The 103,758-nt window shown below is 39.5% G+C and overlaps 3 protein-coding genes and 1 long non-coding RNA gene across 5 annotated transcripts; 3 read left to right on the forward strand and 1 right to left on the reverse strand.

The window, feature by feature from the left end:
- Positions 1-6,272: 6,272 nt before the first annotated feature.
- Positions 6,273-30,613, forward strand: akap1b (A kinase (PRKA) anchor protein 1b). Of its 2 annotated transcripts, none has more exons than XM_042414084.1 (11): positions 6,273-6,429; positions 12,486-14,143; positions 19,270-19,394; positions 21,053-21,179; positions 21,913-22,040; positions 22,581-22,758; positions 24,173-24,323; positions 25,886-25,953; positions 26,147-26,220; positions 26,306-26,371; positions 27,106-30,613. In XM_042414084.1, exons 2-11 carry the CDS (start codon positions 12,511-12,513, stop codon positions 27,166-27,168), a joined length of 2,613 nt encoding a protein of 870 aa, XP_042270018.1. In that variant the 5' UTR covers positions 6,273-6,429; positions 12,486-12,510; the 3' UTR covers positions 27,169-30,613. The 2 variants fall into 2 exon arrangements, with proteins under 2 accessions (XP_042270018.1, XP_042270020.1); XM_042414086.1 differs by lacking the exon at positions 6,273-6,429 and adding an exon at positions 7,707-7,806.
- A 3,626-nt stretch (positions 30,614-34,239) lies between these two features.
- Positions 34,240-65,641, forward strand: cuedc1b (CUE domain containing 1b). Its single transcript, XM_042414259.1, has 11 exons — positions 34,240-34,431; positions 50,497-51,174; positions 52,291-52,418; positions 53,066-53,192; positions 56,513-56,774; positions 58,265-58,330; positions 58,578-58,658; positions 58,765-58,858; positions 59,394-59,452; positions 61,799-61,868; positions 63,111-65,641. Coding segments are annotated over exons 2-11 (1,200 nt in total). The 5' UTR covers positions 34,240-34,431; positions 50,497-50,862; the 3' UTR covers positions 63,112-65,641.
- On the reverse strand, positions 41,302-43,861 carry LOC121898814. The gene is made up of 3 exons (XR_006096553.1): positions 43,417-43,861; positions 43,030-43,199; positions 41,302-42,285 (listed from the first exon to the last, which is right to left on the reverse strand). It is a non-coding gene; the product is annotated as an uncharacterized LOC121898814 (long non-coding RNA).
- A 10,806-nt stretch (positions 65,642-76,447) lies between the features above and the next one.
- wsb1 (WD repeat and SOCS box containing 1) lies at positions 76,448-92,527 on the forward strand. The gene is made up of 9 exons (XM_042413726.1): positions 76,448-76,882; positions 79,068-79,236; positions 81,939-82,222; positions 83,052-83,183; positions 84,328-84,428; positions 87,561-87,733; positions 88,215-88,328; positions 90,332-90,439; positions 90,679-92,527. Exons 1-9 carry the CDS (start codon positions 76,843-76,845, stop codon positions 90,839-90,841), a joined length of 1,284 nt encoding a protein of 427 aa, XP_042269660.1. The 5' UTR covers positions 76,448-76,842; the 3' UTR covers positions 90,842-92,527.
- Positions 92,528-103,758: the final 11,231 nt, after the last annotated feature.

Consider the following 103,758-nt stretch of genomic DNA (forward strand, 5'->3'; position numbering starts at 1 on the left):
CACCTTGGCGGATTGCTATTATGATGACACATTTTCCAAGTAGTAAGAAGGAGGCTTCTCTGCAGAGGAAACGGATCTGCTCGTGCGCAAAGTGAAAGCGCACGATCCATAACGAGCACACTTGCCTCTGCTGCTCCTGGACCCTCCCGTGGTCAGCCACAGACCACCAGTTTAAGATCCTGTTCATTAATTTGTTGCAAATTTATCTTTGTTTGGTTTTTGAAAAGGTTTATTTTTTTAATTACAGCCCTGGTTTCTTTAAAATCTTTTTGTTCAGTCATAGACTAACAGGTCTAATCAGCAGGGTTTTAATTGCTGAAAGTATGGAAACCTGATCACTGTACTCTCAAAAATGTTAAATATTTGTTAAATATTGTTCAAAGAATTAAATCATTAATTTTAATCATGTAAAGAATCATTCACAGTTATCAGGACTTGATCAGCTCTCCAAGGTGCTGATCCTGCTGCTGGCAGCAGCTAGAAGCTGTGCAGATTTATTTCCTTCATTTCGTTTCCACCCCATTTATTTCCTCATGTGTTCCTCATGTCATCATGTATTGATGCAGCAAGAAAGTCGATCTGTGTCTGATCCGTTGTTTAAATACCAACGTGTATTGCCACGATTTGGTCAAATAATTAAACTATTTAATCCATCATTACTGCGATTAGTTAATTCTGATAAATATTATGACCAAGCATTATGACATGTGTTTTTTTAAAATATGTTAATATACACAATAATAATCTTTCACATTGTAATCCTTTTATTTGTTACCTTTTGCATGTTTGTGCACTGCTGCACGTCCTGTGTGTGTAACAAGCAGGGTGTATGTTGTGCACCCGCCTGTGTAGGTGCATATTACTGTCTTGATAACGCGCTCTTAAAATAACAGTGAAACACTGCGCCATTGACTTTAGACCAGGTTTTTGTTGGTCAATAGCACAATCGCTCTCTGCTGCCTCAAGACAGCAATGCGCCGACAATGTGCCGGACCACACCTTACTTATAGACTAACACACCCATGGGCGCATTGATGGGCGCAAGTGCCTTCGCTATTTTAACAACGTGGGCGCTGGACGGGAAAATGTCAACTGTGTCGGTCTTAAAATAACAAAGACACTTGTACTGCGCTTGGCGCCACTCTGCGCCAGCCGTAAGATAGGGCCCAAGATAATTTTCCTCAATAAATAAATGAAAAAGTTTTTTTTGTCTCATTTGTTTAATTGGGTTCAATTTATCTACTTTTAGGACTTGTGTGAATATCTGATTACATTTTAGGTCATATTTGTGCAGAAATAGAGAGAATTCTCAAGGGTTCACAAACTTTCAATCAGCATGAATATTTTCTACTGACATCAGAAGCGGCATCAAGCAACTTTTGGTGAATGTCTTGTGTTCTTCATCTTGATGTCTCTCATAAACTTGCATATTCAAAATATTACTCAAAAAATAGAATGTATAGAATCTGCTACTTACCAGTCTATGATTAAAGCTGTTAAAAAGGAAAAATCAATGTAGCATAATTGGATACTTCATGTAATTCAAAATTTATTTTAATCATAGGGATATAACTATATGAATGATATCAGCTCTAATGAAACTTATCTGAACTTAAATTCTTAGGATAGTGTTACATGTTGTACAAAAATGTTCACTTTTTAATATTTCATATTCTAATCAAAGTTCAATATTAAATGGAAGCCTATTTAAAATTTATTTATAACAACTTGATTGACTTTATCTGCAAAAATGGCCAAATGAGTATTGTGCCTTTTTTTTCAAAATTTGTCAGTATAAATTAAGTGCTGTACTGACATTGGATAATTTATATGCTGATAGTTTATGATAGTCCAGGAAAAAATGTGCAGCCTGCCAAACAAGAAAGCAATTCCAGCCTGCCAGACCAGGGAACAACCCCCAGGTTGTCAGACCAGGAAACAACGCACAGGCTGTCAGACCTGGAAACAAGCAGCAGCCCTCCAACTCAGGAAACAACCAGCAGTCCAGCAACCCAGGAAACAATCAGCAGCCCTCCAACCCAGGAAACAACCAGAAGCCTGGCAAACCAGGGAACAGCCAGCAGCCCGGCAACCCAGGGAACAACCAGCAGCCCGGAAACCCAGGGAACAGCCAGTAGCCTGGCAACCCAGAAAACAATGCACAGACCAAGATGAAATCAGCACCCTGACATGGATCCCACTCATAAGCAGCTCTGGAAGTCCCACAGGATCTTGGCTTCGTCATTCTCAACCACCTTACGAGGTGTCTTCCATTGTGACCTTGGGACCTCCAACCCATACTCAGTGCAGATGTTCCTGTACACTATGGAAGCCACTTGGTTATGGCGTTCCATGTATGCTGTTCCTGCCTGCATCTTACACCCTGCTATTATGTGCTGAACTGTCTCAGGAGCATCTTTGCACAGCCTGCACCTGGGGTCCTGTCTGATGTGGTAGATCCCCGCCTCTATTGATCTTGTACTGAGTGCCTGTTCTTGTGCTGCCATGATTAGTGCTTCTGTGCTGTCCTTCAGTCCAGCCTTTTGCAGCCACTGGTAGGATTTCTTGATATCAGCCACTTCTTCTATCTGTCGGTGGTACATGCCGTGTAGGGGCTTGTCCCTCCATGATGGTTCCTCCTCCTCTGCATTATCGGGTTTCTGCTGCCTGAGATATTCACTTGGCAGTTCATCTTTGGGGGCCATCTTCCTGATGTATTCCTGGATGTTTGTTTTTTCGTCCTGGACAGTGGCTCTGACACTCACCAGTCCTCGGCCTCCCTTGTTCCGCTTAGTGTACAGTCTCAGGGTGCTGGACTTGGGATGAAACCCTCCATGCATTGTGAGGAGCTTTCTTGTCTTGATATCAGTGGCCTCTATCTCCTCAATTGGCCAGCTTACCAACCAGCGGGGTATCTGATGACTGGCAGGGCATACGTGTTGATGGCCTGTATCTTGTTCTTCCCACTCAGCCAACTTTTCAGGACCTGCCTTACTCTGTGTAGGTATTTGGCTGTGGCTGACTTCCTTGCGACCTCCTCAAGGTTCCCATTTGCCTGCAGGATCCCAAGGTATTTGTAGCTGTCCTGAACATCTGCAATGCTGCCTTCTGGTAGCTCAACCCCCTCGGTCCTGATCACCTTCCCTCTCTTCGATACCATCCGACCACACTTATCTAGTCCGAATGACATTCCGATATCATTGCTGTAGATCCTGGTGAGGTGGATCAGTGAGTCGATGTCTCGCTCATTCCTGGCATACAGCTTGATGTCATCCATGTAGAGGAGGTTACTGATGGTTGTTCCACTTCGGAACCGGTACCCGTAGCCACTCTTTGAGATGATCTGGCTGAGGGGGTTCAGGCCTATGCAGAACAGCAGAAGGGATAGTGCATCACCTTGGTATATGCCGCGCTTGATGGTAACTTGTGAAATTGGCTTTGAGTTGGCCTCCAGAGTCGTTTTCCACAGCCCCATTGACTTCTTGATGAAGGCTCTTAGTATCCTGTTGATGTTGTACATTTCCAAGCATTCCAGTATCCATGTGTGTGACCTTGAGTCATAGGCTTTCTTGTAGTCAATCCAGGCGGTGCACAGGTTGGTCTGCCTGGTCTTGCAGTCTTGGGTGACTGCTCTATCGACCAGTAGCTGGTGCTTAGCACCCCTGGTATTACTACCAATTCCTTTCTGGACCCTGTAATGTATTGGGCCATGTGCCTATTCATGTTAGCCGCTATGATGCCTGACAGGAGCTTCTATGTTGTACAGAGGCAGGTTATTGGCCGGTAGTTGGATGGGATTGTGCCCTTCTGGGGGTCCTTCATGATCAGGACTGTCCGCCCTTGGGTTAACCACTCTGGGTGTGTCCCATCCATCAGCAGCTGTTTCATTTGTGCTGCCAGGCGTTCATGGAGTGCAATCAGTTTCTTTAGCCAGTAGGTGTGGATCATGTCCGGGCCCGGTGCTGTCCAGCTCTTCATACCTGACACTCGTTCTTGGATGTCTGCCATTGTAATGGTTACTGGATCTTGTTCTGGGAGATTGTGTGAGTATATACATATATATATATATATCCCAAAGGTGCTCTATTGCATTCAGCTCTGGTGACTGGGGAGGCCATTGAAGTACACTCAACTCATTGTCATGTTCAGGAAACCACTTTGAGACGACTTTTGTATTGTGACGTGGTGTATTATCATGTATGCCATTAGAAGATGGAAAACTGTGGCCATAAAGGGATGCTCATGGTCACCAACCATACTCAGATAGACTGTGGCATTCAAACCATGATTGATTGGTGTAAGGGGCCCAAAGTGTGCCAAGAAAACATTCCCCACACCATTACACCACCACCCTCAGCCTGGACTGTTGACACAAGGCAAGTTGGGTCCATGGATTCATGCTGTCAGTGCCACCTGACCCCACCATCTGTGTGCCTCAGCAGAAATTGAGATTCATCAGACCAGGCTACGTTTTTCCAGTCTTCAACTGTCCAATTTTGGTGACCCTGTGCCCACTGCAGCCTCAGATTCCGATTCAGCTTTCTCCCCTCCCTTATGATCACTTTCAATTTCTGCTTTGCCGTATCCATGTAAGCCCAAATAAGGCTATTGACTCTTGCAGCTCTGGGTGTTTTGAATTTTGGTTCGAGTGAAGTGCTGAACTTTTTGAAGGCAATCAACTCACACAGTCATGTAGACATCTCAGTCTTGACAAAGATATGCACCAATGCTTCCTCCCGCTTGTGGTGTTCCTGTATATTTACTAACCAGCAGTTATCGGGTCGTTGGTAGAAGCACTGCATTAGTGTTTTTTGGTCTCCTGGGGATACGGTTGTCTTGTGCTCCATCATGCGGCCTGGCCTGGGGATAGCTTCTGTTTTGGGGGAGGGAGGCTGGGCGTTCTCCCTTACCTTGTCAAGGTCAGCTAGGTAAGCCTTCTTGTTCAAACTTTTCAAATGGACTTTTAGTTTTGTAGGATTTTTCCCCTTGAAAAATATGCAAAGTAATCCCAAATGGGATTCTGGTGCTTTCTCCCAACTTTCGTCGCCATGATTAGCAACACGTGTGAGGTGCTTGCTTACGCGACTTCGCCAGCAGAAGGATATTAGCCATCTGCTGGCATAAAACTGGCATGGCTAAAAACTTGGATGATAGATTTCATATCCACCCAAAATACTAGGCTTAAATATGAAATAAATGGACAAAGATGAAAACTAAAGACATTTTCTCCATAATTTTAATTTATTTTTTTTGTTTTGTTTTTTTGTAAAGACACAAAACAGTTTCAGTTAGTTAGCGTTTTTTTGTAAAACCTCGTATTTATTTTTATGTCAGTGAAAGAAAATGTTTTTTCACATTTAGTTTTCGTTATTTCATTAGTTTTCGTTAACAATAATAACCTTGGTATTTGCATGATTTTATACATTGCACTGCTGCCACATGATTGGCTGATTGGATAACTGCATGAATAAGCAGGTATGCAGGCGTTCCTGATGTTGCACCCACCAGCCACAGACAGCAGGTTAAAACGCCATTAAGGTATTTACAAATAGGAAGCAACATATACCAGTCTTTATTATATAAATATATATATTATTATATGTATACTTTATTATGTATAAATATAGTTTTGTTTGATAAAACCACTTTAGGCCAAAAACAAGAAGTTAGTTGGCAGCAATAGTCTACATAAAGAGTCACACACACCCCATATAAAAACATCCAGATTAACAGGGCAAAACAACACATAACCTAATGCAGGAGAAGCTCACACTTTATACACTGGTCAGTGTGCTGGATGTGTGTGTGTGTGTGTGTGTGTGTGTGTGTGTGTGTGTGTGTGTGTGTGTGTGTGTGTGTGTGTGTGTGTGTCTATGCGTATTAGCTTATGCCTTGTGATCCAAAAAATAATTTCGAGCCTCTTTCAACATTGCTTACAAAAATAATTCTAAGTAATGTATTTTTAATTTCTTTTTCCAATGTTCCCATGTCCGAGTAGTGATTTGTGTTTGCTTTAGTTATCGATGAATCGATTAATTCATGAGTAATCTTAGCTATTTAATAAATATTGGTTTTGTTGCCCTCAATTGTACAGTCTGGGTCAATATGCACTGTGCAGTTAATCGGAGGCTATGTTACAGTTTCATAACATTATGAATCTAACCTACTGTAGGTGAGATAGAAGCTATGGTGCCTTTGCTGCATCCTCAGTTGACGCGAGGCTACAACCGGCTTGAATGAGTTTAACGTCTGAATATCGCGAGATTTGACCAGCTGTTTAGTATGTGTTTTTTTTTTAGACTGGTGCTAGTCGGTCAACACGTGGAGAGGAGAGACTGACTTTCCACAGGGACACGTTTAAAAAACCAACACTCTGACATTATACTAGTGTTGCTCTCATCGTGGCGGTGCCAAGGACCCTAAAATACTGTAAGTAAATTAAAAAACTCTGGAGAGGACAAGGCGCATTTAGCAGTCAGGGGTAGAAACCAGGTTAGCCTGTAGCTATCTGCATGTTCACACAGCGTGACTTGGTCCAAATCCTCTCACAAGGCTGCAACACACGCACAGTGTTTAAAGACACATTCATTTACATTTTCATGCATCTCTGCAAGATGCCTACAGTTTACTGTGTCACCGGCTGAGTGTAGTAATCACATGTCATTGAACATCTAGCCTTCACATCTTTCTCTAACTTAACAGTCGGCACACTCCAGCTAGCTGCTGTCCCTGTTGTGTAACTTAAATTAGACTCATTCCTTTCCTCCTGCGGTCTATATCCACATACTAACAACCGGGTCATGTGTCATGAATAGTAGTAAATGTCCACAGGCTGTCGGCAGCAAGAATGCATTCTGCGATAATTTTCGCCAGGCCGGCCGGCTAGCAAGCTAACGTGAAGGTCTGAGGCCCATGCAGGACAGAAGCACTCTTTGGCTTAAATGTCCTTTAACCCTGCGTCAGTGGTGGCTTACAACCCCTGTCTGGTGCCTTTGGTTGCGTTTCAAGCTGTCTGATACACTGCCTTCATGTTGTGGCGGATACATGAAACTGTGCCTAAGACACGAGGCTTTAATGCTTTCAGCTACCCACGGTCATAGTCTTGGGGCCAGAAATAATGCAGTGGTGGGAATGTGCGATTAGCTGCCATGACATTTAATTCGTGCCTATGTCCATAGACGTTTTAGCATTAAAACCAAGGTGCTGGGCTAGTCTGCTAACTTCGTACTTTGTATCAAGCACCGCGGCCTCCTCAGCAGCCATGCTTTATTCCCAGCAGTGTAACGTTAGTTAGGTTACGACCACCTCTGGGAACGGATTTCATTCCAGACAACGTTACACCAGACTCCCCTTATATATTTGTCATTGAACTTTTCCCATTCTCCTGGCAACGACGCGTGCGTTTTAGTACCTGGCATAGGTTCTTCTATGGATGTTGAGGGTTTAACGATCAAATCGGCATTCAAATGAGGCACCAAGCGGCACACATGAAGTTTGTTCTAATTGCCTGCTGCCGCCCACCAGTTTTGTTTTTTCTTTCAAAGGTTGGTTGTACTGTGATCACTAAGAAGTAACTTAGTGTTGTAGTTGAGACATGCAAAGTTAAAGAGCGCCATGTGAGTCAGGAGGGGGAAGTATCGAGTCTTATTTTATAAAATGCATACCCCCCATTCATCACTGCAAGGAAACATTAAACTGCCAGAATTACAAGTGTAGTTTCACGTTGTGGTCTTTGCTGCTGACTAATTTCATTAGCTGGTCTATGATGTGATGGATCTATCATACACGGCTGGCTTTTACTTGCTGGTGAGCTACACACAGTACCAACAACGGGATTATTTAATGTGAGCCACGCACAGCCCCATTGTAGGTATTATTATTATTATTAGCACGTAGCTAGCTAAAAAGCTCTAGCATTAGCTAACGTTAAGTCGTCACTGAAAGTTGAAATTATGACCCTCTTGTGTACTAGAGAGCTCGGTAAGTCAAGGTGCAACTTCTCATCGTGTCGTGACATTTTAAACGACAATAAGATTTTCGTTGGGTTTTGGTTCTCTGTTGGCTAAATCGAAGGATTACCCTGTTTTAGCTATCGGTAGTTAACGTTAAGTCTAAACTTGACTGTAGTCTCAGTATCCGTCACGTCTTCTGACCAGACTGCAAGCAAAAGTCGATAGCATAATCGGCAGACACAAGGCCATAAGGTTTCTAATAAAAAATCACTAGTAGGTACACATAATTTCCACATTGGTGTTAATAGTTGTGAAATGTCACCCTTTTAGAAGCAGTTTCCGGTTATCCCCACACGCCTTTAATGTTACTAGTGGACAGGGTCAACGGTTTATAGAATAGTACTCTCTTATAGGTATACAGTACAGCCTGCTGAATTGCATATGTCGCTTTTAGCGGACAAGTGACTGGTGATAAATCATAAGTCCTGCTGTGCGATCAGGCACGTGCGTCTGCCGATAAACACGGCAAGATTAAATTGCGAGATTTATAGAATAGCGTTTAGATCGTAGGAGTAGAAATAGAGTAAGTGAAAGTATGTCAGGTTAGTAGAGACTGATAATGTGTTGTTAACATGAAAGGTGTGTAAGCTGCTTAGGTTGCCTGTACACAGCACGTTGTATGGTTTGTCACATGTAAATACAGCATTACCACTCCCCTATCTGAACCGCCAAGGTCACAGTCTGAATATTGACTTTAAGGTCAAGAAAATCTCCGTGAACACCAGTCTGACCTGCAAGGAAGGCTCTAGATTTCTTTGACTGCTTGTAAAGCAGCCAGTCAACTTCTGTTGTAACCTTGTCCAAGGTGAATGTAGTGTGGGCCACCATTTCATAAGCACATGTATAGTCTCATCACTAAAATTCTTTTTCTGATTTAGTTTCCGGTGCCCATACTGAAATATTCCAGTTGTTGATTTGATACTGAATTGTATAGCAGACTACATTGAACATAGTAGGTGAATTATAGTAGTCATTTTTAACATTCTCAAACATCGTGGGTTTGAGAACCCCTGCACCCCAGGTTGAGACCCCACTGGTTTGTGTTGTTGATTCGCAGATAGCCTCTGTGTGTACTCCACATCCAGGCTGCCTTTCAGAATTTCATAAAGCTTTATTTTTGGTTGCACATGTTCATGTCACAGTTCATTTCATGCAAGTATATAGCTGTACAGGAACCATAAACCCGTCTAAATGAAATTGACAGTGTGTGAGGTTGGCATATTATTGTCTGTGCAGATGTTTTCAGCTGCTCGATATTATGCTGAATTTCTGCTCAGTTTGAATAACTGCCATGCACGCACTGTAATCAACAGTGGTCAGAGGCTGTGGTGCAAATGGTTTTTCATACGACAGGAAAGGCATGATTAAAGGTGTTGCTTACTCTGTTATGTTGGAGGTTTGGAATTCAACCAGTTTTAAGAACCCATTGCTTGCATCTCTTCAACTCACCAGTTCAGTTTGATTCCAATCTACTTAACTAAAGCTTTCTCAGAGAAAAAATATGTACTTTAAGTTTATATTGATTAAGCAAGTCTAATATGCATCTCAATATGTATCTGTTAAACCGCTGATATACTATTAAACTGCACATCATATGTCATTTTAGTTAATGATATTTGAACAATATAAGTAATTGTTGCCCATCATATCTACATTGCTAATGCTTTTCCCTCGGAATCAACATGTGGCCATGCCATAACAGGTGATGAGTTTTCAAAACTCCCTGATGCTATGTTCAGGGATGCTCTGACATTTGACGTTTGAGCCTCAGCCACAAAAGGGCAACCTCTGTAATATAACAAATTACCAAATCCAGATTATTCATGTCACTGCATCCATGCTTGTTTTATATTTTACAAACAGAGCTCATTGGCACAATGCTTTTTGATATACTTGGATGTCTGGGGAGCCTTGAATGTATCACCAAGCAGAACTTTAATCAGAAAATAACAGTGACTTGATGTTAACTATGATGGATTACACATCTCAATCTGGGATACACAACATAATATTGAAGTTTTTATTAATATCCAATACTTGATACCTTTGGTTGATATGTTTCATGCCACTGCAATGCTCCTGCTGTGTCTAGTTTACACCAGTTGATTTGACTTTTGTGAGTGTGACTGTTGGTGTGGATGGCTACAAAATCCTGTTTTCTTAATACTTGTCTTGATGCATTACTAAACACAGCTTCAAAGTGCGAACAATCCCTGAAGGAGATTATCAGAAATGACTGCACCTTCAGTATAGAAAATATGTTACATACATTTTTACCATTGATAGTGATTTTTTTCTTTACGTCATGGAAGCTTGAAAACTTCTCTATAAGGTGCAGGCTGAGACACTGTCACTTTGTGTAAAAACATGCTTTTTATAAATGTCAAAAGGGAGAAATATACAAAGCCTTACATGTTTTGGGTATCAGTTTGTTTTTGATGAACAACTTGACTAATTCCCTCACATTGATACATAAGTTTAGGAAACAAAGGAAAAAGGAACAATTTAAGGGGCATCAGATAATATGTAAGGGATAATGTACAGCGAGTGGGTCATTATTGTGAAAATAACCCCGACAGGGTGATACAGGACCCAGATGTGAAGCGGTACATTATCCCTTACATGTTAAACAGCCACAACCCAGTATGTATCAAATGTCAAAATCTGTATTAAACCCATGAAGCTAATCTGTTCTTTCAGTCTTATTTTCACTTTGCACAACAAGGAGCACTGTAACAATGTCCAGTATAGCATAAAAGCTGTCTGAGAGTGTCAATTGAGTGGATTAATTCAGTAGATTGAGAACATCTTGTTAATAAAATAAAAGTGCTATCCAGTTGCTAGCACTCTGTACTGTGACCAGATTTGCTGCAACCACCTGTAACATATTGTTGCAGTAACTCAATGCCATAAGTATTTTGAGAGAACTGAAATGAGTAATGTGCACAAATGATTCATTCAAATTTACCAATGCCAAATTTTTGACATTTTTACAGGGTTACATGTGAAGCAGCTGTTAAATATATGTGCTTCTAAATAACAATTGAATCATTCAAGTATCATCCTGATGTGAGGATGGTATAGTCTTTCCCACCTCTTTGGAAATGAGTCATCATGGCTATGCATTATTGAAGACAAGGGCCACAGCCTCGGTACATTCATGTGTCTGCACCATCTAGCCTAAGTGTTGAAATTCTTAGAGAGGACTACTTATTGGTCGTTGAATACCTCCAGTACCTCAGAAATGTATTTCAGATACCTAAAATCACTAAAGTAATAGAATACCAGGGAGTTTTCCAAACAGTGTCATGTTACATGAACATAGCACAGCATAAATTCCATCTTAATAACTTTCATGAACTGTTACTTTTTGATCTAGCAGGGCAAATTCCCATGAAGCAGCTTAATGTAGTTAAACAATGTTAAAACAGTCTATCCCAGAACTCTGCTGCTAGCCTGCAGATGGGCTGGACTTGATTACGTAGAGCAGGTGGGAGTAGCAGAAGCTGTAGAAGTCAAAAGTCCAGGTTCACCGGTATTTCCTCTCTGACACACGCATATATATGTGAATCTAAGAGCAGCTGCCAATTAGAGCCGTGACTGGAAGCATGGCAGCATATGATTGAGTCACATTCATCCCATGTGATGCATTCCTCCTGGTGGAGGCGGGCCTGGCCAGGTCTGTTAAGGAAAGGCATGTGCACACGGCCTTTTTTTAACATGGACAGGGAGTCACCTCCTGTTAGTTGGCACACTAGATATTGGGTGTGCATAAAGTTCAGAGGGCTGTTACACTGCCTGATATCCTATATACAAGCAAATCATTCTGTCACTGTAAGACCTTCAACCCAGTCTGTGTTCTGTGTGTTCTTGCTGTGTTTTACCTTTTTTATGTGTATATTTGAGTCTGAGATGAGCATTTTTCAAAGGATATTTAGTAGCCAAAAGTAATATAAAAGCTTTAAATAAAAAGAACCACTCAACAAGAATTGCCATGACATTCTGAAGCAGCAGTGTTTTAGACTGATCTGTAGAAATGCACTGGTGGCAACAATGGATTGATATCTCCTTGATTTCTCTTACTACTTTTGTTGCAACCTTTAGGGAGAGATGGCTTGCATCCTCATATTAGGGATGTCCCAAGCAATTGCAGGATCAGGATTGTTGCCCTGTCCCATAACCCCATTTTGAGGTTGGCAAACTGTCATGTGAATGTCCATGTGGATTTTAAAAGATATAGATCTAGAAAGGATTTTATACCAGTTTAGTCTTTTGGGGGTCTCATGTAATCTGTCGTATGTCGCAGTGTATGTTGGTTGAAAGGCTAAATTAATCAGTACAATTAATCTTAATCCTTGAATCAACTTGAATTCAGTGACAGATCCAAACCAGTTTTTCCTAATTTGCTATAAATTTTATTCAATGTGAAACATCATTAAACTCAATGTACTTGTGTATCTTTGTGATTTCTAGGTGTAGCTGCTAGTGTCCTGAGGAAATGCCGCTGAGGTTTCGCTCTGTTGTGCCGTACACACTGCCCGGAGTCCTTGCACTGATCGGCTGGTGGTGGTACATCTCGCGGAAGAAAGAGCGGTTCATCAGCCATGACAGCCCAGAGGGGGGTCCAACCAATGTGGCCCTTAGAACCTCTCCATCAGAGGGTAGCAATGGTTTGGTTGAGAAAGGCACTGTATCTCCTACAAATGACACTGACACCCACAGACCTCCAAAGGTCAATAACCAGAGAACAGAGCAGGAAAATAGCTCTCAGATCCTTGTCCAGGACATCGAAGGACCAACTTCACTGGAACAAAGTTATGGAGAAGCTGCCCATCACCTTGGCAGAATAAGACGAGAGGAAGTTGATAAACCCACAGTCTCAAGTATAACACCACCTGGTGAGGAAGAGAGCCTTCAGGTGTCCCTGAAAGACCATGAAGAGCTGCAAAAAAGTCCAGCATCTACCTTGCCAACAGAGCCAGACAACCATCTAATGACAGATCCAAACTCTACTTCAGAAGCCACAGTGGAAGAGGTCATCTTGCCCTGCCAGTCTACCAAAGTCACCAGCTCCTCACCCACAAATGCACACCTTTCTGATGCAGAGAGGCCTGAGCCAGAGGGGGAAGTTGCAAAGCACCTCAACACTATTAGTACACAGGATGAGATGGTTGTTTGTGCAGTCACCCCAGCCAAAGTGCAGAGAGTGATCTCATCAGAGGCTGATTCTCTAGAGACACCCACTTCAGTGCAAGATTTACACCAACACATTCTGACCAGCACACCTACCTCCCCGGTTACAGCCCCTGCCCCAGCCCTGACCTCCACAGCCCTGACCACAATCCAAGACTGCACCACCAAAGCAGTGACTCCAGAAGACGTCCAGGTACGCAGCAGTGGAGAGGAGCAGGATCTGGAGCTTCTGGCAGCTGGGCTCATAACTGAGGTCATCTCGGCAGCCACCCAGGAGGTCCTTGGTGTCACCAGCTGCCAGGTCACAGACAAAAGCCACCCTGCCTGCGGTAGCAGCACACCACTGGCTAGCGGCAGGCTCTGCTCCCAACAGGAGCTAATTACAGCAACACAGCAGCAGCACCACCTTTTGACAAGTCTCTCTCAGATTGGCTGTGAGTCTGCAGAAGTAGAGGCAACACAGAAGGAAGAGCAAGGGATGCCTAATGGATGCACCTCTGCCTCAGTATGGGAGCCTGTTGAGGTCAGTCACAGGGTTCATCAGACAAACAATGCACAGAGAGGCCATTGGCCAGCACCATCACACCAAGCAGCACAAAGTGCCCCTCTGCTAAACACGAAACTGAAAGGCGATGAAGCAGCCACGTTAGCCGAGGACTCAGCCTGCAGCACATGCCACTCTGAGGATGGCATCAGCAGCGAGGACCTCCAGAACAGCGGATTTGACAACCAAATGGATGTGATCCAGGTTACAGACTTGTCAGCAAGAGAAGCAACACAGCCTCAGTCACTAGTTGAGTCAGCCACAGAGGCAACGGTTTTGGCCTTAACTGAAGAAAACTCAGTGGATGCTGTATGTGATGTAAAGAGGCTTGATGGGATAGGCCTGAGGAATGGAGCTCATGGGACATGTGAGGTGGAGACGGACCAGTCTGGAGGTGAGTCATGAAATCTCTGTTTAAAATGGGTATTGGTATAAGTATTGTTGACCATAATTCTGTGGAGGACATACTTTAATTCCTATGTAGCTATTATTTCCTAATCCTGGTATACCATAGGGCTGGGCGATTAATTGAATTTTATTTTCAATTGCGATTTTTGGCTTCCAACGATCATGAAAACAAGATAATCGAGATAAACCCAGGTCTGGAATTAAGTCATTTTTAGGGCAAGGCCAGTTTGGCCTTTTGATAAATAAAAACGTATTGGGGCATTGAGGCCGAAATGTAGGGCATCAAGGCCAAAACCAGTGGTGCAATAACAATAAGTGATAATTACATTGTGTGAAGACAAAACGGTATACAATCAACAATTAGGAGTCGGTGTATTGAAGAACAGCACTGAGTTTATTAATACCATACGCTGAATGTTTGACTTTTCCACAAAATGCTGTCTGATTGTTTTTTTTTTTAAAAATGTGAACAATTCATTATATTAATTGTTATTGTTATATTTTAATGATAAAATAAAGTCTATAAATGGGCTAAGGGTGATCAAAATTAATCTGAACAAGTTTCAACAGCCGTGCAACTATTAGCATTTCAGTCTGAGATCATAGGAGCAATCACAAAAATGACATAAAACACTTTTTTACATGTTAAACATTAAACACACTCCTTTTCAAGGTGAGACTAGGATGCTAGCTGTAAGTCATTTAACAGCCGACAGACTCTCCTGATCTGTCTTAACTGAGAATTGGCTGTCTGCTTACAGAGAAATGGATGTGGGTGTGTGTGTGTGTGTGTTAACGTCGCATCATGCTGAAAGAGTAGCAACCCATCAGATCTCACAACAAGTTATAAACTTTATATACATTTGTAGTTAGCTAACACTATGCCGCAGTATCCTGGTTAGGGATGTCAACAGTTAATATTTTTGACCGGTTATGCATGTTGGTCTATAGGTTCATTTGCATACATGCTCCGCTAATGGCTAGACAATTACATGTTCACAATGTCAGATGTGTAAAACCGACTTCTACATGGAGTGTTGCATTACAGGGTGTTAAAGTGTTAGCCTTAAGGCCCAAACGCATTAAAATTGACGCACGTCAATTGATGCTCCTATGGCGCACTGCAAGCATCAGATTTGAAATGCCAATACCACAGAACCAACACAGGTTTGTCATTTTGTTCTTTGTATTAACCGCTGCATTTTTTGGATGTAATGAATGAAAATGAGAAATGCAGAGGAGGAAAACTAAACTGAAACTAAGAGCGTCTGTCTCCACAGTAAATCATCTGTTGACTGTTTGATGATTATTTGTTTGTGCTTTAAAATGTGACTGCTATGAAATAATCGGAATATAACGTTTTATTTCTCTCATTCAGAGGTTTGGTTCTCACTACTGCTCGCTCCTCTTGCATGACCACCACTGCTGTCTCTCTCTCTCTCCCTTTCTCTCTTTCTCGCTCTCTCTCTCGCTCACTTGCTCACCGATGCTCAGCTGGTTTGCGCTATCTCTCTCTTTTTCGGCTGCAGAGAATACAGCTTTGGTCACTGGATCCGCATTTGACGCTCCAAAATTGAAACAAGATCAGAGTTGGGGCATCAAGACAGTTTGACGCGCCTCGTAACGCTTTAGTGCGTGTTCGGCCATTAAAATAAAAGGTGTACTTCAAAACGTGTGCGTTAGACGCTTCCAGTGCCTTTAAGCCTTTAATGTTACTAGGCTAGCGCATGTCCTAAAGGCTGTTTATAGTGATTGTGTTAGTCAGTCAGCACCATAGACTGTATATAAATATGGACGACGCCTCGCCACTTCATACCGCTATGCAAAAGTGAAGCCAAAATATCTCCTTTCTGGGAGCTGCCATCTTGCTTGTGTGATGTCATTTGGAGCCAGAGTCTGCGCAACTTTATATCAACTTTCTTTTAAGGGCACAATGGCCAGTTCAAAACAGGGCATGCCAAACTGGCCATGTGGGCATCCATGGCACTGACTGTTTGGCCATGGTATAATTCCTGCCCTGTAAACCATTATTGTGCTGCATTCCATTTGGCAATGATGCTCTCGTTTTGTCTTGTTATAAATCCAGTGTCCTTTCCTTTACCGTGGTGCACTTTTACCCCTCCATAAATGTCCAAACTCACTCTCACTGGGAATCCACATAGTAAACAGGACGTGATCGGCACGTTCAGTCCGTTCAATCCATTCAATCCACACCAACTCCAACCTGTGTTCAGCGTCTCCTTCAGCTGCAGCTCCTGGGGAGCTGAGAGGACAGCGGGCGAACAAACTGCCTTCACCAGGCTGACTGACAGCAGAAATTTACTGAACCAAAATAGTTTTCATGTCAGCTCCATAGGAGGAAATCAACAGTGTTTGTATTTATTGATTCATTGGTTTTATTTCCCTGCCTACTGTAGCGAGTGAGGGGTATCTGCCTGTAGTGAAACAGGCAGCTCACAGGCAGACTGGGAGCATTGATCAATCAATGTAGATACTGTTAATAAGTTCACACACACATATACAGTGGAATATTTGTGTGATTTTAAACAGCTGTCTGTGCAGAATGCGCTTCACTAAATGCAACAGAAATGGACTGGGGGCTTAAAAAACATTGGGGGTCACTTGCGCATCTCTGAGCCTGTGTGGTTTGACACATTTAATAAAATGGAAGCATTTCTATTCCGTGAGTCAATGAATAATCGTGTTAAATAATCGTGATCTCAGTATTGACCAAAATAATCGTGATTATGATTTTTGCCATAATCGAGCAGCCCTAGTATATCAGTAACTTTACAACCACCATGAACTCTCAAATCAAATTCATTTATTAAATTGTCATGGGCCTCAAATAATAGTCAGCTGGCGGGGGGGTGGGGGGGGTGTACTTCTATTTCCACAGTAGAAATTTCATCAGTACAAGAAATGTCATGTCATACTCACCACACTGCTCCTGATTGTGTATTTTTAACAGAATTAGTTTCTCCCTTATTAATTCCATCCACTGTTTTTTTTTTTTTTTTTTTTTTTGGCTGGACCGCAGGGACCAGCCAAACACGAATGTCTGTCCCTGAGTCACTGACTGAGTGATAAAGTTACACCACTTCATCCCTTGCCTCGGCCGGGTGCTACGTGTCACCACTTCCTGTATCTGTCATTTCAAATTAAAAGCCCTCTAGCATTTCATACAAGGTCCGGCCATATACTAGGTTTTAAACCTAGTCTTGTTAATGTTGAGCTGCTGTTCAACATATGTGACACATATGCAGATTTTTCACAATAAAAGCCTACAATTTTGTCAGATGGCGTTACAATCATAAAGTAATATTTGCTGTACCTCCGTAACATTTAACATGAAACAACTGTTTCATAATGGTTTTGCTGTATGACAACAGCAGTGTTTCCCCTATAATTGTACAGGCTTGGCAAGCCGCCAGGCCAACGTGAACCCACGCCAGGCCAACAAATATATTTTAAATACCAAAAATAACGTCAAATACCCATTCATTCGGAAATCAATAACGTTTGGGAGACGCTGAGCAGCGCTGTTTCGAAACATGAGTCAACTGCTGTGTTGTTGCCTGAGAAACTCCCGGTAGCTTATCTCCTTTTTAGGGAATAGGGCTGTGCGTAAGCGAGTGAGTGGTTAAGTGAGAGAGCGAGCGGCGGAGGCATGTTTTCACATGTAAACTGGACTATGGTGTTTAATTAGTTTCAATACTCGCACACATAAAAGCCAGGCACGTGCACGTGATACGAGCACACAGGACAGCATCCGCGAGCGGAAAAGCATCCTTGCTAGGGAACATTTCTGCTCCGCGAGCACGGGGCTGTGACGTGCGTGAGCTCGACCCTCCCTATGCGCTCACAACTGCTCAGCACCAGCTCAGCGCTCGCTTGCTTGTCAAGTTGACTTTTGAGACTTTGGTGGGGTGGATGGAAAAAACAGTCGGCTCCTTAGAATGCTGAATGTAATTCAGAATCACTGCTCTCACAATTGATCTCCATATGTGCAGCTGTGGCTCAGAAGGTAGAGCGAGTCGTCCACTAATCGGAAGACTGGTTCCCGGCTCCTCTAGTCCACATGTTGAAGTGTCCTTGAGCAAGATACTTAAACCCAAATTGCGCCTGTTTGCTGTGCCATCAGTGTATGAATGTGTGTGAATGGTTAGTTCCCTCTGATGGGTAGGTTGGGACCTTGCATGGTAGCCCCTGTACCCATTCAGCATATGAATGTGTGTGAATGGGTGAATGTGATTCGAAGTGTAAAAGTGATTTGAGTGGTCAGAAGACTTGAAAGGCGCTATACAAGTACAGTCCATTTACCATTTAGTTTATTATGAGACAACTAAACGCAGTTTCTTAAATCATCACTGACCCTAATTAACTTTGGTGTTTTTATATTTGTACTTAACCGTATCCAACCGTGAGCAACTCCAATCTGAGTGCAAATACTTTTTGGTAGAAGGGAGACAGCAAGGTAAAAGGTGTCTACTAGCTGGTGATGTCTTGGGCTAATAAATTCAGGTCGCATGCAAATCTTCATCCAGTCAGCTCACTATGCCTTCAATATTCAAAACTTACGCTCAGCCATAAAACTCAGAAAATGTTGTTTTGTTTATGTTGACCTATTTTTATGCACCAAACAATTGAGTTGATAATGTAGACTCAGGACACATGAAGCTGTAGTTTCTTCATGATGCTGAGCTAATGGAATGCTTAAATTGTGAAGCAGCAGCTGGAATTGTTTTTATCTGAAACTGATCCGGAGCAGATAGGAAAATTAAGTTTAAATAAATGATGAATATTTTTTAAGGGATATGAATGGGAGCTTAAAATACAGATTTAAAAAAAAAAAAGGAGAGACTTCCTACAAAACAGGTTTCCTACCAAACATGACCTAATGACATATACTGTAATGTAAAATGCACCATAAAAGCTTTTCATTCCAGTAATCATTCTAATATCTCATAAAAAGTGACAATCAATCTGTGTTAAAATGATGCAGTAGGCACTCTCTTAACAGTATTTGCATGTGCAGTATGTGTAGTAACAACATCTTCTGTGAATATTGCTGGTAAAGGTGGTGATGATTGTGTGTGTGTCCATGTCCAGGTTCTGATGTGAACAGTATGGACTCAGTGGACAGTGGCTGCACTATGGGTGCTGGGGAAAGCCAGAGCAACCACACTGCCTCCTCGAGCTCTGAGCTCATCGTCTGGGAGATTGAGGTGCCAAAGGTGAGTCACGGCAACTGACAGAGGAAGAATATCAGCCCCCTTTACACTATAGACTACCTTACCAGATAAGTAACTTCAGGGCTGAATGGATCTAACCAGCTTTTCTTTAGCAACTTTGGTGGACTGTTTAAATGTCCCATGTTCAAGATGCAACTTGAAAAAAATTTGAAAAACTAAATACAGTGTTTAAACTTTCTTTGGTAAAACATAGTCCTTTTTAATGCTAGAGTACTGATTATATTAAATTATGTATTAGCATAGTGCAAAGTGCCAAATGAAGTTACAGTCCAAAAACCACAATTGCCCTCAATTCCAGATTTGCATTGTAGGATTTAAAAATTTCTCACTTTGCCAACTGCAAGGAGTAATATCAGAAAAGACACTGGCAGCTTAGTGCTTAGGTCACCCAGTTAATAATTCACTAAGTACAGAGTGGCCAGCAGGAACAAGTGCAAGGGCTGAGGGCAAAGGTTGCCACCTTGACTGAGTTAAGACTCCATTCTCTGAGCCTATCCAAGTTCAAAGGACTGATGCAGCAGTAGCAAGTTCTTATTACAGTATATAATCATATTTATTTTTTAAAATGACCCCATATGTTTTTCAGAAGGAAAGACTGGAGAGGTAGTCAAATCCGAACATGGGTACTGTTAAAGATCACCTGCAATCTAAATGATGATTTCCACAAATTAGTTTCCATTTCTGCAACAACTTGAGTCAAACTGTTTTCAACATGCAAGTGCCAAGACTGAGTAGATGTGCAACATTCAAAACTGCACTGCACTCAACATTAGTACATTGGCATATTTTTACAAATGAGTCATATTTATTCAACCAGTGTGCTAAAAATCTGTTTGTGAAAATATTTGAAATGAAAAGTTATCCAGGCTTTTTCTGATTATTTTTTTTAAAATTGAACTTACAATTTTTATTACACATATTTGTCGGAACTAAAATTGTGAAAACGCCAGAGACAATGATGGAAAAAGTCTAGGACTTAACATTCCTTCCCTGACAACGTCTGATATGTCGTTTTAAAATATATTTAAGTGTTGTCAATAAACCTATACTTAGTTTTCCGAGTTTGTAGTCGACATTGATTGTGAGTGTCAGCAGGTGTCGTAGACTGATATGTTGTTTTTTTGTTTTAATTCCTATGTCTCTCAAACTAATATTTAAACTAGCAACAGTGACAAATGAAAATAGTGAGATGGCATCTGTTTAGGCTGGCATTTTTGTCTAGGTAAAACAGGGACAGGCTCCGTTCTGCTCTTATTGGTTTTCATTGTTGGCCGTCTTTCAAAATGCAGAGAGTTGTTCAACATTCATGGGATCAGTCAGCCTACAGATTTCAGTCATAATATTAACGCAGCGTAGTAACGTATGAAGTATCGTTTCACCTACATACACAATGATAGACTGAGCATTCATTAAAAATATACTTAAAATGAAATATATTCTAAAATACTATAGTCTAAAAGTAATCACTTTCTGATGAGAACTTTTCCTGACCCCAGTATTGTATCTGGAATGACTTTGTCCATGTAAAGAAGTTGAATTTATTACTAGGTACATTCTTATAAAATGTTCAGCATTGTTTTGTGTAAATAAACTGTCCCTTTGACATGAACTCATCTCTTCTGGCGATCTTCATCTCCCAGCATCTTGTAGGGCGGTTAATCGGGAAGCAGGGGAGATATGTGAGTTTCCTGAAGCAGAACTCTGGTGCAAAGATCTACATCTCCACCCTGCCTTACACACAGGAGTTCCAGATCTGTCACATAGAGGGTGAGTCAGGAGGACCCATAATGTCTATTGTTTTGGGTGTAGTCACACCCAGCCATGGCTCAAGTCGAACTGGCAGGCTGAGTGTGTTTTTCCATTACACAGCAGGGCAAAGTAAAATAAGTAGTTTACCTGTTGGAGGTGTGCTGGTCTTTTGCAGCTCTTCATCAAACATCATCATCACTGTGGCTGTTTCTGCTTGTAAAATTCCTCCCTGCATTATTTCTAACTGATCCACTGAACAGAGAGCTCCAAATATATCCAGATGTTGTTGTTCGACTGGTTTTTGGCATTGCTTACGAAGCTCTGCTAATTCTGTGAGGAACACGTTTCATCTCCTGTAAATTCTTCACAATAAAATTCCCCCGTTATTTAGTCATTTTAAAGCTTTAAATTTGAAGCAGTAAAGCAGGAAATGTTGGGTTTGTATCGGCAGCAATTTAACACAACTCTTATACAGCTGCCCTTCAGCAGGCTTCCAGAAAACTTGCCCATCAGAACAGAGTTGGCTCGTCGGGAGGGGGGCCTTAAAGAGACAGGAGCTAAAACTGCCTGTTAAGAGACAGAGGCTGAACTGAGGGGCTGCATAAAGGGCCAGTAGAAGATAAATAAGGAGTTTTTTGAATGATGAATCATACAAAGTTACTCTAGTGGAGCCCAAAAATAGAAATATAGAGTTGGTATTAGTATAATAGGTCCCCGTTAATTTCGCTTTGGGATTTTGATCTCTCTCCAGGTACGCAGCAGCAGGTTGACAAAGCCCTGTCACTGATTGGGAAGAAGTTTAAAGATCTGGACTTGACCAACCTTTATGCACCTCCACCACCCCCTCTCACATTGCCATCACTTCCCATGACGTCCTGGGTAAGGGTTGGCTATCTGATTGCTCCATTCATCTTGAGAATGGATTTCTAGCTGTTGTAATGTTTTGTCAGACTAACAAGGCCAACAGTACCTTGAAAATACCTTTTTTTATTTTCATGCTTTTCACCATGTCAACCCAAAGGCAAGACACAGGCTTCATGACTTTAAAAGATTATAGCTGCATTTTTGCATCATGGTTGCTTTTTCCACTTTGTGGCCAGTTTGACTTTATTTATCACACACTTCTGTAGTGTCTGAAGGTTCAGGATTCTTGGTCATCAGGTGAATTTCAGGACTTTGTTTTTTTTTTGTTTTTTTCCCCCAACTCTTGATTTGTTTTAACCTTCTGTAGGGAAACCAATTATAACCAGTGTGAAGTGTTTGTCCTGCTTGTGAGGTAGCAACGTAACATTTTTGGTGATTTAGGAGTTGGAAGGCCTTAAGTGTGTTCAGTCACAGTAGTTTTAGCCATAGTGAAAGCAGACTGGAAGCCACTTACCGGAGGAATAACTGTTCCTATAATGTCATTTTTCTTCTCAGCTCCTTCTGCCCAGTGGTGTGACTGTTGAAGTGATTGTGGTGAACATCGTGTCAGCCGGTCACGTCTTCGTCCAGCAGCACACCCATCCCACCTATCACGCCCTACGAAGCCTAGACCAGCAGATGTTCCTCTGCTACTCTCAGCCGGGCACCCCCGCCCTGCCTTCACCTGCTGAAGGTAACCTTTCTCACACTGTGTGGTCGAAGTCTATGGATGGAGATCATCTTTTAAACCTTTGACTCTACAGGCAGCTAGTAAAATCACACAAATATTTTCTACTAACTGTGAATTACATCTTCAACAGTCTGAAAAAATCCCTAGTTGCATATGAAGCTTTGGTTGGGGAGAGGACTTTAAAATGCATGAATGGGTTCACATTTTGTTAAAGAATTGTGAAAATTAGCAAAAAGTAAGGTTGCACCATTGTCATATTTAAAGATCCCCTTCAGATTTGTTTCAAATTGTATAAAATACTTTGCTTTGAATAATGTGTCTGACATGGTTTTTCCACAGAAAGTCCAATTACCTTGTTATAAATTCTTCAAATCACATTTACTCATTCTTCTGCTTTGAAAAATCCAGAATTTGAACATGCAAATGTTTTTCATTTCAATAGTTGAACTACTTCACTGTAAAGTCCAAGTCTATGTGCACTGGAGGCTTCAAGTTTCCACATTGAGTTGAACAAACTAGTTCTGATGTCACAAATTCTGCTTGTAGGTACACGTCTTAAACTGAGAAACTGATGTAAACAAACTCTGCACATATATCATTCTGCAAAGAGAAGAGAGCAACATCCAAGAGAAGTGATAGGAGGCAAAACACATTTTTGAGTGGAGGGGGACTTAAAGGAACTGATGGTCTAAATGTTGTTTTAGAGGCTATTTCACAGTGAGGAAAAAAACCCCCAGCCCCTTTTTGTTTCCTTCGCAAACGAAAGCTCACTATAATTTACAAAAATGTAAAGTTCTATCCATTTAATGCACACTATAGTAAGAGGCAGTGTTGTTAGTGGAAGAAACATTAGGAAGGATCAGAATAAAGGGAACACTCTTCCAGGCCTGATAGCTTGCATAGATTCCAGGGGAGATGTAGTTTTCAGTTTGGCCAAGACATTCAGTCGGTGGTAGCACCTGCACAATCCTCAGCAGTACTCCCAACTTCTTTTGTTTAGGAACGCTGGAGAGAGCCAAGTACACACACACACACACACACACACACAGCTCACAATACAGTACTGGCTCACCAGGGCTTTTAGTATCAGTGCTGTCTGTCTTTAGATGATGTTTCAGTCATCTCTTTTCTCCCACACTAACTCAAAGTACAAATGACTGGAGGGTGTGTGGAGTATTTTTGTGTTTTCTTGCCCTACACCCTCAAGGCATTTTGGTGTTATTAGCCAAAGGAGATAATGCTTTGTTGAGACACATTAATTGCTTTTAAGTTATCTCATTCTAATTTTGAAATGTTATATTCATATTTGAAGTGAGTATCATTTATTTCCTTGCCATGATTAAAGGGTAAGACTGAGCTTGATGTTTGTACTGTTGCATGGGGTCTTAATGTGTCTCTCTGTGTCTCTGTCATCCAGTTGGTGTAATCTGTGCGGCTCCAGCGGTGGAAGGAGCCTGGTGGAGAGCTCAGGTCATCACCTTCTATAAAGAAACAAATGAAGCGGAGATTAGATATGTCGACTATGGCGGCTATGACAGAGTCAAGATCGACTCACTACGGCAAATAAGGTGAGTGTGGAATGTTTGATTTATACAAACTGTTCGTCCTAAACAACAATACTGTCTACGCGCTTCTTTAAATATAGTTGAATGCTTCTTTCCAAACACATCTGCTTTGTAGCTGTCGCCATGTAAAGAAGGCAAACACTGCCATCTAGTGGTGGTTTCTTGGAACAGGAGTTCAGACTCCGACATATAGACAAGTAGGTGTCACATGCAGGCTATGGGATGTGTCTCAGCCATATTGGGTGGGTGTTCTAGCCGCTCTCCACTGTAGAGAATGCCAGACTTTTGTGATGAATTAGAATGTTCAGAAGAACTAAATGCCAAAACCAAGGCACAAGGATTTTAATTTCATGGGTGAGTAGTTATTACACAACATGTTGAATTTAATACCATTCACTATTCTCATTGTAAAGTGGCTGTTAATCTTTGTAGTAGGACTTTGTCCATTGCAAATTTATGAGTGAAGTGATTTTTGTAGCTTCCATTTATTATTATTTATTTATTGAATTTGTTGACAGCAAACCTGGATGCAGCCATATGTACATATAGGAGCCAACCAGTGTCCAAGCACCTACCCAATGATCTTCCTCAAAGAATAAACTCTTTTAATGTTGACTCAAGTCATTTAGGCTAAATCAATATTTCTCTCAAACACAGACATGAAGCCCACAACAAGACCTCTTCCCACAATATACTTGTATCTGTTCAGAGAGGCAACTACTGCAGACCAATATAGCAGCTGATATCTACGTGTATATACCTAAGAGTAGGACTAATCCTAGAATGGGTGTTTTAAAATACATGTATTTAGTTTCAAGCAGGAGCAGGCATTATCCCAGGCCAGCTAGCTAACTGCATGGATCAAAGTACCGTATTTATGCCTTATACATTTTTAAAGTTGTAAATAAAATCATTTGATTCCAAATCTTATCATTTGATTCATCATACACATTCAGGATTTAAGATGCATTTCTTTGCAGATTCACAGACTAGGTTGCAAACATTGCAAATAAATTAGAATTTTGTATCTGACCTGTGATCGCCTTTCTGCTGGCAGTCTCCAGAAACTGAGAGCTAGACGCATTAAAAAGTGAGAATTTCTTTTACTCTTTGCCGCTCTCTGACCTTCATTCTCTGAAAATATAGCTGTAGTGTGTCAGTGTGACTGTCAGAGGACTGATGACTGTATCATCTGTCCTAAAAGGCAATAAAAGAGTTGAACACACTCCTTTGTCAAATTCGTATTTTAAGTATATTTAAGTATCTTTTTCTACACAAAGTTCATAAACTGTCATACTTTGATACTTAAATATATCATTTATGAACTGAAATGTATCAACTACTTCACGGGACAATGCAATAAATGCTCACTATTTTTTAAGATGAACAAATATACCATTATAATACCCAATACTTACATGAAAGTCATATGTGATGGTCACAACATTTAACACCTACTATGGTTTGTAAGTTGCTGTGAGATAAACCCTTTGATTTTTAGGTTGTTTGTAACACTTTCTGTGTATTTTTATTCTTTAACAGATCATTTCTTTTTTCTTTTCCAGGTCTGATTTTGTAACATTACCGTTTCAAGGGGCTGAAGTATTGCTTGATAACATCGCCCCTCTTCCAGGTACATCATTGTCTGTATTGACTCATAATTTTAAAACTTAAAGCTGACCACCCAACACTAATTTAGTGTCAATACTTTGATTAGAATCTTAATTTGAAATGGTTTAGTTTGTTTCTTAAAGCTGCAGATATTCTAGGCTTAGAGCTGTTGGTCATTGTTTGTCCTGACCTTTTGTATAAATGTCCTTCATTAGGAGAGGATCGTTTTTCACCGGAGGCCACATCAGCGTTGGAGGAGATGACCAGGGGGGTGGCGTTGCTTGCACAGGTAAGCCCACCTTCGTCACTAAACTCCCCCAGGCTGTCAAAGTTGCTTGTAACTAACTGGCCGTTTGTTTTTTCTGTCTTCAAAGGTCTCAAATTATGATAACAACACAGGCCTGCCACTGGTCCACCTGTGGAACATGGTAGGAGATGAGGTAAGGAAGGAAAAAAAACTGGTTTGCAAATTAGTTTGATAATCCAATGCTTCATACTGAATGTTGCACCTACCAGTAGGTATAAGGTTAGACCAGTATTGAATGATGTATACCTGTACTGGTAGTTTTTGGATTGAAAATATCAGTAGCCATGTTGAAATTTGAAATGGTTACACTAACACATTTATTGGACTCTACAGATTTGCCAAAAAGCTGAAATCAATGCATACATAAAATACACAAAAATGTAAATGAATGGGCTCTTGTTACACTCTATGTGTATCTGTAGGGAGAACTGACTATTAAACCTGGTCAGGTAAACAGAAAATCCATTCTATGAAAGTTACAAACTTATTTCCTACTGTTTTCACTTTGAATTAATTTTACTTGCCTTTCTTCTCATTTGGTGTTAAGGTACTGTCAGAAACTCAACACAGCCTTCTAGTGGCTGAAAGGAAATAATCCCTCCTGTCCTGACAGGCCTTTAATGTCAAACATGTGCAGGAAGTTTTGAGATCCATTGGCAGTAACTTAAAAGCGATCAAAAGTGCAGCAATTTAGAAACAAGTGGGATAAATTAGTAGAGGAAGTGAGAGCAGCAGAGTGGTGAATTAGAGCAGCATATATTATACTGAATATTATGAATCTATATAGCACAGATATTAGATCTCCATGTTTTTTTTTGTCTGACCTTGTAGCATTCATTGAATGAAGTGAATGTTTCTCTTCTTCAGGTGGTTTCAGTGAACCGCACGCTGGCTGAGAGGGGCCTGGCTGTTTGGGTGGATGGATTTTGAACTCCTAACATGCTCTGACCTCCACACCCCCACCCCCACCCCTATATTCTCTTGTGATCAGCAGTCTGGGACCCAGGTTACTGTGGGTTCCCAGCCCCACCAGACGCACCACTGAATCTAAGAAGATTGTTTTTTCTTTCATTTCTTTTTTTTTTTTCTTTGCCCCGTCCCCCCCCCCTCCTTTCAAAAGAAATTAAAAAGTGTTTGCAGGCTTAATTTACAAGAACACAGCATTGCTTCAAAATAAGACAACCTTCCCTCTTGTTCTTGTAAACAAAAACAACTTAAAGAAGGAAAGGAAGAGGTACTTGTAAATTTTTAAAAAAAAAAATCTATATTGTAACTAAATAAAGGTTTGACAGATATTTTTTTCCTCCCCCATCCTACCTTACCTTTTGCTCTGGGCCTTTTCACACTGACTGGATCATCATGCTGTGTGGAAGGACAAACATCAGACTATGTAGACACTTGTAAACAGTTTCATTGACATCTCGGCTATACTCTGCTATGCTCTCGTCTGTAGGTCAGTACATTTCAAAGTTGATTTAGCAGATTTTTTTCGGCTTCTTGTCTGGATAGAATGTGGGAGGCAGAAAGGCTGTAGAGACTGGCAGGTGATAGTGCTGCAAAATCCCCTGGTGGAGCACCGAGCAGCCAAAAGGGCAGGAAAACCCCCTCTGAGATATGGACTTCTCTGGGGTCTCCATCCAGAGCTGCTGATGCTGCACCTCCAACTAGGACAGAGGATGGAGCAGCTCGCCATTCCTGACTTTCCTCCACCAACTTGTACTGCATTAGAGAGGAGCCAGACATGTTCACCTACCAGACTAAATGCAGTTGAACAGCCCTGCAAATTGGAGCTGCAAAATTTATTAAGATGCATTTTCTTGACAAAAATGTCTGCAAGGCAGCATCCACTTGTTGATGATACAGATCATAATGTAGGAACTGTTTGTAATCCTCAAATGACACATGTTCTGTTTTTTAAGGACTGACATTAACGTAAAGATCACTCCTTGATTCTGTTATAGCGCATAGGAAATTCAGGGGCTCCTTTAAAAAGAAAAAAAAAAATTCTTCCAACTCACCTGTTGATGTTGAAACTCAACAGTTTTACATTTAGAGGCACTATTACAGAGTTGGAGTGCATTTTTAACTCTATCAGAACACACAGTAACACACGGTTTAACATCTAAATCTGAAGGGAAACAAAGCTGCTAGAGGTGTGTATTGACTAGTCTTCACTGAAGTAATATTAGTTGTGACAATATTTCATGTTGGTCAGATTACTGTATGTGTCATGCCTATTCTCTGACTTTTTAACTATCCCAAAGAAATCAGGAATTTCTGAACTGGGAAGCAGCATCAACACACTACTTCTGATTGATTTTTGTCAGGAGTAGAGAGTTTCAGTATGATGGCAGAGTGCTGCTGTTTATCCTGAGGCTCTGAGGAAACCACTAAAAACTGACGTGGGAAAGGAACACTACACAAGATTCAGTCTGCAGTGCTGCTCCTCAGTGTAGACCTGATATTAACTCTGTTCATCTAAATCCAGTCTGTGTCCTCAGTATGCATGGTGAACCGGCCCAGGAGCACCTCTGCCCTGTGCTCTTCACTGTGGACTTGTTTACCCTGACTGTTAAATCAGTCTGAATCACCTGTCAGCTTTTGAAGTGCAGTGTGATGCAGTACAAAGCAAGGCCCTGTTCTTCATATGTGGATAATTAAGTAAACCTGATCTGACATAAAAATGTTCAATTCTTTAGGGCTGCTTTAAGATTTATCTGGAGCTGTTGTCATAGCAACAAATCCTCAAACCCAAACTTGAGAAATGATAATATCAAATTCAGATTTCAGATGAGAACGTTAACATGACTATTAAGATTCATCAAGATATGTAATTATCATCTTAATTTTTGCCTCTATTCCAAAATAAGAGCACAGTGTTGCACAGCATGAGCAGGATCATGTTAGCCTCAGGGGTGTTTCATGATGAAGGCTCAGCTGGGTTCATTGTGAAAACCAGGCTGGAGTTCACCTAATAAACTTTCAACTTAAGCCCAACTCATAGCTGATATAGTCAGATTGATTGAAACATGGTTTAAGATCTTAGATTTGATGCACAGAATTCACAGTGAAGAGAACTGACATGGAAAGAGACAGCAACGATATGGGAAGGGCAGGAGGGCTAGATTTCTATGATAACTTGATTTACTGTAGTAAGCCTGGTTTACCTGGTAATCATGTTCTCTGAAACACCCCTCTGGATTTGTTCAAGCACATTTGAAGAACGGGGCCTTGATGAGCTGGGAGATCAGTCCATGCTGTTGGTGTCGTGAAGTCAGACCTTCTCTGTTTGCACTAGATTCAGCCTAAAGGGGCTCAATGCACCCTGTAAGGGAGTAATTTCCAAGATGACTAATTCTGAATAACATTAACTTCACATATTTCATATTTTTTATTGAGTCTCTGTTCAATGGAAATGAAAACACTGTTACTCTAGCAATAAGGCAGCTTTATTTTGACAAGTTGAAGGACAGAATGGGGAAATGGGGGGACTTTAAGTGTTAGATTTCACAACTAAGAACTAGGAAAGGTAACTGCATAATTGTTCTCAACATAACAGGTAAACAGCACTATACAAACTCCTCAATAATGCATAACTTCAATAATGTATCTCAGGAATGGTTCATTAGGTGGTTGACTGGTGAATCAATGTGCCTGAGGGCAACTGATGGAGGAAAGAGGGATGATTGTGCTTGAAAACATAATTCACATGCAAAGTAAAAGAGACATTGCAACACAGTTGCATACAAAAGATATGAGATCTTGAAGAAGGCGTCCATATGTTGGTGCTGGAATTGGAGCAGTAGCCATATTGATTGATTGTTGGCTTGAGTGCATTCTTCCTCTCTGTTTCACATGAACTGTCTGCTCCTGTCTTTCCTTGTTTTGTTTTGTTTTTTGTTTTTTTTTTCAAAACCAGATTAAAAATGCCATACTGGTAAAGTTCCTCCCTTCTAAGACAACGATCCCTGCTGCCCAGAATCCCTCACCTACACCTAAAAAAAACAAACTGTTTGATCAAAGTAGAGTTGTTCATTTCTCTGTAAATAAGATATTTGACTGTACTTTTCTATAACACTGGAGAGAAAGAGATGGAATCTAAAGGGAACATAATTGTTTTTCTTCTGTTTGGTTTGTTTTGGTTCATCCTGCCCCCCTTCTTTCAGTCACTCATGTTCATGTTCTCAAGCTGTGGGACTGATTTTTAAGTGTTTGCATAGCTAGACAAGTCATCATTTGATTATTTAAATGTGTGTTAAGCTATTGTGCCCAAAAGCATTTAACATGTACAGATCAGTTTTTGCTAGGCTCATCTTAAGTTTGATTTCTTGATTGTACAGATCTATTAGGGAGAAAATAAAAGTTATTGAAAGTGTTTATGGTACTCTCTTTTCCCATATCTTCATTGGTGAAGGGATTCATGAAGTCTGTCACTTTTTTTTTCATTTTTTTTGGTCAAGAGATGCTAAATGAAAACGCTGACACTGAAATCCTTAAGAATTCAATATCACAAACTGCAATACTGCAGCACTGGCTATGGTGCCATTACATATGCAAAGTTTCATCAGCAAGACTATTGTTGGCTTAAGTGTGTGTGTGAGCACCTGCCCTGCAGTGCTACAAGTCATGCATGTGTGTTATACAGTAGAATGCAGTGGCTGATGGCAGATAGGAATTCTTGGCTCTTGTTACTTAAGCGTTAGACCGTTTTCACAGTGGACATTTTGACATGACAAAGCAGGACAAGCAGAGGCGCAATTGTTTCATGATGGCTAGATTTAGTTTTTCCAAATTCACAACCCTGGTATAGTGCATGATGGTGTACCAGTATGGCTTCCTTTGAATGGAACTGCGCCATTGTAAATGTTATCAGTTCCACCTGTGCTTTTCCTGCTACGATACAAAATGTCTGCTGTGAAAAGGGTCTAATGAGTACAAAGATCATCCTGATGGAAAGGTCTGAAACTCACTGATCAAGAGGTGTTGTGGCTGAAGAAAGAAGTCTTATTATTTTGCTGGCAGTATTCACGATTTTACAGAGAAAGTCCTGTGCAACATGAACAAAGGGTGCAGGATATTATGCTTTCAATAAAAGCCTCATAAAAAAATTGAAAACATTTTCTCTAATGCACTCTTGTAGATATGCAGGATGTGCAAGATTTGAAAGTTTCAGTTTTGGCACCCCCAATGGTCTGCCATTGTGGCAGAAATGTTACAATGTTACACAAGTACAATGTAAGAGCACATTTTTGCATGTTAGCAGATGACCACAAAGGCAAGTTTATGTGTATAACACATTTAAACCATGAAGCAAATCAGAGTGCCCAACAAAAGACTTTAAAGGACCTGAAAGTCCAACTAACATTAAATGGCATTTTTTTGCCTACTCTAGCAACATATATGCTCTGTGAATCACTTGTCCTGTGTTCTCTGCAAAAAGAATTGGAAAACAAAAGGGAGAAATCTATAATTCATATTTTTTGGTTTCGTGATGGCTCCCCTTAATTTAGCATTACTTCAGTGAAATGCCATTCCATTATCAGTCTACATAGCTGGAGACCTTATTTTGTTACAGCGATACAGTGGATAACGTGGCGACAGCGATACAGTGGATAACGTGGAGATAACGTGGTGTTCTATCACAGGCAGAGCAGACAGTCACACTGAGCCTGATCGCATCCTGCTGCACAACACAAGAACCATAGACTCTGAACAACAACCCACATCTTCTTATCTAACACGAACATGAACACACGTCCTGCATCTTAGCTTGTTGAAGTGCACTGCTAACGTCAGTTAGCAGGCTAAATAGCTAATTAACTGCTCAACTGCAGCAGATTAAACAGGATGTAAACATACCTGCAAATGTCACTTCGGACCAATTAGATGCTGCTGTTCTTACTCTTCAGTACCACTGCTAACAACACACCGCATACAGCAGTTTGTTTACTTTGTCACCATTCTCTACTCTGGCAGCCTGCCAGCTGCTGTCAATCAAACACAGACACCAACACACCCCTCCAGCTCGCTAAGACAAAAAGGAGCATTTCTGATATTTTCACCAAAGAACTTTTTTCTTCTTTTTTTATTGATAAAAAATGATAAACAATACATTAAAAAACATGACAGATTGACATTATTTTTGACTGCAAAACAGATGACTAAATGTGATTTCAACTGAACTTTAAGATATATATATGAAAAAAGGCAATAGAAAGACATAAAAAACAGTGTACCAGTCCATTGGCAGAGGTGCTTAGGTCAAAATTCTGTTTTGGAGCCTTCCCCACATGGCCAGGAATAAACTCTTATATATTTATTCATTTTTTTTGGCCCAAAAATAGGTTAATTTTAAATATTTTGAAACTAAAAACAGTGTTTGTTTTAAACTGTCGAACACACTTTTCCCCAGCTTAATGAAATGCCCAGATTCCTCTGCCAAAAATACTGAAGGCATCTTCTGAGTTTCCTCAGTGGTAGCTGCTGCCCTATTTATTCCTCATCTTCTAATGAATAACAGCTTATAAAATATGTTAAAGTCACTAATTGTGGAATTTGTCATTTTCACACTTTAGTGCTCCCCAGTGGTAGTATCGAAAAGGACACTGTGGCAGTGTCGGTGGAGTGCCCACCATCACACCGCTTGAGCTGAAAGTCACAGCGCCTGACTTGGACAGCAGACAACTCCAGTCAATGATGAAGTGGAGCAAGTCCTTAATGTTCTATCATTTAAATCGAACCCTTTTCTTGAGTATACCACAACATTTCAACGATAAACATATGTACATGTGGTGTGTTCACAGTTGAAGTTTTTTGGTACGGTGTCCCTGTTATTTTGTCCACCCTGACAGGATCATCATATAAAATTATGCACTGCTCAAAGCCTCAAAAATGACCACAACTGATTCGTAATTACCATAAATTAGGCTACATATTATCACCCGTTTGACACAATCACAACAATAACAATAAAAGCTCCAGCAGCTCTCTCAGTAGAAGAGCCGCTTCACACTGAAATCCATGTCAGTTTTTCCAAGTAGCAATCCATATGAAACCTGTGATGCTGCGTTTCTAGTGTTTATTCATCTGCTGTGCCATTTAAAGAACCAGGGGCCCCGAAGCTGCATAAAAACAAGCTACATAAAATAAGACAGGAACTAAGATCATATAGCCATTCAAAATATAAATGTAAAATATGTCTAAAATGAAAAGCGATACAGTGATCATAAGAAAATTTGTATTTAACTCTTGATTTCTGCATTGAGTTTCTTTAAATAGAGAACTACACTTTATGATAATGAATAATCACAAATACAGTCTCCTCTTGTTCTAACAGCCATATGATGCTCACACCTCAGGATGTCATGTTTTTATGGTTGGACCATTACATAAAGTGATAATATTCTAAATATTTTTGCCTCCTGTTGTACTAGTTATAAATGTTTTTCCAGAATCCACATCTGGATTCACACTAGAATTTAAAATAATAATTTGTTTGAAAAATAGTTGGCTGTACAACATGAATTTATAAAGCATACTATAACTAGATTTATGTATTTATAACCTTCAAAGTGTACTATATGTTTGCTCATATTCTGGATTAATCTAAAAACAAAAAAAAAAATCTACAATGATTACGTGTTAAAAATTTATATATTTGAAAGAATCCCCCAAATGTCAGTAGGTTTAATAAAAACAAAGTCAGTATTAATGTTCTGCTGTCTGTCAGTTGGTGGCTGTCAGCAGCTAAGCTGGTGAGGAGTTCAGTCAGACTACCATCAGTAAACTTACATTCTTTTTAATCTTTTAGACTGAGGTGTTGTCGCTAGATTACATCCTAATCAGTATTATTTGACTTAAGTGATTGACATAAGATATTAATATATACATATTGCTGATATCTGTTGATGGGCGTTACTTGTTTCATTGTTGATCCTGGTTTATATTGCACGTTATGCACTGTATGTCTTTTATTCTGAAGCGATGAGTGTGTTGTGGCCGTTGTGGCTGAGTTGAAACTTCCGGTTAGCAGCTGAATTTCATGGCAGTGCTGCTGGTGTGTAGAGGGACAGTATCCTTCTGGTTCCCATTACAATGATCAAGTCTGCCGTGCTGCTGCCTGCTGTGGTTCTCTCGACACTCCAGCAAACTGTGGATCCTGCCTGTTCGACCAGAACCTCTGCGCCTCTGCCAGTGAGTAATGCTAGCTTTATTCCATGTTTTTCCAGCCAGCAGGATGTGTTGGACGATACAGTTTGAACCGTTGGATTTGGTGTAAACATTTCGCCTAGTTTACTGCTCCTCTTTGTAAACACCAACACGGCTATGAGAAACAGTTGGTTTCACTAGTATGCATTTCTTACACAGAAAATGAGTGGAATTCGTAACACTTGTGTTTTAAATTCGATGACATATTACGAGTTAATTTGGGTTGGATGCTGCGACGGAGAATCAGTGGCCGAGGCCTTGTGGAAGACAGTTCGCTGTCCGGAGGACCGTGTGTGCCGCGAAACCTTGTTTTACTAAAGGCCGCTGCTAACATAGCTATTATAGCATCACGTCGGCGTTATAGTCTCTTCTTTAAATGTTTTTTGGGGCGACTAATCACCATATTTAAAAAAAAACATTTGACAGTTGTGAGTTGGCTAACAGCTGAAGAATACCGTTAGCCAGTTAGCAGCGACCTGTTCCCGATAAGAGCACATGCAAAGAGGAATGCCTTAAGTAGCCAAAGGTATGCCACACTCCATAGTGAACACCTGTATATTTTATTGTGGCCCTGCTTATCGACAAATAATAGGTATGTGATGACACAAAGTTATGCTTTGATCCACGAGGCTCAAAGTATTTAATCAAATCAACTTGTTTTGTCAGCTGTTCCCCTCACAATACTCCCTCCCTCCAAACATTCCGTGGTGAGCAGTGTAACGGTACGGAGACGGTGTTTAACTAGATTTTAACTTTTAACTAGTTGGCAACATTTTATTTATCTCTCATATGAATCTTTGGACAGTCCCTGGCCAGCACTGAAAGAGGTCTGTCACTTCGAATGTGGACTACATCATGTTTTTGATTAAATTTTTATATATATATATATATATATATATATATATAATAGTCGTGGCCACCAATTTCTGTCACACTGCTATCAATATTTGTGACCCTATCTTACTATCTTAATTCTAACAATGCTCCGTTGTCAGGAAGATAATGCATGAGAAAGGAAATTGAGTTTCCACATGTCTTCCTCTTCCTCGCAATTTAGAGGTCGGTCTTGAGGTCAGGTTTTTGTGAAGGAATATTTTGAAGGATGGCGTTTAGAGCCCGACTGACACTGGATTTTTGAGGCTGATAGCAATATAGGTATTTGGGAAAATATATTGAGGTTGTTTTTTATTAACATGAACACATAACGCATAATATACATATTTAATAATAATTGTGTATTTTAGATATGTAGTGAGCAGAAATTTTACTTTTGCAAAATAAACTTGTCATTGCCCCCTGGTGGACAAACTATTTAATAGTGACATTTTCTAAATAAACAAAATATATCTCTGACATTTCTGGGCTGCGATACTTAATATCTTACATGTACATTGCCAGACATATATGAATGATTTATCTGGCAAATTGTGTTCCACGCACAGCGCATATTTCAGGATATTGTCTTTCCTGAATTTGAAGGGGAAATTCTGTCAAGCTGTGTAAAATTTGGTTGGAGTTTATCTGAAGCAATGACTGTAATAAAAGCCTACTTCCTTGTTCTCAAGTTTTTTCCTCTTTTTCAGCAAGGGTATAAAATTCTCACATAATTTAACACTATACTGTATGCACTACTCGCCACTCTGTCCTCTGTCAGTGTCTACACAGGATCCGTTAAGGTGCAGAATTTTGTGTAGGTCACAAAGCGTTTTGTCAGTGCTCAGATCCCAACACACAATCACTGTAGTTTTGCACGTAAAACAGATGAAAATAGACTTGACGTGTAAAAATATGCTTCGGGTCTCAGTTATGCGTGTATGGCGTGAGTGAAACAAGAGCTGTCATGTAGCCTGTGTAGACAGCTGTATCGATTGAAATAGAAGCAAATCTGTTATGTCAGATGCGCGCGAGACGGACAATGAAAAACATGGCTGAAACACCTCCTGTATAGTTGCGCCTTTATGCATCAGCTTCAACACTTCCCTGTGATGTTTGCTGCTTGGGTTGGACTCAGGATCTAGGTGGATACCCAACAGTGTTATCCTGAGGGGCTGCAGGGTTGTGGTAGCAAGCAAAGTGAGACACTTGTAAAAGTTGACTTTAACCACTAAATTAAGTGCTCCTTGTTAATGTGCAGCTCATCAGAAAAACACAATGATTGTTGGAATGTTTTTAATGGAATAGTTTGGTTTCTTCATAATATTGTTTTATTATATTTCCTACCTGCTTAGACGTGCACAAGCTCATAGATGCAGTTTAAAGGTGAGGTGCTCTTGGTGTAGTTAAGCTTGTTCAGTACATCTATGGCATCAAATAGTTCCTCTCAAAAGATGAATACACCATCTGTTAGTAACAAAATTTTCCTACATGTTCAAATGTATGTATAATAATGCTAATTTTACTATTAAAAATTAAATGAGATTTTATCAAACTTAGGAGAAACTCAAGGGAATTTGTTGCCCTGAGTTGGGCCTCTCAGGCAGAACTTCCTCTCAGGCTGTGTGCAGATTTCTCCTAAACTGAGCCATTTGATTGGTGGAGCTTGCTGGGAGTGGCACACAGCCTGAGAGGACATGCTGCTTGAGAAGCCTGCCTAAAGGCAAGAAAGACCTGTAACTATGTCCCACTGAAATGATGGAATAATGTAGATTGTATGATTGTGAATTTACGTGTGATGGCATGTTTACAAATGTGTACAAAATGTTAAGCCCTTGGTGTTGGAGAAGGTAGAATTCCCCTCTGTTGAGAGGAGCTTTTACTCGATCCAATACATGTACTATACATGAATTGGCCCAATGACAGAGCAACATATGTTCAGACTGCATGCAGTGCAGAAGAAGGGTTATTAGAAGGGTATCCAGGAATTTGTCTGTGAGAAATAACTGAAATGCTGAGACACCAAGTTATCCCTTTTAATCATTTGTATTCTATCTTCTGCTTCCTGTCCTATGATTTCCATTTTGCTTTAGTGGCTGGTAATACCCTGACATACACTTTTTAATTGTACAGTGTAACCGCCTGTGTTTACTGTGCTCATGATGATAAACTTCTTGAATTGAGTTGCATGCAGAAATTTGGGCATGCCTTGACAAATAACATATTTTGGTGATTTTTTTTTTTTTTAATTGAAAAGATGTAAACATATCCTCTCTATGATATGGGAAAAACCACAATATTTTCTGCAAACATTAATGCATAGTTACTTTTTATGTCATAAATTAAACAAAAATAAAAAAAATTAAAACATTGTGGCATGTGCAAAAGTTTGGGCACCCTAAGAGTTCTGAAATCTCAGATTCTTTTTACATGGGGCTCTTCTCATTTCTCTATTTTGCGCCTCCTCGTCTCCTCTCTCCTCCAACTCTTCTCTCCTCCGTCTCCTCTCTCTCTTCTGTCCTCCTGTGCCTGTGACCAGGAAGTCGATCTCAGCGCGCCATTTTTAAGGATGTCTCAATTCCTAAAATGCATCTCGAGGAGAGAGGAGGCGCTATGAGTGAGGATGCACAGGTATATCCTTTGCGGAACTCTTTTCGGCACCCTCATGCCGTGACGTATAAAAGAGGTGTGACACACACCTGGAATATACAACCATTTGGTGTGTGTGTGTGTGTGTGTGTGTGTGTGTGTGTGTGTGTGTGTGTGTGTGTGTGTGTGTGTGTGTGTGTGTGTGTGTGTGTGTGTGTGTGTGTGTGTGTGTGTGGATGATGCTTTTTTGTCTGAAATGATAGGTTAATAGACTGTTCTTCAGATGGGGTGGTGTGTTAAGCTCTGCCTGGTCTTTCTGTGAATAAAATGACTTGGTTTCAGTTCATTTCCAGTATGTATAATATAAACTAGAAGTCGACCGATAGTGGATTTTTAAAGGCTGATATAATAACGATATTTTAGAGTCGTTCGATATCGCCCCCTGGGGAAATATTTGACACTGTTGGGAATGAACAATCTTTGACTTTATTAGAAACTGGATAACTGTTCTGAGTCAAAGTAATAAATACTTCAAACCTGCTCATCCTCTCAAAGTCAGGGCACAGCCACAACCAGCTGTAGGGATGGTATGTTAGGATTTTATCTTTACTTACTCTTGTTGGCCTGGTTCTTTATCAATTTTTTTTTTTTATTATCATTTTCAAAGAATAAATTGAGTAATTGAATTTATTATTAGGATAGCCCCTTGAGATGTAGCATCTCATTTTCAAGGGGGTCATGAAAACACAAAATACAAAATATGGCACGTAGGCTACATACAAACAAACATACATAAAAGACATTGTTACATAACAAACATACACTACAAATACACAGATACAGACAGCTCACTCACCATCTCCCACCCACACCCCCAACCCTCAGCAGTTACAAGAAATGACCTGTAAAATCAGATCAGTTTCATCAGTACTGAGAGCACTTGAAACAATTTATCTTCTATCTGTAAATACAAATTAGAAGCATGAACAGGTTGTTTTAAGATGACAGAATAAAGAAGACCTGAAGCAGCGGAAAAAGTTAATAGATCTAAGAGAAAGAGAGAGATCATTCCAGTCGGCTGGAGCTTTGTATTGAAAAGACCCGATGACCATATGTCAGAGTGAATATGGAGATCTATATGGAATGTGTTTCAAATAGGAAGGACAATTAGGGTAAACACATTTAAAGATGAACTGAACCCTCTGAAAGTGCATTCCAGCTTTAGGCTGCAGCCAATTAAGTGATTCATACATAAAGCAATATATGCTATAGCTAGCTATATGGGCACCTCAAAATAAATCTACATAGAGTTATATACTACATTTAGGGGTCTAAGATTAGTATCAGGTGTGCAGATAGACGATGTCAGCATAATCAATTATAGGTAAAATTAACTGAGAGATTATTCTTTTTCTGACATGAAATGAAACTCAATTAATTGAGTGATAGAGTGAGCTTAGACAATAAAATTAATGTGGGGCTTAAAGCAGAGTTCAGGGTCATTCCAAAGTCCAAGATATTTGAAAGAATCAAGAGGGGAGATCATCATCAAAATTAATATGAAAGTCAAAGGGATATGAACGTCTGTGTCGCGTGCCAAACACCATGCTGCAGGACTTCTTCTTATTCAATATGAGTCTGTTATCATGAAGCCATTATTTAACCAATTAAAATTGTAAAGAGTTCTGGATCTGTAATATATCAGAGTTAGAAGTGTAAATAACAGTATCATCAGCATATAAATGAACAAGACAATTTGAGCATATTTGGGGTAAATCATTAATAAAGATAGAGAAAGAAGTGGTCCCAGAGTGGAGCCTTGTGGAACACCCTTATCACTGGTTAAATAATTGGACTGAGAACCTTGAAAGACAATACACTGACATCTATTATGAAGATAGGCATTAAACCAGAGGAGAGCATTTTGAGATAAACCAACAGAATGGATTGTATTTTGGTCATTCGGAACAGGATTAGAATTGAGTTATATTTTAAATACACCAAAATACTGTTTCTAGAGCAGAAACAACAGTAATGTTTACAACAACAAAGTCACTATATAACCTCAATGATATCTCACTGGAAACAAATCTAACATGTAAGTAAAATAAATAATATTCATGAAATCAAAATACCGAATGACTTTTAGAAAGAATGAAGAGCACAGACATCAGTCACAATCACTCCTTTCCTGTCCTCTGTCCTTCTTCCTCTGCTGCTGATGTTATTCACTGCCTGCAGGTACCGCTGGTAGAGAGGAGGGGCTGGTTTGTCTCAGCCTGTGGCTAAGTTTACAGGAATTTGCCAAATTTTAAGATTTGTAGCATAGTTAAACAGACTACATACAGAAAGCTTTTGTTTTAGCTTGTTCGTAACAATTCGCTATTAGCTTAACTAGTGCACTTAAGTTGCGTAAAATATACCAGGAGACTGCAGACAAAGCAGGTGGAAATATCACTTTTCTACATGTTTATGCTTGTGAAACAGGTGGTTTGATAAAGTACTTATTAGCTTTTTACTCGCAGAGGTTTTATTGCACCTGGTTCACTTCACTGTGTCCACCTGCAACCCTGCCCTGCTGTTCACTCCATATGTGTGTGTCTACTGCAAACTTAAAGTTTAGCTGTAAACTCGGGGTGTGTATGTACATGGGCCTGGTGCAAATTTGGCCATAAATCAATGACAGTTTGTCCACACATCACCAAACTTGGTGGATACTTTTAGTTAAGCTGTTGAGGCTTTCTGCTTCTAATGGTCTGTGTTGGCTTGAACCCCATATTTGCCACTTGCGGCTATATTTAATACTTGCACTTAGTTGTTAGTAGATCTGTATACCTATTCTCACTTAGTCATGAAGAAAAATGTATAAAATGCATCTAAAATTCCATAAAAGCATTTCCTAAGATGCAAAATATCAGTGCTCATTTATTCAAAGTGTTGTTTATTAAGCCTTCATTTCAAGCCTTCATTGTAAGAGCATGGAACATCTGGCTGTCCTGCAGCAGGATATGATCCCTTTTTTAATTTACATCATGTGCAGCTGTAGGATCTGAGGGCTAACTCTGCATTTGTCTCTAAATCCAGCTGTGTATAGCTCTGTATAGTGCTGTATCTGTGACATAGACCCAGCCACACAAAGCCAGCTCTTTAAGTCTTCTGGTTGATGTGCCAGATGGCTCCTCGTGTGCTGCTACATTACCAGGTTGTATGTTGTTGTTTCCTTCATTTGCATCGGTCATACTGATGGTGAACAAAAGAAGGGAAGACAATCTGTCTGCAGCCTTCCACCATCCATTATTGCAGCAAAAGAAATCGAAAAACTAGACTACAGTATACACCGTTATTGAGTTTTATTGAATTTGAATAACAGAAATATTTAATGCACTAGCTAACATAACTGCCTTCTCATTAACAAAAATAACAATCCAATGGAAAACAATGTCCCCCTGCATTTACCATCAAATAAACATAAGAGAGCACTGTAGAGACAATCTAACAACCCAGTCACTACAACCTTTTGACCTGTATGTGCTCATATGACAATCTAAACTTGTTCTACAGAAGTGCAAAGAACTCTTAAAGTCTGCTGAGGTAATTTCTGGGAGGAATAATCCTTATGTTCTTCAATTTTTCATTTCTCATTCACCAAACTTGGTGTGTTTCATTTTCAGAACTGGTGGCAGAAACAATAGATACACTTGTTTGACCCTGTTTGTCCTTGGACACCATGTCGCTCATGATTTGTGTTGCAGCTCAGCAGCCTTCTTATCAATTTCACTATTCAGGACTAAAAACTGCTCACGCTTTTCCTTTGCTCATCTCCTCAGTATGTTTGTATTTGGTTGTTATTACTGTTGCCATTCTGGTCCCTGCAGTATTCTCTGCTTTTCTACAAAGTTGTCTGCATCCTTTTGGAGACAAATACACTTATACATCTGGTATAGATTTGCTCCTCTTCTTTAGCTTATCAAAGTTTTCTTCAGCATTCTTTCTCTTCAGCTCATCCCTTTCCCTTTTGCTTTTTTCCTTGTCCAGGTAAGGTCTGTACCTAGTGCGTGTAGTTGCGCAGTGGTGCAACATCTCTTTTTTAAGAGGCACTTTGGTCACCACGCCATACACTCTGACATGATCACAGACAAGTCTCTGTGCGATAATGGTGTCCTCTGCTATGTTGCATCTTTCCTACTCTTTGTTGACTAAGAACCCACATTCAACTTCTGCTTGCCCATGGGACAAGAGCAGCAACTTCTTGAAAAAACTCCAGAGCTCAGGATAAGAAGTGCTGATGTGTCACATCAACTTTGGAGCCTTGGTCTTGTGGACTGAAGGACATGAAGTTTACAGCATTGGCCTCATTGAACACGAAGGTCTCAACCACTGTGAAATCACATCAGCTGCAATTAGATGCAGAATGTAAATATTCACACTATCAGCAGCAAAACAACATACTCTGTTGTTTGTGATTGTGCTGTTATATGTCTTAAGAGACTGCAGATGAAAATGTGCTATAAGATATCTCTGGTACAGTACATCAAATAGTAACATTTATGTTAAACACTGTACATGGTTCCAATAAATACATACATACAAACAATATTTTAATTATTTAAAAGTCAGTCAACAATTTTGTTTTAGCAGATGTTCACCAAATTGCGTGTCATTCTCAAATAATCTATACCACCCAACAAATTGCCAAGCAACAAATACAAAACATTGTGTGCCCCCTGTCTCTCAAGCTGTGACTTAACTGGCCCATGATGCCAGCAATGTAATATGTACTGTCATTTGAATTCAGAGCCAATCAAATGTTAGTACTCAGTGTGTAGCCAATCAAATCACACTAACATGAATATGCTGACCAAGTGAATACTCCCTGTCAAACTAAGGGACTTTGTGTAGGAAATGCAATGCCAATTTTTAAAGAGAATATTAAAATCCACTTGTAAACAAATATCTGTGTTCTAGATAAGAATAATGGCAAAAATATAAAATTTAATTAACAATAATAGTCTTTTCCACTCTTTTCTTATTCCTATATATGACCAACAGATATTCTGCCTGTCAACTGATTATCCTGCACAAATTTCTGGATGAGGGACTTCATTTTCTGCAGGCACTCACCTGGCTCAGAGTACATTGTGTTTGGGTCTAAGCACATGTTTCATACTATGGAGTACTTCATAGGGCACTTATCCCAAGTCTTCTTGCTGATGCTTGAGAGGGCAATCTCAGTCTTTCTTAAACTGCAAGACACAAAGCTTGCTTACACTGCTTTTGGCCCCTGACAGTCCCTGACAAAAATAAGTGGTTATCAAATCTCCAGAATTACTGCACATACTCAGCAGTTGGTTAACATTCACTCAGCTGTACATATCAAACTAAGGCTAAAACATTCCAAAATAGTCACACATCTTTGACTTGACATCAAATTGCCTAGACATTCTTCAGCACATGTCATCACTGAATTGCTCTGATGACGAAAAGCTATGAATATACTGGATGTCCCACCTTGAGGGCAGCTGCTGCACCCATACCGATGTCAGCCTCCTTTGACCCAAAGCTGCTGGTCTGGTCTGTAACATCAAGCCCCACAAGCTTGTATGGAGTAATGGCCAGGGCAGCCCGCTTGATGAAGCATCAAGAGAATTAAATTTCTTTGTCCTCTTCTTCATCCTTCTTCTTCTCCTTCATTTCCTTCTTCCTCCTTCTGCTTCCTGTAACATAATTGAAGCAAAGAGCATGAAAAGGAATAAAATAGCAGTTTGAACAAAATCACAGTTTTGCCTAAGCAGTCAAGGGTTTGCCTAAATTTGATAAGTTGCTACTGCATAGCTCACATGGCTTTCCTTGAAATGTTCCAACAAATCATCTGCTGTTGAATGGCCCATGAATTGTGATCCAAAGAAAAGGGATTGAACGTGGGTGCCAGTTTCATCAGTTGTCCAGTGTCTTACCTGCAGGTCTAGTTGTTTAGTGGTCCTGTTCATGCTCTCATCGAACATAATGACAAACAAATCTTTGTTCACTCTTGAGAAGAGCTCCTTTTTAATGTAACGAGCAAGTCCAAACAGCACAAGGTAAGCTGTCTCGTCCCTTCCACAGGTGAATGGTTTTGCACCACAATATTTGTGGTCCTCTAGCACTTCTTGAATTGAATTTGCATTTACCCATGACTGAGCATGCATGGCTTGCTCGCAGTGCTGTGTTTTTTTTTTTTTTTTTCCTTTTTCCCCACCACAGCCCTGAAATTTGAAGCTGGATAAACATGTTCTTCTTCTAGGTTAAAATGCCACACAAGGCGTACTACTGCCACCCAGTGAGCATAGTGTACGCTACTTGTTAACATTAAAACAAATAGGTATTGGATGTTGCGGAAATGGTCAGTGTTGTCGGATATAAAATACTGGCAAAATATAAAAACTGAAAAAAAAATAGACACGCTCATTCATTCTGCCCCAGATCAAATTTAATGCCTCCCCTCCTACAATTCTAGACATTTTAAGACATTTGTAGACCTTGAATAGACGTTTTAAGACTTTTTAAGGATCCGCGGGTACCCTGGAGATAGCGAGTCAGTGAGTAATGGTGGCAGTGAGGCAGTCCAACATTGATATTATTGAGAGATTAAGATTATCATAAATTGGGCAACAGATGAGGCGAGGTTAAACATCTAAAATGACTGGCCATTTATGTTGGCAGGAGAGCAAACAAGTCACCACATTATACATGAGGTTTATAATGTCAGAGACAAGCAGCATGAGGAAGGAAGTACAAAAACATGCACATGAAAATCAATAGAAACACTAAATATAAAATGACACCTAACATGTCATTTGGCAAGTGACACTACACCACCATCTCATGACTAGTACAGTCCAGAACGTTCAGCTTCTCCCCACAAAACCTCTGACATTACAACAGGTATTCAATGAACATGTACCAGTGTAGCTGGTCAAAGAAAAGACAATTCACTTTTTTTTCTTTTTTTCTTTTTTTTTTCTTTTTGTTGCTTTAGCTAGTAAGCAACTCTCTTCCATATACTCACACACACTCTCCGAGGACACAGAGTCCTGGATTGTGTGCTAAATATAGCATGGTTCTTAGGTGCAGATTAATATGATGTTGTTAGGAAGATATCTTTGTGAGTGCATGGCCAGGGCATGGTATCACATACACACTAATACTTGCATGCTCTCATTCTGTGGCAGAACTAGGCTAAAAGCTTCTGATAGTGTTCTCACTAGAATACTGAGCCCCCCCCCCCCCCCCCAAAAAAAAAATTGAAATATTTTGAAGTTGAACTACACAACATGTGATACAATAGTGAGATGTACCAGCATTAGACACTTCATCAGTAGAAATAAGAAAATTGTTCGATAGAATGTTTGATAGTTTCACTTAAATGCATTAAATGCAAACTGTCATGAAAGCACATAACAAATAAAAAAAGTTCAGTCGCATGAACAAACCCCAAGCGTGCTCCTTCCCTGGCTCATAAACAGCCTATGATATCCCTTGATAATGGAGCTTGCTACGAGTGACACGCAAACAGCCCATCATTTAACAGGTGTGTTGTTAGGTTGCACCATCAACATGTGATACAACAGAAACCGCATGGAGTGAGAAAATGAGTGCAGAATGATGATGAGGAATATGTCATTGTTGTGTTAACATTAAAATTATTACCTGTGTGCCTTGATAAAGTGGTTAAATTCAAAGTAAGGTGGTTAAATTCAAAATAAGGTGGTTAAATTTAACCTTTTATCTCCTAGTCTTTAAAAATAGGTCATTAAAATGATCAATAATTACTGACATCAACTGTAATGAAACATTTTATCATAAGTTTTCGTTCATATTGCTCAGCTCAAATTGAACACGTCAGCAAAACGTGAATGAACACTGATTGATTTTTAAGTCGAAGTATAATAGTGTTAATTATACACTGTAGGCATACTGCATCTTTTTGACAAAATATGAGTATTAAAATTCTGAAATACTAGAGCATTGGTTCTCAACTTAGGGGTCGCGAACGAACTTCTTGGGGTTGTCATATGGTTGTGGAGAAAAAAATAACATATTTTCGACTGGGGAATGGTTTTTTACATTACATTGCCTATACCAGTGATATAATTTGCCTTAGAATAGAATAGAATTTTTATTGATTGTGTTTGTGATTGTCAAAGTATGTGCACATGAGTTCTGATTGGACACACACAAAAAAACTTTTTTATGTTGGTGCTTTTGTGCCACAGTATTGCGCTTATCCAAGCAACTGTAGGCCAACAGGAGGTGTCTCAAGATGGGTCACCTGAAAGTCTGACAGTAGCACCATCAGCAGCACTTCCAATAGAGCCCCAATCTCCCAACAAGCTTCAGAAATATCACCCTGACTTTCTGGAAAGACAAACATTTGGAAACGAAACACACCTCACATCAACAAACCCTTTGAGTTTTTTCCACCAAGGAGAGCCAAAAGACAGTGTTGAGTGGGTACACTACAATCCCTGCTAAGGCCCTGGCAGCTCCATATGAAGTGGCATATCTGGTGGCTCAGTCAAAAAAGCCTCACACTATTGCTGAAAGCCTCATCTTCCCAGCAGCCATTGTAATGACAGAAGCTATGCATGGTGAGAAAATAGCTAGCACACTTGAGACTATTCCACTGTCAAATGACACGATAGGGTGGCATATTCATGACATGGCAAATGACATTAAAAACCAGCTCATGGACAGAGTAACAAAAAGTGGAAGATTTTCACTGCAAACTGATGAATCGACAAATGTGTCAGGTGATGCACAGCTGCTTGTATTTGTAAGATACAGCCACGAGGTAAAAATGTATGAGGATATGTTTTGCATATCACTGGAGGGAACTATGTTAACTAAGTTGGGAAAACTGTCTCAATGTGTACAGATGGAGCTGAGGCTATGCAGAAGACAAGAAAGGGACTAAAAGCCAGCGTTTTGGGAGTCCCTCTGCATGTGAAATTTTAACACTGCATTATCCACAGAGACGCCCTAGCTAGCTAGAACCTCGAGACAGAACTCCAGTGTTCTCCAGATGGCAGTTAAAATGATTAATTTCATAACATCCGGGCCAGTGCAAACCAGACTGTTTGCCACATTCTGCCATGACATGCCATGGGATTGGACCATGAATCACTGCTGTTTCACACAGAGGTCAGATGGGGTAAAGTATTAACCAGACTGTTTGAACTGCATGAAGAGGTCCGTATCTTCCTATGAGATTGTGGTTCTTCCCTCACTGACCATCTGACTGACTTGAGGTGGGTTACTAGCCTTGCATATTTGGCAGGCATTTTTGACAAACTGAACTGTCTAAATATGTCCCTCCCAGGCCCAAACACAAATGTCCTTGCTCTTTCTGGCGAGGTAACAGCATTTAAAAAGAACTTGGAGTGATGGGCCATGTTAGCTGAATTAAATGTGAATGTTCCCTGAACTCTGACTTTATGGACAGTTATGACATAAGTATCCAAGCAATGAAAGGAGTTAATGCCACTCACCTCAGAAACCTGCTTGACAGTTTCAACAGATACTTCCCAAAAGATGGCATGCCAGAGAGATATGACTGGATAAGCCAGCCTTTCACCACCTCCAGTGTGCAACACCTGTCGTCAGAACTGGAGGGTGCCCCCTGTTAGACCTCTCTTCTGACCGCACATTACAGACTGCTTTCGCATCATGCACACTGGAAGAATTCTGGCTGTCAGTGGCTGTGGAATACTCAGGACTATTAAAAGCTGCAATTCATGTACTTATTCCTTTTGCATCTACATATTTATGTGAAAAAGATGGGGAACAAATACAGATCATAGCTTATCAGAGTTGAACATGATCTTCATGTGGCTGTCTCCAACATAAAACTAAGAATACAGTTTTGAGAGATGGACTAACACGGACAATAAGGAAAAAATAGAAAAACGCCAAGCATTGACAAACAACATATGATATGATATGGGGCATTCAAAAACAGCATAAAGAAAATGCTTTTCTTTTAAATGTTTCTCAATCTAGGCTGCTGCTTTCGAACAGGTGTACAGACACTGGCTTGCAGAGTTGTTTACAGTAAAACAATTCAGGGTTTCCTTTTGCAGTTTGGGCAACCATTAGAATTAACAATAATAGACTATCTGATAAATTCTGGTTGGGCTGGGTGAGATTTTTATTTTTATTATCCTATTTCAGATCTTGATGTTATGGTATTTTACATATTTTGGGATCAAACTTTTGACCACATGAAGCTAAAATAACAGATATCAAATGTATATGTTATAAATGTAAATGTAATTTCAGTATGTTGTATAAAGCTGGTTGGGGTTGTAAAGCTGGTGGAGTGGAGAAAGGAAACACGATTTTGCAGCCATTGCTCACCTGGAACAGGATGCAGCAACATCTGATGGAAATTAGGAGTTAGGGTTTTGAAGTTAAAACATGAGGACACGCATAATTCACTCTGTGACCCATTTATTGTGATTGATCAAATGCTGTGACAAGATCCGTGTTCAGGGCCCCCTGAGCAGTGCCTTTAGAGATATGTGTCAATCCAAGTCATTTTTATGTCTTCTCTAAATCTAATCACGGCCTTACTATCTGTGTGGGCCGTATTTTCTCTCTCTCTCTCCCCCCCCCCCCCCCCCCTCTCCCTCTCCCTCTCCCTCCATGTATTGTGCCTTAATTCTATTCCTGTATCATCTAGTCCTCTTGTTCTTTGTGCGCACGCACACACAGACACACACACACACAGAGCATCAGTGTGGCAAAGCTATTTGCAAGGCTAGTGCAGGCATCTTGTTTACATCAAAGCCAGACTCTTAGTCAATGGGAGACTAAGAGAGAAGCTCTGTTTATAGGCTGTGGATGGGACCTGGCACTGCCATGTGGCACAGGGCAGCCGCCAGCGACAATGAACCCCCAGTGAAGCAGGAAGGAAGGGGGGTGAGGTGAGGGAAAGAGCAGCAGGAATCGCAAAACAGATTAAAGGATTGCTACAGCTAGCTTCTCCCTCCAGACCTTCACATTTTTGGCATACCATATATCTCAGTCAGTTCTCAGAGAGTCTAACATACACCAGGCCCCCAGAATGTACGAGAATGTTATAGGAACATACCCCCTAATATAATGTGAAATTTTATGAACCTTGTGAAGCTTTGGTACAAGGTTTTTCTTTGTGTTTCCACTATATTTTCAAACCAGGATGTCTCAAATATATATGCCATAAAAAGGCAACAGTGGGACTATGATGTTGATTTGAATGCTGGAAGCATTCACAGCATATATTATTCTACATTCTTTATTATTATTATTGTTCATCAGACCACTTTTTTGCAACTTAACTCCTTCCACATTATTCATTGTAGAAACTTCATTCAAACATCAAAGAATTCAACTCAATTAGGACATGTGTATTATTTTCTCATTCATACCCTTCATACTTTCTGAAATATTCAACATTTCTGGCAATTTTGCTCCATTCAAATGAATGGACAGAATGTTCAAAATTGACACATCTTGATGAAACTTCATTCAAGCTTTAAATGGGTCACAACACTTGGGACTTTCTCACATTAATTCAACATTTTCATATCATTCATACTTTTTACACAGTTGCAGTTCAAGTTTCATTACATTTTCAATCCTTCTCAGATTTTCTTCTCAGCTTCCACTCCAAGAGGACAATTTATGCATCAAAATGTAGACAAATTTGTCCCCTCTCATCCAATGTTACTTCCACTGAAATGGGACTCATGGTTTTTGAATAAATTGCATGATAGCACAGAGTGTGCCCATATCAGTCCCATATCATGCATCAGTTTCATCAGTGAAGTCTCAGGTTGCTCAAACTGATTTTTTTCCCCTTACCTTAACCTGAACCCAACCTTAGGCCTAACATCAACCAGTAGTCCTCTGCATGCAATGCTTGATCTCATCCAAACCCTATACAAAAGGGTTCAGTATGCTTTAAGCGATTCAGTCCATACGAAGTGTTGTCCAAACATGCTTAAAGGTAAAAGCATTTATACCTTTTTCCAAATGGTACTGGAAGGTGCAGTCATAGAGCGGGACAGGATACAATTAATCACACAAATGGAGATAAATGTTTTCTGAATTGCATGAACTGTGATTTTTTATTTTTCTGTAGTCTAGTTTCATGTTTTTTTTTCCCTGAACTGTTTGGAAGTGTGTTTTTTCCCTATTTCTGCCACGCCCTATTCTGATCCGTCCTTTGGTTTCTAATCGCTGAGTCCAGCTCCCTCTGAATGGCTTCCTCTCTCAAAATACTAATTAGGGGCCTGGCCAGACCAAATGTTTGCTATAATTTGTCTAAGAAACATTTTTCTCCTTCTCCTTTTTGACTTTTTGAATGGATATCTGTGGGGCTGGATATTTCTGTGGACCTAGTATCTAGTAGCTGTTAGTGGTCCCCTCACATTGATTGAGCTACTGCAGAATGAAAATCAGCAGAACTCTGGGTCCCAGCTTAGGACCACTGATGTAATTGTAGAATTATATCATGTTTGTGTTTCTATCCCTTGCTAACACACTGCCTATCTTCTCTCTCTCTAGGTGCTGATGACTGTGAAGTAACTATGCATGTTCCCTGGGGGATTTTGGCTCTAATTTCCACCTGGTGACAGGTACTTGGGCATTTAATTTCTGTCACCATCTGGCTATTCCAGTCCCTTAAAACCCTTTGATACAGTCAGCCATGCTGGATGCAGCTGAATAACGAGTAGCATTGGGGGGGAAAAACTCCAGTTTTTCTTAACTCCCATCAAAGGACTGCCATGTTTGTCTTAGAATGAGAAACTGAGCAGAGAAGAAGTGAAAATAAAGTAAGACTGAAAGGGCCAAAGTGCTTGTGTTGGTGACAGAAAAGAAGAGCCATCCTATCAGTAGGTTGGCAGTACCTGAGGCAGCTAGGCCCTGAGGATGACCAGCCTGTTCAGGCGCAGCAGCAGCAATGGAGGTTCCAGAAGCAGCGGAAGTGGTGGTGGGGGTGGCAGTGGACAGGGGCAGCTCAACAACAGCAGGCCCAACAGGCAGGTCCGCCGCCTGGAGTTCAACCAGGCTATGGAGGACTTCAAGACCATGTTCCCCTCTATGGACTATGAAGTAATTGAGTGTGTGCTGCGCTCCAACAACGGAGCTGTGGACGCCACCATCGACCAACTGCTCCAGATGAGCATTGATGGACAGGGCTCAGATGACAGCTCGGACTCAGATGACAGCATCCCACCGGAGGTCAGTGGAAAGGGTCCAAGGTCATCAACACCACCGGGGATTGTAATGCAAACCCAGCCTGATGTGTTTTCAGTACTGAAAATGCAGCAGTGGGTTACCAGTGGGGTTAGACAGATTACGATTTCAAGATGATTGGGGGGGGGTGTTAAAATGAATAATCCTCCACAAGCTTATTTTTGCTCAGAATTAATTCTGTGTTGGCTCATAGTATATAATCACAGGCCCCAACAATCCGGGGTATAAATAAATGTAAAGTAAAACCACAAATGCAGTAGTTGTACAGTAACTTTAATGACTCTTGGCCAGGTAAACCAGAAGTTGCTGTATGCTATGCTGTGAACTAATGATGAATTTTCAGGTTTTCTGCAGATGACGACAGGCTGGTGTTATTTTTAGGTGTTTCAGAGTCTTTTATTCATGAAAATAAATCAGAACCACAGTGGGCCTATATGGGTTATGGAGCCTATTAGGCTATTTCTTGCAACTAAACAAATAGCCTAAAGAAATAGACCAGAGGGCCGCCCACCCCCTTGGCAAATTGCTCCCTGACAAGGATAACTAGCTGGTCTGCTGACTCCATTCAGTCACAGGACATTCACACAGGGATTCATGACCTGCTAGAGGTGCTGCTGACCAGAGCACTTATTGACTTTATCCCAACCTGAACATGAAACCATAATATATTGCCCACTGGCCTCACTGCATCTCCCATCCCAAACACACACAGAGAAAGCTCAGGCTCCATAGTGAGGACATCATTTTTCTTTACAGCAGGAATGTGTCTGAATTTTATAAATAGTCAAATGCTTGGCAGTGGAAATTGACTTATTTAGAATAGGAGAGGATGCTTAGTGTAAAAAATTCAATGACACAAAGGATCGTACTCCTGAATGGAGTGCTGCAGAACTGTAACATTCAGGCTTGTACCAAAATAAATCAGATCACAGGGAGGTCTAAATTTAGCATATTATATTTGACGATGGCCTAAACCTCAGATAAATTACTCTAATTGGAATCAAAGTGGAATTCTTGCAATATTACAAGTGCATGAGGGTGAGGCAGGTTTAAGACTTTTAATGAAACAACGCTTGTGTAATGCTCTCTGTTTGTTTCTAGATTCTAGAGCGGACACTCGAACCTGATAGTTCAGATGAGGAACCGCCTCCAGTCTACTCTCCGCCAACATATGATATGCACATTTATGACAGGAAATACCCAGAAGCCCCACCAACACCCCCACCAAGGTAAGGAAGAAGGACTGGACTCTTGCATGCAAGAAGCTGAAGCTTTGATTATGTAATTATCAGATTAAGAGCTACTTTTTGAAATATTTCTTTTACTATAAATTTTGCCATTTTGATTCAACAGAATCTGTGTGCCTTTGATTATTAAATGGACAGAGGGTTTGTAGTTGAAAAAAGGTAATCTGGCCCTCCTACCAGTGCCTCGAGGTGTAATGTTTGATAGAGTTGCATCTGGTTAAGGCCATTACCAATACTCCTGACTATCTTTGGTATTTTTGACACTTTCTACCCTAAACCATTACTTGGTTCATAGATCGGCTACAAAAGAGTGTAGACAATACAGGACAGTCAAAAAATGGGGGCCAGATTACCTATCAGCCCATTTTATTCATATGATACTTTTGTTCCTGAAAGGAGCCCATTTACCTTCAAGGTCTTATCAGGCATTGGTTCACTCATTAGATCCTTTTTAGTCTAAATGAAATATGGGACACAAATGGACATTTCCTCTTTCTGGCCCTCCCGTTTGTATTTGTAAGTGGGCAATTTAAAGGATATTAATAATTCAAAGTAGTTTCAAGCAGCTGAGATGATAATGGACTTAATACAGTTGATAATGTGTCCTGTTACTCCACCTGCTGTCATAGATTTGAAGCCCAGCCACCTCCGGGTCACCAGCAGGTCAGAAGCTACCGGAACTGGAACCCTCCTTTGCTTGGAAATCTCCCAGATGATTTTCTGCGGATCCTCCCACAGCAGTTAGATAGTATTAAGGTAAAATCATGAATTGGTAATACCCACAGTTGTTGCTACATTAAAGTCTGTGTGAAGTTTGTCACGCCACAGAAAAATGTGTAATTAACCATCCAGCCAAATTTGAATGATTAAAAAAAAAAAAGGCCAAGTATATAAAATTACGTTTCAAAATAGTGGAAAAATAAGTATTCTCTGCTCTGAAATACTAAAATCCCTCATCCAGTTAAAAGATACAGTTAAAAGCAACCAAGATCTGAAAAGTTTATCATAAAAATGTGGCTTAAAAAAGAAAAAAAGTCAATTTGTCGTGGTTGTCCGCCAGTTTCTGGAATACGACTGATAAAACAGGAGAATAAAAATTACAAAGCAGAGCAAGATTTGAATCAAAAGAATAAAAGACAGTAGCAAGCAGAAAAGTCTTCAGCCTTGATTGAGAGGAACTGCTTGAAACTCGAGCAGACCTCGAGTTTTCTGGGAGTTTGTTCCAGATATGTGCAGCATAAAAACTGAGCCTGCTTCTCCAGAAATATGCTAGAGTTTTGCAGTCCATCATAGTGAACATTAAGTCTGCTTTAATATTTATCAGAGTTACATTACTGTAATGCAGTGTAAGTGCACACTGAACTGCATCACCTGTACTGCATTAAACTGCATTAATGTACCTCTGACAAATAAATGCAGAGAAGATGTTCACAATTGCACAACTCAAGCAGGTTCAGCAACACCACGTATAGCATGTGGAGTGGACATACTGTTCACATCAAACATGGGTTGGAAATATATGAAATATATTTCCAGACACCAAGTCGTTCTAGTTCATGGGAACTACAGGGACTCCAATATTTAGACTTACACACACAAAAGAATCAAGACAACTTTTCTCAGATATATGGTAATATATATTTAAATCTAAATTAAATTTAATATTTAAATAGATAATGAACAGAGAGAGACACTACAAAATGTAATGAACAGTCAAATAGGGATATTGACAAGGATAACCATTTGTAATAACAAAGATGAAATTAATGATGATGTGTAGGTTGGTTTCTTTATTCAAACATTCTAAAAAAGATTATTAATAATCAAAGGTGGGAGAGCAAGAAAGTGATCAAAGACTGAACCAACTTAGAATCCAGTTTCACAAACATAAGAGAAAGACAACTCAAAACTCCGCTCCGGGTTTTCACTGCAAATCCCCCCACAAAACAAAACAAACCAAAGACGCTAGCAAAGCAACACAGTACATAAAATAAAGCCAGCAGAAACGTCAGATAGGTCGGACCACTGTGTTTAACTATATGTCTTCAAATGTTACAGTGATGGCTGAAAATGACAACAGGAAAAAAAACCAAGTTTGCCAAGTTCACATATCCGCAACTCAAATCAACCACCAGTCGTCTACCCAGAAATGACTGTTGTTGTTAACGCAACGTCATAGTCTGTAGTTCTAATGAATGGTGGAGCAATATTTTTAGTGATGAGGCTTTTTTCATTTGAGCACGGCTAGGTGTGCTGTCATGCTGATTTGAGCATGTTCTAAATGTCTGGGGGGCAGGCAGAAGCAGGCCGTATGCACTACACAGAAAAAATGCAATCCAATGTATGACTTAAGTGGTAGGAAAAACACATTCAAATTTCTAAAACGGAGTAGTGTGGTTTGCAGAATGGTTAGCTGTCTTTTAAAATATTCATGTCTTGTAGTAAACATGCAAAGTCACTCATAAGTTCGATACCAATCTCATATCTGTGTTTTACGGCTGGAGCTGAGAGGCCTAACTTAGCATAATGACTGGAAGCAGGGAGAAACAGCTAGCCTGGCTCTCACCAAAGTCCAAAAATACTCTTTAGCTCACTAATTAACATGTTGTATCTCCTTTGTTTACTCCATACACAAACAGAAATGTAGAATCCATCACCCAGCACTTCTGTCTGCAGTGCAGTGTTAGTGCAGGTCTCTGTAGAGACGGTATGATACCAGAACTGCTTCTCACACTATAACGACAAGACTCTGAGTTGTAACAGCTCCCAGGTGTGTTCGCCAAGAAGTAGTTCCAGCTGAAACTTCAAACTGTGGTTTTTACATATCTCTTTGTGTACAAATTAAATCAACATTATACTGTACAATGTGTTATTTAGTGAGCTTTAGAGGTTTTGGTAGGCATATTTGTAAACTTTGTACAGAACCAGACTACCTTTTCCCCCTGTTTCTAGTCTTTATGCTAAGCTAGGCTAATCACCTCCTGCCTCCAGCTCAAGTTTTAACACAGATATGAGATTTAAAGCAAATTTTCAAGTGCAAATAGATTATTAGCATAGACTCTAAAAATATGGACTTAGTCACTGTGACATCACCCATTGGTTTGTGAACTGCTGTTTTGAAACCTCGAGTTTATCAATTTAACCATTGCCATCGTGGATTTGACCGTTGCCGTTGTGGATTTGACCGTTGCTATCGTGGATTTGACCGTTGCCATGTTTGATTTTTAGAGCCAGAAGTAACCATATTTGGACGAGAGGGAGGAGTTGACCATAGCTCTAGCTGCTAGCTTGGTTAGCACGGTGCATTTACAATCTATGGTTAACAGTGATAACGCTAATGCTAATTTCCACTAGCACAAAACAGGCCTAAAACCATTAAAACAAAATGTACTCACCAAAAAAACTGAACATCCAACTCTTTAGAGGATATTTTATCCCAACCAAACGCTAGACAAGACTTTTTTTTTTAAGCAACCAAAATGTTACAATTAACTTTCATGACTGAAAACACACTGTGAAATAGCAGCAGCTATGCCTATACTCTGTGAATTCATGGGTTACACCATGGTTATATTACGTAATCAACGTTGTCGCCATGGTACCGACTTGTCAATCACAAGGTAGCCACACCCTAAAGCATACCCTGCTTTATCGTCCATTTCACTCTAAATGGGACCATAATTTAAAAAATGAACATCATGATGCATTGAAGAAGACTTGATACTGGCGATTGAGACCATAAACTCATTAGGAAAGTGTTTACTGAGGTAATAATCAAGTGAGAAGTAGGGTCATTTTCTCATAGACCTTTATACAATTGGACCTCTTTTTGCAGCCAGTGGAGTCACCCCCTGCTGGCCATTAGAGAGAATGCAGGTTTAAGGCACTTCCGCATTGGCTTCACTTTTCAAATGGGGAACTACCCACTTGATCATTAATAGCTTTTCTAGTAGAAGGTAGTAGTGCTGAGGACCTTTTAGTTTAGAATATACTGAATAAGCTCTACAGATGATCTCTAATCAAACTATATAAATTGATGTCATAACTAATAACTTCTCCTGTCTTTACCTCAACAGAGCTCTCAGAGCAGTCTGTCACAGCCTTCATCGTCATCCTCTTCCTCAGTCTCTTCAATAAGCCACTGGACAGCCCAGTCAGGTTCACAGTCTGGAGCTGCGGGGACCACTGGAGGTCCAGGTCTGACGACAGCAGCTACAGAGCAAGACAAAAAACTGAAGCAGTATCTTGAAGATGAACGCATTGCTCTGTTCCTACAAAACGAGGAGTTCATGAGAGAACTGCAGCGAAACCGGGAGTTCCTCATCGCCTTAGAGAGAGGTAAGACTTTCTGTACATTTTATTAATTACACACAGAGAAATTCTGCTCATAAGTCCGTGTCAACAGCTGCACTGTTTTGGTGGTATAGTATTATACTTAGGATTTGGTTACTGAAAAATAGTGCATAGAATAATGTAAATTACATTATTAATTATGTAAAAACATTGACACTTGAGGTATATACTTTGCATTTAGCATTGAGATTCTGACAAGCCCTTTAAAGGCTGTTGTCATCGAAAGCCTTTGTTTTTGTGCTATTATTGCCATAATATGCCTTGATGCAAGTCTCTTTGGAATTACTTTTGTCTTAGTAATGAAACTTAAATGTATGATCGCAAACCACACAGCAATACCAGCAACCCAAAGCTAGTAACACTTGAAAATGAAGTTGTTAAAATAAGAAAAACAAAAAAAGGGGATTTTGAATTCAAACAGATGATTACAGATCAAATGCTTAATCCTATGTTTGAACATTAGTTCGTATTTTGAATAAAAACTCCCAGCATCACCTGTTTTTAAGGACATGCAAATTAATTGTTGTGTGCCACTCTCTGGTGTGACTAGGCAAATATTCTGTCTGGAAAAACTGGAAAGCCACCTAGGAGCTCTGATGCAAACTTTGGACATAACCAGGTTAGCTTTCTACCCATGGTGATTATGATTGGTATCAATTTTCTCATCTCAAGAACATAAAGCAAATAAGCATATTTCCCAAAATGTTGAACTATTAGTTTAAAGTTTGATTCTCTATACAAATCCAATTTCTTTACCTTTCACATTCTAGCTATGTCACATTTCGTACTGTTACTGTTTCTGGATTGCTGTTGCTGCCGTTTGCTTTGTTATCTACATGTCTTTGCTTTTCTTTACTTGGACAGAATTAATTTCATATGTCTCCATTTGTCATAGTCTTACATCCCTCAGCTTATGATCAAGGCATTTGCTTTCATGCTTTCAGTAGGTAGATTTGAGAGTGGTCCAGGCACAACTTGACCTCTAAAAGTTTTTGAGGTGTTTACAAAGAGAGGTTGTCCGAAGTCTGCGAGTAATCACATTTTTCATAGTTTTATTCAATAGTTTCATAACATTCATATTTATATTTCTGATATTAAGAATTTCAGATTTGTGGGATTGAAATGCAACTTTGACTCTCAGAAAGTCAGTGTCTAATGTTTAGCTCAGAATTCAGACTTTGACACTTCCAAGTTTAAGCTCAGGACATTTTGTATTTGTCCCCAATATCCATCTTTATAGTCTCTGAAAAGTTGAACAAGATGAACAAAAAAATATTTGGCCAGTAACAGCCTGACAGTTTTACATGGGTACATGTTTGTGTCATCTGGAAATACTGCCTCTAAGCGCTCAAGCTTTGCTGGGACAAAATGTTATCATCTGACACTGGCGAAGATTAATTGACATGGAGGTGTAGAAGCTCATCACATCTTGATTCTTCACATCAGTGGTCATAACATCTGCTCTCTGTTTTTAGATCGCTTGAAGTATGAATCAAAGAAATCAAAGTCCAATCATTCATCTAGCATGGAGAATTCCACAGGTAGATATCACTCATCAAGCTTCCTCTGCCAAGCTATTTGCTACTGTCTCTATGCACACTGGATTCTACTGAATACTGGTCTGTGTTTGTCTATGCACTCACTGTGATATTTGTTGGTTGTGTCAAGGATTTGTTCTACAGACATCATACTATAAATTCTTGTGCATCTACAGTTGATGTGTGTGATTTGAGCATGTACATACAGTATGTGTACAGTGTGGTAGTGTCACTGTGTGTGTGTGTGCAGGAGAACAGTACTCTGCAGCTTCAATGGAGGCTGCCTCAGATGATGCCCTGTTCAGAGACAAACTCAAACACATGGGAAAATGTAAGTCTCTGGATTTACAGGTTTAGTATTTCACAAATAACTGCATTGGTCTTTAAGATCATGTCACCAAATTAGTTAATGACACTGAATGTTTTCCCGTTTTCAGCAACAAGAAAGAAGCTGTTTGAAATTGCCAGAACGTTCTCAGAAAAGACAAAGAGGAGAAAGTCAAAAAGGAGGATGCTCCTGAAGCACCAATCGTATCCTTTGCTTTATCTTGCTCACATTATCTGGCTAACATTCCATTTTGTTGTAAAATTAATGTTTCAAAGTAGTAAAATAGCCACACCATATTTACTTACTTACCACGTTCATATGCCGTTTAAGAAGTGGAAATTTAATTCTTTAATTCAGAAAATAAAAGCATTTTACTTTGACTCCAAGTCATACAGCATTAACAGTTGACTTGAGTGGAGACACCCCAGACATAACGTGATATTATTTTGTCTTAGTGCTGTTTCTTTATTTACTGCTTGTATATCAAGTGAAATTCATATGGAAGAAAGCAAAATCCTCCCTCCTAAGGATGCATTTACACCCTCAAAGTCTTGAAACATCTACATAAAGCACTGCCATACCCTATTAATACCACTACTGTTGAGGTTTCTGCTGCATACATCACCAGCCATGGATCAACTTCGTCAAACTCTGATTTGTTTGTCTACATCCATGAATCATGATACTGATCTGGTTTGCAAAGTTACAGTTTTGGTTTTCTTAATGAAAACCTTCCAGACTGGGCACAGCCAACTCTACAGCCAATCTCCTTGATGATGTAGAAGGAAACCCCTGTGGTAAGAAATTCATGTCACCCACACAATGTAAAACATTGAGGTTTTGTTAATATGGTATAGAGGATGGTAAACTCATAAACATGTACAAATCTGAGTTGAGGATAAGATCAGCTTGAAGCAAGTCACTGGCCTGTATGGCTTCAAAGGTTTAAGTCTGTTGAACCTCTGACCACACTCTTGATCACAGCAGGGTGTGATCAAGAGTGTGAGGTGTGTTTTACTCGTTACAACAAAAATACAACACACCTCATTCATTCAAGTGAATGAGGAAGCATGTTGTTTTGATACAGCGCTGTTGTCCATCTGGATGTAGGGTTAGGCTGGCCATTAATGTGCAAGATTTGAGATTTAAGGAACCTTGTTGGGTTGGTCAAACAGATTCTGAAGCTCCCTCCCTCCACACCTTTCTGACACTGGAATTAAGGGGTAGTGTCAGACATTTTCTGTAACTTTCCGCTTAATGCAGTGATTGGCCAGCTGCATGGAGGTCAGAAAGTAAGCATGGTTTGAAGTTTTTTCTCAAGTTGTCTTTTTAAATGTTTTACATAATTGTGAGTCTGTGTGTCTTTCAAGAGAGACAGGCTCAAAATATACGCCGTTATCTCCATATTAAATTACACCTCGCCCTTCTCTATAAATGGTCGGCTTAGGACTAGCTATAAACACTTTTACCTTCCAACGTAGTCAGACAAGTCAAATGCACTTGAAAATATCTTAGTGTCATGGCGTACCTGCTCTTCTATTAACAAAATGCATCTTGATAAAGGCATTACCACAAAACACTACCATGTAATGATTTTTTTATTGAATCCTTAATTTAAACAGCTAGTCTAAATGAGATCATGATCTCTTTTTCAAGAGGGACCTGTGCACAAGAATAAACATATAGTTAGCATGGACAGACGCACAGAAAATTCACACACACACACACACACGTTAGACATTAGTTTCACATTAAGAAAAGCAATCACAGAGTGCCCTGGTAGCCGAATGGTTACAGCACATACCTCATAACCAGAAGAGAAAAGCAATTACAAATGGAATTGCAAATACTCGAGTATAGTCTTTTAAAATCTTCAAGTTAAATGAGAGATTTTAATTTTAAAGTTTTTTGCAGGTTAATCCATCTGTACGGAACTCAGTGTGAACATGAGGTACAGCTAATGTTAAAATATCCTGTGACCTGACATTATGAATACTATATTGACATGTGACCAGAGAGCAGAGGTAATGACGTAGTTCTTGCAGTAGAGCCTTATAGATCAATAACTCACAATGCTGCTGCCTTCTGTTGGTTAAGGAGCACCGTCCCACCTTTACATATAATAAAAATGAAGTGATGAACGGGCACTTGCACCTCGTGCACGTTGGAGGGAGCGTCATTGCTACTGGAGCTCGGTTTACACAGCTCTGAATTTTCATTATTATTGGACACTGTGTGAATGGGTTAAATATTTCCTGTCTGTAGTACATGATGCTTGAGACGACATATTGGAAATTGTGTATATATTTGATGAACTATGTGTTAGGCTTCACTTCCTGTGGCTCGTTGGCACTACTACATAAGTGAAATAATAATGCACCAATACATTTTCCAGAAGGCAACTGACATGGATATACATTTTGGACATTGCATGAAGGATATAAATATCACTTCCTGTGTCCACTATGGACACCATGGACTGTGGTGCTAAAAAACACCCAGTAATTATGTCATGTTGCTGTATATCATGTGTAGACCACACCATGTACATTTCATGTAAATCAGATGATGTTGTCACATAAGGCTGACTTATTGTCAGCCTTATGTGATTGTTTACACAGTAAATTCAAAACGGCTGACTTCCTGTTGGACTTAATGTATGGCTCCAAGAGGCTTTTTTTAAAGTCTGGAGGTATTACATCTGCCTAGCAAATTTCATTAATATATGTCAAATTTAAAGGTGGGGGTTTTGACGTTGAAATTTTCTGGGGGGTGCCTTCAAGCCAGTTTGCCACACCCAAGCCCAAGACTCATCATTTGTCAGGTTTTGCTTCTTCTGATAGATGTGCAAAGTGTGAGTTTTCAAGCACCCCTTCCACTTAAAAATGCTAAAAGTAATTAGGGGGGGGCTATAGAGTGGATGTGCTATACCCAAGCCCAATTGTGATATCAAATTGAAATATTTACTATTTTGAACATATATGCAAAATTTCATGAGCTTTGTCAGCACTGTTGATAATGAAAATTGCTGTCAATCTGTCATTCCCTCTCAGGGTTTAGGTTTATCCTCTATCTACTGATATTCATGATTATATGGAGATGCATATATAAGTATGTTGATATATTTTTGTATCTGCATCCAGAGGAAGATGGTCAACCTGGAAGAGCAGTCACTCAGGAAGAGAATGAACAACGCAATGAGCCAGTATCATGGTAAGCTTTTCTTCTGTCATTCTACGTTGTGCTTCAAATGTCACTTTAGAAAGATCACAATGCAATTGGTGCACACAAATCAGCCTGACTGCAGGTTTTTCTGACAATATGCAAACACCATGTCCACCACTTTGGTCACAGGTAAATCTGATTACATACAACAAACTTCAAACATGTATAAAATCATAAGAACACCTGATCTAAGCATTCAAGTCCAAGTCATTCAAGTCATGTCACACACACAGAAATCCTAGACAGTAACTGAAGCCAAGTCAACCACTTACAGTGATGCATTAGGTGATGCAAAGCAGCAGGGATATTTGCAGTGTTTTGATTATCATTTCTGTCTGTTAACTCTGATGTTACATTATGATTATAAACACAGTACGTACTGTATAAGTAACTGCTGAGATCTTGGAATACAATGACATCAGTACCACAAAATACGACAGGGAAACAAACACATCATGATCAGACAGGTTGTAAACAAACAACCAGATTAGTCAGATTTATTTGGAAGAGAAACCAAGGTTATAACCCAAACTCTCTGTTGTAAACTTCCATCACAGTTTATGTGTGTCTTCACCCTGTTGGATCTATTTTAGAGATTTTGCCACATTTACATGCCACATTTTGCCACACACAGAGATCTTAGCAATTACTTTGGTGGGTACAGTGGTATTAATAGATGGGACTACAGTGCAATTTTCCTTTCCTGCTAGTCCAGATGAAATGAGGCTGACAATGGTGGAGCCAGCCACACTTTGTTCTAATGCTTTTTGAGCCACTACTGGGTGTAAGGTTGAGATTTTTTTTTTATAGTTTTACATAGGAAATTAATATCTCAATATTTTCCTCTGGCCTCTAGGTGGTGCAGTTTCATAACAACTTGAATGTATTTGAAACGTTTGAATGTAGTCAAGCTTATATTCTTCTTCTACTGAAGTATTTGCCCTGTACTTGACTGTGTGTTTGTCTAAGTTGAGAGCGTTTACCTGTACTCACCACTTTTTTCCTTCTCCTCTGCCTTCATCCTCTCAACAAAGCTAAAAATAAATATGTCCTTATTTTCCAGTGTATCAAAGACTTGATTGTTGTGCTTTCTGTTTTTCTGTCAGCTGACATATTTCACATTCAGAAGCTTCTAAATAAAGCGCAGACAGTATTTTCATTCATGGTTTTATTTCGGGACCTGCCACCCTGTGGAAACTCTAATGACCAGACTACTACTTTGCATTTCAGATCCTCCCATGCTGCACCATTTCAGGGTTACCATGGTGACGGCAGCATGACCCATGGGTGGTGCTTGCAGCTCTTCTTGTCCCCACCTGCTCAACGCACCCTAACACAAACCAGCCAATGTGAGGCTCAGCAGTGAGTTGAGACCCCCCTCCTTCCCAGGGAGAGGAACTGGACTGTTCCCAGCATTGGGCTAACTGTCTATAAATGCATTATCTCTGTATTATAACACTTTGTTGATATATAATTTTAAATGTAAAGGAAAATGCATTAGTCCTTACCAGTATTTCTTAATTGCTTCCTTGAGACCTCCACTGAGAGGAACACTAGCTGTAGTGATGAACTTGCCATATGAACCTTTGTTACTTTTCCAGTCCTGTACAGTAGCAAACTGTATGTTTCTGATTAGGGTCCCTCAGGCTGGGCATTTCAAATCCAAAGTGTGCACATGCCCCTTTATATACACTAAACCATGTAGAGCTTTTTTACCATGTTTTCTTAATCAGATTGTAATATTTTGCAGTTTCTGAATGTCAGGGGTTATGTAACTGAAATACTTATGTGTCAGAATATTGTGGCCATTAAAGTTGGGGATCCCCCACATGTCAACACTTCTCCATATTATAACCATTATAACCAGTCCATCACAGTTAGTGGACTGTGTTTGTACAAAGCATGCCTGGAGCGGTTTAATCCAATGCTGCAGAGTTTGGACCAGTTTATTAGTTTGGTTTGTTTGGCAAGATAAAAACAATATCATTTAATCCATTGTAGCTCTACTAGCAGCACAACTGCACAGGTGAACGGCGTGATTAGCCACAGAAAATCAAGCCAAGATGACACACAGATATCTAGATAACTTTAAAGCTAGGGTTAACACACAGTGTAGTTGATACAAAGTGATGTCAGCTCCTCTGAATGGCCACACTCAAAATCTCTCCCAATGAAAGTGACATTGTTCTGCAATTCAGCAAGCGTTTTATATGAAGCATATTGATGGATCCCTTGAGAGAAGGAAGGTCAGTTTTCTTTTCTACATAATCACATGGCTGCATTGTACCTGCAGACTTGTAGACAGATCAAATCAATCAATTGCCTCTCTACACAATAATGTTACTTTGTTTTAAATAAAAATGTTAAAAATGTAGATTACCCATCTACAGCATGTTGATTTTCATAATATAGTGAAATGACTAAAAAACAGCTGCTGCAGAAGGTAGGAAAAACATTGCAAAAATCTAAAAACAAGGGAGACTCACCATTGCAAGGACAGAGAGTTTGATTCTCAGTGGCAGCACCTCTGGTTTTTGGTTGTACAGTCCAACAAACACAATTCACCGTGTTCATATGGTGAGAAGCCAGTGAGGGCTCTAAGCCATGTCACTGCACAAGTGACTCCTGCTGGTTGTTTAGGGCACTTGCAGTGAGGGGAGCGGAAGTGAGCCTCTGCCTGTCACTGGCAGGTTAGAAGAAGCAGGTGGAGACACCATGTGTCACAGAGGTAGCACATGTCTGTCTGCAGCCCTCCCCAGGATAGCAGTACTGTTAGCAGTGACAAGGTGCATAGTGGGGCACTCCATATTAGGTAAAATAGTGGGGCACTCCATATTAGGTAAAATAGTGGGGCACTCCATATTAGGTAAAACTGTCTGAGCAAAATCCACAATACAAGTTGGAAGTATTACAGTATGCTGGGGAATCATTTAGTTTTACTGAAAAGAAGAAACATGAATGACATTCTGATTCAAAATAAAAGTATTGCATCATAAATTTGGTACACTTAAGAATAAATGTTGACAAATGAGCTTCTGCAAGATGTCAACTTCTGCCTACCCATAAGCCCTTGCGCTTTTAAGTTAATTTTCCATAGTTGGTTGGTTCTGCATTTTTGGAGAATTACTGAAATATTTTTGTTCACAAAAACATTGTTCTCACCTTGCCTAATGAACCAAACTGAGTCTGAAACCACTGCTCTAAACCTGCTTGCTGTGAGCTTCATTCACTGCTCCATTAATGCAAAACTTTGCTAATATTCTGCAAGATTTCTAGAACTCTTGCTGTAAGAAGACATTTTTGCAAGATATTCTGGAAATAAGGTATATCATTCACACTACTTTGCCATATCTCAGATTGTCCTTCTAGTCTTTGAACAAATCACATCTTTGTTGAGGTCATCTCCTTTGAGTGATGGGGAACACATTTCTAACATGTATGTTCTTACTGTGAACAATGGCAGCGTGATTTGACGTGAGAGAACTGATGGCTTCCACATGATGATGGATATGTCTCTTAGGGCTGGGGAGAGTGCATCTGAAATGTGATTGGATGATCATCCTGTGAAGACTCATTCTGATAGGATGCTGTTAAACTAGATTTGAAGTTGGTTAAAATTAAAACAAAAAATGCCTGTGAGGTTCTCATCTACCCTTTGGTACATTTGAGTACGCAACCCTCCTCACAATACTCCTCTTTTCATTTGTGTGTGTAGACGTGAAACTAGCATGGATTAAAGAAGTAGTAAAAGTTTGATGTAACCTGCGTGAACATCACGTGCAAGGAGAGGAACAGAAAAAATATGTTGTTGATAAAAGTGATGCAAAGGTTCCAAGAAAATTGCCTGATTTTAAGTTTGAAACTAAATGGATAAATTAACTTTTCCTCCCCCTGTGCATAAAATCTTTTTTGTATTACTTAAACAATTCAAATTAAGCTTTCTGAAAATTTCTCATAATAAGTTGCATAATAGCCTTTAAATCTTACACATATACATGTCTACTTCCACAAAGATTTGACATTCTCTTACTTAATGTAAGATAAAAGTAGTTTTGTCAAAAGAAACAATGTCAGTGTGTCTTTTCCATGTCATTGCCAAGAGTCCTCACATTAGATGTGTAGTTTCATGCAAAAACATGTGAAGAGACCATACTTTCATAGTAAGTTTGTGCAAGAATGTTTTGTTTCTATGATGATTGTTTGTTTTTTTGAGTTGCAGTTACGATTTTAGCAAATAATACATGTTAAGGCAAATCACACTCAAACTAAATTCAAAAGTCTGTGCTGAGTTGACTCTCGCTATGAATAACAGTAAGATGAATATTGAGGAGGCACTTGATTTGGGCTGGAATGTTTGGGACTCTGTCTTGACTTAATCTTGAACCTGCTCAGACTTGGACTCTAGCCCTGTTTGAGATAAGCGCTCCATGACAGTGAACATCATGTCCTGTTTGTTGATGTCAACTTAACATTATTGTTGCCTGGTTACGCAACAGAGAGTGCAGAATGATTCAAAAAGTGTGCATTGTAGAAGTACACATGATTCACTGTGATGTATTACCAAAATCAAGCAAGCTTCAAGGTGATTTTCAAAAACTGAATGGAAACCGCTGACTGCCTGGAAAGTAGGAAAAGATATTCAACTATCCGGAACACTACAACAAGCTTTGGAAAATATCCACAGTTTTAACTGGGTTAAGCCATGCAGCAACACTGATCTGATCATTTAAGGCTACTAGTCATGTAGATGAGCTGAAAGGTCAGCTGTAGGTTTGGGTATTGATGTAGAGTAGAGCAGTGTTTTCTTAATGAACAAATGCCTAAAATGATCTTATCATTAGAAGTAGGTGAAAAGTTTACTCATGTTGAGTCTGTGCCTTTTCACATTTCTCATTTAGAATATTTACTGCTGCTGACTTTAAAGTCCAGTTTTCATCAGCTTGTGTGACCATGGAACTTGTAAAGGAAAATCTGCCAGGTGATATTCATATCGTAGTGGCATGAACCATTGCATGAATGACCTTTATTGGCTCTCTCTTGCACAACAGGCTTTTAAAACAAAGCTATTTTATGTGTGCACAAAACAAAAAGCCATTTAAAATGAATTTACTGATTCTAAATGGAAGGCAAAACTACTTTGTTTTAAAGAACTGATGTGAGATTCAGACCAGAGCAAGTCAATGTGAGGCACAGGAGACCTGAACGGATGGCTGGGTGGCTTTTCTTTTTTGTCCATGACTGTCAATTTTGATTCCAGATTCACAATATCACCATGTGCTTGCATATCCTCAGTCCAAAATACTTTGGTAAAGGGTTTTGGACCCTGAAATTCATCTTTCAGGGTCTTTGATACCCAGTTTTTTGTCTTTTGAAAGGTAATGAGCTGGCTTCCAGAGTTGTTTAGAGCAGTTTTTGTTTTGGTGTTTTGCTGTGATCTAAAAGTAAGTTGATGTTTGATCCTTCTTCTAGGAAACTTATTGATGTGTTCTCCTCTCAGGGAAACCAACCTCAATTATTCTCTTCCATCTTGATTTTTTTTTTTTTTTTTTTTTTTTTGACACACCACACAAACACAAATCTTCCATACAGGATACACAGGATTATTTCCCTAAGGTTAAAGCAATATTAATACTACTAAGTACCATTCCAAGCTGTCAGTCATAATACACACTAGAATTACACATTGTATTAAATGTAATCTAAAGGAACAGCCCAACATTATTGGATATAAACTGATATCACGCTTCTCATCTGATTCAGGTGAACAAACCTATTTCTTTAAGTGTTGGACTGTTCTTTTAAAGACAATGTACTCCATCGCACCACATTTCCTCTCATCAATCTCTGCACTCCATAGATACTAAACACTTAGTCTTCCAAAACACAGACTGTGTGGTCAGAAATATAGACATGGTGTTGCCTAGAAGGAATATTTATCTGTACTTCATCTCATACATTTCCCACATTTGATGCACCACTAAAGAGAAAATCCACGTGAGACACAAACAGATATTGGTAATGTATTTAGTATTCCAGGTTTTATACTGTTCTTTGGGTGTGAAGTTCTTATTTTGTAGAGCTGATCAACATGATGTCACATAAATTACGGTGTGCAGTCCCACAATATGTTGTATAAATGTTCTTGAATAATATGTTGAGTAAACTTCCACTCACTTTTGGTTGTCAAAAAGCACTCTGGGAAATGATGGAAATGACTAACAGAAGTAGGGCTAAATGTATGGAGTCTAAAGTGTGCCACTAGAATAATTACAGACCTTTACCCTGTTTAATTATAATCAGTTAATAAATTGATCAATTTGAATTTAATTGAAATGATGGATTAATAAACTGAAAGTAAAAAAAAATTAAATCATAAGCCAATTAATAATTCTGTTTCTGCTGCACTTTCACTTCTGGGGGGGCAGAGAGCTGTGTTAGATGTATGCAATACCTGAAATGTCTTTAAATGTCAAAGCAGGAAATGAATTGTGAGGTGGAATATGGCCACAGAACATATGTAAATGGAATTTAAAAAAAAGTAAATTTAAAATAATTTTTAAAAGTAATTTTTTGATTCAATTCAAATTTTAAATTCAGTTGTTAAATAGTAATTTTTAATGATATAATAAGGAGATAAAATTATTAATTGGGGAATTAAATATTTTTTATTGTTTTTAAAACTTTTTGTTTCACAATGCAATGTTTTAAAATGCAGATTAAATGTATCAATTCAAAATAGGATTTTAAAAATGAATTATTTTGAGACTGTATCATTATTCAACACTGTAAAAGCATCAAATTATTCTGTTGGCACACTTCTGACTCCATATAATGAAGGTTGAGGGAAAATTGCATAAAAAATTATCACAAACTTATTCCTGGAATGTATTGAATAGTATGAGATGATATGTGGGTGGATTTTCTCCTTTTTGCTTCCCCACATTGTGATGAGCTGGAATGAAGTATGCTGGTCAGCAACAAGGATTGAATTTCTGCTGAAGAGCCCTGAGCAGTTGAATCATCTGAACTGCAGTTGAGAGAAATACTAAGGCGATGTTGTACAGTAGAGTAGTGGTGTGTGTGTGTGTGTGTGTGTGTGTGTGTGTATGTCATGAATGTACATGAACTGAGGTGAGCCATTTAGCAGCTTTGAATTGTTTACAGTGCACATGGGATCATGATCATCTGTAAGAATCTATGCCATATCCACAGAACAGAAACCACATACTGGGCCTCAAGAGTCCAGCCCTTTTGTACTGAGCTCATCTGTGTGTGTTGCCATTAGTCACTTAAATGCCAAACAGGAAGAAAACATTTGGCATTGTTAGATTTGAAATTCTTTTTACGGAAAACTACATCTCTGGCTCTAGAACTTTGTCTCTGAAGGTGAAGATTAGAAATGTTTTTCTCCACACAGTTGTGTAACAGTTGTTAGTGATTGTTGTATTTTAATTTTTATTTCCACAGAAGTTTTCTTATACACAAGGAAATTTCTTTATCATTGAAATTATTGTGTTGTATCTTGTCTGATTTGTTTGTGAATTATATTTGTAAAGATATTAACATGACCATTAAAGTTTTTTCTATGAAGTAAAACTTTTTGACTTTGTCCCTTCTGATAATTAATAAATGGAGAAAATGCCAAAAGTAGAAAGCTTCATCCATTTATTGTACAAATAATTCTGGATGAAATTTCTGGATGATGCAAATGAAATGTAAGGCTGAGGTAATCAATTATGATCATTTCTGTGATAAAATATTCTAAACTCCTGGTTCATTTTCTATCTTTTCCAGAACTTTCGACTTAGTCCTATGACTCTTACCTTATTTAAAAAAAAAAAAAAAGTTTCTGGACTGCATTTAGAATATTTTATCAGATATGTTACAAAGGTCAAGAATGAACCTCCACAGTCATGATTATCATTATTTATTGTATATATGTCTATATTTTTATGGAACTGTGTTATGAATTAAAGCCACACTGAACAAGAACATTTATTACTTGCCTGAGATATGTAAAAATTAAGACTCCTGATTAGCTCTTAAAGGTGCAATATGTAAGATTTGGCCACCTGATCCAAACAAATAGGGGGCAGCATATCACCAGAAAGCACAGTCACCTTCTCCTTCCCCTTTTCCACAAACGCATCACACCACCACCATTATCACTCACTGAATATAGCATAAAGCTCACTGTTTACTACAGAAAATACTATAGAGACATTAGAGCCAGCAGTAAATTACCAATGAGTTACACAGATCAGTTCATCGATCATGCAACTGAGATAACTGATGTCTCACCCAGCCAGCGGCTGTAGCAGTGGCATCTCTGACAACGTTGGTACAACTTTCCAAATATGTGTCATTTGGATAAACTGACCACATATTGGGAATCTAAATGGTTACTCTCTTGCCTGAAAAAATGTTAAAACTTTAATAAATTGACATATCACCAGTCCTACAGTGAAATTTATCAAAAAGTCTAAATCTCTGCCATCACTACTGCTGGCTGGGGGGCAGTGCTGCTTCTTCTTCCTCTCATGTTGGACTGAGGGCAGACTGGATGCTACAGTGACTCACTATCACCCCTGAGGTACAAAGTGGTGTTATGACACAGCACGGGCCAGAGCTAGCTAGTTAGCATGCTAACTTCAGTAGATGATACATATGATACATATAGGTCTTTGACATAACATCAAAACTTATTTCTTCTAATTCTGTTGATAATTTGAGTTAATCTTTGAATGTCATAAACTAAAATTCCGGCCAATTCTTACATAGTGCACCTTCAAGTATTAAAACTACTGTATATGCAATGAAATCTAGCCTTCAAAGTAACTTCTGATTTCAAGAGCTTGGAGCCAAAGGGGCATAGGCTAAGTGCCATGTTTGGTGAATGAGTATTATGTGTCATATGAAAACTCTCTGTGAGATCTCTTCAGTGCCAAAAGGACACAACTGAAATGATGACCCATAAGTTGTAATTAAAAGAAAACTGAAAGCTGTAGCAGTAAAAGTAGGGTTTTGTTCTGCTCCAGAAGGGCGCAAGTGAGCTTATTAGTGAGCTTGTTAACTAAAGTTAGCCTATGAATGCTATAATGTGTACCCTTTCTTATGCATGCTATGTACCCTACATATATGTTATGTACAAGAAAAGCAAATATCTGTTTTTATATTTATTTATAAATTGTTTATTTAGGAGGGTATCCGGAGAAGGCCAAGGAGAAAGAGCAACCAGGAAATGAGGGAGAGAGAGGTCAAGAAAAAGAGAAAGAGAATCCATATGCTACGCAGTCTGTGCAGTGGACTCCTAGTAAGCCAGATATAGCATCAGTCTTCCATCATATTGGTATGACTTCCAAATAGAATTTCATGTACTTGTATTAACATAGTTTGGTTCAATCTCAATTTTTCATTTTTTCCGCATATTTATTATAATGAATCTCTTACTATTTTACAATTAAGAGCATCTTTCAAATGAAACAAATCCTAATTTGAGGAAAATATTAATATATTATATAATTAATATAAATATATTTCACTCTAATAGGTTCTTCAAGGTCACCTGTGTAAAAGTTGTTTCTGTTTTTGTTTTATTTTATTTCATGTTCTGTTGACTATTTCAATGAGAACATTTAAAATAGTCTTTTGCTATATCCAAAGTCTTTACTCCTCAGTCTTTGGTCTGAGAAGTGAAACCTCTTATTTTGTAGGTAGTATAAATAATAATGATATCATAATCTTATCAGAAACATGGTGTAGAGGTGATGTACCCACACACTGCCCTCCCAACTACAGAGAGGTTATTGCCCCTTCCCAGAAATGATCTACTGTTAGTCAAGGCAGAGACTCAGGAGGACTCATTATATGGTACGAGTCAAATTGACACATTTCAGTACAAATTCTCAAAATTGAAAAAAAAATATTTGGCTGAAAATAAAAAGAGATCTTCTCCCTACACAGACGGATATATATCTATGTGCTGTGAGTCTCCTTACTTCTCTGATGACTTGTTTCCCTGCCTTGAGTCACAGATATGTCATTACCAGGGGCAGGAATGTGGTGATTTTAATGCCCGGACTGGTGCACAACCTGAAGTCACCAGTAGTCAAGGTGACAGTTTTATCACCCAGCAAGCTCCTACTATTCACCTCCATTTGCCTCCTAGAAACAACTTTGACACTGTGATGAACAGTAATGGGAGGGAGCTGGTACGACTGTGCAGAAGCCTCAGTCTGTATATGGTCAACGGTCGGGTAAGAGAGGACTCTTATTGTTCAACTGGTGGCAACAGCAATGTAGATTATATGATCACAGACATGGACCCCTTCTCTTCCGATGTATTCACAGTGAAGCACCAAACCCCTTTATCAGACCACAACCAAATCACCCTCTTCCTCAAACACAACTATATCACACACACAATACCTAGCAAGCTGTTCAACATATCCAGGACATACAAACAGGCCCAAGACAGCCAGCAATAGTGAAGAGATTCAATTATTAGAAGAGTTTACAGAATACTTCTACCCTCGCACTACTGAAGGCATATGTGAGGCTGTCCACAATATAAATTTAAATCCTCAAGAGAACAGAAAATAAAGCTAAATTGAAACTACGTACAAACAAAAGAAAAAAACAAAAAAAGAAACACTGGTTTGACAAAGACTGTCAAAACCATACTTGAAGAGAGTATAGAATCAAACTCCCTCTGAGGACAGTGGAACTGTCAGTCTGAGCCTGAGGAGCTGCTCATACAGGATGGAGACATATGGACTGAATATTTTCAGACCTTATTTGGGCCAAAACCACCAGGAACTGACTTAGAAACCAAACAAATGCTGGAAAAACTACAAAATTTGGAATTAATAATCAAAGACAACCAGAACCCTCTAGATTTCCCCGTTACCATGAACGATTTGAAAACAAAATTGAAGGCCCTCAAAAGCAAAAAAGCATGTTGGCCTGATGTAATTCCAAGTTCTGGGATATTTTCCTTAGAGTTAACCTATGATTTAATGAAATCACTGTACTTGAATAACAGATGTGCAATTAAAATTGGAACCAATTACTTCAAATAGTGCTGTGGGGTGAAAGAGATCTGTAACTTGAGCCCAACTCTTTAAATACATTTGCAGAACAACTGCAAAGATCCACAGCTCCTGGTGTGACTCTGCAGGACACAGAGATTGATGACCTGGTTCTCCTGTCTCCCTCCAGAGAGGGCTTACAGCAGAGCCTGGACTTCAAAAACAATCCAATTCTCTGAAAAATAGATTTACATTGGGAAATATAGAAATTGAGCATACAAAACATTATACATATTTAGACTTGAATATCAATTATACTGGACATTTTGGCCTGGCTGTGAATGAGCTGAAGGAGAAGGCAAGAAGGGTTTTTTACAATATCACAAGAAGAAATCCAATTGACATTCCAAGTGGGACCTGGCTCAAAATTCAAAATTCAGTAATAGACCAAATAATGTTATATGGTGGTGAACTGTGGGGTCCACTAACCAGCCAAGACCTCCCAAAATGGGAAAAACATCCACTGGAAGCCCTGCATGCAGAACTGTGCAAAAACATACTTAGAGTTCACAGACACACAGCCAATAATGCCTGCAGGGCAGAACCTGGCTAGTGCCCTTTAATCATTAAAATTCAAAAGTGAGCCATCAAATTTTCTAAACACCTCTAATCTTGCAACCCCCACTCTTACCAGTACAAAGCCCGTCAGTGCCACCAGTTGAACAAAGATCAGAGTCCTCTCTGCCAGCTGCTGCTGAAGCTCTGCCCACACACACCAAAAACAATCTGGCCCAACCAAATCATCTCAAAACAAAAAGAAAATTACATCAAATACTGGAACGAACCACCAAATCACAAAGTAAATTTGAATTCTATTTGACCCTAAACAGAGAGTACATGGTGGGAGAATACCTGAGCACCGCGACTGATTGAAAACTAAGGAGACGTCTGGACACAGCTGGGCCATAGAGACAGACTGTCACAGGCAGAACGGGCTCTCCAGGGAGGCCAGAGGTGGAGACAGAACCTCACTTCATATTACACTGTGAGAAATATAAGGATTTGAGGGAAGTTTTCTTTGAAAAATTAAATAATATATATCCATATATCCATTATCCATCTGCCCGATCTTCAGAAACTGCCCTATCTGTCTATGTGGGGAGAAAAGTCAGTGTGCAGTAATAGCTGCAAAATAGAGAAACAAGCTCTGTAGTACATGTTTCTGTATGATAACATCTGTAAATTAAATAAATAAATAAAAAGCTTTTATTGTATTGTATTTGATATTATTGGCGATATTTGCATGTTATTGCATATTTATTGCTAATCATCTGTCATTGTTAATAATATTCTGTACTGCTTTGGCAAGATAGATTTCTGATCTGTCATGCCCGTAAAGCTTATTTGGATATTGAATATATTTTAATGTCAGACAATCAATGCTGCACAAGTTTGTTTTTATATAATCAATTAATAAAATGATTCTGTGTAATATGAAAATTATTACTCGTAGTGACAAACCCACAGAGAATTATCTCCAACTATGCAGTTCCCTTCAGATCTATTAAGATTTGTAGCCCTTTTAAAGCTCCGGCTCAGAGACCAGCTGGTGAACATAGTGGAGCATTTACAGTAGCAGCTAAGGAGTTGCATTTCTCAAGAGACCAAACCAGAGCTGAAATAGAGTGAATATTGGACTTGCATTTATCAGGTGAGCAAAACATGACTCCATATGAATGTTAATGTTGCTCTGTGTCTGTGTGATGTGTACATAGGAAACAGTTTGCTAATTTGTTAAAACAATTTGAATATGTTAACGTTTGGTTCACAGCTTGTTGCTCTCAAGCTGCCAAACAGCAATTAATGCAGCTTCAAGTATATAAATTGCTGTAAATGCAAAACAATCAAGTCTTTATGATTATGTCAAGTCTTAAAGTCTTTATGATTATGATTAGGACCACATTTCAGATTTGAGATTTAAGATGTATACTACATTTTACAGCTTTAGTATGTTAGTGTGATTTCATTACCAATGTTCAATTGTGAATAAGGATGTTTAAAGAAAATGAGAAAATACTTGACTCAATCACCAAATTCACTGGTATATCTATCATACAGTGGATGAGAAGTATGAAGACTTTTAAGTTGGATAGCCTATGATTCCAAATTCAAACCAGAGATGACTGACCACACGTTTATACAATGGGCCAGTAGGGGCGTTACTGTAATATGCACTATAATTGACAAAGAGTCATTTTAGGTTGTATATAATTTCTGCCTATTAGCCAGGAGTCTCTGGATATGTCTGTGTGCCGCCATCGTTGTTCATCACCCAGACTGATGAGCTGAAGACAGTCAGGAAAGACCATGATGCAGTTGTATGACATCATCCCTCATTATACAGGAGATGTAGAAATAAAGTAATATGGAAATTAATAAATATGGAAAGGGCCTAAAAATGAATCAGGACTTTAGAATTGTAAAGTTCTATTTGACATTTTGGTCAAAAATGAGTCATTCATAAGAAACTATTGTTTGACAATTTATTCACATTTTGAGTATGTTTATGTTTATTTATTTATTTATTTTTGATGCCCGTTTAACATTATAACTTGAGTCCTGCAGCAGACTCAGTGATGACAGTGAAACATTCAGAGACACTGACAATGACCCCAGTTTGTCAAAAAAAAAAGAAGTAAAAAATAAAAAAGAAGTACATTTGGGAGCAGAAAAAGATAAGAAAGCAGAACAAGGAGAGAAAATAATGAATGGAGAAACATTTTTTAAATGTTTTTTTTTCTAATTGTCTTGAATTTTGTTGTTGGTAAAACTTTATGAACTGTGTTATTAGTTAAAATCAGTCAATGAAAACCACCACCATCACTGTGAAGCCTCAGCAGTTAGAACCAAATAATCCCAAACAAAAAGTGAGCTCTCAGTTAGAAAGTTTTATCTGAAAATCACCTTCATCATGAAAACTCCATTCAAACATGTGATAGGACTTTGATATTGTACATTTAGAGTAGGACACATTACGGGTTATTTTGACAAATAAAACAGAATTGCACTATATATCAGTTTTGCTGACTAGGATGTCAAAACTTTGAACCTCAATAACTAAAAACCACTTGGATTGCAGATAGAACCTGATCATTCTAAGACATGATGTGGAAATATGGAAATAAATGAAATAAAAACACATCTTTCCTCTCAAAGTTGAACAAAGGTGAACTCTGATCTGCAAAACCGCCGGACCCCACACACACACACACACACACACACACACACACACACACACACACACACACACACACACACACACAGGCAACACTCTTTACTTAATTATTCATTTTTCTGCATTCATCGTGTTCATTAATTTATTTAATTTATCTCCGGTGCCACTATCGTGAAAGGGGAGAAGGAAAAACAAAAAAACAAACAAAACCCCCAAAACAAAACAAACAAAACAAACAAACAATACAGTAGGGGGCGGTGTTAATAGTATTACCATGGCAACTGTGCTGACGTGCAAAATGAAAACCCTCCCCCGGTTTATGCTCAGCCGTCCTCTGGATGAAAATAGCTTGATGCTGTACAGTCAGAAGCCATTACAACACCACGCTCTGTGTGACGACGGTAAAATTAACACTGCGAAATAGTTTTTATCCGCCAGAGTAACGTTACTGTCTCCCGAACAGCAGAGTTCCGTTGTCGTGGAAATCAAAGGGAAAAAAATATATTTACGGAGGTTTAACGACGACTGTATTTTTCACCCGGGACTTCAAGCTTGGCGGAGGGATTCAACTGACTCTAGTAGAGATCGGCAGAGTGAAATCCGCCGTGTAAATCCGCACCAATTGTTTATTTTCTCCAGATATCTTCGTTTTACGGTCCGTGCTTGGCTTTTCTCTTAGGTCTCTGTCCTTATTTAGATGGCAAGCTTCCCAGACTCTGTAAACGAAAATGATATAGGTAAGTAGAATTTCTACATTTACAATTTCTTTAAGGGCTGGCACTCTGAGCAGCGTGGCCTTATAACATCGATTTCCATCGTTTTTAGACAGTCTAAAGTTCTGACTTAATGGTCCACTTTCGCATGAAGAAATAATATCACACCAACCTAAGAAACAGCTCACATGTTCTTCCACAAAAATACACCGTGTTGGGCGGTAGAGAGCATTGTTTACTCATTGTAGGCGCTGCCTTCAATGCTGCCATTGAAATTAATTTCGGTCAACCCACACTGAGTCACTGTTTTGTAAATGGTCTGTTATATGTTCTGCAAGGTGTGAGCGTCACAGGCATAGTTAAGCGTTAATTATTCTGATTTATGAATGAAGCCTTTACAGCTAAGTTAACGCACTTCATGTCTGAAGCGCATAATTAACTGTTATGCGACGTCTCAGCTGGAGTGTGTTGTTTTGTTTACCGTTAATACATGTATGAACTACAGTTGGTATATTAAGGTTTAATTTGGTTAGTTAGTTTGTTGCTGTGTCACTCTTTGTGCTTTGGTACGTTAACGATTGAAAGTGGATTTTCTGGTCGCTGGGTTGCTGATGCAAACCTCAGCTCAGACATTTCCCTCCCCCACACAGCAGCCGTCAGAGATTCATAACCTGCTTCCCAAAACCACAGACGTACGTGCGAGCTGACACGCTCCATGTTACTGTAGGCTAGAGAACTCATCTGCATATAAACTACATTCATGTCTCATATAGTTAAACTTCACTGTCATAAATGTGAATGTAAGAAAGGGAATTCATTTTTCTTTCTCTGTCAGAATTTCTTTGGGTGCAATATCAGAAATGTTGCATTTTGTATCAGCGATGTTTATGATCAAAAATAAAGCAAAATAAAGGTTTCACAAATCTGAAAGTGGGTTTAAACAACGCCAAGGCTTTTGTTACGATGTCTTTTTCATAAGCGTAAGTGATGAAAAAACGGAAAATCAGCCGCTAAATATCATAATCTATGTTGCCTTTGATATTCCCCTAACCTCGAATCACAAGCTAACTTCAGCGTCGTAAATGTAAATATGAGACCCAGAATGCACCTCATGGTTATTAGACTTGACCTCATATACTTATAATATACTTACCTTTACGCCTCTGCACGTAAAAAGACTTCATACTGAGCAGCAAGGAGAAAAAAACCCAGAAAAGATTCAAGACGTTTATTATCATGTGCACAGTCAACACATATTCTTACTTTGCTAGTCCACCCTTCACGGAAAAAAGCTAAATTAAATTCAAATTCAAATTCAAAAAATTAAAATCACAAAGTTTATGTTACATCAAAAACAAACAAACTTGTATTTATCCTGTACCAAGCCACGTGCAAAGAGTGAATAGTAAATAGTTTTATGACTGTCATTTGTTGTAAAAGGATTGTCACTAATGTAATATTTATGGTTCTGAATATTCAGAACAATGTAAGCTCAAATAGTTCCCATTTAAAATATCATTTTATTGCCTCTAAATTTGCCACGTCTCTACTAAAACCTTACTGCATTTTTTTTCTCAAACATCCGTCTCAAATTTCATTACATTTAGTCTTCAAATGTGTTCCAGTAACTCTGATATACCCTGTTCTTTCTTTCTGTATGAAGGTTACATTCTCTGATGCTATTTGTGTCACTTCACTTGCAAGTCCTGGTAGTTGTGAAATTGTCTCTATTGATCTGTCAGTTGTCTCCTGAATCCATTAGATTTAGATGGGAATTATAAGATAAAGGTTACTTTTCAAAGTAGATCTTACTGTCTTGTACAAATGGACTTGGAGCAAGTTTAGGTTAATATATTAAGAGTTCAAGTATGGAACAAGAGTGTGGATTTACAGTGTTTATCTCCAACAGTTTCTTTGTAAAACTCTCATGCTTTTAATCATTATTCATTACATGACGGAAGATTTAACTTATTTATCTTAGAAAGTACTCCACCCACCGTTACTGCATAACTGGTTTGGTTAGAACAGCCAATCAGATGCCAGCGTCGCTGTCAAGCCCGCTCATATGTGTGTGTTTGCTTATGTGTTTGAGTGAAGAGGTTAGTTTTGGATGACTGGAATTTCTGTGGGTTGCAGTGACTTAGCAAAGGGGTTGTAACATGTTAATAAGTGATCCTATGCAGCTGAAGTAACAGTGTTGTTTTTCCAGGTAAGGCTAAGTTCATCGGTGAACTCCTGGTGCCTGTTGCTCCCTTCGACCAGAAGTCTGGACGCGAGGCTTGGACAGTAGCCTTTGCACCTAATGGTTCTTACTTCGCTTGGTCTCAGGGGCATCGCATCGTCAGGCTCATTCCCTGGGCAAAATGCCTGAAGAACTTGTAAGTAGAATCAGTAGTAACTACACAAGACTCATGACAGATTTATGTAATAGCTAAGACCTTTTTTTAAATAGTAATGAAAAAAAAACAAGAGTGCCTGACTTCAGAGCTTGAAGGTCCTTTAATTGTAAACTGAGTGAGGTTTTTTTTGTTTTTTTTAATTTTTAGTAGATCAGTGAATGAAACTTCATTGATCTTGACAGGGGAAATTCACTTTTTACAGCTACTCAGTCAGAAAAAGACTGAGTGAGTGATAAAAACTAAAGACTATATATAATAATATACATATATACATTATACACACATATCACATATGATTGATCCACTAAAAAGTATAGTATGCATCAAAGCCTGATGTATCTTATTCCTAAACTACAGCATCCAGCTGGTTTAGGAAATGACTGAGCCTTTTAAAAAAAAATGAAACCATACACTGATCAGCCGTAACATTAAAACCACCTGCTTAATATTGTGTAGCTCCCTCTTGTGCCACCAGAACAGCTCTGACTTGTCGATGCATGGACTCCAAAAGACCTCTGATGGTGTCCTCTGGTATCTGGCACTAAGACGTTAGCAGTAGATCATTTAAGTCCTGTAAGTTGTGAGTTGGGGACTCCATGGATCGGGCTTGTTTTTCCGGCACATCCCACAGATGTTCCATCAAATTGAGATCTGGGGAATCTGGAGGCCTTGACCTCTGTCATGTTCCTCAAACCATTCTTAAACATGTTTTGCAGTGTGGCAGGGTGCATTATCCTGCTGAAAGGGGCCACTGCCATCAGGGAGTACTGTTGCCATGAAGGGGTGTACTAGTCTGCAACAACGTTTAAGTAGGTGGTACATGCTAAAGTAAGATCCACATGAATGCCAGAACCCAAGGTTTCCCTGCGGAACGTTGGTCAGAGCATCACACTGCCTCCACCGGCTTGCCTTCTTCCCATAGTGCATTCCGGTGCAATCTCTTCCCCAGGTAGACAATGCACAGGCACCTGGCCGTCCACATGATGTAAAAAGAAAATGTGATTCATCAGACCAGGTCACCTTCTTCCAGTGCTCCATGGTTCAGTTCTGTTGCTCATGTGCCCATTGGAGGTGCTTCGGCAGTGGACAGTGGTCTGCAGCTACACAGCAAGCTGCGATGCACTGTGTGTTCTGACACCTGTCTATCATAGCCAGCATTAACTTTTTCAGCACTTTGTGCTACAGTAGCTCTTCCTTGGACCACTTTTGGTAGGTACTGATCACTACATACCAGGAAGACCCCACAAGAGAGAGATGTTTTGGAGATGCTTTGACCCAGTTGTCTAGCCATCACAGTTTGGCCCATGTCAAAGACTTGCACATTTTTCCTGCTTCCAACACATCAACTTCAAGATCTGAGTGTTCACTTGCTGCCTAATATATCCCACCCCTAAACAGATGCCGTTTTAATGAGATAATCAATGTTAATCACTTGGCCTGTCAATGGTTTTAATGTTTTGGTTGATCAGTGTATATTTGTGAGCCATTTTTGAAAATGTAAGTCTTCAGTAGGAACCAGTGGACTTGGAGCTGACAGCCACAGAAAGAGTAGGGAAGTCTGAAGGTACTGAGAGACAGACTTTCCATGTTAACTGTCCATCTCTCAGAGCCAATGAGCATACCAGTGCTGTTTCCTGGTTTTATCTGTTAAATTTGCATTGACTAAATCCAGCCCACAAAACTGAATTTCACTGTTCCTGCACTGGCATCAGCATATTTATCTGCATTTTATTCAATTTAGAAACTCATACAGACTAACTGCACTTTACTGTGTCAAACTCAAGTATGCCTATCTGCAGCTTAGAGGTAAATCATTGGAATTATGTAAACCAGCAAATTCCCTGGAGATTAACAGGAGCCTGAACTAGATGTCATTAGCATTATGTCACATGTTGACCTGTTTTAAGCTAGGGGTGAACAGAATGATTTTCACAGATGAATTAGCCACACTTTGATAAAGCATTCTTTTAGGTATGCATATTTAAGCAAATAGGACTAAGTGTGGAAATGTTTGAGAGAAGCAGAGAAAAGATTAGCAGCTGACGAATGTTTCCACTGGATGTTCATGCTGTAAAATCAGATTGCTATAAAGTATCCACTGTGCTGTTTTAGTTGCACACTGCATAAAATCAATTCAGGATATCATTTGCTCATGTTGTGGTGTTTGGCAAATGTGCCAGTAAAACCTTTCTAGCAGTTTATTTGCCCTAGGTATCCTTCCCTGCCTAACACAGGAAGCAGAACCAACACAAAGAGGTGCTCCTCAAAGCCAAGGACACGTGGCTTGTATTATCAGCTGCCTTTCTGCTTAACAGGCTGTTTTGCCACTCCATAGGGCCTTCTGACTCCCAGAGCCACACTTTGAAATTGTCTGTAGAACAAGTGCTCATTGTTCCCAAACAGCAAGCAATGCTGCTGGCTGCTTTTTTTTTCTGCTGTGACAAAAAAAATCCTAAACTTTCCAGCTGACTAATACCTCTGTGACACATTGACAGTAATGCTCACACTGTAAAAAGTCAGTTTCTCACTTTCAGCTGAGAGTTACTTGGACTTAGAACGGAAGAACTACACATATATAAAGACATTTTAGGATGGGGAAAAATGTTTGTAAATGATAAAGACTGTTTAGAACTTATAGTCTCAAGTATTAACCAGTTGTCTACTTTTACTTTCTCTGTTAGTTCTACGGGCCATGGTGGAGAGGACACCGATGCCTCAAGCCCCCGGCGCCTGTCCTGTCAGAACAGCGATGGAGGCCAGGTAATTCCCATGGCCAGCGAGCCCCGCGAGCACACCATCGATTGTGGTGACATTGTGTGGGGCTTGGCCTTCGGCTCCTCGGTACCAGAGAAGCAGAGCCGCTGTGTTAACATCGAGTGGCACCGGTTCAAGTTCGGCCAGGACCAGCTGCTACTGGCAACAGGCCTCAACAATGGTCGCATCAAGATCTGGGATGTTTACACTGGTGAGGACACATTGTAGTCTTATTAGAAGTAGTTTCCCTCTTCTGCTTTGCCCAAGATCCCCTCTAGTTATAACTGACATTTTTACTTGCTTGTTGCATCTTGAGTCCCATGTTTAAAACTGGAGACACAAATGCAAATATAATTCTTGTTCCTCCTTTGCAGTCATGTGTCTACATATAGTGCATATTGCTCCAATAAAGAGAGAGTATGCTACGAGCTAATAGTGACATTGAAATGTTTTGTTAGAACGAAAACAGTCTTTTGTAGGATTACTCTACATCCTCATATTCCTCACAGGCATACTTCTTCCAAGAATGCCCAAACAAAAGGTTTACAATGGAAAGAAGAGAGGTGTGGATCACAGAAGCAATTCCTGTTTGAAAGTTAAAGGCTATACAGACTTACTTTTGGCACACTGTCAGTGAAAAGATATTCTAAGTAAACTGACTCAAGCTTAGCTTTGGAAGAAAGCCAAGGTTTAATGTAGGTTATCATTAGGCAGCAACCTGCAGATGTTATGTTAAGAATAGATCCTATAATCACAATTACATGTACTGTAGACTGATATATTCACAGAGCGTGCGGTCATTGTACTGTCAGTGCTAATGATCTCAGGGAACCAGCGCACCTTTTCATGCCAGACTGTACTCACATAGTTTTGTTTTTTGTGGGTTTTCCCTTGTACTTCTCTAGTTCAGCACACAAAGCGTTCCAGTTCTGATGTGTCTATAAACATCATGTATCATGTCCTAGAAATTCTCAGGAGTTTACACTTTACCGTGTCTGCTGAGATGTTCAATAATCCTCTGATTTGATGACTTTTTGCAGGAAAATTGTTGCTGAATCTGATGGATCATACCGATGTAGTGCGAGACTTGACCTTTGCTCCCGATGGCAGCCTCATGCTGGTCTCTGCATCCAGAGATAAGACCCTCCGTGTGTGGGACCTCAAAGATGATGGTATGTAGAGCTGTCATTTTAACACCAGTCTTCTTTCTTTCTTTGTTTCCACCTCACTTGTTATGAGGTGATTACAGAACTCAGTGACCTCTTGTGTCTTGAAGTGAGAGCGTGCTGTTGACAGGGGAAATGCCAGCCCTCACCAGTTATGGAAAGAAAGATGCAGGAGCTGGTGGCCAGGTTATAAAGTTTATACAACAATGTACAATGGCCCAGCTAAAGCCTGGTGTATTTTTGCATATTTTTGACATAATATGCAGAGAAAATAGACACGATCTGCTGTATGGTCTGTATGAATCACACACTCCTCAACAAGCAGGCACAGATCATGTAAATGGAGTGTGGGCAGCCATACATTGATGCATGAGTGCATAGCATAGCATTAGGTCTGTGACCTACATTCCCTCCATGCATTGTTTATAGGTCAGTTCAAATCAGTTGCACATGCTGCTAATACCTCATTTACTGTAGATCAGTTTGTAGTCTAACATGCTTAAGTAAAATACGACGTGTTATGTTATTCCAACTTCAAGGATAGGTCTTGTGATACTCTGCATTCTTGTCTCATTAATCCCATGGAAAGACAATCACCAACACTGAATGCATCCTTCTAACAAGTCCCATGTGTGTATCAAAGCCTGATACATCTTATTCCTCTGTGCCATAGAACTCCACTGTTGTCTGCCCTGGATATATGTGCTGTATATAAGTTGACAGTCCTAACATCAAGAGTCTGAATATGGTGGGCTCCTTGTCACCAGGTTTATTGATGTTGCAAGGAAAGATGAAACTAAACACATAAAAAGCATAATAAACACTATGCTTGCTTTTAACATATACAGATATACATAATCTTCACCAGTATGCCAACTCAATCAACCAACCCAGTCTGGGCTAGCTGTTTTAAGAAATTACCTTTTCAAAAATGCAACTGTATATTTATGAGTCGTTTTTATAGATTTATGTCTTCAATGGGAACCAATGGGGTTGGAGCTGAGAGCCACAGACAGGGTAGGAAGTTACAATAAGTAAAATAGAGAATATTGCCAGCATTGTCCTTTGATAAATATAGACTAAAGTATTTTTGTGTGTGTTTGTGTTTGTGTGTATTGCGTCATCAGAAATAATGTTGCTTGTCTTTCAGGTAACATGGTGAAGGTCTTGCGGGGGCATCAGAACTGGGTGTACTGTAGCGCCTTCTCCCCCGACTCCTCCATCCTTTGCTCAGTCGGCGCTGGCAAAGCAGTACGTATACAAGTTCCTTCTCCCTTATTTTGAGGGGTTTGCTAGCTAATCTTTGTGCTATTGCTTGTGATCAGGTATGCTCAATGAACCTACAAATGAAAACACTTCCCATCAGCCCTGCCCTCCCATTTCCACTTAAAAACAAACTGCTCGGTGTCATGATAAATTAGGCTGCCTGCATTTAGATACTGTTTGGGTTTGTTTGCAGTTGGAAAAAAGGCTTTTTTTGGTGTTCTGAAGTTTGCATGCTGAGCAGACAACTGTTTTCACTATTGTTTTTTAGGTTAGGTAAACTTGTTTCACTGCATATTACAAGTGTATTTATTTTGAAATGGGGGAAAAGCAAAGAAAAACTTAAAATCATTACAGCAGGGAAGTCTTGAAAAAAGAATTGAAGTTACTTGTAAAACATAATTCTGACCTCATGTAAACCTTGCATATTATCAAAGGACAAATATCTCCTTCTTTTTAATAAATGACTTCCCATGTTTCTGAATATTGATTCCATAGACTGGCCACCATAAGTTCACCTTATCTACAAATGTTGCAACTCTAATCAAACTGAACATGGTGGTAATGGTAGACATGGTGGTAGCTTTGCCAGGCTGTGTGTGTCCCTACAGTGTGTGTCTTGCTCTCCCTGTCACAGGTGGTGGCAGAGCTCAGTGTGTGATTGGTTTTGAGGGGAGCGCCGCGCTGACATTTTGAGCAGCCGGTGTAAACCGGGGATGCACAGTGCCCAAAGGCCTGGCCAGGGGCAGCCTGGCACCTGACCCGCAAGGTCAATCTGTACGTAGGTGCTGCTCCGTGTCTGTCTACCTCTGCTGTCGCAGTTCCTCTATTAATTTTTATTCATTTCAGTTTAAAACTATCATTAAACTGGTGGTTAAATACTCCTTCTGTCCCCCCCCCCCCTCCCCTCACCCCCTACCTCTCTCCCAAATCCACCTCTGCACCCCACCCTTATCTCTAAATAGCACTGTCCACCATCTGCACACGCTAGCTTCTCTTTGTTACTTGGTTAGGATTCCTTTTACTGTCAGTTCAATGTCTCCCATGTAGCATAATGTAACATTGTAATGCTGCCAATATCAAGTTATAGAAACATTTCAGCCAGCCACAACAGTTTAACACCCCCCCACCCCCCCCCTCCCCTCACAGTCAGTGTTAGCAGCTGCCAGTGCTTTGCAAATGTTGCATCATGCAGCTTTCAGATTATTGTTATACACTAATAATTCTTTGTTTTTCAAAGTTCTTTGTGCCTTTGCAGAGCACTTGTAGCGATAAACAGTGTCCGAAATTAACTTTTTGACTCACCTGCCAAGGGGACTGATAGATGAACGAACCCACAGCTCAAGCACATTTTTTACCAGCCAAAATAAGAAATTGCCTTTTTGTGTCACATATACATTACATTTGTTCCAGTGCATTTTAATGAGATAATAAGGTATTATATTGAATACAGTATTGCCACATAATGGCTATTTAATGAAGGATAGCTAGAAGCAGACCGCTAGCTGTGAGTAGCTGATGTCCTGTACGGTAAACAGTGCCGAGAAACTAGCAGCGCTCCAAACGGTGTGTGGCTGACGCTCCTTCACCTCAAACTGTTTGAAGCCCTCCTACAGTTTAATGGCACTTTTAATACGCATGTAAAAAAAAAAAAACGTATCGTATAGGGACAAACATGAGTCATTTTCTCCAAACCATCATGCCAGCTATTTTTTACATGACTATTTTGGTACAAACATTTACCTGCCAACGTGGCGATAGCCTTCTGAGATTTACTCGCCAAACGGAAAATCTTCCCACATTTGGTGCTTGGCGGGTGTTAATTTCGGACCCTGTCTATAAGTCAGCTGTAGCCTCAAAACAAAAGTAATGACAAACTTGTTATGAGAAAAAAACAGCGCAAAATACCTTGTGGTCCACAGATCGGCCAATATTTGCAAATATTTTCCATCTGCAGTTCTTCTGTGGCTTTTTCTTCTTTTTATAAGAGCGTTTGAAGGTCTGCTGTTGGCAGACACAGTGGAACAGCATTCAATTATGTGGTTTATTCATCTGCATTCCTCCATCAACATTCTTGTGCTGAAAATTAGACATCAGTGAAAGAGACAATGATTCATATGTTAACTCAAATGGGGAAACTTAGAAAGTGAGGAAATGGGCAACTAGAGGGAGGAAGAAACTAAACCATTAGTCTGCATGTAACTGTTATGATTTGATGTAGATCATTAACTGCATTTGTTTGCTGGCAAGCAGTGTTAGTAGCACTTAAAAGCATTTTCAATTTCTAACAACACTAAAGTGATGAGTTGCAGAAGTTCTATAATTGCATAGTTCTCTGATCATGCATTGCCCTGGAACAAAGATACTAATACTGAACATGCTGACCATAGATGACTGTTAAAAGCAAAAGTCTTCAACAGATGATCACTTTTCTACCAGTTTGTGTGTGTGTGAGTGTGTGTACTCTGTGTGTGTGTGTGTGTGTGTGTGTGTGTGTGTTTGTATGCATATGTATACTTGCCAAAGGTATCAACCCTTTGGCCATAAAATATTCTTTTCTCTTGCAGTATCTGTCTCTCTTCGTAGGCTTCTGCCGGAGGTGCGAGCCTATTGTAAACACAGTGAACTAAAACTCTGAAAGGGGAAACCAGTGGAGTAACATTATGTTACCTTAAGTTACTACTTGTTTTATTTTCTCTTTTTTTGTGTAGACTCTTTTTTTGTTAAAAGAATAGAAGTATTAATTTAGTATATTAAATGATGTATTATGAGATGTATACATTTCAATGTTATTGTAGTTTAATACACAACAAAGATGTTTGAATGGTAGTTATAATGTAATAGTGAAAACAATGTGAATATAAGTGAAGTGTTGCATTTGACATTTTAGCCTTGCTTCTTGTGTAGCATGTGCTCTTTTGTTTGTTTGGCTTGGTTTAAGGTTACAAAGCTTTACGATGACACTGAGCATAACTTGAGCATAATTCTGTTTAATTCCTGTTGTTTAATTAAATTTATTAATGATTTATGTGCATATAGTAATGATAGGAGTAAGAAAGTATCTCTATATTCTCTTCAAATCATTCCATGGACTATAACAGTCCTTTCTTCACATTGCAGGTGTTCCTATGGAACATGGATAAGTACACGTTGATCCGGAAGCTGGAGGGGCACCACAATGATGTGGTGTCTTGTGAGTTTTCACCAGATGGGGCGATGTTGGCCACCGCCTCTTATGACACCCGGGTCATCGTATGGGACCACCACAAGGCCACCATTCTGCTGGAGCTGGGGTAAGACACGACATAATCACATCGTTCTTTAATAAGCGCATAGGTGTAAGTGGATTGTCTTGCTTATACCATTTCTTTTTGCCAGGGAAATGCAACTCTTGTTTATTTATATTTTGCAGCATTTTAAAGGAAAAGTCTGAAATTCAATAGTTTTCTTATTGTTAAAAAGTATTGTGTGTGTATGAAAGCCTGATATATATTCCTCTGTGCCATAGAGCTCCATCGTTGCACTGGGTCCCCAACAAATACACTCTTCTCTCCTGTTTGAGTAACATTTGCTAAAAACTACAATGACCAGCTGTTTTAGAAAATTACAGAGATTTTTAAAAAAAAAAAAAGAAACTATATATTTGTGAGCTGTCCTCATTAGGAATCAGTGGGCTTGGGGCTGTAAGAGTTTAAATTTCAAGTGCTGATGTTGGATATTTCACAAAGTGAATGTTTTGAGTTGCTGTCTTCTGATGCTCTCATCTTTCTCCAGCCATCTCTTCCCTCCCCCATCACCCATTTTTGCTGGAGGGGCAAATGACCGCTGGGTTCGCTCTGTGAGCTTCTGCCCTGACGGCCGCCACATTGCCAGCATTACTGACGACAGGTAAGACACCGAATGACATCAGAGTTAACAGGATATGTTTATAACATTTCTTAAACACCACCTCAGTGTCCATGCATGAGCTCAGCTCTGCTTCAGTATTCTGTAGTCTCTGCTTCTCTCTCAGTATCCTCTGTGGTTAGTGGAGCATAAAGGTCTCGTGACTCAGTAAATGTTTAGTCAGCAGCTTTTCTTTCTCAATAACACCTCTAGAGGAACCACATATTTTTAGTTCTTGTGAATGGAATCTGTTACATTAATATAGGTACAATGTTCAAATGCTGACCTTCAGTGATAACCTTCAAAACCTGTTAACATTCAAAACCCAGATTGAAAAGATCAGTTTTGTTCTGTGTCTGTATATGTGATCACATATTAGCATGAACCTGTTTGCTCACTAGATAAACACGTGCACTGCTTGCTACACTTTTCATTTCAAGGTGTTGAGATTATAAACAGTCAGTCATTTCAGTATGAGCTCCTCACAAACACACGTGTTGAGCTGTGTGCCTCTGAGTGGATATTTGTTGTGTACTAGTGCACATAAACAGCAGTCTGCAGCAGAAAAGCTTCACGCTTCGCTGCAGTTTGTTTTAATCTTGCAGGCAAGTCATGAGAGCTACTGTATGTTGGTGTGTTTGGATGGGTCCCATGACTATCACAAGGTAGCCATTAATCACTCTGAGCGCTGGCTGAGCGCTGAGCTGTTGGAGAGAGAAGCAGGGGAAGCTCCACAAAATGGTGGCTGGAGGGGAAAAAACATGCCAGTGCTGAATGTTTTACTAGCAGTGTAATTGAATGTGATTATTGTAAATACTGTCAAATTAGAAAATAAAGCTAACCAACAGATAGAAGTGAATATAGAGTATTTGTGACTTTTTGGTCCATACATAGAAAAAGATATATTAACTGCTGGCCAGATTGCCATGACATTTTTTTTAGAGAAGACCAATCTGGATGTAGATTGACAATGAATTTGCTGATCACATTCATACCATCAAGGGAGCGAACCCTTTTTGGTTTAAATGACCTTGTGGCCTTTCCTCAAGTGCCACCTTTGAGAAAAATGACTGCTAGACCTGTAAGACTAGCTCCTGTCCAAGACTCTGATATTGTGTTTAAATGAATATTTAGTCTTGTTAAAGGAGCCCTCCAGTGATTTAGTATTACATGTCTATGAAGTTGGGGGACTCATCTGAGACTGTTTTTTTTTTTTTTTTAAAGGTTAAAAAAATGGGGTCAAGATCAAAGCAGCAGAGGTAGAGATATCCTATTAAGGAGCACAAATATGGGACAATGCAACAAATAGAATCTTTTCTTTAGATTCTCTCTGCCTGGCAAAGTCCATGTCCTCCAAACCCAGTCAGCTTGCATCACAGACAGTCTCTTATAAATGTAACTCTCCAGGTCAAGGCCAAGGTAACACTGATGACATCATCAGGGTTGTTTTGTCAGACTTGACAAAGCTCCAGCAGAGTCACAGAAGTCATTAAATAGCTGAGTACTACATGAATAACCATGATGAATAAATGATGTCATCTAGTAAATCAAATAATGACAAAATGAGGTTTTTCAGTTCAGGTGACGATGATTGATTGATTTACATTGCACACACACTTGTCCATTATTACTCAGAATAGCACATCGCAATGTTGGGAAAAGCATCTGAGTTCTGGGAAGTTGGTAGAAGTTGAGACAAATGGCTTCATTCAGTTCATGACCACACAAGCCCCACTGCTGGCTGAAGTTAGTTTAATAATCAGCAGTTGTACAGGTGTTCTAGAGTCTGCATTGACATGAAGTGAGTCCAGTTGGACTTCTGTTAGGACATACAGAGGCTGGCTGTATGAATCAGCTGGAATTTCAGAGAGGAAATGGTTTTCACTGTGTACATTTTGTCACGGATTTGAACTGCGGTTATGTTGTTTTTTGTGCATTTGACAATAACAATACAAAGGTAGTCCACTTTCTGACAGCAGTGTCCTGGTGTTTCTCTGTATGTTCAGGCTGGTTCGTTTCTGGAGCATCGAGGAAAGGGCTCCTCAGGCCATCGCCTCTCTCTCTAATGGCCTCAGCTGTGCCTTCTCTGCTGAAGGAAGTGTCCTTGCTGCTGGGTAAGACATCCGCACATGTTCAAACACAGAGATCACATTACATTACCTCAGTCATATCTTATTGACTCCTGCATTATGACCTCCAAGGCAACCTGTTCTCCATTTCAGCTTGTCACACAAGCAGGCTGTATGCATTCCTAACCGTTTTTAAAATTACCACTGAACTCACTTGTGTGCTTATAATGTACCTGTGCAGTTTGATTTGTCATGATTTTTAAAGAGTTGCATGCATTTCCTAGGACTCGTGATGGTGGTGTGCACTTCTGGGAGTGTCCTCGTAGCATTGCCAGTCTGCAGCACATGTGCAGGATGGCTCTCCGCCGGGTAATGACCACAAAGCAGGTGGAGGCCCTGGCCATTCCCACGCCACTCCGCGACTACCTGACCTACAAAGTCATCTAACCCCCCCCATCCAGCCACCCCCACTGCACCTGCCTCAGCATGCTGCTGGAAAACCAATGAATCACTTGTCTGAAAGAGAAACTTTTTTTTCAGAGAACTCTGTTTAACAAACGAAACCAATCCGGACAAGAGGAAAAGAGTTAAATTTTACTGATGCCCCAGAGCCACATCCCCGTCTCAACCCCCCACCACATCCTCACACAGCAGGATGTGTTGTTTTGTATATATTTATTTTTGTTAATGCTTTAGTAAAGGAGTGCGTTGGGGCCAGCGCACCATCCATACCTGTAAGGTCAAGTTATTTCTGGGGCCTCCTGCTCCCTCCATCACATTAGTGTGGTACCTGTAAGTGTTCAGCTCCTCTTCCAGCTGGCTCCAGCTCTTCATCAGGTTCACTAAACTCCTCTTCTTCTTTTCCTCTGACTTGAAATGGCTGTTGCACTTAATATTAGAAGCTTTGCAGTGGTGCTTGCTCTTAATGTCCAGTTATCAGTTTTAAAGTGGGTGAGCTAAAGGGAAGAGATACATGGGACGTAAGGGTTTAAAGGCTGCGGGGTTTTTTTGAAGGCCAATACTGAGATCTGTGGACTACTGATACTGTGGACTTACTTATCTTTATATTTGAAAAGGAGAAACAATTCAAGCAGCCAGTGTTCTCAAATTTTGAATATTTCTCTGAAACAGTATTTTTACAGCACCATGGCACAATCACATGTCACTGTGACCTGTTTTTTTTTTTAATGTGGGTTAGCAGCAGTTTTTATTTCAATACAAAAACATATGATATTATCAGCAGTTACGTGATCCAGCACAGTATGTAACTTGGTTATCATGTCAACATTTAGTTAACAAACCAGGTATCTTGAAATTCCTCTTAAAATGGCTCCTAATATCCACTGCTAAATAACACTGTCCAGCAGACATTGGTCCAACCAGGGTATAAAAATAGCACCAGTCACCTGCCAAATGCTGGTAAAATATTCAAGTGGCTTGTGGCTGGTAATCTATTGAAATTTGAACCTTCACTAACCATTTGGCCAATGGACAAAAAAGTTAATTTTTCATGCAGGTGTAGCCCGCCCACAGTGCACCCAAAACACATCTCAGACTGGCTACAGAAATGGCAACAGTAAGCTTGAATTTACTTGTGTGTGTGTGTGTGTGTGTGTGTGTGTGTGTGTGTGTGTGTGTGTGTGTGTGTGTGTGCACGTGTACTCCCTGCCCTGCAGGGTAGTATAAAGCCTTTAGACCAGTGTTGTTGATGATCTCACACTAAAGCAAAGCCCCTCTGCTGCTTAACTGCTATCTATATTTGAACCTGTACAAAACCTGTATACACAATTCCATGTGACATGTATGTATATACAAAACTGTGTCATGTCTATAAACATATCAAAGTCTAGCTTTTTTTTTTTTGTCACGTTCTTCTGTTGAACATTTGTATTTTTGTATATGTACTTTTTATTCTCCTTTAAATGTGAAAATGTCTACAAATAACTACACCTGTCTTACTGCTAAAGCTCAGAAAGAAAGATGTATTCCATTTCTTTTTGAAGGTCAGACCTAAATTGTGGCACTGAATGCTACTGTGCCCTGTCACATGTTTTGCTGTGTGTAGATATGACTATGAGCAATTGCAGCAACCTTGAAAGTAATAAACATTGTTCCTCTGATAAACAAATGAGACCAACTGACTGCCAGCCTCTCTCATCTGGTGTCAAAAACCTTCATGTTCACTGAATTTGTGATAGAAATATGCACATGATAATCCATAGTAACTCTAAAAATATTCTATTTCTTGATTGTCATTTTCAGTTTGTATGTGGTGAGAGGAGATGTGAAGAAGGGAAAACGAGCTCTTAGTGTCCTGTTTGTATTTGTGTAGTCAGGTGGGTGCAGAGCAGCTGTCAGTCCTTGTTGGCAATAAGTTTTCTGACAGTCAGTGCTAATGCCAAAGGTTTCCCTGTATGATAGTCTGTAAACAGTCAGGTTCTTATATTCTTCCACTGATATAAAGGGTGTCTCATGAATGGGCTGCAGAACTTCACTCTCCACACAGAACCTTAACATGACATTTGTATACCTGTAACCAATGTGATTGGAAAAACACAGTCCTGCCTCAGTTGGATGCAGTATGAAGCGCTAAATATATCAAATATATATGAATGTATACATTTCCTGCAATTTTCTGGTAATGTTTTTTGTGTTTGTAGTTTCAATAAAGGCTTTTTAACAAAAAATGTGGTTATTGATGTGTGAGACAGTGCAATGGGTCCTCAGGTGACAGAGATGAGTTTTGGTGATTCCTTTTTGGCTTGGGGGCATGCATTAACTGCATAAATTAAATTGTATTAATTTCCAAAACACTTAAAGCCCTGAAAGCTTTGAAATCTTGAGTATTTGTGTATAGCATTAAATATTTGGAAATAATATACAACAATCAAAGTTAATGTTTGATAGAAAAACAGTTATTTCTCAGATATATTTTATTTGAGTCAATTAATACTGCTCTAACTTTAGAACAGTAACTATTAGGCCTGGTGTGTTTAGTGTATTCATTTAGGACCTCTTCATCCAGGTTCTATACAATATATTTACAAAAAGAATAGGATAATATATATAGAATATAATATATCATTTGTTATAAAATCCATTGACCAAAATATAGAAATACATACAAAATATATACCATCATCTTGTTTAGATGATGGTAGTGGAGGTGCAAAATCTTCCACAGGTGTTCAGCCAAGATCTGGTGACTGTGCAGATTATAGCATATGATTCACATCATTTATATACTAAAATGCAGAGGGGGGTTCTGGATAACAGCAATCCATTCCTTATTCAATTACAAGGACTTATTTTGCCAATTTTGTCACTCAGTTTCCTCTGAGTGAAACAGCGCCCCTCTGGTTTATAACTGCTTATAAATGGTCAGCTAGTGCGTGTGGTCAAACACGATATTGCAACTTTACCAGAGTCAACTCAAGGAAGAAAGGTTATGTTGTCATCCTTCAGTTACAAAAGTATCAAACGCCCAGATGCAGTCAGTCATGCTCTGGCCTCACAACAAACAATAGACAGTCAACAACATCATTTTAATGAAACGACCTGAAATTTAGTTTTTTTGCCTGTGTTGCTAATAATGTCAGCTCATGGATAGCTAGCAGCAATAGAGTTCTGTCAACAAACAAGATGACCATCACAGGAACAAATGCATAGGGACATTAAACACTAGAGGAGAGGGACTGGAATGGATATGGGGACCAGTAGATTACTCATTATTGATTTTACTAATGTTTTGTTCAGCCAGTTATCTAGAGATCATAGCTTATTCATCTTATTACATCCTGGTCCCGATAAAAAAAAAGAAAAAAAGCTTTTATTCATAGATTTAAGAAAATTAGATAATAAAAAGATAATTTGATGATTGTCAAATACTTCCAAAATGTTCCTAAAAATGCCCCTCTTAATACAGAAAAGAGTTTAATAACTGCACCAAAATATAAATGATCTTTTTAAAGAATTATGTTGAAGGAGATCATTGGAAATGTGTATTTAATTTGCTTTTTTTTCAGAATGTTACATTCAGTCAAGTCAATCAACCTTTCAAATGCCCCCAAAAATCGATGGTGTGGCAACAGTGGTTACATATCTACTCAAACACTGTAAAACTCTATCTGTGGCAGCTGTGATAGCAGGAATTGGAAATTTACTTAACAGCCTGCAGGGATCCTCCTATCAGCTGAATGGAAAACTACCAGCAGTCAAAGCGCACACACACACACACACACGAACACACACACACACACGCATGCATGCGCACACACACATAGTTCTGTACACATGAGCTGTGACCAGGTTTATTATTGACCTGGACTGTTACTATCTGCAGTTAAACATTAGGGAGGAGGACACAGACTGAAGCAGAGTTCCCACAGCAGACTACAGATCAAAGAACTCAGCCTCTATCTATGTAGGGAGGTTTTCATCTGCTCACCATTAAACATTTGATACATATATTGCTAAAGTTTGTATAGCATATTTTAAAAGGCAGAGCTTACAGGCTGTGGTGCCAATTTTAATCATATTTCCAGAAGATCGGTAAAAGAAAATGTGTGTATCCATCCACTTCCATTACGTGAATATCAGGAGATAAACAGTTGGCTCCAGTCGGTGCCGTTAAACCATTGCAGAAGAAGAGGACACAAGGAGATGGCGTCATTAAAAAAGAGGCAGTCAAAGCTCAAATGATGGAAAACCATGTGGACATGATGAAAATATGAAGTCTGTTTCATGTATTCATTTGAGGAACGTTATTGTCTCTTCAATGGAAGCGTGAGTGATGTTTAAGTCACATGCTTCATGTATGTCATCATTTATTCTCCAAGTCTGTTTGCTTTTTATTGTATTTGTTCAGGATGTCCTACAGTAAGTGCCCCACATATATCCTTTAAGCATTAAAACATTACCAAACAGGCCTACTAGGTGCAGGCCCCTGGACCCAAGGTGTGGGCAGGGCTCTCAGTTGGACACCCTGTTTGAAGAGAACATTCCTTGTTGAAGTCACAGAAGTCAAAATGATAGATGTTCTAACCAAGTTTTTTTTTTTTTTTTTTTTTTTTTTTTTTGCTCCTTAAATATTGAAATGCATATATATTGTACTATATCCAACTTTCATTCTAATGTCTGCGTGATCTCTGTGTCATCATCATCATGTGATTTCATGAGGATATTAGTCTCAGTGAGAGAGAGGTTTCAATAAACAGGAAGTGAGTCATTGCTGTGTTATGGGCTCTCAAGGACAGGAGGGTGGAGCAGTCTGCAGGCAGAAAAAAACTATGAGCTTCTTACTGCCATTCACTGATAATTATAGTTATTTTATGATGTCCTATCCCTTCTATTCTTTTAAATAACACATTATTATCCCAAAACCAGAGTGCATCCATGCACACTGCTTTGCAAAATGCTACTATTCTCACATGGATCAGAGGGTGGCTGACATAACAGAGGTGAAGCATGGCGCTGTGGTGGAGGAATGTGTTATGTATCGCACTGCACACAGAATCTCTTTCAATCTCAGAGAAGAATTGAGAAACTCTGGTTCCTCTCTTGCAGGAACAGCAACACTTGTAGTTTAAAGAACAACTGTACTGTTAGACCGACGTGTTCCGGCTTGTGGCCTTCATCGGGGTCATCATGAAACACATTACAAACAACATTTAAGTAGGGTAAGTATGAAGCAGAAAAAAATCAAAAAAAAGTAAAAAAAGACAACCAATCATATACAGCCACACACATATCAACCAATGGGGCATCTACAAAGATGGGCTGGGTACATGGTCATGTGGCTTCAGACCAATCATTGTCCCAGACTGGCAGAGAGGTTAGAGGAGTGTCCAATAAGGGACATGGGTGACACCATATTTGGTCCATAAACTGGAGAGTGCAACTAAGGGGTGGTACTTGAGTTCCTACAGAAGAGGCTTTAACCCAAAATGTGCAAAATACTTTAAAATCACTTTAAAAAAAAGAAATTGGCTGTTGTCAACCTGAGCAGCACTGAACTGACCTCTACTCAGCTCTCTGTACTTGAACTTGGTCTTTGTTCCAACCCTGTCTGTGAGTCCATCTGAACTGTTTTTAGATCTACAGAAATTTCTCAGAGATGTAAGACAAAAATAATTTTTCATGAAAATTGATCCTTCTCAGGACTCTATTCCAAGTAAAAATACTTTTAAATTAAAAGCAAGAGCAATATTTTTTTTACCTTTTTGAATTTTTTGTGCTTCATACCTACCCTATTTAAATGTTGTTTGTAATGTATTTGATGATGGCCCTGATGAAGGCCACAAGCTGAAACATGCTGGTCTAACAATAAAGTTGAGTTTTGACCTCTTTAGACTTTTTTCCCTTGTCCATGCACGTTGGAAGTAGGTAGAGTTGTGCCAGAAACCCTACTCTGCTTCTACAGCAGCAGCAACATTCTCACATCTACACATGCTCACACTGTTGTTCAGAAAGTGTCATAAAACACACAACTGCATGCTGGAGTTCAACAACATAGCGAAACAGTTTCAAATGTGCACCTAAAATTGCACGCTCCAATATTGTGAGAGTTTAAACATGTGATCATACAGACTGGTTTCAGTCAGTTCTGTCTCTGAGGTGCAAAACAAGTCATTTTGCTACTTATATAACTTTTTTCTCCAGAAGGAGAGGAAATGAAGTGTGTGTATGTGTGTGTGTGTGTGTGTGTGTGTGTGTGTGTGTATGGGTTGGGGGTGGGGGGGGGGGGGGTTGGGTGGAGCTGTACAGAGCAGGCTGAGCAGCTCTCTTCACACAAGCAACATTATCAACATGTGCTGGTAGAATTATCTAGAACAAATGCAGCACAAGCATGTCAGCAGAGGGTTATCAGGAATAAACTGATAACTATAACTAGTATAAATATGATTCAATAGGAAGAGAAAACACCGTTATCACTGAGTAATATGTAAACTGATTTGACTGGACCAATTCAGCTAACACACATTTATGTCTATCTGTGCATCTATGTATCTTTGTATCCATGTTAGTGCATATATGTACACAGGACACAGGTGGCAGCTTTGTGGGTGCTGATAGACTAAAGTGCCAGAATATATTCACCTCACCTTTGTATTCCAAATAATAAAAACAAAGATGAATTAGATCAGATGACAGTGACACATTAAAATATGCCAAATGTTGAGTGAGCATTCCTATGGAAGACCATTGCTCATGGTAAATGAATAGATATCAGACTGTGCCATCATAAATCTACTGAGCCCTCTGACAGGTGATACCATTCTCTAACCTTGACCAACATGTCTTCAAACTGTCTTTGAATCCTACTCTCACCAAGCAAAGAGCAGATATTTGGTGGCTTGAATGCCTTGTATCTACATTGGATTTGCTCAGGCTAAACTGCCATGGTTGGTTCCACTGGCATGACAGGCAGCATCATCATAAAGGATGGGTTCACAATTTTGGTAGCATGACCAGGCCTTATATCATCATTATATCTGCTCAGTTTACAGTGGCTGACCCAACTGGCTTGATAGGCAGCTTTGTCTGAATGCCATGGCCCACTCACTAGTTCAAAAACTATTTGTGTATAACTGGTTCCACTGGTCTTACCAATAGGTTAGCAACCCCTCTGGTATGAGAAACTTTTCTTGAATCAAGTCCCTTGATCTGTCTTACCAAATAAAGGAATATGGTTTCAATATGAAGTTGTGCATGGTTGTAAGCATGCTGTTCAACCCACCAAAGAACAGCCAAACAACCACCCTCCGCTACCTCATCTTAGCAAGCAATAAAGCATACACTTACATCAACCACATCATGTCATGATGCTAGAACATGGTATGAATGAGATGAGGTGTCTGATGTGAATAAAACTCACTATCTATTCAGTGTTGGGTTTTTTTTTCAGAATTACATATTGATCCTATTAGCTGCTGGTCAATATCGATGAGGAAAATAAAATCAAAAAACAGAGACAGGATTGTTGTCTTCTGCATATGGTCAAATGCAGCTTTATGTTCTGTGGCACATGCCATGTTTGTGATGTAACTATTTGATTTTTTTACAAAGGAAGAATGAAATAAAACATTAATCTGGGATGGGAAAATGTTAAAACACAAAAAATGTAGACTACCCTGCCTTCAGCAAAAAGAAAAATACAGACTTTTTCAAAATCATGGAAGGAAAAAACAGATAAATATGATGAAATGTAAACATCTCTTTGATTTCAGTTTTCATGGAAAGTGCAAATATTAAAGTAAGTAGTAAGCAAAAAACTTCAAATACTACATACTTGGCTTGTTTTGGGGCCCCTGGTCACTGCAGGGTCTAGAGCAGCTGCTTCATTTGTTCCTGCCACAGAACACGCTCCACCCCTGACATTCCCTCATCTTGACATCCTGTGACTGAGAGCCCTAAACAAAGCATGTGCATACAGGCAGCAGCAGACATACATGGAAAACCAACAGAGAGAGGGCGTTGGCCCGACAGACACTGCAGAATCCTGTCCGAGGACGAAGCTACAGATACTGCTAGAAGATTCTAAGCTTTGTTGGAGTAATGACAAGACGATTAGGATTCCTCCTCAGTAAATGAGGTGGACTCTAGCAGGTTTACACACTCATAAGAAACCTGTGCAGATATAACGTAACCTAAGGGCTGATTCTTCTCCCAGTTGGCAAAGAAATGATTGACCATCATATTACAGAATGTGTTTGCATTGGCATTTACCTCACTCTCCACAAAGCTCATTGGTTCACTGACCTCCAAATCAGGTCAGAATAAACAGCCCACACAGTAACACAACTCCAGACTCCTTACTGTGTGAGTACATCAGAAGCTCTGCTAGTGCCCCCTAGAAGATCTAGGCTGTATTTTTAGTTATTCAAAGATGCAATCCCGAAGATCTCTGAGGATTTTCATTTAAATAAATGTCTGTTAAGTCACTATCTATCAACGAATGGGGTAACACAATGGTGATTGAGTCTATGGCCAACTGATGAAAGCCCTTGCATTTGCAGTATTATCAAAGATTATGATTATTATGAAACAGGTATCAGTGGCGACTTTGCTGCCATGCATTTAAATCAGCAGAGCTGACGCAACAGACTCACTCTTCATTTGCCTATGTGTGAAGCAGCTTATTTTTTTAATTATTGGCTTTTTACTTACAAAGTTTTTATTGCAGATACAGTAACTATCTGTCCTGTGCTCCACAGTGTGTGCAGCACACACTGCAGAGCACAGGACAATGAACCAGGTGAAGTACTCAAGTTGACAACAACTACACTCATTACATTGCTGGAAGTGCAATGAAAGCTTCGCCAGTAAAAAGCCAATGAGAATAATGTATTTATGTTATCTGCGCAAAAGAACAACACACCTGCAATTACCGCTTACCACCGAATGGTGCTGCCAAAGAGAACGAATCTTCAAGATGGGGCCCAACAACAGATTTTTGCCCCTGGGCCCACTAACAGTTAATCTGGCCATGGCAGTATCTGCCTATTAATATTGCTTTGATGTACAGTGCTTTCATCTCTTTCTACTGTGTCAAACTGTCAATGCAAATGAAACTACTTAAATCAAACACATATATATAAAAAGAACATTCTTCACAGCTGTACACAAGTTACAATGGTCCATATGACAAAATAAAAGCAATCGTATCTCATTTCCTTGACAGGAGATTGAGAAACAAACTCTTATATTATGAAGTGTCTGGAGTAGCAGAATGCTCCATTGTACAGCTGTCTAACCATGTTGGCCTTGTTCGAGTGAAGTTAAAAATTACTTCAAGATTCCATAAAGCTGGAGTGTGGGACTTTTGTCTCTCCCTTGTGGCAGTGAGAGTAATTACAAAAACACTTCTTGTTTTGCTGTTTATTGACGGTCGGCAAACAGTTTTCAGGTGCATTACTGCCAGCTACTGGATTTTATCAGTTCCACAGTGTAAACTATTTACAGCGTTCACCCAAAGTGCTCCCATATACAACATTATCCATTCTATAACCCAGACCTGGTTGCCTGCATTTGTGCAAATCCCTCCCTCATTGTTACATCCAGCTCCTCTCCAGAAATGTCCACAACATTCAAGAATCTCCTGGCAGCGTCCAACACCATCTTAATCCTCTCTGACTTCCAGTTTATTTCAACAGCACAATTGACAATGAATGTCATAATGCCTTTCTTGTCCATGCATATTTTATTCAGCTCTATTCTTTTTCTGCTCCAGTTCCTTTTGTACTGCCACCATGTTGATATTTCTTTCCACTCTCTGAACAGCTTCAGTGTAATACAACCCTATTTCTGTTCTGATTTTACTCACTTTTACTTCTTTAATCCTTTTTGGACACAGTGCTGACCCTGCATGGTGGTTCCCCTCACAGTGCAGGCACTTATTCTTTACACTTCTTCATATTGCAGTTGTCCTTCCCACATCTCCAACATTTTCTTGCTCTACACGCTGCAGAAACAAGCCCATACTCCTCACAGCAAAAGCATCTGAGAGGAGCCCTCTCATATAGCCTCATCTTGTAGCATATATAGTCCAGGCACACTCTATCCAGTACTTCTCCTTTAAAGGTCACACTTACTGTCCTCTTTTTTTCCCTCTCTGAATCTTTTCATTCTTCTTGCTTCAAGCACACCCTCAACCTCCTAAAATGACTCAGTGTCTACAAACAGTGGCACACTCCTTTCCTCATTGCTTCTGGTCCAAGTCAGAAACATTCCACACAGCTATGATCTTTATATGTACTAATAGTCAGGGCTTTCAATCCCTGACACTTAATGATACACAATCAATTATGACCATCCCATTTCTACTTATCCTGACTAACTTAACAGCTCCAACTTTTCCTTCAACAATCTTTCCAACTTCATGTGGATTCTTGAAAATGCCATCCGTTCTTGTCTCTGCTACAATTCCAACAAGATACGACCGCTTTTTCCTCAATTACTCACTGAAATCACTTGAAACACTTGATGAATTCTTGCGTTTCTTTTTATTTTCAGATCCTCTTGTATCCTCATGTTCAATTTCGCTCTCCAATTCCTGCTCTGATCCCTAGCCTCTCACGATCTCAATTACAGAAACACTGCTCTGCTGTAGCCCACTGTGTTGCTACTGTAAACTATTGGATAAATTGTTTTGAGCTTCACATAACCCCCGTGAAATGACTTGTTTCACAGTCAGAATTTGGTCCATTTGGTCTAATAACATTTGGAAAGTCAAGAAAAGAGCCACACAATTAAATTATTTTATCCCCATTCAAATTAGCAGAGAGCCAACAGGGAGTTAGCAGTTAGTTAGTAGTTTGGCAGGCAGAAGTCTTTAGTGTGCATGCTCTGCCAATAGAGCATGATCAGTATGCATTCATCCAGCCAGCGCAGAAATGTCAAACCTGACACCAGATTAAAAACTCTGGTATACTGTGAAATACAGAGAGATGTATCTGGTGGTGATAGGCTTAATCAGCATTGTGTGAACTTGTTTAGCAAGGACTTGAATATAACAGATGTTCATTTATCTGTAAAAGTTCCACACTGCATGTTTAAATGTGCAGGACTTATTCATAGAGAGCAGACTGATGTGGTTTTAGAGTTAAGTGATAACAAAAAATCACAAAAATCATAAGAGTTCAGCCTTCATCCAACCTGACTTCATGACTCAGAGGCCCGCTGTCTGAGCTCTTTTTACCACTTTACTTGGCAATGTGCATATTTAGGTGTGATGTAACACTAATGTGACACTTTACTGAACTGCAGTAGGGAAATTGTTTTTTCTGTCCTTCTCAGGGAGACAGGAAGTGAGGTTCAGTTACAGAACAGAAACTGATGCTTGAGCTTCAGTATACAGCTCACAGGCACTTGAGTAATGTGGAGGTTTGAACCCTTACACACTGGTTGAATGATGGCTGTTTATTTGTGCGGTGATTAAATATTTCATTGACACATCTCTGGCAGCAGATGGCAGTATATTCTATTTGATCACAACCACTATTCAAACTCCTTCCTCTGGGAAATACTTGTTTGTAAAATACTAGTTTAATGATACAGTTTAATTAGCCAACAAAGATGTATTTTCCAGCCAGTTAAAAGTCTGGGCTTCCAATATCACGGCAATACATCTGAAATGAACTCACTCATACACATTGTGCAGTCTCATTACTCCGCTGGCTGTTTACATAAAACATTATTATTGTCATCATTAAAATGTGTCAAGGTATGGCAAGCATTTAGGATACATGAGTAAAAGGGGCGACATGACAAGCAGCATTTTAGCAGGTGGTCATTAATGTCAAATGGCCAGAGTGACAAGGACACAGGAAATCAAAATATGCATGTTTCAAAATAAAACCATATGCAGCCCTACAAAATAGACAACCCACTAATTACTAAATAAATAAATAATAAATAAGTAAAATGTTGTGTGCCTCTTTTTTTAGGACTTATAGTTCCTATACAGTGGTATACAGATCCTTTACTTAAGTAAAAGTACCAATAGACAATTAAAAGTCCCGCATGGAGGTGGAGCTAGTCTGAACCACTTTATATACAGTCAGCTAGTTTAGTCCAGTGGTTCCCAACCTAGGGGTCTGGCCCCTCCAAAGGGTCAGAAGATAAATCTGAGGGGTCGTGAGATGATTAATGGGAGAGAAAAGAAGAAAAAACAAAGTTCTGATACACAAATCTGTTTTCAGTTTTTGGACTTTTTCTCTAATCTTTGATTTCTGGTGAAATATTGCATAATTTGAACATTTATTGAAATGAAAGCATGTGAGAAGTTTAGAGGGAAAAATCACTATTTGGTGAAACTGTTAACAACTCATAGACATGTGAAATGTGACCCCGACTACACACTGCTTTTTGTAAGACATCAAAAACCAAAAAGGTTGGAAACCACTGGTTTCATCTTTAACAATGTGTTGTATTTTAAAAGCTTGTTATATTATCCATTGTGTCAAATCGTCATCTGCAAAGTAACTAAAGCTGTCAAATAAATGTAGTGGAGTTGAAAGTACAATATTTCCCTCTGAAATGTAGAGTAGTAGTAGAGTGGAAGTATAAAGTAGCATCACATGGAAATACTCAAGTAAAGTACAAGTACCTTAAAATTGTATTTAAGTACAGTACTAAAGCAAGTACTGAGTAAATGTACTTAGTCACTTTCCATCACTGGTCCTATATAGGTACATGATGAAGCATGATGAAGAAAAGTAATCTGAAAGACGATTAAAGAGGAGCTAATAAAGTAGATAAGTAATTTAAAACGAATATTAATAAGATCCTTGTTTAGAAGCTCAAATTGTTTTTTTGGTTGTTTTTTTTTAAGTTTCAGCCTTTGTAGTTGCTCTGTAGCCATT

This window comes from Thunnus maccoyii, chromosome 6, assembly GCF_910596095.1.
Source record: "Thunnus maccoyii chromosome 6, fThuMac1.1, whole genome shotgun sequence".
Lineage (NCBI taxonomy): Eukaryota > Metazoa > Chordata > Actinopteri > Scombriformes > Scombridae > Thunnus > Thunnus maccoyii.

Bases quoted from the DNA above. Each gene is read 5' to 3' on its own strand.
- akap1b (XM_042414084.1), top strand. From the start codon at position 12,511: ATGCCGCTGAGGTTTCGCTCTGTTGTGCCGTACACACTGCCCGGAGTC. The intron at 14,144-19,269 runs GTGAGTCATGAA...GTCCATGTCCAG, and splicing joins GGAGACGGACCAGTCTGGAG to GTTCTGATGTGAACAGTATG. The intron at 26,221-26,305 runs GTAAGCCCACCT...CTGTCTTCAAAG, and splicing joins GGGTGGCGTTGCTTGCACAG to GTCTCAAATTATGATAACAA.
- cuedc1b (XM_042414259.1), top strand. From the start codon at position 50,863: ATGACCAGCCTGTTCAGGCGCAGCAGCAGCAATGGAGGTTCCAGAAGC. The intron at 56,775-58,264 runs GTAAGACTTTCT...CTCTGTTTTTAG, and splicing joins CCTCATCGCCTTAGAGAGAG to ATCGCTTGAAGTATGAATCA. The intron at 58,659-58,764 runs GTAAGTCTCTGG...TCCCGTTTTCAG, and splicing joins ACTCAAACACATGGGAAAAT to CAACAAGAAAGAAGCTGTTT.
- wsb1 (XM_042413726.1), top strand. From the start codon at position 76,843: ATGGCAAGCTTCCCAGACTCTGTAAACGAAAATGATATAG. The intron at 76,883-79,067 runs GTAAGTAGAATT...TTGTTTTTCCAG, and splicing joins TGTAAACGAAAATGATATAG to GTAAGGCTAAGTTCATCGGT. The intron at 83,184-84,327 runs GTATGTAGAGCT...CTTGTCTTTCAG, and splicing joins GTGGGACCTCAAAGATGATG to GTAACATGGTGAAGGTCTTG.